Genomic DNA, 144,179 nt, shown 5'->3' with positions numbered 1-144,179 from the left:
CTGGTGGACCTGGGGAGCACAGGCCAGTGAGAGACAAGGACGAGGACCGGGGAAGCACAGGACAGAGAGGGACAGGGACCAGGACCCGGTGAGCACAGGACAGAGAAGGACAAGGACCAGGACCCGGGGATCACAGGCCAGAGAGGTACAGGGACCAGGACCCGGTGAGCACAGGCCAGAGAGGGACAGGGACCAGGACCCGGGGAGCACAGGCCAGAGAGGTACAGGGACCAGGACCCGGTGAGCACAGGCCAGAGAGGGACAGGGACCAGGACCCGGGGAGCACAGGCCAGAGAGGGACAGGGACCAGGACCCAGGGAGCACAGGCCAGAGAGGGACAGGGACCAGGACCCGGGGAGCACAGGCCAGAGAGGGACAGGGACCAGGACCCGGTGAGCACAGGCAAGAGAGGGACAGGGACCAGGACCCGGGGAGCACAGGCCAGAGAGGGACAGGGACCAGGACTCGGGGAGTGCAGGCCAGTGAGGGGCAGGGACCAGGACCCGGGGAGCACAGGCCAATGAGGGACAGGGACCAGGACCTCTCCATCGGAACTTTCGGTTTTTATTTGGGGATATCACAGACCATTAGTTCAGCTTTAGGCTCCAACAGAAAGGGAGATTCCGCCTGTCTATGTGGTCACCACCCCCCCCCCCCCAACTAAAAATAAGCCCCCCCCCCCATAAAACACGCAGTCCAATTGCACTCTCTCTTGAGGCATTAATTACCACTGTAATTAACTTTTCATCACGGCGGCGGCTGCATTGAGTCGAAAAAGTGTATGTGTGGGGGGGTGACCTGAGGACACCTCAGCAGGGGAGCTGCGATGAAAGGATGGGGGGGCAGGGAGAGAAGGAGGGCAGACAGACCGGGGGGCTAGCGGGAGTGGCAGAGAACATGGTCCCCCTCACCCCTCCTGTGGATGGAAACCCAGAAGGGCCAAGAAGAGAATTCGTAAGCACAACAATCTCATAGATTTCCCCATATGCAGTGAGTGTGCCCCCACCCCCCAGTTCAAACAGAAGCAGACACACACGCACATACGCACACAAACACACACACATGTTTGTATTCATATCTTTGTGGGGACTCTCCATTCATTTCCATAGCCATGGCCCCAATCCCAACAATGGCAACCTTAACCCCTACCCAGCCATAACCTTAACCATTAGTAACCAGACAAAATATGACTGTTAGTCTTTTTATTGCATTCATAGATTATTTATAAAACTGTGTTTCCCCTTCTGGGGTCCAAAAAGGTGGCCCCCACAACATCAAAATAACAGGTTTAGTCCCCACAATGTAAAATATACATCTCTCTCTCTCTCTCTCACACACACACACACACACACTGAAGATTTGTTACCAGATAATTCAAAACCACTGACTTCTGCAACAAAGCTCCTTTTTTCACTGAAATCTTTAGATGTGAGTAAATGATAGAGAAAATGTGTGAATGTGTGTGGGGGGGGGGTGCAATTTCGTGCGCCTATAAATCTTCAGCAAATTGTGGTTGGTTCTGGGAGCCACAACCACCCCCCCCCGGCCGGGCCCTTTGTCTTGCTAATGCACATTAGAGTCTGGCCGGATGCCCGCTTTCTCCGAGACAGAGGTGACTCCGCTACCATGCCACAGCTGAGGCTCCTGGGATGCCACCCGGGGTCCCACTGCACCCCCCCCCCCCCAACCCAGTGGAATTCCAAGCTAATGGTCTGGGAAAAACTTCCTTTTTTCTTCTTCTTTTCAAAGCAGAAGATGAGGGGAGAAGGAGAGACAGAAAAAGAGAGAGTCTTCCCTTCCACTGGAAAATCTGATTTTCCTCCCTCAATTCATCTTTTTTTGTGAGGCAACCAAAACACACACACACACACACACACCAGGATAGGCCAGCCATGTACAGGAATTCATTTGGGAACTTTTTTCAAACACGTTAAATAACTGATCATGCACGCCCTGCCATCTTCTGTTTGGGAAACGGTTAGAGATTTTTTTTGTTTTACAAGACAAAACCTTGAAAAAGGAGGCCTAGTGAGAGGGAGAGACGTGTGTGTGGGGGGGGGGGATACCGTCCCTTTGGTGGCCGGAGCCCCTTCAAAGGGCCCCAAGGAGCCTCTGCCACCCTTCAGGAATCGCGTCGCCAGTTACGGCACAAACGTTGTCCATCCATCCATCCATCCATTTTCTCCCGCTTATCCGAGGTCTGGTCACGGGGGCAGCAGTCTCAGCAAGGAGACCCAGACTTCCCGCTCCCCGGCCACTTCATCCAGCTCCTCTGGGGGAATCCCGAGGCGTTCCCAGGCCAGCCGATAGACATAGTCCCTCCAGCATGTCCTGGGTCTTCCCAGGGCTTCCTCCCAGTGGGACATGCCCAGAACACCTCACCAGGGACCTTATCCTGGTGGAGGGGTTTGCGTGTTCCAATGATCCCAGGAGCTAAGTTGCCCGGGGCTTTATGCCCCTGGTAGGGTCACCCAAGGCAAACAGGTCCTGGGTGAGGAACCAGACGAAGTGCGGCTCACAAGACCCCTCATGATGAATAAATGGGAGGAGTTTGGCGAGGCCATGGAAAACGACTTCTGGGCGGCTTCAAGGCGATTCTGGTCCACCATCTGGCGGCTCTGGGTGGGAAAGCGGTGCAACATCAACACTGTTTATGGTGGGGGTGGGGTGCTGCTGACCTCAACTCGGGACGTTTTGGGTCGGTGGAAGGAATACTTCGAAGACCTCTTCAATCCCACTGACACGCCTTCCAATGTGGAAGCAGAGTATGGGGACAAACGTTGTCATTTACTTTATTACAACGTCAGGTTACGGACAGAAAAGAAATGTACAAACAGAGCATAGAGGAGTAGAGGAATAGAGGAGTACACCAGTAACATCGGCTGTCATCTGCAAACGATAACCTCTGTCAGAAAAGCTGAAAGACTCGCCTGGTTTCCTGTCAAAGAAAGGGCTGTCAGCCTGCGTCCTGGGCCAGATGTTCGCTGAAGGTCCCGGGTTCGTCCCTAGTACCAAAAACAGCGCAGGTGTACTGTAAAGTGCTAGTACATTTCAAGCGACCTTTGGACACGAAGTCGAACATGTCAGCGAGAACAATCTGTTCCATTACAACACACAACACACTTTGTTCGTTCTATGTTATGCTACAACCCCAGATACAGAATGTTTTCAAAGTAGAAAACCCACATTAAGAGCACAAATAAACTTATTGCGGCGTGTGTGTGAGTCATTTAATAGAGGAGATGACAGCTCCTTTAAAATGGAAATTGCTCTCTTTGTTAATGGCCACGCTTGGGTTAATGCTAGCAGTGGCACAGACAGAGAAGCCAGCAATGTTAATGACACTCTCGATTACATGCTAATGAAACATGCATTCCATGGTGAACATTAAAAGTTTATTATTATTAACAGAAGTACATGAATACATGTTAATTTATAATATTTAAAGTGTGGTGCAGTGCCAAGCATGCCGTAATTGCGTAATTAGTTCTGCTGACCAATACAGTGGTGTCACATTTGTCAGCCAATCATGGACAAGTGGGTGGGATCAAAGCAAACAAAAGAGTTTGTCTTGGGGACCCTGCAAAGCGGTGTGCCGAAATGGTGATCACTACGGTGATTCGGTCATCAATGTCATCCAAAGTATATGGCCAACTTAAGCAGGTCTAAGTCCCCCCCCCCCCGGTCAGAACCAGAACCAGAACCAGATGATGAAGTGCTGAATTCCCCAATCTGGCCAATCGATGCGACTGACGATTTTGATGGTATTGGGTGGTGGAGGGAAGACAGAGAGTGCTAGGATTGTGGGAGCCCCAGCTTTGATGGGTGGGGGTGAATACTGTGGACACCCACACACACACACACAGTGACTCACACAGATCCCTTATTCCACTCTACCCTGATTCAGATACCACTGAGGTTTGATGGGACGTCGTAGATGTCTGCCTGACTGTCTCTCCAGCCCCCCCCCCAAATCCCCCCATCCAGCTGGGTGGCATCCCACACTACTCATGTGGTCCACATGCCAGTCTGCTAGCATTTTTGTCTACCATGCCAGGGCTCTGAAGGATGAGGATGAGGAAGATGATGTCCACAAGTGCTTTAATGGAAGGTTGCCATGATAAAAACTCAACCACCCTCTTGTCCTCCAATCACAAAGCAGTTTTCAAGTTCAGCTTCAACAAAGTCTGATATCTGGGATGTATTAGTCTGGGACAGCTTAGAAAAGGATAGCTTAATCTGGGATGGTGTGTGTAGATCTTGGACCACCGCATGGTTCAGGACAAACTGGGGAAGCTCAGATTGGGACAACATAGTCTGGGTGAGTCAGACTCTCTGGAGTGGACTCTGTGGGTTGTACTATTTGGGCTGGACTCTGTGGGTCATACTCTCTGGGCCGGACTTCATGGGCCAGACTCTGTGGAATGGACTCTGTGGACTGGACTCTGTAGGTCATACTCCCTAGGCCGGTGTCCATGGGCCAGACTCTGTGGACCGGACTCTCTGGGCTGGACTCTGTGGACTGGACCCTGTAGATCATACTCCCTCGGCTGGAGTCCATGGGCCGGACTCTCTGCTGGTGCTGCTCCTCGCTCCCATGCGTAGCTCCCATGCGATGCCCTAGGGCTCCTCAGCACGCTCGCCTCCTGTCTCTAATTACAAAGCTGCTCCTCTCTCTCCTGAGGAGGCTCCTCCCATCCGTCTCCCACATGAAAGCAGCCACCGTTTGGCCTCTGCAGCCCCGGCGGCATGAGACATGCAAAACAGTGCCGGCCAGATTTCAGAAGATTCCCCTTCCCACCTCTGATCATTGATGAAGTGGAAAATGGGAGAGAAGAGCCCCGTGTCACAACAGGAGTTTGAAGGGGGTGACTGGGCACACGGGGTGGAGGGGCAATGTGGGGGCAGTTCTGCCAGGTGGTCTCTGATTGGCTAGCTGGTGAGGATTTCAGGGTTAAACTGCAAAGGCAATTGGACAGATTCAGGGTGAGGTTGGTAGATTAGGGAGAATCTGTTAAACAGGATGGGGCGGGGGGGGCTTTGTGTGGAAGGTGCAGTAAACATGCCTGCACGGACACTCAATTAAGCAACATCTATTATAATTGGCAGCAATTACTAACCATCCATCCTTCATGGAGACCAGAGTGGGACCCCAAACTGGGATAAATGGTCTGACCCCGCTCTCAGACCCAGAGCTCAGACAAACCACCTGACCCTGCTCTCGGACCCCAAACTCGGATAAATGACTTGACACCACACTGAGACCTCAAGTTTCACTCTTAACTGTATATATGTCTGTGTGTGTCTCTCAAAGATGAGCATGATGGGATATGCACAAAGACGAGCATGATGGGATATGCACAAAGACGAGCATGATGGGATATGCACAAAGACGAGCATGATGGTGATATGCAACAAGACGAGCATGATGGGATATGCACAAAGACGAGCATGATGGGATATGCACAAAGACGAGCATGATGGGATATGTACAAAGACGAGCATGATGGGATATGCAACAAGACGAGCATGATGGGATATGCACAAAGACGAGCATGATGGGATATGCAACAAGACGAGCATGATGGGATATGCACAAAGACGAGCATGATGGGATATGCACAAAGACGAGCATGATGGGATATGCACAAAGACGAGCATGATGGGATATGCACAAAGACGAGCATGATGGGATATGCACAAAGACGAGCATGATGGGATATGTACAAAGACGAGCATGATGGGATATGCAACAAGACGAGCATGATGGGATATGCACAAAGACGAGCATGATGGGATATGCAACAAGACGAGCATGATGGGATATGCACAAAGACGAGCATGATGGGATATGCACAAAGACGAGCATGATGGGATATGTACAAAGACGAGCATGATGGGATATGCAACAAGACGAGCATGATGGGATATGCACAAAGACGAGCATGATGGGATATGCACAAAGACGAGCATGATGGGATATGTACAAAGACGAGCATGATGGGATATGCAACAAGACGAGCATGATGGGATATGCACAAAGACGAGCATGATGGGATATGCAACAAGACGAGCATGATGGGATATGCACAAAGACGAGCATGATGGGATATGCACAAAGACGAGCATGATGGGATATGCAACAAGACGAGCATGATGGGATATGCACAAAGACGAGCATGATGGGATATGCAACAAGACGAGCATGATGGGATATGCACAAAGACGAGCATGATGGGATATGCACAAAGACGAGCATGATGGGATATGTACAAAGACGAGCATGATGGGATATGCAACAAGACGAGCATGATGGGATATGCACAAAGACGAGCATGATGGGATATGCAACAAGACGAGCATGATGGGATATGCACAAAGACGAGCATGATGGGATATGCAACAAGACGAGCATGATGGGATATGCACAAAGACGAGCATGATGGGATATGTACAAAGACGAGCATGATGGGATATGCAACAAGACGAGCATGATGGGATATGCACAAAGACGAGCATGATGGGATATGCAACAAGACGAGCATGATGGGATATGCACAAAGACGAGCATGATGGGATATGCACAAAGACGAGCATGATGGGATATGCAACAAGACGAGCATGATGGGATATGCACAAAGACGAGCATGATGGGATATGTACAAAGACGAGCATGATGGGATATGCAACAAGACGAGCATGATGGGATATGCACAAAGACGAGCATGATGGGATATGTACAAAGACGAGCATGATGGGATATGCAACAAGACGAGCATGATGGGATATGCACAAAGACGAGCATGATGGGATATGCACAAAGACGAGCATGATGGGATATGCAACAAGACGAGCATGATGGGATATGCACAAAGACGAGCATGATGGGATATGCACAAAGACGAGCATGATGGGATATGCACAAAGACGAGCATGATGGGATATGCAACAAGACGAGCATGATGGGATATGCACAAAGACGAGCATGATGGGATATGTACAAAGACGAGCATGATGGGATATGCAACAAGACGAGCATGATGGGATATGCACAAAGACGAGCATGATGGGATATGTACAAAGACGAGCATGATGGGATATGTACAAAGACGAGCATGATGGGATATGCACAAAGACGAGCATGATGGGATATGCAACAAGACGAGCATGATGGGATATGCACAAAGACGAGCATGATGGGATATGCACAAAGACGAGCATGATGGGATATGCACAAAGACGAGCATGATGGGATATGTACAAAGACGAGCATGATGGGATATGCAACAAGACGAGCATGATGGGATATGTACAAAGAAACATTCCAATGTACCTGTACTGGGCAAATAGCACATAAAGCATCATTTATCATTCGTTCTGTCCCCCTTTGTCGCTTTATTCCTGCAGTTCCTCCTCCCTCTCCCTCTCTTCTGCTCTTTCTCTGACTATCTCTCTCTTCTTACTCCCTCTCTCCCTTCCTCTCTTTCCCTCTGTCCTCCCCCTTCCTGTCTCCCATCTCCCTCTTTCCCTTCCTCTCTTTCCCTCTGTCCTCCCCCTTCCTGTCTCCCATCTCCCTCTCTCCCTTCCTCTCTTTCCCTCTGTCCTCCCCCTTCCTGTCTCCCGTCTCCCTCTCTCCCTTCCTCTCTTTCCCTCTGTCCTCCCCCTTCCTGTCTCCCGTCTTCCTCTCTCCCCGTCCCCCTCTTTCCTCCTCTCTCCTCCCCTCCCCCTGCCCCCCCACCACCTTCAGCACCTCCAGCAGGCTCAAGGCTTCCATGTTGTGGGCTAATAGATCATCGCGACTGGAAGGGACCCCCAAGCCAGGAGTTAATGAAGTGAAATGAGACTTATTAGGCAAAACCCTTAAAGTTGCTGACAGGCAGGCAGGTGGGGGGGGGGATCTGAGGGAAGTGGGAGGAATGTATAGTGGGGACCCACGAGGATGGAGGGGGGGGGGGGGCAAACAGAGACACACGCAGACACATGCATGTACACAGCATGGGGGTCCAGGGGAGGGCCATGAAGAGAGAATGAGAGACAGAGAATGAGAGACTGAGAAAGAGACTGAGAATGATAGATATGAATAGATAGGAAGAGAGAGAAAGAGCAAGACAGAGAGCCGACTCTCTGCCTCTTCCCAGCTCCACCTGGCTTTCTCTGTCACCTCCGAGCTCTTCCTACCTCTTCCCAGCTCTACCTGGCTCTCCCTGTCACTTCCCAGCTCTTCTTGCCACTTCCCAGTTCCACCTGGATTTCCCTGTCACCTCCGAGCTCTTCCTACCTCTTCCCAGCTCTACCTTGTTTTCCCTGTCACTTCCCAGCTCTTCCTGTCTCTTCCCAGCTCTACCTGGCTCTCCCTGTCACTTCCCAGCTCTTCTTGCCACTTCCCAGCTCTACCTGGTTTTCCCTGTCACCTCCGAGCTCTTCCTACCTCTTCCCAGCTCTACCTTGTTTTCCCTGTCACTTCCCAGCTCTTCCTACCTCTTCCCAGCTCTACCTTGTTTTCCCTGTCACTTCCCAGCTCTTCCTGCCTCTTCCCAGCTCTACCTGGCTCTCCCTGTCACCTCCGAGCTCTTCCAGCCACTTCCCAACCCTACCTGGCTCTCCCTGTCACTTCGATATCTTTGCCGTCCGACATCACATTCTTTCAGGGTTCCCTGGGGCATTCCAGCCCAGCAGCTCTCAGGGAAATGCAGGTGACCCCCCCACCATCACAGAGAGTACACAACATGCTGGCTGGGCACAACCATCCCCCCCCCCTACAAGATGATGGATGGTCGTGAGTGAGGGTGTAGGTACAGAGGGGGCCACATGATTAACTAGATGGGGGGAAACGACTTGTTCAGCACCCAGATCATAGGTAAGAAGGGTGCGGGGGCGGGGGGGGGGGGGGGGGGGGGGGGCGGTATTTATTTTCCTCGCCTGGTCACCTCCACGAGTGATGAAGACCAGGGGGCTCAAAGTTACCACTGAATGTTTGGAGGAATAAGGGTCATGTTACACCTCCCCCCCCCCCACCACTCATCAAACAGCAGGGGGAGGTGACCGGAGCTTGATGCACGAATGACCCCCCTACTCCTAAGCTTCCAGGCCTTTGAAGTGGGCTACATCTACCTGCTGAGTGTCAGGGTCCAGCGAGAGGACATGACCTGGTCCGCAGAGCCATCGGCACCCGGGACCCTTGAGCACAGCCCCCCCGGACCTACTGGGGTAGGGGTATGGAAGGGGTCATGGGATCAGGCAGCACCTAGCCCACATGTGTCAGAACCGTGAGTGACCCCGTGCTGGGGGCGGCCTACTGACCTCACATTCAGCACTTAGCCTTCCAGCGAGCTGTTGGTTGCTGTATTTCCCATCTAAAACCCACTGGGGTGAAGACAAAGAAGCAGCCTTACCACACACCTGCGTTCCTTCATCTGGCCGAGGCTCTGGGGTACTTCAGCAAGGACCTCAGCTTGATGAGGACCCGGTTTCCCACCCATAATCCAGCGTGATCTTTACCACCCAACCCAGTGATCTGAGCCAGGCCAGTTTTCGGGGAGACATGATGGGATATATGAGGTCCAGCTTCAGGTTTTCTTAGATTCCTGCACCCTTTCCTTTCCTGGTGTATCTGAAGTGACCGAACCCTCCAGCCCTCGCACTCACAACGGGGGAGCAGAACCAGGCCAGAGGATTGTCGGTCTGCAGATGGACGCTGCTCACTCTGCTAATTCCAGATCCAGCCTTGATTAGGGATCCCTCATTAGCATAACCCCAAACCCTAATGTTTACATAAACAAGCTGAATACAGTTTTGATTAAAATGAATAAACGTCAGCAGGTTATTCCTGATGTGTTTCTGCTGTCGTCGGCTGAGCTCTGACTCATGGTCGCTTATTTCTCTGTCTCCTTTGTCTCTGTTTCCAAGCTGCTTTCCCCAGACTTGCCTGTTGCAAATTTCGCTGTAATTTTAAATTCCGCTGCTTCCAAAGTGCCATCTTCCCATGCCCCAGAGAGATTAACCCATCTGACACGCACAAACAGCTAAATCAATGCCAGCAAGTCACTTTCTGTTATGAACTTAATTAGTTTCATCATTAATGACAGTAGACGACTCAAAGAGCTTATGTCTCCCGGTTGGGCTGAGGCTCTGTCACCGTAAATCATGGCTAATTTGCCCTTTCAGTAAAACCCAAGACCTGAATAGCATCAAGAATCATCCTTATTCAGTATGTGCTCCTCTCTGCCCCAGTTTGGAGTGTAAATACAGCCGATTTCAGTGCACAGCCATTTCCATCTGTCAAGAGAGAAAATATTAAAATGAGGCTAAAGATGAGTGTTTTATTTCTATGTATTCCAGACTTTTCTTAATTTCACCATGCTCATAATCCCCATTGTGAGAGATGTTTCAGTCCTGCGCAGAAATAACTTCCTGGCTGCAGAGATTGATCTGGGAGGTGGGCAGCTATCAGCCGGCAGGAGAGGTTGGGCAGTGCTCAGTGGAATTCAGCAGACTGTGGGACGAGAGCCAGCAACCTCCCTGGTTTGTGTGAATGATGGATGTCTAGCACAGCCCACTTTTGGGTCCGTCTGGGTGAATCCCAAACTTCATGAATGAGCGCAGTTCCAGGATCAGAATGGTGTTTAAACAGTTTGGGTCATGAACAGAGTGGGACTCATTTTCAGCTGGGGGGGGGGGGTTATTCCCAAGACCAGTCCATTTTTTCTTTGTTCTGGGGGAACTTTGATGAATGATGCCACAGTTCAAGCCTTATTATCCCAATAAATTTAATACGACATTTCAAGAAGAACATAAATAAGAAACAGCATATTGAACAGTTTAAGCAGTTTGAATTTCACAGCCTCACCTGGTCTCTTTCTGCCGTCCCTCATTTGAGAAAATTCCAGCGATTAGCAGTAGAGGTTGATTAGCTGTGGCACCCCCACAATCGCGCATGGCTCTCCGGAGATCACACTGACACATGGTCGCATATTCGCACATTTCTCTGAGCAGAGAAATCGTGGTCTATTGTGTGTGCGATAACAGAATGATTCCAACCCCCCACGTAGGAGGAATACTGTCCCGGTCATGGTGTGATTACCCCCCCCCCCCCCAAAAAAAAACCATAGCTATCGCTTCCTCTGCACAGAGCCCCACCCTCCGACCGACATCCTGTCATGGTCCATAGAGACCCAGCCATCCTGGCGAAGAGGTCTGCTTGCTCTGCGGTGAACTTCCTGCACCCCCAACAGGGTAGAAATCTTTTCGGGAGATGGGGGTCAAAGGCTCAGGGCAGGTTAACTGCCGACTTGCCTTCCGATGGACCCCCGGCCCACTGATCCCCTACCCCCACCTTGTGCAAACACCCACTCATTTCCTGCACAGAGGCCGACCCTTATCTCCCCCCTGAAAAGAGTGTCCAGCTACCAGCACTGCCAGATTAGATCAGACGTTTGACACCCCCCCCCCCCCACACCGTAACCCCTCACCTTATTGATTACCTCTCAGGCTCCAGCTCCCGATACCCCCAATTACTCCAAACTGCTCAGAAACCTTCTCAGCTTTCATTAATTATCACTTATCATCGGGACATTTTGCCACTAATTACTATCAAGAAGGTTCCGATTTATGTTCTTGCTGGTTTATTTTTTTTCCCCATTTAATTTCTCACACAGACCACATCAGCAGAGGTGCTTTATGATTAAAGAGCACAAATTGGAAGATTAGTACATTTTAATCTGGCAGTATGAATCATTGGAGTTCATATGATTTCGGTTGTAACCGAGAGAGAACACTCTAATTCTTGGTGATCCTCAAAGCGTTTGCCCAGACACTGCCAGACTTGTGTTTCACTGGGTCAGTCGGGGTTAAGACATTAACAACAGGGTTAACCCAAACCTTAACTTAACTGTTCAGAAACACATGCGACGGTATAAATTGGTGAACATGGAAACTGAAAGCGGGAGGCTCTTTGGATTAGCGAGAGCGCTTGGCGGCTGGGCGACTTTCCCGCCGACCAGCCCTGTTAATGTGGGGTGACAGGCTTCAGGAATAAGCACAGAGTTTATGTGGGTTCAGTGTTGCATACGGGGCTGTATTACAGCCCAGCGACCCCCGTATGGGGCTGAGAGCGCTGAAGCACGGGGAGAAGCCATGGCCAATAGCCTGACCCACCGCGGCAGTCAGCGGAGTCGCTCCACACACGGAAATTCACCTTCCCCCTTTAGGCGCTTCTCACCCCAGCAGACGAGTCCTGGGCGCCAGCATGAGGCGGATAACATCTGGTGGACAATGAAACATCTGCAACTCACTGCTGTAATTGGGTGGGGGGCACACTAGTGGTGTTTATGAAACTACAGCCCTCGTTAGCGGAGCCGTCCGTCCCGCTCCAGCCGCCCCCCCATCCACCATCAGTCAGCGTGACGGACAGCGGCTGTGACCAGGAGCCAGGGGGGTGCCCCAGGGGTCGGGGAGTCCCGACATTGTCCTGTCAACTCAGGTTTGTCCTGGTGTAACGCACAACACTGCCCCCTCATCCCCCCCCCCCCTCCCAACACACACACACACACACACTCCATCAGCCAGGCAGAGGGATCCAGACTGGGCCCTCGGGCACCTCTGGGGGGTGGGGGGGGTGAATGATTTGACCTGCTGAAATACAGCGGACCAGCCGGACAGATGCAGCTCATTCGCACAGATAGGGGAGGTTTGGGGGAGACTGAAAATTAGCAAAGAATAAGGTAAAACAGCACTCACACACTCACAGACAGACAGACACAAACTCACAGACAGACACAAACTCACAGACAGACACATACACTCACAGACAGACAGACACAAACTCACAGACAGACACATACACTCACAGACAGACAGACACATACACTCACAGACAGACAGACACATACACTCACAGACAGACAGACACATACACTCACAGACAGACAGACACAAACTCACAGACAGACACATACACTCACAGACAGACAGACACATACACTCACAGACAGACAGACACACTCACAGGCCACTTGCGGCACCAGTAAATGTTTCCATTTTTCATTAGCTGCTGCTGTTTTCTCATTTAACTGATTACAGCAGATTATTCCACAGGACTCGTGTCACTCAGAAGGCAAATGAAACCCCCCCAACCCCCCCTGACCCCATTGACCCAAAACATGAAGGCTCCATCAGCCTCACTTATTGACACACCATCTCAACAGCCCCCCACCCCCCCAACCCAGATCCACCCCACCATGATCCTGCGTTCCCCGCAGGCCAGCTTTACCCCCCCAGCCCTTGACCCCCTGACCTGGCTGTAAGGGGACATTGGCATGAGACAGGGAGGGGCTGTTCTCTATGTCCCAGTCTCCATAATTCTCTGTGACAGGCAACGTGGGCAGGAGTGAACACACACACACACACACACACACACACACACACACAGGTTTGTAATTATATGTTTGCAGGGATTCTCTATTTATCCTTTTGGCATTTTTAGTTTTTTGATTGCATTCACAGATCTTTGTGGAGACCTGAAAAATGGTCCCCACTATGACAGAATAGCAGGTTTTTATCACATTGTTGGATACATTTGGTCCCTACAATGTAATATAAACATAATCCACAGAGGCACACACACATACACACCATACACACACACACACACACACACACCCCTGAGTGTCTTGGACAAAAGCTACTGTACTCTTTCATCACATCACGCATTTTCTGCATTTTTCTGCCCAGGAAACGGGAATGCGGGCGACTTCAGAGGCACCAAGACCAGCATGTTGATTGCAGAAAATGCCGGAATATGGGTTTGCTTCAGCAACAAGCTATTACAACCCATCAGAGCTCACATAGACCTTAATGCTACCTCTGGGACTCCATGACAACGCCAATTACCCGGATATGCTCTCAGGCCGAATCGTTAGGCCAGTTTATGATTTTGCTACTGACATGCATTTCAACATTTCACCATTTTTAAATATATCTTGGGAAACAGTTCCCCCTTATTTTGTGCCTTCTCTCCTGTCATAGCCCTACGCTGTCACTCCTGTTCGATGGCCGTGGGTCTGTCCTCGGACTGTGTATCCGGTCCACACACCTGCTCTGTTTTTGGACATCCGAATGATGTCATTGCATCCCTTCCCCCATAGAAAACACACCCTGTTTGGCTGGATTGCTTTGAGCTGCTGTGTGCGACTTCCTCCGCCTGGGTCTTCTTTCAGAGCGCCACGCTGGGTGGTAGGGGGAGTATAAATGGTAACCCAATAGGGCGTCCCACCCGGAGCCTGCATTTTTAATTTAACCCCCACCCCCCCCCAACTCTGTCCCTCGCCCTCAGGTCAGAGCCTCTCCCCTTTAATCACCCATTTGTGTCACTCTTTAAACGATGGCCAATCAGACAAGCAGGAAATAGAAGATGGGTTTGGACACACAGTTGGACCACTTGCCGGACACACTATGAGACACAGTGCCCCCCCCCCCCCCCCCAGCGCCAGGATCACCCTCCCGGCTCCAACGTAAGATCAGCGGGAAAGTGAAGTCAACCCCACCACCCCCCAGCTCAGCAGTTTGGTTAAATACTGAAGTTTCCTGCATACCCGCCCCCCCCCCCGATGCTGGGACCTGCCACTGTTTCTGGATCATCCTCTCGCTTGATACTCTGCTGTCCCCTGTGATTAGGCAACGCTAATTAGTAATTAAGATAAGCTTAATTATCTACAGGAAGTAGGTCAGTTTGCTGAACAGGAAAAAAAAAAACATGCATCTGCTGAGTATGATGGGAATGCAGTGACTGGGGGATTGGGACCGTATCGCTGTTGTCATGCCGACGGGTTGGCATCATTGGGGAGGCACCTGGAGCGCCCTCTGCTGTCCAACTGCAGACAGTGATGTTCACCCTGTCCTGTCAAAGTCTGGGAACATCCACTCATGCTCAGGAAGCATCTGTCATATGAGTATCCCCTCTGTGGGACACATCTAAACAGCACTGGGGCTGAATCTGGCTCAGTGGGTTAGGATGCTGTGCATTTGATCAATAGGTTGTTTGAATCCCAGGATCAGCAGACTGATGCCACCATTGGGCCCCTGAACAAGGCCCGTAACCCCCAGGTCCTGGGGCTTTGCACGCTGGCTGACCCTGTGCTGTGAAAACACAAAACACATCAAACCTCTCGCATTCCATATCTGTTAACACAGGGTAAGGAAACATGTACGCAAAGTTGTTCGACTCTTATAGGTAACATGAATACTGTAAAGTCCTTCCCATGAGCATGCCCTGTGACACACGTGCCCCGCCCGCCCACCCCACCCCTGTATGGTGCATCACAGCATGCAGTTCCCTCCTCAGACACGAGACTAGTCCCATGTGGACACAAATACCAGCTCCCGCGTCGTCTGTGCCAATTGGCGGCCAGCCGGTAAATAGCTTCCTGGAATCCAGTGGAACGCCTGCGTGTTTGGAAATATCCCGATATTTGCAGCAAATAAGCAAGCAAACAAGCAAGCAAATAAGCAAGCAAACAAGCAAGCAAACAAGCAAGCAAACAATCAAGCAAATAAGCAAGCAAACAAGCAAGCAAACAAGCAAGCAAATAAGCAAGCAAATAAGCAAGCAAGCAAACAAGCAAGCAAATAAGCAAGCAAACAAGCAAGCAAATAAGCAAGCAAATAAGCAAGCAAACAAGCAAGCAAATAAGCAAGCAAATAAGCAAGCAAACAAGCAAGCAAACAAGCAAGCAAACAAGCAAGCACGGCTGTGTCTGACATGCCCTGTCAGTGCCGGAGCGCACACACGTGTGGACATATCTGTGTTTGGACATACTGCTGGCGTGTAGCGGTAACGAAAGGAGCCTCACACACTGGGACAAGCTGCGACACACACATGCACACACACATATTCACAGCAGGCCGCTGGGATTCGGATTTTAGACGAGCAGCACTTGAACTAAGGGGGACCAGACTGCCCCCCCTTCCCATCTGCGTGCCTCTGCTTTAGTCTTTTACTGTCACCCCCCTCCGCCCACCATCCACATGCTAAACAGAAGGTAGGAAGATGCCTCCAGCAGCACCAGGCCCTGCTCTGACTGAATGCATTTTCCATAGAGCAATCAAATTGCTTTTGACTGCGGACATTAAGGATCAATGTGTAGTGAAGTGTCGAGTTAGCCTCTTAGATAAGTGTGCAGCTAATATTCTCATTGGCGCGTAAGATTAGCATGTGGCTAACAGTTGCATTAGAATCACATATAAGAATGTGACTATTGCTTGCTTTAGCATCTTAGATTAGCGCGTGGCTAATAGTTGCATTAGCATTTTAGGTTAGCATGTGGCTCACATTTGGGTTACCCTCTGGTAGCCTGGACGGAAACAACAGGCTGTACTTTGAGAAAACGTAATAGGTCAACTGACACAGCAATTATACACGCCCACATAGGCAGACTCCACTCACAGGAACCCCAACCTGCTCACAGAGGAAATAGAAAAAAGAGGTTTAAGTGAGAAAGTTTTTTTCCCCATTTCAGGGAGCTCTTTTATATCCATTACGGCCTCTGTGACACAACGGATATTCAGACAGATTTAGCACCATCTCCGTGACGGCGTCCTCTGCCAGAATCGGTACTGAAGACTCATTTGGCTCTTTAAGGTGGGGGGGGGCACCCTGATTAGGGATGGAATTCACCTTTTATATATCCCCTTGATTACAGTAATGGCCTTATTTACGAGGCCTGATTTGAGGCTGAAGCTTGTAAGCTTTGCTGAGAACTTGGCAAGTTGGGCAGAAGATGGGAAAATTAATCTCAGACCCAAAGCCATTCATTCATTTCCCAAAGTACCATGAAATTCTAAAATAGAGAAAGAAGAGGGAGAAAGTAGACTGGGGCGTGGGGGGACAAAGGGGGGCTTTGAGAACGCATGGGATAGATGCTTTTAAGCGACACAGACCCAAAAGCCAAGCTGGGTGTTGTCGGCGCACACGGTTGGGGGTGCAAATGGAATACCTATCCGGGTGATTTCTTCACAGTGGAGTTGCCCGGGGTGACGGTGATGTGAATGAGTTTGACACAGGCACCTAGAGGAGGGAACCTGTATCAAAGGAGATGCTGGTTAAAGACTCAGCTGATCTATGTCGGATAAAGGCCTGGCTGATCTATGTGGGTTAAATGCTCATCTGATCTATGTCAGTTAAAGGCTCGGTTGATCTATGTCATTTAAAGGCGCTATTGATCTATGTTGGTTAACGGCTTGGCTGATCTTCTGAGCCTGGAAGCTTCTGGTTTAGCCCTCGCAATCAGATGCGATGCATGAGCAGAGTGAGGCAGGAACTTCTGTTTTCTAATCATAACTCTGAGGGCAGGATGGGGGGGAGGTGCTACTTGGGTGGTGGAGGCAGGGGTCCGGAGACAGCAGCCTTGACTTACATCTCCTTTCCGGGCTCCAAACTCTGGGCTATGATCACAGTTTGTGTGTATGAAAACAGGCGCCCATCACCACGGTAACAGCCCCTCACCCGGAGCTGAGTGTGTGTGGGGGGAGTCTGGGGGCATGACAGCCCAGATGAAGTAGTGTCACCACACTGGGCTAAAAACAGTGTGGGGGTTTGGGGGCCGGTGGGCTAAGGGGGAGCAGGGGATGATACAGATGATTATTTAGGCCTTCAAGGAGAGGGCAAGAGGGATTGTGGGAATGCACCTGTGCGTTAGAGCTGATGGGCAGCACCAAAGACCCAAGACCAGAGTGCAGGGAATGTTAGCGTGGATTCTGATCCTGACGGGTCTCATTCAGGCACCTGCACACGCTGATGAGGATCTGGCCTGCAGCTGATCAGCTATGCTGCTTGTGGCCGTGGCCATCTCAGGAAGGCTGCTCAGGTGACTGTGATTCTTCGTGTTTTCATATTCCATCCATCACTTGTCCATGGGTCTAGGTGAGAAATGATTTGGCGGCGTTTCCCTGGTCCTGGGAATCCTGACTGAATCCTTGTGCCATCCCGGTGTTTCCCTTTGATCCCCTTTATTCCGTTTGCCATCCCTACTCGAGCGATTGTGACAACGTCCTTACTGTTTATTTGATATGGTATCTTGACCCTTCCTGTCAAGGCACTTTCTAAGAAACGAGGAACAGGCCCTGCCCGTGCAAAACAGTGACACTGAAATCACCTTAGCAAACTAAACATTTACACCAACAACAACAACAAAGCCCAGCTATCCAAGCTGGTAGCAGGATCTGATCACCTGAAACATTTTTCTCCCCCTGAAGTTTGTGCTCCTTGCTGTTTGGTGACACATACTATTTCAGCTAAATTATCCTGATAAAATTATGAGTGCGAGAAATGTACAAGTCAGCTCTGCGAGTTATTTTGGATTAGTAGTTTAGAAATTATTAATAATAGTAGAAAAACAGAGTACTCAGACCCCCCATGGAAAACGAAATGCCTTTTTCACTGACAGTAACAAGAGAAAAAATTAAATGCATGTCCTTCTTAGAGGGAAAGGCAGGAGACTTCCAAGTATCTGGGAAAAAACAGGATCCTGAAGAGTAGTGGGAGTTGATAACGGGCCATCAGACCTGACTGATCAAATATTAGTGCGTCCCTTGGACTCTGAACCAAACCCCCTCCCCCCCGCCACCTACTGACACCAATACCCTCACCCCATTATCTACTGCTGGTACCTTCTCCCAAAACCATTAAGGAATCCCCATGACCATTATACCTCCCAGGACCAAGGCAGTGGACAGCCTGAAGTCGGATGCAGGTTCATGTTCTGCACTTTGGTGTCTTTAACTTGTTTTACACTTTTCTTTTTTATGCTTTTTTGTATGCTTCTTTTATTTCTGTAAAGCACACTGAATGACCTCTGTGTATGATCATGTTCTATGAAAATAAACTAGTCTTGCCTTGCCTTGTCTAAAGCTCTTTATATCTTTCTGCAGTGACTGGCAGGGTTCTGCTAATCTGCTAACTGCCAAGTAGCAAAGCTAACATTGAAACCCATTAGCGAAACAATTAGCTTCCGCTAAATTAAATTCCACTACCTGTAAATCCACTAACATTTTTTCACAGGTAAAATGGATAAAGTTTAACGGTCCAAATTGTTTGTAACCCTAAAATCATACATATTTGTTCCTGTCTGTTTTGAGTGTATCTGCAACAGTCTGGCATGCTGTTGGCTGACTATGTGTAAACACAAAGTGTGATTGGTCGATAACAGATTTAAGGTAGTTTGGGCTAAATGAAGACAAAGCCCATTTAAATTGAGGTACCTTCAACTAAACAGAGAACAGGGGCCTGTATCAAAAAGCTGGATTTCTTGTTTAGCGGGATAACTTGTCAGATTTAAGGTACCCTAGTTTAAATGAACTTTATCTTCACACACTTACATTTATCACAGACTACCTTAAATCCGACAAGTTGTCCGACTCAGTGTGAAATCCTGCTTCATCCAGGTTCTGATTGACTTGCAGAGCTATTGATGTTTGTGGTCCCCAAGCGGCCTCACTGAGGGCAAAATGTCAGCATAGGCCAGTTAATAGGGCTTCTCTGACAAAAATGATCTCGCAAATGGAATATCATAGAAAGAAAATTTCAATGCTGGTGTTACAGAGACTCTACAAAATCCAAACAAAACTTCAGTGTTAAACAGGTTAAATTTGCAGCTCTCTATGTATGTTTTTATGGGTTTCTGAGCCACAAAAACAAACCAAACCTAAATTCATATCATGACGCTTGGCTGACCAAGGCATCTAGGCAGCGACAGCAGAGTACGAGAGTAGACAGTTTCTCACGAAGTTTCTCTTTAATGTACAATCCTTGAAAGGACCATGCAGTAAACAACCATACACAGAAGCACAGATGACAGAGAAACACGGAGAAGTCACACGTTAAACCGGTAGGCTCACACACGGTAGGGTACTTACACAACATTAGGGCACATCACGATCACACATGCAATACAGGTAATGGCACATGCAACAATTGGAATTCACACTAACAAATACATACAATGGCTGTTTACAGGACATACAAAGGGCTATATACAGGACACACAAAGGGCTATATACAGGACACACAAAGGGCTATATACAGGACACACAAAGGGCTATATACAGGACACACAAAGGGCTATATACAGGACATACAAAGGGCTATATACAGGACATACAAAGGGCTATATACAGGACACACAAAGGGCTATATACAGGACATACAAAGGGCTATATGCAGGACATACAAAGGGCTATATACAGGACATACAAAGGGCTATATACAGGACATACAAAGGGCTATATACAGGACACACAAAGGGCTATATACAGGACACACAAAGGGCTATATACAGGACATACAAAGGGCTATATACAGGACATACAAAGGGCTATATGCAGGACATACAAAGGGCTATATACAGGACATACAAAGGGCTATATACAGGACATACAAAGGGCTATATGCAGGACATACAAAGGGCTATATGCAGGACATACAAAGGGCTATATACAGGACATACAAATGGCTATTTACAGGACATACAAAGGGCTATATGCAGGACATACAAAGGGCTATATGCAGTACATACAAAGGGCTATATACAGGACATACAAAGGGCTATATACAGGACATACAAAGGGCTATATACAGGACATACAAAGGGTTATATACAGGGCTCGCAAGCTTGCCAGGATACTCAATCCCTGCCAATGCTACAATATAGTAAAAGTTAGCAGTTAGTCCGCTAATATTTTTTGTGGTTTATACGTTTTGCATTATTGAATTAAACTTTGGAGTTAGCAGAATAGCGGTTATCGAAGCTAAGTTTTCAGTTAGCTGTGCTCACATCTGCCTTTCTGCAGGGATGGGAAGTCATTATTAGGCAAGACCAAGTCGAGTCTCGAGTCCTTTGCCTTCAAGTTTAATTCTTTCTATCATTTTTGCTGTCAAGTCACGTCATCAAATTCTTGACTTGAGTCCAATTCAAATTGTGAGTCATGTAACTTGAGTCAGTTTTTTGTCAGTATTTTTTTTTTACCTTCAGTGATTAAATCTTCCTGCAGCAAAAACCCACCACAGTACTTCATAGGATACGTTCTTTATAGGAAATCTCAGGAAATCTTGAATTCAGCCAATTAAAAATGCAGACAGCAGTGAATTAATAAATTATAAAATTAACATAATGGTATCTAGAGGCTATAGAGACTATAAGCAAGTCTTCTCAAGTCATAGGTTCCAAATCGGGTCCAAGTCTCTAGTCTTTGCCCTCAAGTCCAAGTCTTTCCATCAGTATTGCCAAATCGAATCACAAGACATCAAATTTGTGACTTGAATCCGAGTCGAGTCGTGAGTCAGTGACTCGAGTCCCCACCTCTACCTTTCTATACCCCCGAGAGCGGGCAGACCCAGCTCACCAGCTGCACAAAGAACCAGAGAATCTGTAGGAGCACAACGATCTCCCCAGTGTCTGCAATCGGGGTCCATCATTCTGTTCCGTTCCCAATGTCTTCAATCCGGTCTGGCTTCCATGTCCCCCAGTCTGCTGGACTTAAGCTGAGTTCAGCTTCACAGTTATCAGAGTGTCACTGCACTGGATCTATACATTTGCCCTGTGGTGCCGTTTTTAGCGGTAGAGGGAAAAAGACACCAGATTAGGAATGTAAAAGCAGAGACATGTCAGCTTCCTCGCCTCTCGGTCAAGCTGTGTTTCAGCTGGTTTATCTCAATACAGGACCAGACAAGACCAAGAAATAGCCAATGAAGACCTTTTTGAAAAATATTCTGAGATGACCTCGTTTAACAGAATAAAGCAACATGTGGGCATTTCATACGTTAAAAAATTCGCTCATATTGAAAACATAACGACTCAACCCCTAGGATGGAAGGTTGGATGGATGTTTCGGCAGTGAGTCTCCCACAGGGTGGGGGCGAGGGGTTTGGACGGCGGTGGCTGTAGCCCACACAGGCAGCAGGGCTACCCACAATGCCTCAGCTAAAGGTAACCTAGGTTCGGGAAACGGTGGCGTCGATACATTCCATGGTGGGTGGGCAAGAAAAAAAAACGTAATCTCCCAAGTGACTCTGCTGGGTTTGCCACCGGCATTGAAGGACTGCAGGTCGGGAGGGGTTGTTGGAGGCGAGGCTGGGGGGGCACGCAGCCGGGGTCAGGGATGGCCTTCTAGATGACCCTCCGGTCCAGCTTCTGTGAAGCATATTAAAGGACGTACAGGAATTACTAACAGAGCACAGTGACTGCAGAAGAGGTTTGGACATGAAGGAAGTAATGAATATGGATGGTAGGGGGATGGGTTTGTGACCCAAGTGGAGGTCCTGTCAGCTCTGGTTCTGTTTTACTCCACGAGCATCAAGCTGGGTTGCCACATGACATACAGCGCATCACAGAGACACCTTCCCCAGGCAGCAGGGCATTTGGGGTCCTGCCTGCGGCTCTCCCTGCACCCTGGAAGGATCCTGGGCATTCCAGCTACCAAGGAATCAGCGTCCAGGAGCCGCTAACCATTTCTGAAAAGCATGACCCAAAGAGGTTCTGGTTACTGGTTTGGAGACTCCAGAGCTAATTTTTCCAGCATCAAACTGCTGAAATAGTTTTTTGCTGAAATGAATAAGACCATAATGCTAGACTTTTTCAGTCTTATTTTTCTTTTTTTCAAAAAAAGTAAACAGCCAGGTAAAAAGAAGCAAATATACTCATATTCACATAATTATAAATGCAGATATAAAGATGTTAGGATGAGAGCAGCGTGTGTCAGCTGTTAAAGAGGCTTAACCATCAGCAGGTCGATGTGTGAGTTTTCAAAGTAACAGGAAGTAATTAACAGACATCCAAAGTCAGTCTCTATACTGTAAGTGCATCAATCACAAAAAGTTTGCTGGAAGTTTCTCAGAGCTCAGTGCTGCTGTTGGAAAACCACTCTGCCAAGGCTCAAAGATGCACAACTGGGTGTAAGGAGCACAGACCTCGATTCCTCTGAGATAGAAAAAAAAGTTATAACAGCACCGGGTGGACACTGTAGGATCCCTCATGATATGATGCCCTCATACACGCTGAACAAACGCAGCAGCACTTCCAGGGACATCATACGAAGCCACCTGCCTGCCGGCCTCCCCAGCCACAACATCTTTGAAGCTCCCTGGGAAGTTCTGGAGTATGGGGAAGATTCCAACTCCTTCAGCCTTTGATGAAATGGAAGCTTGTCTTTTGGATTAATGGTCCAATATCCCACGCTGTACAGTACAGGACATGCCAGCCCCATTCCGAAAAGGACTGAAGCTGTTTTGATATGTTTTGAAGGCCATGTTCCTCCTTAAAGGGGCCTTATTGAACTCCTCTTATCGGCATATTGTTTGGAATTTCCTGGAAACTGTCTACCCCAGCATACTGTCAAGATGTAGTAATGCTGCTTAAAAGTATCTCGCTCAAGAGGTCCTCAGGATCATATGATGCTCTGGGGCGCTGGACTTACCCTGGGATGGCTTTGGTCGACCAGCACTGGACCAAGGTGCAGTGCCTCAGATGCTGGACAGTGAGTCTGCCTCTGGCTTGTGGTGCTGGGGTGGGGCAGGACGGGACGGGGGTGCAGAGCCTCTAGTGAGGCGGAAGCCAGAGCTTCAGCTCACATATGGCTCCTGTGCACGCAGATGCTGTAGCAAACTCTCACCGCTCTCCTGGTTGGAGTGTAGCGCCACCCGCAGGTGGGCCTCCTAATTACTCTGCACCTGCATCTTTGTTTGACCTATAGAGCTCAGCAGGGCTGTGTGAATACCCCCCATCGCATGCAGCATCCGGTGAGTCTCTCATTCCACCACACGGACACAAAGAGTGAGTAATTGGTAATTGTAGTAATTGGTTAATGGCTGCATAAGTAGGGCTGGAGGTAATCAGGCGGCGCCTGACGGGCAGACGCGGTGATGGCAGGCCTGCAGCCACAAAATCCGAGCTTACAGATGAAGCGTGTCTTTCCCTGCTCTGAGGAGCTTTACGGGGGATTAATAGTGGCAGGCTGGTTCCGAAGCATCTACATCTGTACATGGGATAGCGGGTTTGTTTGAAGGTGTTCATTAGCTCTGTAACAGGAGCAGGCGTGGTGGGCGGGCAGCAGCGAGATGCCCCGGCTCCCCACTGCACAGCCTCCCACACTTCCCTGCCAAGTGCTCCAGTCAGCAAGCTGACCGCTTCGGAATTATTTCCCTGGTATCGACTGGTTTTAAATGGCATTCCCAGTGTTACATGGCATTCCCAGTATTATATAGCATTCCCGGCATTACATGGCATTCGCGGCTTTACATGGCATTCCCGGTTTTAGATGTTATTCCTGGCAGTGAATGGCATTCCCGGTTTTATATGCCATTACTGGTTTTAGATGGTATTCCTGGCATTAAATGGCATTCCCGGTTTTATATGGTATTCCTGGCATTAAATGGCATTCCCGGTTTTATATGGCATTACCGGTTTTAGATAGCATTTCTGGCATTACATAGTATTCCCAGTTTTACTTGACATTCCCGGTTTTACGTGGCATTCCCAGTGTTACATGGCATTGCCGGTTTTACATGGCATTCCCGGTTTTAGATGGTATTCCTGGCATTAAATGGCATTCCCGGTTTTATATGGCATTCCCGGTTTTAGATAGCATTTCTGGCATTACATGGTATTCCCAGTTTTACTTGACATTCCCGGTTTTACGTGGCATTCCTGGCGTTACATGGCATTCCCGGTGTTACATGGCATTCCCGGCGTTATATGGCATTCCCGGTTTTACATGGCATTCCTGGTTTTACATGGCATTTCTGGTTTTAGATGGTATTCCTGGCACTACATGGCATTCCCGGTGTTACATGGCATTCCCGTTCAACGTTCACACCAGGTTTGATCATCCTTGCATAGAACTTAATGAAATTATGATTTATTTGCCATTTGTATAAATAGAAGTACCTTGGAATGAGTTTTTCCCCATGTGCCATCATGCTCTCCATTCATAAGGCAAACACACACACACACACACACACATACAGGCGAGTCTGAAGCTTAAGGCCATTTATCTGGCAGCTCTGGAACCTTTCTTGGCAGGTTAAAGGTCTTGCTCGAGGACCCCATTGTGCCCAAACTGGGTCTTGAACCAGCAACTTTCTGATCATAAGTACAGAGGCCTGACTCACTGAGCCGCACACCAGCCCCTAAATGACACAGCAACATGAGCGATGCTGATAAGGGGGAACCAAATAGAGGATCCATGGGGGCGGAGGAGACCTGGTGGGGGGTAGGGACCATGGATTGGAATCCCAGGTGGGGGATTGCTGATATATTGTAGGGAGAGATGTGTAAATACCAGAATACAAGCACACAGAGAGATCTGTAAATACCCCCCAATGTGAAATACTCCGGCTGTGTATAAATGGTACGGTTATGAGAAGCCAGAGCATCGGACTGACGAATGCCAAGTCCCACTTCTGTCACCAGCACGGGGCGCGCCCACACCCATACATGTAATTATGTCACAGCACGTTCCTCCATGCGTGTGCCTGCGTCTGGAGACTGCCCCCCACCCCATTCAAAAGCTTAGATCTTTATTGGAAACATCTGCTGGAAACAGGCTGTCGGCTCAGAAATGGGGAGAGACAGAAAGCGGACGATCCTCTCGTGTTCCATGTCCTTGGGTCCGTCTTCCTCGGAAAGGTACGTTCCAGTTGATAAAGTGCATATGTGGCCATGGGTGTGGCCCTTTAATGCAATAATTACTCCGGATCCGGTACAGAGCTGTGGCAGTTACTCAGACCTGTCAGGACCTCTGCCCACAGCCTGCCGCTGGGAGCCATCTTGGAGGGGGACACAGTGAAGTGAAGCAGTCCGGAGACTACCTGGTGGGAGAGGCTGGGAGCAGGGGGGCGGGGGGGGGGAGGGGCTTGGGCACGTGCCCATAGCCAGCCTTTGGGCAGGGGGCTTCAGGGATGGAAGGATCTCACCCCATTAGTGGGATTAGCTGGAAGCTTTGACATTCCTGAGCAACAGTGATGGGGGGGAGGACACAGGGGCGGGACTTCCATCTGGCCATGCTGTTGATTGACAGGTGACGCTGGTACATTTGGTGGCCAATTTTATGAAGATATTCACACCTTAAAACACAATCTGCAGTTCTTTATCCAGAATAGTGCAATGCAGCTGATTAGGAGAGGACACCGCAGTCATGGGAAGGAGAAAGATGCCCTGCCTGAACGTGCTGGGGGGGTCGAGGAGAGCTGAGCGGTATAGAGGTGGCCCCCACAGAGCCAGAGTGATGGAGGAAATGCTGACTCATTATTCATTTGGACTCTTTGCAGTGCGACATAAGAACATAAGAACATAAGAACTATACAAACGAGAGGAGGCCATTCGGCCCATCGAGCTCGCTTGGGGAGAACTTAACTAATAGCTCAGAGTTGTTAAAATCTTATCTAGCTCTGATTTAAAGGAACCCAAGGATTCAGCTTGCACTACGTTATCAGGAAGACTATTCCATACTCTGACTACACGCTGTGTAAAGAAGTGCTTCCTTAAATCCAGTTTGAAATGTTCTCCCGCTAATTTCCACCTATGGCCACGAGTTCTTGTATTTGAACTAATGCTGAAGTAACTATTCGGTTGAACAGCATCCAAACCTGTTAGAATCTTATAGACCTGGATCATGTCCCCCCTCAGTCTCCTTTGCTTGAGGCTGAACAGATTTAGCTCAAATAACCTTTCCTCGTATGACATTCCTCTAAGACCAGGAATCATTCTTGTGGCCCTACGCTGCACCTTTTCTAAGGCCGCTATGTCCTTTTTAAGATATGGTGACCAAACCTGTACACAATATTCTAGGTGAGGTCTCACCAAGGAATTGTATAATCTTAGCATTACCTCCCTTGACTTAAACTCCACACACCTGGAGATGTACCCCAACATCCTATTGGCCTTTTTTATTGCTTCCCCACACTGGCGAGAATGAGACATGGAAGCATCAACATACACACCAAGGTCTTTCTCATAATCAGCTACCTTTATTTCAGTAGGTCCCATAAAATACCTGTACTTTATATTTCTGCTCCCTACATGGAGTACCTTACATTTGTCTATGTTAAATTTCATCTGCCAGGTGTCAGCCCAGTCACTAATTAAATTAAGATCCCGCTGTAGCTGCTGAGCCGCTAGTTCAGTATCTGCTCAGACTGCTACATCTCACATTGCAGCACACAGTTTATTATCGTTTAATGCTTGATGCTTATTGTTACTGGGTAACACTTCAGCTTAAGGTCTGCTCCTTAACTATTAATAAATTGTTACATATATAATCATTTGATATTAGTAAATGAAAAGATTTATTACCGTCAAATTTGGAAATGTATTACAAAGATCTTACAAGATCTCACAATGTATTTACTAAAGAGCTTGTAATGGTTCAATTGTAACTCATTTCTGAGTTTTCTTACTAACCTACTAACATTAACTCACATTGTTACATATTTGCAAGTTATTTGCAAGCTGATTTGTAAATACCAAGATGAAAATGCACTAGTAATACATTTATACATTTTTTTGTAAATGAATCTTCATAGCTATGAATGTACTGTATATGTGACAAATAAAACTGTTTGATTGATTGACTGATTGCCTGAGTGTCCAGGCATCTTCGGCAGAGGAGTGTAACAATGGCCACTGTATGGAAACGCGCAGAGGGAACGCCTCGCGTGATATCTGGCGGTTTCATTTACGCAGTGAGCAGCTTTTACAGCACCAAACGTGGCTCCGAGTTGGGTCAGCTTTTGGTGCTGATGGAAAGCTGGCGGCGGCTCGAACGGCTGGCGGATCCTGGGCGTTTTGGAGCGGATCAGGACACTCCCCACAAACGAGGAATGGCGTCAATGGAAAGTTTCGTATCGGAGGAGAAGTGAGGCTTTTGTTCACACAATGAGCCCTTTCTGGCCTGCAGAGTGAGCGCCGGTGGTGGGACCATGCCGGAGAGCGGCTGTTTGTGTTGGCCGAGATTCGGCGTAGAGCAGACAGGGGCTGGGCAGACTGGGGGGTGGGGGGGCACTTCTGGGTTTGCAATTCAAGCCAGGCAGACAGGATTCAGGCCTTATGGGGGGCACCATAGACCTCCTCATCCACCTGACACTCAGTCATCAGCATGCATACACACACACACACACACACACATATGTATGCTGCAGCATCTGTTTTGCGTTTTCCACAAGGCTGCAGGAACAACCCCCCTCCCCCGCCCCGCTATCCTTGGGCCAGGGCAGGATGGTTAGGCTGGGTTACTGAAAGGGGTACGGCCCCTCACTGCGATGATTAAGGCCCTATCGGATTGCCCCTAATCGCTGCCATGTTTGCCACAGTGGGCCTACATCTGTCCCCCTGCCTTATCCCCCGGGATGACCTGGAAGCCCACGCACTGAGAGTGTGTGTGTGTGAGTGTGTGTGTGAGAGTGTGTGTGTGTGTGTGTGTGAGAGTGTGTGTGTGTGTGAGAGAGAGTGTGTGTGTGTGTGAGTGTGCATTTTTGTAATTTTTACATTGTGGGGAATAAATGTCCCCACAATGAGAAAGAAAGAAACCTGTTATTTTGACATTGTGGGGACCATTTTTTCAGTCCCCAGAAGGGGAAATTCAATTTTATAAAAGAGATTGCAATCAAAAAACTAAAAATGCGAGAAGTATTGTATTTTGTTTGGTTACCTATGGTTAAGGTTAGAGCTGCTTAGGTCGTCATAATGGTTTTGTCTACATAAATTAGTGCTCAGAAAGATATAAATCCATGGACTGTGTGTGTGTGTGTGTGTGTGTGTGTGTGTGTATACATGCCTTTTGAATGCTGAATTGTGTCTGAAAAGTCCCTTTATAAGTATGGTAAATAAACCAGGTGTGTCAGTCTACCCATCTGTATGTGTAACACATGTGAGAAAACAGGAGAGAGGCATGTTAAATTCATGTTGGGGGTCCCAGGAGGGGCCAGGGGGTGGGGGGAGTTTGGCCCACTCCCAACCCGAACAAGAACGTGATTTATTCTAATGTGTGTTTAAGTGTAATCCCCCTGCCCTTTGAAATCCGATAAAAACCGAGCTGAGTGATGTCGGATTACAAGCCACCCGGATCCGCTCGCCGCTCCGGGATCCGCTCCGGGAGCCGCTCCTTGTTGTGGCTCTGGCTTGCGGGACGGGAAAACGGGGCCGTGGAGAATGTGAGCGCTGTAGCCTGACCGCCGGGAGCGGGGGCCGGGGGGCTTTGCAAAAGTCCAATAATACCAATGTGACACCTGGTACAGGCATGTTGGGGGAGCCGAAATCCCTACCGACTGCCTGTGACTATGGGGGCGGGGGGGGGGGGGGCTGGGGGCGAGTGCAAAATCAGGCAGAGGTTATGGCCTCACAGTATGAGCAGGAACAATTAGCCCCTATTTGTAAATCACAGAGCGGAGCTGGCCAGTGGTGAATGGGAAGCTTCCCGTCCTAGCGGGAGCCTTCAGGAACACAGGGAAATAGCTGTGACAGGGAACTCAGCTAGTGATATGGATGGATGAAGGAGGAAGCTCTTACTGGATCCTGAAACGTTCTGTGCCTGTGACTCCTCTTACCAGTGCTCAGGCATGAGGAAAGCTTGTAGCTGGTGGTTTGGAGAGTTCGTGTTTGGTGATGTTGGAAAGTTCGTGTTTGGTGATGTTGGAAAGTTCGTGTTTGGTGATGTTGGAAAGTTCGTGTTTGGTGATGTTGGAAAGTTCGTGTTTGGTGATGTTGGAAAGTTCGTGTTTGGTGATGTTGGAAAGTTCGTGTTTGGTGATGTTGGAAAGTTCGTGTTTGGTGATGTTGGAAAGTTCGTGTTTGGTGATGTTGGAAAGTTCGTGTTTGGTGATGTTGGAAAGTTCGTGTTTGGTGATGTTGGAAAGTTCGTGTTTGGTGATGTTGGAAAGTTCGTGTTTGGTGATGTTGGAAAGTTCGTGTTTGGTGATGTTGGAAAGTTCGTGTTTGGTGATGTTGGAAAGTTCGTGTTTGGTGATGTTGGAGAGTTCGTGTTTGGTGATGTTGGAAAGTTCGTGTTTGGTGATGTTGGAAAGTTCGTGTTTGGTGATGTTGGAAAGTTCGTGTTTGGTGATGTTGGAAAGTTCGTGTTTGGTGATGTTGGAAAGTTCGTGTTTGGTGATGTTGGAGAGTTCGTGTTTGGTGATGTTGGAAAGTTCGTGTTTGGTGATGTTGGAAAGTTCGTGTTTGGTGATGTTGGAAAGTTCGTGTTTGGTGATGTTGGAAAGTTCGTGTTTGGTGATGTTGGAAAGTTCGTGTTTGGTGATGTTGGAAAGTTCGTGTTTGGTGATGTTGGAAAGTTCGTGTTTGGTGATGTTGGAAAGTTCGTGTTTGGTGATGTTGGAAAGTTCGTGTTTGGTGATGTTGGAAAGTTCGTGTTTGGTGATGTTGGAAAGTTCGTGTTTGGTGATGTTGGAAAGTTCGTGTTTGGTGATGTTGGAAAGTTCGTGTTTGGTGATGTTGGAAAGTTCGTGTTTGGTGATGTTGGAAAGTTCGTGTTTGGTGATGTTGGAAAGTTCGTGTTTGGTGATGTTGGAGAGTTCGTGTTTGGTGATGTTGGAAAGTTCGTGTTTGGTGATGTTGGAAAGTTCGTGTTTGGTGATGTTGGAAAGTTCGTGTTTGGTGATGTTGGAAAGTTCGTGTTTGGTGATGTTGGAAAGTTCGTGTTTGGTGATGTTGGAAAGTTCGTGTTTGGTGATGTTGGAAAGTTCGTGTTTGGTGATGTTGGAAAGTTCGTGTTTGGTGATGTTGGAAAGTTCGTGTTTGGTGATGTTGGAGAGTTCGTGTTTGGTGATGTTGGAAAGTTCGTGTTTGGTGATGTTGGAAAGTTCGTGTTTGGTGATGTTGGAAAGTTCGTGTTTGGTGATGTTGGAAAGTTCGTGTTTGGTGATGTTGGAAAGTTCGTGTTTGGTGATGTTGGAAAGTTCGTGTTTGGTGATGTTGGAAAGTTCGTGTTTGGTGATGTTGGAAAGTTCGTGTTTGGTGATGTTGGAAAGTTCGTGTTTGGTGATGTTGGAAAGTTCGTGTTTGGTGATGTTGGAAAGTTCGTGTTTGGTGATGTTGGAAAGTTCGTGTTTGGTGATGTTGGAAAGTTCGTGTTTGGTGATGTTGGAAAGTTCGTGTTTGGTGATGTTGGAAAGTTCGTGTTTGGTGATGTTGGAAAGTTCGTGTTTGGTGATGTTGGAAAGTTCGTGTTTGGTGATGTTGGAAAGTTCGTGTTTGGTGATGTTGGAAAGTTCGTGTTTGGTGATGTTGGAAAGTTCGTGTTTGGTGATGTTGGAAAGTTCGTGTTTGGTGATGTTGGAAAGCTCATGGTTGCCGGTGTTGGTCCAGTTTACTGCTTCCTAAACAGCTTGGCTGTAAGGTAGCACCCTTCAACCGCCAAGGGCTCGGATCTCACTCACAGTCAGAGGGCATGTTCAGACAAGAATCCCGACCAGCACCCAACACAAGTGCAGAGCTTGGCTACTCTGGTCTGCGCTCTTCACGTGCCAGTCACCTGCCAGGGCCGGGACAGCAGGGTCACGGCCGCCCGGGGGCCTGAGATTTCATTGCTTCCCCAAAGGTGGCCTGGCCTCTGTGATCCATGAAGTTCCCTAATTACCCCCTCCCTCTTTGAGATGCGTGCCCCCCCAGGTCAGGATGCACACCCTCCAGGAACCTCTACAGGCTTCTACAGGACCGTGGACAGTCAGCAACCAAAAAGCCAAAAGCCTCATGGCATAATGACACTAAAGTGAGGGGAATTCCCTCACCGGGATCTCTCCTGTGGAGCCGTTACATATGGTCCTCACCCATTAGAGAAGAAGAGAGATCGGGAGCTTGAGCCGGGATCTGGGAGGCTGGGCTGGACACAAAATCACACTGATTCAATGGGCTAATCATCTGCATACAACACAACATTTCCACCTAAACTTCTCATTCTGGATATAATTCAGTTCTCAAAACCCCAACTGAATTATCATCATTTGACACAAACCAGCAATCTGGAAGAGGTTATGAAATTTCTGTAAAGATGAAGTAAAACTTTGTTGCCTTTAAATGTCATGTAAGGTGAAGAATTTCAAATACTTCTGATGAAAACTCAGACTAAGAGAACTTACTATAAATGAGAGGCTACAGCACCAATCATCTTTACTTAGATTTATAATACCACCCCCCCCCCCCCCCCCCCCCACCACCACCCCCCCCCCCCGTTTGCCATACATCCTGACAATGTGGGCGACCAGTCACTAATCTTCCTGTTCAGGAGAGGAGACTACACCTAGTGCGAGATGACAGAACGTTCAGACCTTTGGGCCTCTGGAGACATAATTAGGGTTTGCATCATGGATGAGTGAGATCTTTAGGACAGAAGACAGATTGTTCGTCAGACACATCAGAAGAGGGCTGAGGATGGGAGCACGAGTTTGTATGCGTCTGACAGACAGAGAGAGGGAGAGAATGGCAATTAACTAGAGGGTCAAAGAGAGACCAGCCGAAAATAAAACTATTCTTATGTTTCAGTCCTCAACAGTTCTATATATCACCATGGTTACAGAAAAAACACTTTGTAATTAATGGTGTTTAATGACCGCTTCTGTCGATGCCTGTGGGACTCTGCGCTTGTACATCCTGTGTCTTTGATGACCAGGAAAGGTGCCCACACTGGTTTTCCCTTTGAGATAAACCTGCTGCAGTCCATGTGGCACCAGGGAGTGTCAGGCTTTCACGTCATACCTGACTCCCCAGGACGAGTCACCAGCCACCTGGATGCCGTCGTTTAGGTAACATCTTCACCGGAAAGCGCTGCCCCATCTCCTGGAGACACAGCCACAGCGATGAGGCCCAAATCGCCCCCCCTGGGGCCGTAATCAAACGCTGGCCGCTTCTGCCAGGAATTCCACCCATTGCATTTTTCCCCGATTCTGCGCCGTCCCGCCGGATCTCTGATTCGCCGGCGTCTAACTGTCGGGGTGGGGGGGGGGCAACCTAAACACACTCCCTCACTAGGGATCCCTGTGCCCCCCACCCCCCAATTAGATAGGCACCTGCTGAGCCCATCTGATCCGTATCCGCTCAACTGTGGTAACATGACCCCCCCCCTCCCCGTCAACCCCAGCCCCTCTCCTGAAAGGGGGATCCTCCAAAACCCAATCCCCCCACCCCCCTCGATTTCGGTGGACAGAATCGAAATCAGTAGCCGCATACCTTAGCCGGCGAAAGATAACACCCCTAAGAAAGCCTATTTTTTATTTTGTTAAACAATTAGGGCCCTTTTCTGTTTTCTTGGGCTCTTTCTGGTATTTTTCTGGTTACTGCCCAGCAGGGTCACTCTAAAAATCTGCACTTTTATTATTAAACATCAACATGAAACATACATGCCGCTCACAGACGCCTTACCCCTGAGAGGGATCCGGTGTCGCAAAAATGCCACGCCGACGGTACCCGGCAGGGGGGCAGCCGGCTGAGTCACATGACATCCATCACATCACCCCCCCCCCCACCCCGCCTGTATTGTTTTTGACTGAAATCAATACCGGGTTTGATCGCACCGTGCAGCCATGCACATTTTTCAGTCACAATTGGCCTTTTCTTACTTTCGCCGTGATGACAAAGGCAGGCAGAGGCTTTGCTGAGGAGCCCCATTGAAGCCAGGCTGTATAAACTGAGAACCATGTAAACTGAATTTTACTACATGGCTGTTTTTGGCCTTGCAGTAAATTCCCACTGGTCTTTAAAGAATTTACTTCTGGGGTGGTAAAAAATGACTGCCTGTTTTCAGGAATTCAAGAAATTGAGAACTGGAATCATCGATTCTTTTGTCTTTGTTTAAGAGCATTATTTAAAACTTTACTCTTAAAATATGGACTTTATCCAGGACCTTTTGTCCATTTACCCATCTTCTAATTGCAATCCTGTTCAGGGTCCTGGGATTTTTTAAATGAAAAAGTCAAATCTGGTTTTTCCTCTTGCAGTTTTCCTCTTGTAGGTTGAGGGGGAATGGCAGCCCAGAGCTCCGTCGTGCAGAGATGTTGGGAGGCGGCTCTGGGTTAGCAGGCAGGAGCACAGGTGGGCAACAAGGCGAGAGAGACACAGCCATGACTGCAAATTTAAATGTTTACCAAAAAAGGAAGGAAAAGGGACTGCTGGACGTTTTAAGGGTTAAAGAAAAGATGCCAGATCACAGTCAGAGATGTTACTATAATTCCACATCCAGCTTCACAGGGGGTAGGAATGGCGCTTTAAAAATGAACAAATCAGCCCTGCTGGCGGTATTTTCCCTTTGGCTCTATTGGACATTGCTGCTGACAGACGAGCTCGGCCTCTTCCAGAACGTATCTTTAATGCTGCACTTTGCCCGTCCGTCTCCTACGGCTCTTTTTAAGCCTGTAATTTAATTCCACAGTAACGTGGGTCAATGTGTTTAACATGCTGCAAAAATGAGAAGCGAACCATTTCGCGAAGGCCGAGACACAACCGGCTGCAAGGAACAATAGTCTGGAAACCGGAGCCATAACCCAAACAAGCAGATGGGCAGATACGGCGAAGCAGGCCGGCCGGCCGCCGGAGGAGGAGATGTGAGGCACCGCGGCCTGATGGCATCGCGGCTCAGCGATAGTCAGATTAGCGGGGGGGCTGTTTGATGCTGCCGGCTCGGAGAGCATCCCCTGTCTGAAGCAGGCATCCTCATCTCACTGGTTGTGATTTACTGCTGCCTAAACATGGCAATTTGGGGTAGGTTACAGAAGCATCGGACCCAGGGAATATTAGAGGGGTCAGCGCCAGTCGGGGGGCTGAAGAAAACAGCAGGAAAGAGCCCCCAACGACCGTCAACGACGTCTCCTCCTAGATCCGGCAGCAAAGGGCCCGAGTTAGTAAAAGCAGAACTAGTGTTAAAAAGTGACAGAACTTTATTTTAAAAACATGGCGTCACAGTTGAGGGGTGATGCCTATCTATCCCCATAAAGTCCAGCAGCATGAAGGGACATAATCAATGCCTTTATTTTCCTAATGCGAAAGAACAATGAGTGAACGTGGTGAACGTGGTGCATTCACTCCAAAGCTGGGCTGAAACAGGTTTAGGGGAGATTGTGCAAGGTTGGCTTTAAAAGTGGCCTTCTGGGTGAACCGTCAGGGACATTAAAAGACGAACAGCCCAGACGTTAAAAGTCACCCAACGAAACAAGAGGCCGGCACAATGAATGACGCCAAGCGGACAATGCGGGTCGGCCCCCTCAGCTCCGGAACGCTCTTTGTGTTTCGGCGATTCTTCAAAGGCGCATTTACTGCAATGGCCTCCAGGCTCCATTCACATCGACACCCCCTCTGTTTGCTGTGAGTTAAGGGCTCTTCAGAGGACAAGCGGAATGGAGATGGAAGGAGAGAGTCGAGGAAAGACGGAGAGGGTGGGTGTGTTGGGAGGAGGAGCAATAAGTCAATTTGGGCAGACGTGGCAAACGTGAATCTGAAGTGTAAAGATTGCGTCCACCGGGGGTGTGAGTTGAAAGGGTGACCCCTGAGTAGGAGCATGTGGAGGCGGCGAGCGGAAGGGGGGCTTGAAAGCAGGAGCCAGGAAGGGAGGCCATGTTTTTAATAATGTCGGGACTCAGATGTGGGTTGGGTCCGTGACGGTAGCTGAGGAAGCCATGTGTGGTGCGGGGGGCTGTGGCTGCAGCCTTGAAGAGAGTCAGAGAACAGGAGAGTTCCGGAAAGTTCCGGGGAGGAGGGTCTGACATTGTGCCGAGACTGGCTCTGGGCTTGTGCTGGAGTGGGGGGTGGGACTGAACATTAGAAAGCACTTAAAGCTCATCAGAGACCCGCTTGTCTACAAAGATCTGCTGACAGACCCAGTGTACAGAGCCGTGGCGTCATGAGATGCAAGCGATCCAAAGAGTCTGGTTTGAGTCAGGAACCACTACAACAGAACCTGGTTTAGGACAAGTACCAGTACAACGGAGTCCGGGTTAGAACAGGTACCAAAACCATTCTTATGTTTCGGTCCCCAAAAGCTCTAGATATCATCATGGTTACAGAAAAGAAACACTTTGCAACTAACAGTGTTTAATGATATCTGCTTCTGTCGATGCGTGTGGGTCACTTCACTTGAACATTCTGTGTCTTTGATAACCAGGAAATGTGCTCGCTCTCGTTTTCTCTTTGAGGGAACACAGTATCTTCATGGAAGGGTATCTTCAGTACTGGGGAACATCAGGCTTTCACATCATACCTGACTCGGGAGATGATCGGCAAAGAGACAGCTGTCACCAGGACGAGTTCGTTGTTAGGCCACGTCTCACTATGAGAGCAGTCCAACCAGCCTGGCAAGCCGTTCAAACAGTCTGGTTTGATTCAGGTACCAATACCACGGAACCTGGATTAAGACAGCTACCAGTACAACAGAGTCCAGTTTAGGGCAGGTACCAATACAACAGAGTCCAGTTTAGGACAGGTATCAAAACATCAGAATCTATTTCAAGACAGATACCAGTGTAACAGAATTTCGTTGAGGAACCGTACGAGTACAAATGATCCGAGTTTAGAAGGGGTACCAGTACAACAGAGTCCTATTCAGGACGTGCTGTTCAGGACAGTGCAGAACTCTGCCATTTCCCGGAGCCAGGCCCACATTATTCACGGTGTACCCAGCGGACCGTGCAGCAGCCGCTGTGTGGGCTCGTCTCAGGGAGCCTTCCAGTGCCTACGGCATCGCTGCGCACAAGCCGAGCTCGACTCGCTCTGACTAAACCACTCCATCGCCACGGCGGCCGCTGGAACATATTAGCTGCCGAGTGGAAAAGAGTACGTGTCATCGACGAGCGAACATGGCTATCGCCAGGCACTGAGCGTGACGGGGGCGAGCAGACAGATTTGGAGCTGGAGAACATTCCTGCAAAAAAAAAAAGCTAGTTTTTGTGGGACGCCATCGATCTGCTCTCAGTCAGGACAGAATGGGAAGTCTGAGTGTCTGAGTCTCTGAGCCGGGCATGTGCCCCCCGCAGGCCCCTGAAGTAGATGCCTTTTGCACCCACTCTCCTTCTCTCCTGGGTTCAAGCCCCTTGCTCCAGTCCTACAGGCTGCTACTACAGCATCTCATGACCTCCCCCACCATCACCAACTGTCACTCTGGGAGAGGGGCCAACACCAAATCTCTACCACCATCCTCTTCCAAAGCTTTTCTCTAAAGGTCACCTCCCCCTGCACACCCTTGATCTTCAGGTCATGTGCTGCATCGCTATAAGGAACTGACCTTGTGGATCTTTATGGTGACCATGGGTGCCACACAAATGTTTCAGCAACAGGCCATAATCCGTGTGACACATGCTGGGTCTGTAACAAAAAGAAGCTGACAAAGCCAAGTTTCTTCCTGATATGGTTTTTATGGGTGTGTGTGTCTGTGTGTCTGTGCGTGTGTGTGTGTCTGTGTGTCTGTGTGTCTGTGCGTGTGTGTGTGTCTGTGTGTCTGTGTGTGTCTGTGTGTCTGTGTGCATGTGTGTGAGTCTGTGTGTCTGTGTGCATGTGTGTGCGTCTGTCTGTGTGCATGTGTGTGCGTCTGTGTCTGTGTGCATGTGCTTGTGTTTGTGTCTGTGTGCATGTGTGTGCGTCTGTGTCTGTGTGCATGTGCGTGTGTTTGTGTGTGTGCATGTGTGTGCGTGTGTGTGTCTGTGTGCATGTGTGTGCATCTGTGTCTGTGATTGTGTGTCTGTGTGCATCTGTGTGCGTCTTTGTCTGTGTGTGTCTGTGTCTGTGTGTCTGTGTGCATGTGTGTGCGTCTGTGTCTCTGTGTGCGTCTGTGTCTGTGTGCATGTGTGTGCGTCTGTGTCTCTGTGTGCGTCTGTGTCTGTGTGTGTCTGTGTGCATGTGTGTGCATCTGTGTCTGTGTGTGTGTCTGAGTGCATGTGTGTGCGTCTGTGTCTCTGTGTGTGTTACACAGAACAAGCAGGGAGCTGTTTAGTGTCTGTACTTGTCCCATGACAGGAACCTGTAAACGAGTGGAACTCACCCGCAACCAAGAGTTAATTGTACCAGGTCTGTGTAACAGGTTTAACGAGGTGACGACGAGTGAGATGGAGAGTGGCTGGGCTCTGGCCTCAGCCAGGGATGTCTGTGAAAGACGATGGCGCTGACAAGGTTTGTGGCAGCAGGGGAGGGCGAAGGGATCGGGGCTCCATCACACCAAGGCTGGAAGTGTCCTTTGGTCTTCAGAATGGAGATCAGGGCTTTGCTTTTATAAAAGATGAAGCGGTTTCAGTGGGGAGGCTCAGCACCTCAGCCCATAATTTCCCACAATTCACTGCTGTCGGTGTTCTTGTACACACATTAGGATGCCTTCTTCTGTGTAGGACCCATGGGGGCTTAGAATCACAGCATGTAACAATGCCAGTAATCCCGAGTATGGCTGGGGGCAAAGGTCAGGGGTCAGGGGTCATGGTGGGAGCATCTTGAGGACTGGATCAGCCCCGAGCCTCCCATGAAAAGAAAGCCAGACCTCGCCGTAGCTGTCAGAGATCCGCTGGGCCTCCGTCCCGTCTCCGGCCAATCCCGAAATTCCATTCGGGTCGGATTACTGCGATTGGCTCTTCTATAAGGCCCCCAGACAGGTTGAGGGACACGGATGCTGGAAGGCTGCACTTGATGGATATCCTGGCCGGCACTGCAGCCAGTGGGGTAGGACGTCGGTCCCCTAGGATGGTGAAGCTCGTCTTTAATCTTCCCAGTGTTTTCACTTAACAAGGTGGGAGACGAGAGGGAGATGGAGTGCGGGTGGGGGACGGTGGATCTGCACTTTGTCTCACAGACATCCTTAAGGACCTCTAAGTGGCTTAGCATCTTCTGAGAGCCAACAGGAGGAGCAGTGTATGAAACGCCACCCCCCCCCCCCACCGCCCCCACCCCAGGACATGCTCTCCAGCCGCACCCAGGTCTGACCGTCTAACTGTCACGATATTTTCTGTTTCTTTAACCTTTATGTAACCTAATGAGACCAGCAGAGACCCAGTTTGTCTCTCTGAGAAACCCAGTAAACCTGCATGATTGGAGGAGGCCTACAAAAATGCCGTTAATGGCACCAAAAAATGCATCACATTTAAATTTATATCAGACAACAACAAGCCAATAGGAATGTTGAAAAATGAAGAGCTGTATGTGCCTAGAAAGGCAGCATGCAGCCGAAAAACAAGGTGAAAACTGACAAATCCTGCAACCTTTTTGCTGATTATAAGGAGAACTTTGCACTAGAGCAGAGAGATTGATCCCCTGTTACTGTTATGCTTTATGATGTAGTATAATTAAGAAAAATATTTCAAAACCAAAAGAATTACAGTGCACAAACAAAAGCAGTACCAAGATATTTGGTTCCGGATTCAAAGCCCACTGCAGCAAGACTGGTTCAATGATGATAGAAATGTATTTTCTTTTATAATAGAATTTACTTCTGATATTATTTCAGCTGTTCAAACCCTGACTTTTATCTGGTGACTTTCAGTAGCAGGCACCTTCAGGGACCAGAACTGGAAACCTTAACTACGTCGCCCCCTATTGGTCCTAGCAGGACATGACACGGTGGGCAGTCGGTCTGCTCAAAGCACATGTGTTTCTGTAGTGCATGTTGTGCCCCCTCCCATCTGGTAATGTGTCATACACACATAGCATTTCTTGAGCCTGCAAGTTCTCCATCAGTAGAATAACATTTAGAGAGCAAACATGGCACAACACAAATTCTTACAAAACCTCAGCGCCCCCCCCGCCCCCCACCTCCACCCCCAGCAGCCGTCTACTCCCCCAACACACTTCAACACCACCCTCAGAACCGCCGGAGACGGAGTGACGGTTTTATGGCTCGGACGACCAGCCCCCGGAACCGCGGGAAACCCGAAACTCCTGGCTGGCATTCTGAGGCATTATGCAGCCTCCGTGAAGTTTGGGTACGTCGCGTGACGCTGGGGAAGCTGATTATCTCCCATCTCCTGGGTTTGTGGTGTAAAAATCCCTCTCTTACTGTTCAAAGCAAGAATCCACTTGACAAGATTTATCTTCATAGGTAAAGAAATGAAGATCAGATAGGGCCCAGACAGCTACAGCTCAGAGTAGTTTTTTTCTCCCTTACTGTTTTTTTTTGTTCAGACACATTTAGCACAAAGGGCCGGGTTAAGGCTGGGATGTGAGCGAGCTTTTTCCGTCTGTTTGGATAGCTGTCGGCTCACCTGGCTCCGAATGGAGACAGAGAGAGGAGCGGCAAGAGACAGAAAGATTTAAGAAAGAGAGAGAGGGAAGCAAAGGGGGGCGGGGGGCGACACTTCAGTGGGACTGAGTGACAAGTGAAGACAAGGACCCCAGCAACAAGTGGGCTGCCATTACTGCGGCGATCTGTAACGAATCAGGGCTCCAGCTCTTCAAAGGCAGGGCATTAAAAAGGGGGACAGTGGGGTGGGGGTGGCGAGGGGGGGTTGGGGTGTCCGAGTGGTGGAGGGGGAGGGGCCCACAGGGGCAATTTATTCATTAGAACCACAGTTCATAGAAAAGATAGAAAAGAGAGATTCACACCCCCAGACCAATTAAGGGGACCTGATGAATAATGGGGACCTGTGAGGCTGGGGGGCGGGCAGAAGGGGGGGCAAGGCAGGCCGGGATGCTACTCAACACCCGGGAGGGGGGGACACAGGAAACCGCGGACACTGCGGCCTGTTTGTGTGGTCACATGCCGTACCAGCCCCTAACCTGCATTTCGGGTGGCAGGATGGGTGCAGAAGGTGTTTATTTTGGAAAGCATGTGACTCCACCCCCTCCACCCCCACCCACCTGAGCCCCGCCTGCTCGTAGGCGACTCCAACAGACGTAGACGGCAGCCGAGCTTCAGCTAATAAAACAAATAAGCGGCACTAATAAAACGTCCGCCTGACTTAGATTCAGCTCGTCAAAGCGGTTTGATTAAATCCAGATCAGACTGAGGCAAGCCGGTCGCCTGCATAAAACCTCCTTTTACGGCAGGACCCCAGGGTTACAAGCCCGCGGGGCGGCGGGAGACCGGGGGGAGAGCGGCAAGCCGGAGGTGGAGAATGTGGCCTGACGTGTCAGGACTGTGAGAGCACCTCAAGCTCCCACTAGGAGACCACATTTAACATCGAAACAGGATGCGGGGGCCCAGCTCTCAGCTGGCCTCAGCAACACACTCCCCCGCTGCACCCCCAGCAGCACAAAACTAGTAATAGTGAGTTATTTTTCCCTTTTTTCTTGCCCCCCCACAGCCACATAGAAAACTTTTTATTTCTGTCCTTTTCTTGGGTCATTCTGGGCGCCATGCCTCTGGTCGCTAAGCAACGCATGTGCCCGTCCCCTGGCGCCTTGTCACCATCTTGCTGTTAAATTCCTTACCCCCCACCTCTGTTCCCCAGTCTGCCGGTGTTAACCTACACCTCCGGGTGGTGCTCTGCTGCAGATGTACTGAAGGTGGGGGTCTGTTAACTACAACAAACTCTTTGGGGAGGGGGGGAGTCTATACGACCTTTCTCACATTCTCATTGTCCTTTTTATAGCTCCACCCACCTTTGGGACCGATTCTGTTGTAGGCCGGAGACTCTCCACTTCTCATAATAAAGAACATCACTGGAGTTCACTTTGGGTGTCTGGACATTTTCTGAAAACTATGCAGCACTATGCACCTACATTACTTAAAAACTAGTTAACTAGAGAGCTAGATGGTAACCCAGAGTGATCCTAGGGGGTGCCACTTGGGTTTGAGAACACACAGAACACATGACATTTTAGGGTGGATGGGTCCAGTCAAGTAACTGGTTGCAGAGGACCACACCACTACTGGGGTTGGTCAGGTGTGGTTGGGTGTACTGGAGGGTTCCCAGTTGGGTGACAGGAGGTGCCACCTTCTCCCAGACTGCAGTGCTGTTTTTTTAGGTGGGGGGGGGCTGTTGTGTCAGTTCTGTGAAGTGGGCAGATGGTCACAGCAGTGCAGGAGCCACATAATTTCACGGCGAATTTTCCGCAGATGTGCTATGAGGTAATTCAACCACCGGGGGCCAGTTGGGCGTTGACAGGACTGATGGACGACCGGGGTGGGGCAGGGTGGGGGCACAGGGAAGCATAGAGATGCCCGGCTGCACAGAAGAATAAGGCACAGCAGATAAATCCTCAGAACTGTCACGTCACTGCGGGCAAAGAGGGATAGAAACCAGAAGATTGGGGTATCCAAACCCTGGGCGGGGGCAGGGCTACATCTGTATGAAGTACCCCCCCTCCAAAAGCAGCTGTTCATACATGATTTCCTCAGGATTTCAGCTCTTTGCTCTGTATTCTGGGTCCAAGCAAAGAACTAAATGATGAATCTGCTGCTGGGAACAAAAAATAAGACCAAGAACTGCAAAAAAATAAGAAAGTTCAAAAATCTGCCCGGGAAACTATGACCCTGAGAGGGGATAAATGTGGCATGTAATAACTCTCGATAAACAGAGTCTCTGAATAAATGGAGCACCAGGCAGACCGAACAGCCATAAGCCCCAACGCAAATGACCGTACTGCTTTTACATCCCGTCGCTCTGAAGCAAAGCAAATCAAATCATGGTGCTCATCCATCTCTTCCTGTCTCCTTTGGAGGAACAAATCGATGTGGAGGGAAGTCAGAAGTGCACGGGAACGGGCCGGCCCCCGGAGATGCGTGGAGGTCCCCTGAGGGACGGGCAACGCCTCACACATGCAGCAGATGATCGATGGGAGCCTCTGGTCACTGAAAATGAAACAGATGTTTTTTTTTTGCCAATTCATCGCATCAGTGGTGATGACTCATGTTTCATTTGAACTGATACTTAACAGTGGATCTTAAACAGATCTTAAGGGGCTAGAACACTGGTCAGCTGATATTCACACACTCAGTAGTATTTACAGCACACTACCTCATGCATCAGACATCAGATTCCAGGTAGTTTGCTCATTCTCCCTCAGGGTGGGGGGGCAGGGGCAGCACCTTCCTGTCACAGGAATTTAGGAATCCCCCCGCATTCCAGGATCCTCCCATTTCCTGCCTTTCAGGCTGACTGACAGCAGACTGACCAGGCAGTTGATGCAGGAGCTGTACTTATTCACTAAGACTGTGTGTGTGTGTGTGTGTGTGTGTGTGTGTGTGTGCATTGGCTGCAGCTTTCTGTTATTCATAAAAATGGAAGACATGTGACTCAGGTTGTGTGAGAAAGGCAGCAGGTTCTGAGACAGATGCAAACTTGCATGTCCAGAGTGATGATGCAGCCCGATTACAGACAGAAAGACAGACACAGAGAGATGGACAGAGAACGGGACAAGGAAACACTGAAAGATACAAGAGCAGAGAGAGAGAGAGAGAGACAACCCCAACAAAACTCTGCTGAAGTGAGAGATCTGTTTGAGCTAAACATTGCCCCTGGAATTCCGGGACAGAGACCCCAGGACGGCTAAACAGCTAATGCCGTTAGCAGACACAGGGTTAAAAACAGACTAGAAATGCTCTAGGGCCAAAGGCGCTGAGGGCCAAAGGCGGGGCACACAGATAACTGTTCAACCTGTAATCCCAGGGACAGCCATGTCAGGAAAGTGCCCTGTGAACTCAGGCCAGGAAGTCCAGGTAACGCCCCCCCAAGGCCAAAACCAATGAAACTGCAGCAAATGGCCTCCGCCCCCAGCACTCCCTGCCAATGGCAGAGACTTCAATGGCATGCGGGTGGCACTGTGGTTTCCCATCCCAGGATCCCATGGATTCGTCGTATTCTAGAGCTGATGTAAAATTACCTGGCAGATGAGAGAAAAGACCCTGTAAACCCAATGGTCAGACAGAGTCTCCTTTTGGGGATGGGGGAGCGGGGATTCCATTAGCCTCACATGCTCACAAATGATCGCTTGGTGCCCACCTGCCCTTGTGAGAATGTGGGTTTGTGTGCTTCATACTCCTGAGTGTGTTTTGGTTGGTTCCCACAAGGGGCGGATTGGTGTTAGAGCAGCGCCGTTACCACGTACCGAGATCCAGGCTGTACCCGATAAGCTCCGCGGCACTTTGAGACAGACACAGGCGTGACCAGAGATAAGGGCTTTATTTACTGGGAAACACACTGACTGTCGCAGATTAGGGACCATCTGTGATGCTGACTAATCTCATCCTGAGAATTCCCAGACCTCGGAGTATTCGCCTACAGCCAGTCAGGACAGAAGAACCAGTTGTTTGTGTTGTTCTTGCACCACCAAGTTCCACACCCATTGCCGCCTCTTATTTCACATGATGTCCTGTAGCCAGAGTCTCATTCACAGGTGACCAATGAAAGGTCCATGCAGAGCTTCACACTGGCACCTTGCACAAGGCAGAGGATCTCCAGCAGCATGGCCGCACATAGCAGTAATTCTTCAGACATCCTTCCCTCCAAGCAGGTGTACAGAACCACTTCCAAGTCCTCCAAATCCTCCCAGCCTTCAGCAGTTACCTGAGTCCACATTCCATAACTAGTTTTTGTTGGTCTTTGGGTAAGTGGGTAATACACTCTCACATCATGGTCACAAAGGACTCCAACAGCAGAACTCAATAGCTCCATACACCCCCGCCACTGACCAACCACATTTACCAACGAAAGAAAATGGATAAGACCACACAGTGAGGATCCCTTTTAGCATGGCACCTTGAGGGACATGGCAGAGGTCGCTGTGGTGAGTAAGACCAGGTTTAGCGGTCAGGGTGCTCCATGTCGACTAAAGGAACAACTCAGGATGGGAACCAGAACTGGCACAAAGGGACCGTCTTTAGCCCTCCTGGAGGACCCACAGTGGCCCAACTGCTGCTCGTCCAACAGCATGGTGTAAAAACAAAGCCGGAAGATCTTTTCAGATCTAGAGCAGCAGGGGAATACAGATGCATTCCTCCCTTTTCTACTTTCCCTTTTCTACTTGTTCCATCCCTTCCTATCAGCATCCCGCCCCTTCCCACTTGAGATTGTGTGCATTTCTGATCCTAATCTCTGCTCCTCTGCTCATGAACATCACCCCATTGTCTCCGACACGCTCAGGACCCGTACCTCAAAACGGGTCTTAAAAAACACAAGAGCTCCACCCTGCCTTCCCTGACATTCTGCAGATAGCTGCTGCTTGTTGTGTTGTTACGACACAGTCAAGCATTAAAACATCACCCCGCTTTTGGTGCCAGAAAATATACCCCACCTCCCCTTTTTAACCAAATTCATGCAAACACAAAAGCCACTTATATTGTTTATTAGAAGAAAAAAACACCTCAGTTTGTCAAAACAAACCATCTTTTCACACTAAACCCAGCAAAAGACCTCAACTTGTGTGATTCACACTGCAGAATCTTTCCTGTGCAAGTTTGTAACCCTTAATTAGAGTAACGCAGGATATTTTTCCTAGTCCTGTCATTATTCATGCTATTTATCTCTCAAGTAAACTAATGGGTTTCTGTGAAAGTCTTTTTCTTGTACATCCCCAAAGGCTTAATTACCACGCAATGTTTTGAACTCAGCAGAATATTTCACCTTGGGCAAATATTTAACAGATCCCTCACCCCCCCCCTTGTTTTCGTGTTTTTGTCAGAATCAGCTGAATGAATTTCCCAGCTGCATCTTTGTATCGCTTTAGGCTCCGACCTCACAGGGGGGTGTGGGAACGCGGGGATCCCCCAGCAGCGGCAGTGGGCTCCTCCACTGATCGGTGCCGTTACGAGATTAAGCATGACGCCCCCTAACAGCATTCAGCCGCATTCAGGGGCGCTCTGACTGATGGACAGATTTTCTCGTTTTATTTGGACTGAAAAAAAAAACCTTTTCACCTAGTGGGACAATGTGGGGAATATCGACGGAAATCGTAATTAATTGGGAGGGTGAGTTTCATTTCGCGAAAGGGGGGGGGGGGGAATCTCAACGCCGAATGCTGGTGGTGTTCAGATATGTGGGGCATGATGGGGCCCAGGTCTTTCTGATTGCACCACCAGTAACCAAGTACTCCCTCACTGGTCTGGCCTGGTCCAGCCCGCCCTCCTTCGCCTTCCCCAGTCACAAAACCAGGCCTCTCCATCTGGTACCAGTCCCAACCTGCCGAGCAGCTGCTGCACAGTCCTGACCCAGATTAACCCTGATGTCTGATCTCAGATTGGGATTGAGGTGTGACGAATCAAACGAAAGGGGAAAGAAACCAAGTTCAGGTGACCTGAGTGGGCGGGGATTTCATTAACATTCCCTGTTAGGGACTGGGCCCACTGGGGGAAGTATGTGATTATCGATGGGCCTCCTGGTAGATAGACTGGATAGAATGGGAGCTGGGGGACTGGTGTTGTTCTGGCAAGGATGTGGATTTGTAAATTGCTGCTGTACTCTTGTATTCTATACTAATCCTCACTCTGAATTACTTTGCTAGGTGACCAGGTGAAAATATTTAACTTCACTTTGGTAGATATTATTAATAATGTTACTGCAATCACAGGATTTTTCACCTTAATACATCTGAGGGAAAACAGAGGTAAAGCAGCAAACCCCCCCACAGAGACCTGCGGGCCAGATCTGGGTAGTCGGGCTGCAGTGGAGCCACGGGAGAGCGGAAGCTGCCCAACACAAAAGGGCGATTCGTGACCGTGACGAAGCAGAGGAAGCCAGGGCAGTTGTTTTATACATTACAGGCTGGGGGGTAGGGTTTGGGGGGGGTAGGGTTTGGGGGGGTGTTGACATCAGCAGGAACTGAAGCCTGTGAAACTTCTCCTCCCTTTGATGGAGACAGAGGAGGACCGAGGTGGATGAAGAGAGGAGTTCCAGGTCCTCCTTGAACCCAGTTGACCTGAAGTTCTGCTCCGTTTTGCTTCCATTTCCATCAGAGAAGAAGAGAGGGTAAGAGAGGTGAAGACCACCTTCAGCCTCAGATACCACCTTCAGAGGAAGACTGCCTTTGGAGTCCTACAGCACCTACAGAGGAAGACCACCTTCAGAGGAGGACCACCTTCTGACTCATATACCCCTTCAGAGGAAGATCACCTTCAGACTCCTATTCCATGCCAACTGGGTCCAGTCTGAGACAAGTACGCTCCCAGACACACGTATCCAAAAGACACCGAGAGAGAGCCCAGGAAGCACCTGGAGAACACCCAGCAAGCATCCAGAGGACAATCAAGCGAGCAACCAGCAGTATCCTAGCGAGCACCAAGAGGACACCCAGGGGACACCCAGCAAGCATCCAGAGGACACCCAGCAAGCATTCAGAGGACACCCAGCTGGCACCCAGGGGACACCCAACTGGCACCCAGGGGACACCCATCTGGCATCCAGGGGACACCCAGCTGGCACCCAGAGGACAATCAAGCGAGCAACCAGCAGTATCCTAGCGAGCACCAAGAGGACACCCAGGGGACACCCAACTGGCATCCAGAGGACACACAGCTGGCACCCAGGGGACACCCAAATGGCACCCAGGGACACCCAGCTGGCACCCAGGGACACCCAATTGGCACCCAGGGGACACCCAACTGGCACCCAGAGGACAATCAAGCGAGCAACCAGCAGTATCCTAGCGAGCACCAAGAGGACACCCAGCTGGCACCCAGAGACACCCAGCTGGCACCCAGAGACACCCAGCTGGCACCCAGGGACACCCAACTGGCACCCAGAGGACACCCAGCTGGCACCCAGGGACACCCAGCTGGCACCCAGAGACACCCAGCTGGCACCCAGGGACACCCAGCTGGCACCCAGGAGACACCCAGCTGGCACCCAGGGACACCCAGCTGGCACCCAGGGACACCCAGCTGGCACCCAGAGGACACCCAGCTGGCACCCAGGGACACCCAGCTGGCATGTCTCAGTCTGACTGAAGCTGTGACTCCCGTGATTGGTGAGATGGAGCAGCAGTGTTTTTCTTGCTGACGACTCACTGCCATCTGTCGGGGGGGTTAAGCAGCCTGGTCTCAAGCCTCCCAATCCAAGCAGGGAGAACAGCTGCTGAGGCATGGATCTTTACCTGAAGGTCCTTAAAAGGAGGGCAGGAGGGGGGACTCTGATGACAGTATACCAAGCGAGTAATTGGTCAGGAGTCCCGACAAGGATGGAGAACCTGAAATGGTAAATGGACTGCATTTATATAGCGCTTTTCTACTCCTACGAGTACTTTACAATACATGCCTCACATTCACCATCCACACTCACATCCACACACCAGTGGTGGAGGCTGCCATGCAAGGCACCAACCTGCACACCGGGAGCAATTAGGGGTTCAGTGTTTTGCTCAAGGACACTTTGATGGGGTCAGAAGGAACCAGGGCTCGAACCTGCAACCCTCTGGCTGCTAAATGATAGCACTACCTCCTGTGCCACCATCTTCCCCAAAGGGTGGTGTGCAAGAAATGGAGCTAAATAAAGGGCTATCCCAGGAAACCCGACCTTGCAGCAAGCACAGCGCCCCCTGCTTCTCATAGGATAACTCTGCATGTTCTCTACTATGAGGGCTTCAGGAAACCCTAACTGTTACTAGACCATTGTGTGCAAGGTTGGGGGTCGAGTTGAGGGGTTACGGGGGGGGTTACGGGGGGGGTTACGGGGTTAGGCTTATGGCTTAAGTATACTTCAGACAGAGTCAATGTTGTTTGGGCAATACGACATCATATGACACATAATCACCATGGTGATCACCATTTTGGCGCACTGCCCGTGCAGAGTCCCGGAGGTGAACTTTTTTTGTTTGCACTGATCCCACCCACTTGTCCACGATTGGCTGACAAATGTGACGCCATTGTATTGGTCAGCAGAACTAATTACGCATTTACCAGCATACTTTGCACTGCACCACACTTTAAATATTATAAAATAACGTGTATTCATGTACTTCTGTCATAACTTTTTAATGTTCACCGTGCACGTTTCATTAGCGTGTAACGGTGAGTCTTGTTAAAGTTGTTTGCTTCCTTGACTGTGCTACTTCTAGTATTAACCCAGTAGTGGCCATTATTAATCACACTCACCACAATACAGTTATTCGCACTCTGTCTGCCGCATCACAAACATTCTGCGCCATCTAGGGTTGTGGTGTGACGTAGAACGACCTTGTTCTAAGCATGTAGCAGATAGTTCTCGCCAATGTTCTTGATTTCATTTGTCCCGCCATCGTTTTATGTGCCATCTTCAAGGTTATAAGGTTGGGGTTCAGGGCGTGACATGAAAACTCCCCCTCTCTGTCTGTCCATCTCGATGTTTATTCGTTCTGCTTCCGCCTCGCCCCCTCTCTGTCGGCCTTTGTCTCTCTCGCTGTATCTCTCTCGCTCCCTCTATCATCCAGTCTCTTTCTCCTTCTAACCCCCCATTCTTCATTTTCTTACACACCCTGGAGGGCGTGTCCCCCCAACCTCTGTCTTCACAGAGTTTGGAGCACTCCTGTCTCTTATACTATCGTTTCTTGGGACTGTTTCGATTACCTGGGGGGTCTTACTCAGTCAGCCCCAAAAACTGGTTAACTAAGGCACCCACGGAGCATGGCCTGGAGCCTTCAGGCTTACTTAGCTTTAGATCCCCGCCCCATCCCCTAAACCTTTTCCACATTCCACCACACCATTCAGTTCCCAAAACGTCATGCTCCCCTGACCACTGTCACTTTGGAGAGCTTCAGCTTCCCCCGCCCCCCTCCTGCCCCCCCCCGGAGTGACAGGCTGACCGTAGTCATCCTGCCCTTTATTGCTGAGGGGCTTTGGGGGGAACTGGGGGGGAGGGCCAGCTTTGTGCATAAGGGGGGTCTCCCCATGAATGATGCTCTCCTGACCCCAGTGTGGCCTGGCACCCCCCCCCCCCCCGCAATAGAAAGCTGGGTAATTAGGCTGAATTAGTCACCGGACTCTCACCCCCTGCAAGACAGGGATGTGCTGACACAGGGAGTCCTGCCTCCACATCCCAGGTTCCACCATCATGTCTGAATACACACCTCTGCAGGACGTCTCCCATCTTCCCGCTTGTACTTCTGTCCTGTCATTTGCTTCAAATAAGCTCCCCCACCACCACCACCACCCTCACAGCAATCAGAGAGCACGCATGAGTGACAAGTGTGCAAATCACACACACACCCCACCGTCAGACGTTTAATGTGGGGGGGTCCCTTTCGAGCCACACACACACACCCCACCATCAGGCGTCTTCCATCAGAGGCACGGAAGGCATGTCTGTAACGGAAGAGGACCTGGGACTCCTGGGGGGGGGGGGGGGGGGAGGTTGTTGTGTCTTGACATCAAGTAGACAGGGTGGTAAGGCAGGTGGAAGCCCAGGGATGAGGAGGGAGTCACGTGGGTGACCTCCCTGCCGGGGGGGACATTGAGATAACGGCCCCCACCATGCCCCAGACTCCTCCGTGGGTGAGCATGTGTGTGTGCAGGCTGCTTTGGCCACAGGGGTTGGGGGGATGTGGGGGGCAGGTGGGGGTGATAGAGGATGACAAATTACAGCAAAACAGGGGGTCTTGGGTCTTGTGCAGTCCCCCTACTGCAGACGCCAACTGTCCCCAGGCTATGCTGGGGGTCTGGAGTCAGCTGGGGGGGGGGGGGGGTCTGTCATTATAATCGGTCCTCACCCGCCCCTGAATGACTGGATCATCTGGGTCAACACCGCTGGTTCGGGGGGGAGCGGGGGGGTACCATCACCTGGGCCCAGGGGGTGAGTGTTGGTTGGGTACCTCCTACACAAATTAATTGCCATGGAGATGCTGACCACAGAAGTGACGTGTCACCGTGTGCCATCTTCAGGTAGCTATGTTTGCTGTTTGATGGCCTCAGGTCAGCGTACCATACCTGTACACCTCGACATCCCCACCCAAACCCTCACCTGTACCTCATATCCTCCACAGAGCTGACGGGTCTCTCTCATAGCTCAGTTATTCATGTCTGCTCAGGCTCCTGGTTGACACTAAAGGTCTGTAGGTTTTGCATCATAAAATTTTCAACCCAGAGCCACACCACCCTCACTGTGGAATTGCCGAGAGCTTCCATGCCACCATGCATAGCTCTGTGGGGGATGGTCGTTTGACTTCCCCTGACAGCCCAGATAGTCAATCCCGAGCTTGTGGGAGCTGGCTGGTGTGATCACGTGACCTGTGGTAAGAAGACAAGGCGAACAGTGTCACGCACCTGGGTGCTCTAATCATTTTCACCAGTGGGTCTTTGTGTCTTGACCCAACGTGAGGCTGCAAAACCACAGACGCAGAGACACACCCATTTCAGCTGATTACCTGAGATTAAATCCGACAAGTTAAATAAACCAACCTCAAACTCTCCACTCTGGGTTGCACTTTCCGGGAACAGCTGGAATGTGAGAAGTTAAGCCCTGAATCCCAGATCCGAAGCAGATCCAGGATGGGGGCAGATGGGGGAATATTGCCAGGGAAGCACATTCGAAGTGAATTACTCCAGTTGGTTGGGAAAATTCTGCACAGCCAGTGATGCTGGAGCTAGCGGGCTGGATGGAGAGGAGGTCACCCCGATATACTCGTCTAAATCCAGGTCAGATGCAGGTGCTTCCCTGTGCTGGGAATGACCTTTGGGGATCAAATGGGAAAGCAGCCGGAGCAGCCAGCCCGAGATGGGATCTTGCATCATGACCGTCAGTGATAAAGTGAAGAGGAAACAGGCTTGCCTCAGCACCGCTAAGTATATTTCCACTAATGAGCCCTGCGATTGGTTCATTGACCTTGTCCATCTCATCGCAGCCTGCTGTTGAGCTCATCCAGGGCCACAAGCAAGCTCCAGACAATGGGAGAAGCTCGACAGCCGCTGTTTAGTCCCCGAGGCTGTCTGCTTTACGGTTTACCAACGTTATTTCCTAAAAAAGCATGGAGAGGTCTTCATGCACAGACTTGGTCCTGAAGCTCGCCGTCAGATTCCCGGCCACAGAAGTGGATGCCTGTCATGTGACCAGGCATCCAGTCTGACAAACGATCCCTAACACGTAGAAACACACACGCGCTCGTGAGCCACAGTCCCAGAAACGTTCCCTTACACACACACACACGCTCGTGAGCCACTCGCACTCAGGGAGACACACTCAAAGAGCCAGTCATACTCAGGGAGACACTGGCACACAGGGAGACACTCATAGTCAGGGAGACAGCAGCCCTTAGGGAGACTCTCCCACTCAGGGAGACACACAGGGAGCCCTCATACTGAGGGAGACACTCACACTTAAGGAGACACTCGCATTGCGGGAGACACACACATGCAGTGACACATAGTCTGGGAGATACACACACTGAGGGAGACTCACATGCAGTGACACATACTCTGGGAGATACACACACTGAAGGAGACTCACATGCAGTGACACATAGTCTGGGAGATACACACACTGAGGGAGACAAACATGCAGTGACACATACTCTGGGAGATACACACACTGAGGGAGACACTCACATGCAGTGACACATACTCTGGGAGATACACACACTGAGGGAGACATTCACAGTGTGGGAGACAGCTGTACCCCAGCTGATCATATGACCTCCCTCTACATTCGGGAAGAGCGCCCGCAATGTCTGACTGCACCACTGACCCCGAGGACCACTGTCTGCACATCATCTGCCAGTGACCTTGTGCTTATGTTCTGAAAGTGAGAGAAGGTGGAGGAGAAAGTAGAGAAAGTGTCTGCATAGCTTCACATTGGGGTGGGGGGGGGGGGGGGGCGGTCATCACCTCTGTGTCTGTCCTAACATTTTGGGCTACGAAAACAATGCAGCCTGTCTGATAAAGAGCCCCCACCCCATGGAATGGGAGGATGGTGGTCGGCTGTAATGTGAGGTCACCCAGAATCAGCAGAACCCTTTATAGCAGAAACCCAGGATCCCCCCCTCGCCTAAGAAGAGGAGGAATTCAGTGGCTGTGTGGACTCCCAGCCAGTCAGAGGTGCTCTGGATCCCTGGCTTGCAGGCCACGACTCAGGGGTGGTTCTGAGCAGGGTGCTGTGTTCAGTGGCTGAACACCGCATCCTCAAGTTCCACCTGCCCAGGGATCTATGGTTTCATTCAGTTCCAGTGGTGGTCGGGTGCCCCAGCATTCCTCCTTTGCCCGCCAACTGCAGGACCACCACAGCGGCGCCGACCCAGCACCCCAAACACCGCTGGATTTCAGCGGTGCATCCGAATGCCCTCTGCAGCCTCCCGCCATAGTCGTCGCACAACAGAGTCCCATTGCAACACGCCAAAACATAGCCCGCCCAGAATCCAGTAAACAGGACCTCCCTGCCACAAATCAGGGGCTTTCAGTTACAAACCACACCTGGGGGGGGTGTTGAATGAGGAAAAACACCAAATAAAAGGGAGGACAAAGTCTGACCAGGATCCAGGATGCAGGGCTGCAGTGGTGCTGATTCCCATTCCCAGTTTCACATTCCCAGTATTGTAGCTGGAAGAAGGACAGTCGTGTTCAGTGAAAAGTCAGTGTGCTGACTTTAATGCGAGGTCCCCAGGAAAGCATGCGGATGCAGGTCTGGTAAAATATATATTTTATTGATTTCTTCATACAAAGAAATAACATGAATGTTCAGTATTTATCTAGAAATTTCTGTTCCTTTTTGCAGTTCATTGTGTAAAATTAATTTTGATGTACATACCACAAAATACTTGATTTACGTGTCTTTTTTCTTTTTTACATACAAATGGGCTAATCTAAATGCCATATTATATGGGTAAGAAACACCACTAAATTTTGTTTTTTTTAATGGGTTGAATAAAACTCAACCATAAATTAATGGTGATATGGACTGTGTAATCACAACGATTTGGGGGGTGGGGGGGTGGGGCTTATGTGTTTTTTTGTTTAGTAATTAAAAATAAAGTCAGGATCGGACTCCTGTTCAGCGACAGCCAAGACAGTACAGCGGTTTACGAGCCTGAACCTCACAGGTGCCTGAGGGCCCTAAATTGGCGAATCACTTTTGAGTGTCAGAAAAAACATCAGTTAACATCAGGACTGAAGCAGGCCAGCCTTTCTCATTTAAACCCTTCATTGCTACTCTTAAGTCTATCTTTTGTACTCGATTACAGATATCTGGCTATTCAGTTTTGGACTGAAAAGAGGCAGAAAAGTGTCTTTAAAAAGTACCCTAATCTGCTCCCACAGGAGAGAGGAGATGTCCAAGTGTGTTCAGAGGTCCGTGGGCAACACGCCGCCATCACAGACAGCGTCACGTGGGCAACACGCCACCATCACGGACAGCGTCACGTGGGCAACACGCCGCCATCACGGACAGCGTCACGTGGGCAACACGCCGCCATCACGGACAGCGTCACGTGGGCAACACGCCGCCATCACGGACAGCGTCACGTGGGCAACACGCCGCCATCACGGACAGCGTCACGTGGGCAACACGCCGCCATCACGGACAGCGTCACGTGGGCAACACGCCGCCATCACGGACAGCGTCACGTGCGCAAGGCGGCCCTTGGTGATCCCCGAGATTCACACACTTCCCCCTCTCACATGCATACATAGTATTCAAGTAACAAAGACGAAAGACGCCGAAAGTGAAAAAGAGCGGAGGAAAGGCAGATCGGAGATGATCGGAGTCCCATGGGAGGAGTCGCCAAAGTCAGCAAGAGGTACGATGTGAATCCTCAATTTTCACAGAAGGAATGGCCCCAAAATGGCCGACAGGTCACCCATTCCAAATACATGAGCCTTGCTGTGACCCTTACAGTTAACAGTTTGCCGAATGCCAGGTCTGCCCCCTCGCTCTTGGATATACCACTCCTCCGATATCCAACAGAGCCTGTGAGGTGGTGGGGGGGGGGGGGGGGTCTTGATCGGGTAGCTGAATGAAAACATAAGCAACCTCAAAATGCTCTCTTGGGAATCTGGCTGGTTTTTCCTCTGACCCGCCGGCTCCCGTGGCAGGAGCCGGAAAAGTGGGCCGGGATCTAAGGGCGAGACCAGGTCACGGGGTCAGGATTGATCGGTCGAGCCACCATCACATGAGCAAAGTGACGTCACCCTGTGAGACCCCAAATACGATTTAGCCGCTAATCAATAGTGCATTCACCAGAAGGCTCTACCATATGACCGTTGGAGGAGAGCAGGGCTATTCTTTGAACTGGGGACAGCACGAAAGGGAGCAATTAGCCCATCGATCGGTGCTTTATTAAGTGAGAGGGTCTAGGGGGTCAGCAGTAATGCATTAGCTGAGGTAACTGTTCCTGAATGCTAGGCTACCTGTAACCACAGAGAGCCATCCGCTTAGAGCCCAGGACCTTCAGCCTGGCTGTGCTAAACATAGACCAACAACAGCAAAAGAGCACCTGCCAGACTCAAGATGATGGTGAAAAGAAAACAGAACGGAAATGAAACCCACAGACGTGGTGGATTGAAAGTCGCCGGCGAGCGGCGGGTGGCCATAACACAGAGCTGCTTTGTGTGTCCGTCCCGTTTCCGAATTCCCGACGGCTCCGCCACTAACGCCTTCAGCCGCCACTGAAAGCACCATTAACGAGTTTAAATGACTGGACGGCAAGAGAGAGAAACGGAAAGAGCGGAAGAGAACGACAAAAAAGCAGAAAAAGAGGAGATGTGGAATGTTAAAAAGATACAAAACGTGGATCAAATGCAAGGGACAAATTCAGGTTAGGCAGCTTAGTGAATTAATTGCTTAGAAATTAAAAATAAATTATTATAAAATAGATTTCTGTACATTTTACATATATATAGCAATATCTCCACGTCTTTGCCAGAATTACAGAGAAAAAAATGATTCAAGCAAGGTGTCCTGTATTAACGTTTTTGCTTTGTCAGTTCCAGCCAAAGTTGTGGCCAGTCATCTGGTAGAACTTCATGTTGAAGGGGCGGTAAAACTGGCGGAGCCTCTGCAGCACTTGTGGCTGGATGCCAGGGTGGGTCCGGCCCTTGGTCTTGCCCAGGCAGTGCGGCTTGCTGCTGCCCTCGGCCTTCTTCAGGCAGGGGAAGCCCTTGGTCTGGTTGAAGTAGAAGTGCTTATCGGTGACGATGCGCTTGAGGCCCAGGAAGTCCTGCACGCGGGCCAGCTCGCCGGCGGGGTCGCTGATCAGCCGCTCGCCGCTCACGAACAGCATCTGTCGCAACGGGAAGAAGCGCAGCCAGTTGTCCAGGTGCTTGGCATAGATGCCGATCTGCACGGCGCTCCACGAGGTGTCGATGAGGCCCACGCTGCGGTTCCGGAAGGTCAGGCTCTCAAAGGTGGGGATGTCGGGCTTCTTGGACAGCGTCTGCGTGTAGTCGGACACGGCTCGGGTGACGGGGTCCCGCACCACCACGATCAGCTTGGTGTCCCGGGACATGGCGTAGATGCGGGCCGGAGCCTCCCGCGTCACGAAGTAGCTGGGCGTCTTCTCCATGGTGATCTGGCCCTCCAGGGTCCTGGGCATCAGCTCTCTGGGGGGAGGGGACAAAAGAAGGTCGGAATGGGGCGGGGCAGGGTGGTCTTATAATGCAATTAACCAGATGGGGACCCCCCCACCCCACAGTCAGCATGTCTGAGCTCAGGCTGCATGGGGTTATCATACATGATACTGAGTATGGAATTATTAAGGGGCGAGAAAAGGCAAGGCCAAGCACCATGCAGATCTCCTTCAATGGTAGTCAGAGGAGGAGGAATGCTCAGCAGTCATTCTGACTCAGATGGACATGCTAATGGTTTTAGCACCGTTAAATAACTTAAATAACTGTTAACTGGGGCATCAGTCATGTTGACATCTGGAACACATAGATTACAGCCCTGCCTCCTGCCTGCCCCTCCCCTCTCCGCTAGCCACACTTCCCAGCCACACATTCAGGAAAGTGCCTGGCTTAGCCTAAATCCACCCCGGCCTACTTTATCCATTAGCCACTTAGGCTAAATGAAAGGCTAATTTGCTTCTAAAAAGAGTACAGCTGACTCAGCTGGCTGTGTCCCTGAACAGGAATGCCAGCAGCCATCCCGGGCACCGAGATTCCGAAAATCCCTCAGTCGCTGACAGCATCAGGGCAGTTAAACGATATGTTACACAGGGTACCGCATGGTGTGGATTAGATGGCCGCTGCCTGGCACAGGTATATACGGTTACATGCTTTTTTATTGCTGCTGGAGGTCAGGGGGGGTCACATTGTGAGCCCGGGATACCAGTGACGACCCCGGGATACCAGTGACGACCCCGGGCTCCCTCTCACAAACACGCGAACACACACATTCACAGAGCAGTAGGGTTAACACAGCGACAGCCTAATCCAGTCCACCTCCTCACAGACGACAGCCTCGGAGGTAAAGCCGTGCAACGGGACCCACATGTGGGAAACGTGCAGGAAGGTGTGCTTATCGCTCCAGAGAGAGCAGCGGCCAGCATGGCACCCGCCGTCGCCGTGGTAATGAGCCCCGCCCGTTTGTGTGACACGTCCTGCTTTGCATACAACTGCGTCCGCAAGACAGAAGCTCAGCCAAGCAGCCTCCCACCACGGGGTGGGGGGGCTCGGAGAGAACTCACCCTCGCTCTGGCTGAAGCGGGGGGCGGCTGACACAGACCCACAATGACCATACCCCCATGAAACCTGCACCATTAACCTTACCACATCTTTCTTTCTGAAGAGCACTACAAATGGGTGGGGGGTAAGAGTTTAATGTGGGTGGGGGGTTTTTTAGGGGGGGTAGGGGTGTAGCTCTCATAGGGACAATACCTATTCTGCTCTTATGATTTATGAGGTTCCCCTTCAGAAGATTCAGTCAGCAAACAGCCGATTCTGACACCCAGACCCCTTTCAGGGGGGTCACATGAGCATTGTCCTCCAGTGGGGTGGCTGAATGGCAGGCCGCGGCCACAGAGAGGGGCGCGCTCGTCAGGAGCTTCTGCCCCTCCCAGGCCGACAGCCCCCCCCCTTAGCCCCCCCTTGTGCCACCATACGTTCAGAAGTACTCATGGTGTCAAGAGGCAGTGTGGCTCCCACGATGTCTGTCTGTTTGCCCGCCGAACCGGAACATAATGACCCGCCAATCAGAGAGGCCACACTTCACTGCTTTGGCTCTGAATCAGCCAATCAGAGTCATCGAGCAGCCACGATTCAGATATCAACAGCCACTCATTAAAGATGTACTCCAAAAGCTAATCAGGAGTCATTAACTGTTAATTAAGCATGCTGTCAGGGACCCCCCAGGGCTGCCGGAACTCTTAATTAGTGAGAATCTGCCCGACCTGCTTCACTTGGTGTAGATGTCTCAAATCTCAAATCTCCTCTTTGAGAGAACTTTGAATGTGAGGTGAACAGGGAGGGGACTTTATGTATTTTTTGTACGACCCTCAAAATGAGTCTAATCTAAGTGTTTTAGCGAGTCTGCTAATTAAAGTGTTAGATTTTTAAATATCTTATTAATTACTGCTGTAATCTAACCAAATGGTAGATTAAGAGCATTTATGTTCAATACTCATTTATAGGCTCATTTGAAGGGCACAATTCAGCAAAATGGTAACTTTTCCTATTAACCCGAGTGAGCAGTGATTACAGGCGACTGCTCCAGGCCCATAATCGGCTCCCATCGAGATGGTACATTTTTGTAATTGGGCTCAATCATGCTTAATTAAATTGGTTGGAACAAACGCCCTATATGCAGTGCATGCCTGCGCTGGGAGGGGGGTCCACATGCTGACTTTAACATGCTGTGCCTGCATCTCCGCAGACCAGGCTGGCCGTCCCATGCGCTGTCCCCGGCTGTTTTGTCTGGAGAGGCATCAGCAGAGCTGCAGCTTCAAAGGGACGACCCGCATGTCTGCATTTCCGCTGTGCACACCGACACCCAAGGGCAGGTGCTCGCCTCACGTAGCGCGACCCCCCCACACACACACCACAACCCCCAGTGCTTTTTCTATTCAAGCTGCCTCTCTCTCCCTCTCTGACTCTCCTTCTCCATCCTTCTCTCTATCCTTCTTTCTTCTCACCCTCTCTCACTCTCTGTGCCTCTCCTTCTTCATCCCTGTCTCTCTCCCTCCCTTTCTCCCTCTCCTTCTCTATCCCTCTCCCTTCTACCCTTCTACCCTTCGTCCCTCTCTCACTCTCGGTATCCCTCTCTCTCTCTCTCTCTCTCTCTCTCTCTGGACGGTCTCCTCGGGCTGACAGAGATGCCAAACACATAGATAACGTGTCAGCCCTGACTCGCACAGCTGCTTCAATCAGCCAGGGAAGCGGCTGACTTCTCCCCCGCCCCAAACCCGCCCGAACACAGCTGCAGAAATCCAGAGCCCGTGGAGTGACACACCTGTGACGGTGACCCTGAGCACCTCCCATTCGAACAGGCGAGAGGTGTTTAGAGTAACGAAAGAGATCCGTCAAAACAAGTCAGACGGCGAACAGTACCGGCTGCTGAAGCCAAGCAAACGCCACGGCGATGAGTTCCAGAGCGCGACTTATGCGGGATTTTCAACACCCCCCCCACCACTCAAAATGTTCCTCAAACGCAGTTGCACGTTCAAACTCTTTTGACAATAATTAAGCTATTGATCAACAGTAACTCCCCCCCTCCCCATTGCCTCAGGCGAAAGTGGGGGGGGGGGATAAAGGCACTTTGAAAACCCCCACCACTCCCCGCAACCAATCAGCTGGCGGGATGGACGTAGAATGGCCTGCTTGTGAAAATAGGCACGTCGTGTGTCCCCCCCCCCCCCCCGCCCAGGCGGAAGATAACTGCTGCAGCCAGGCCTGTTCCTATCCAGCAAAATTAATTAAAGAAAGGGGGGAGCTCGTTAACGGAGCTCGTCAAGATGGGACCTGCCGCACCCCCCAGCCTGCCTAACAAGAAATTAACTCTGTGACAGGGGGAGTCCAGGAAACGTCCTGGGGCCGTCTTTGTCCCTCCCCAGTGAGGGGGTCATACTAGGCCCTCATTCTGGTGTCCTGGCACCTCTGGGACTCCCTGTCTTCCGTTTTGTTTACTGTCGACCATTAAGAGCTACTTTTTATACCGAGTTTTCACTGCCCGTCATCTGGACTCCTTGTTTAATACGGACCAGAACACTGTCCTGCCCTGGGGAGAAACGCCCAGTGTCGGGGGGGTGAGGGACATGGGTTTGTCCTGCTTGTTGATGTAACGGGGATCTCCATCCTGGGGGGCATATTTTCAGTTAACCGCCTCGGATGATTAGAGCCCCCCAGGCACGGCAGCCACATGACAGCAGGGTGGCCCGTTCTGCTGTGGCCCACCTGTCAAAGGGCCCTGATGTGCGATGGAGTCAGGTGCGATGGGGTGAGAGGTAGTCATGCTCTCCCTACTGGGTTGTGTGCCCCTGCCCCCCCACTTCCTCTAAGCCCTGCTCCAATCCAGCTGGGCAGTGCCCCTCACTGGAATCACGTACACAGTACATTATTGTTTACGTATTATTACTAACAAACAATGGACTCTGAAGGGATCCGGCGTGGTTCGAATTCACCGTCCATATCAGGGTGTCCAGAACATTCCAGAAAGACAGGCGGGAGTCCCCCTCTGAGGCCCTGATTGGGAACTCTAAGCCCGGAACCTTCTGGTCTGTAGGGACATCCACAACCAGACGTCCCAGACATCCAACATTAGAAGCGTAACCAGGTGTACTTTCTGCCATAGCCAGGTGCATCATGGGAAGACATAATACAAACACTTGATGAATAAAGATGAATGAAACACCTGTTAATTGGGATTCCTCTTTGCAGTTCATTATGCATGGCCCATGTTCTGTGGGCCAGTGTGGAGGTGAGTGCAGAGACCGCGGCCGATTAAGGGGTGGATTTTCCGTGCGTCCTGTAAGCGAGCACTAGATACTAAATCTGCCGGGCAGGCAGGCTGATGAATGTGCCTTTAATAAGCTGCTGTCAGAGGGCATCGGGCATTTGGCCCAAACCTGCTCTGGCGGAGGGGATTCCGGAGTGTCAGTGACAGAGCACAGGCACAAATAAAACACCCACCGGTGGGGGGGGAGGGGGTCCCCACCTTAAATACCTGCCACCGTTCCAAAGCTTGTCCCCTCCCTCGTGCCGCTGGTACCGACTTCCTGAAGGCCCAGAGAACCCGGATGGTACTGGAGGGCTGGTACCAAAATTCACTCCTAGTTACTCTCCACCTGTCACCCCCCCCCCCCCCCAAAACACACAAACACAGCCACGTTGACCCATTGATCCCAGCAAGAGAGGGCATCCCCAAGGGAAGGAAGGGTGGCGATCCCGGCAAGAGAGGGCATCCCCAAGGGAAGGCGGCGATCCCGGCAAGAGAGGGCATCCCCAAGGGAAGGCGGCGATCCCGGCAAGAGAGGGCATCCCCAAGGGAAGGCGACAGTCCCGGCAAGAGAGGACTTCTTCAAGGGAAGGCGGTGGTCCCGGCAAGAGAGGGCATCCCTAAGGTAAGGTGGCGATCCCGGCAAGAAAGGGCTTCCTCAAGGGAAGGCGGCAGTCCCGGCAAGAGAGGGCATCACTAAGGGAAGGCGGCAATCCCGGCGAGAGAGGGCTTCCTCAAGGGAAGGCGGCGGTCCCGGCAAGAGAGGGCATCCCTAAGGGAAGGCGGCGATCCCGGCAAGAGAGGGCTTCCTCAAGGGAAGGCGGTGGTCCCGGCAAGAGAGGGCATCCCTAAGGGAAGGTGGCGATCCCGGCAAGAGAGGGCTTCCTCAAGGGAAGGCGGTGGTCCCGGCAAGAGAGGGCATCCCTAAGGGAAGGTGGCGATCCCGGCAAGAGAGGGCTTCCTCAAGGGAAGGCGGCAGTCCCAGAGGCTTCGGGCTTTTTTATTGGCCTACACACTGTTTATTTAGCCCAATGAATGACCATTAACTCGTGGGGGGGCGGTTCTGACATGTGTTCCAACATCCAAATGATCACGTTGTTAAAAAAGACCCAATTCACTAAAAGCCCAGGGGGAGGGTCCACACACAAGGGTTGGGAGGCAGGAGGTGCTGCTGGGGGGGTGGGGGCAAACTCACTATCCAGACGATTCTTTTATTCCTCTTCCCCACAAACCCCCCCCCCCCCCCCCCCCACACCCCACAACCCGACTTGACTTCAGCCATGGGGGAGATAAATAAATGATTTTTCAATGGTAAGACAGAATAAAAGTTGTCCTGAACAGCACGAGTGTCCTGAGTGGGACCGATGAATGACCACGAACAATCAGACCCCCACCACCCTCCCGAGCTGTGCGAGAGCCAGACTCCTTTTCTGGAAACATGAGTGTTTGACAAGCAATTCCTGTGAGGCCCCCTCCCTTTTGTCCGTCGCCCCAGCCGGAGGTTCCATGCTGCCTGGCCCGTGTTTCCCCCCTGTGCGAGAGCGCCCCCCACAGGGGCCGGGGCACCATGCCACGCTGCACTGCCTCTCTCTGCAGGCTGCCCCTTTACAATTAGCTGGCGGTAATTTGGGGGATGAAAGTGGCATCCCCACACCCCCTGCCACTGTTCCCTCCCCTCTGCCGGGCCATGCCAGGAGGAGAACAGCCCCCCCCCCCCACCTCCCCTTCTGCGGGAACGGTGTGTGGGGTGGGGGTGGGGTCCCAGCAGCAGCCTCACTGCGTGATTGGCCGAAAGGGAGCCTGACATGTGACACTATTCTGTTTGCCAGCAGGGAGGGAATACTGCAGGAGATTAAATGAAGGTAGCTGAAGAAGGGCCTTTCGAGGCGGGGGGGGGGGGGGGGTGAACAAAATTGGGCCGGGGGGGGGGGGGGGGCTTAGCAAAGGCTGATCACAAAGGGATTAATCTGTTAATTTGGCAGTGCAGGGCAGCTCGGTCAAGGTAGGCAGGTCGCTGGGAGAGATGGGGGGGAAATCAGCCCTGTCAGCCTGCCGGGATACCTGGGGGTGGGGCTTTGATCGCGGGGGGGTACACAAAGGAGGTAGTATGAATGACAAGCCACATATACATCCCCTCACCTTTGGGGAGGGGGGGGGGGCAAGTGAGTCCCCATGCCCTCAATAAATGGTATGATCCTGCCCCCCCATCTCCCCCCGCCCCCACCCCAGGCTGTAGGTCCAGTCTGGGGCAGAGTGTCCCAACATCACTTAATATCTAAGGTGGCACTGCACCGCAGTGTGTAATGGAGGGAAGTTGTTGGAGGGACACGGAGGGGGGGGGCTGCTTCTCCCCTGAGCAGACAGTGCTGGGGAGGCCCAGACTACAAGCTGGCCCTCTCAATAAGGATTCTATTTGGAGGGTTACACACTTTTAAAGTCCAGGAGCAGAATGGGATCATCCTGGAAGCCCTGTGTAGGCCGGAGTGATTCTGCCTATAATCAGAACGGCATGTCCGGGTGACCTGGCCGAGCCCTCGCACCCCCACACTGCGTCACACTGCTGCCCATGGTGCAAGCTAGGAGTCTGTCTGTGTGTCTGTCTGTGTGTCTGTGTGTCTATCTATCTGGCTGTCTGTCTATCCATCTGTCTATCTATCTGTCTGTCTGTGTGTCTGTCTGTCTATCTATCTGTCTGTGTGTCTGTCTGTCTGTCTGTCTATCAATCTATCTGGCTGTCTGTCTATCCATCTGCCTATCTATCTGTCTGTCTGTGTGTCTGTCTGTGTATCTATCTATCTATCTGGCTGTCTGTCTATCCATCTGTCTATCTATCTGTCTGTCTGTGTGTCTGTCTGTGTATCTATCTATCTATCTATCTGTCTGTCTGTCTATCTATCTATCAATCTATCTGACTGTCTGTCTATCTATCTGTCTATCTATCTGTCTGTCTTTCTATCTATCAATCCATCTGTCTATCTATCTATCAATCAATCCATCTGCCTGTCTGTATCCCAGGGCTGCAGTTAGCAGGTGTTTTTGCCCCCACCCTCCGGAAATACGAGAAAGGGTTTCCCAAGTCTGATAGCAGGGCAGTGAAGTAGGAGAAACAGAGGCAGGAGCTGAAGCCCATGATATTGGCAGAAGCTAAATCAGCATGGACCAGGCTAGGACACAGACCAAAATCCCGGTGAAGCTAACCCTTACCCTAACCCTAACCCTATCCCTAACCCAATCCCCGTAACATACAGCACCTCCCATGACTGGTCGGTATGCCAGGGCTCGGTCCATGTGTGAAGGCTGGGAACAGCAAAACAGAAGTTTGAAAGCGAAAAACAGATCAAACTAATAATTGTTATTACTGTAAGAAGCTTTTTGCAGTTTGTAGCTGAAATATTCATCAAATATTCTTCTGGTCGGGCTTCCATCAAGGACGCAGCAGCGTAACAAGCCCACGTGTGAGATGGTGCCCACGTTAGCAGACCGTGGCGGGGCCTCGCCGGGAATGTCGCATACGTGCTGTCTGGGAAGATGCCTGCGCCTGCATTACCTCATTGGGGAAACGTGCACCCCCCCCACCCCCCCCCCCCAGCCCCCAACCACACACACCCCTCCATTCATCTCCTGAGGGATGAATCATGTTTTGTTCATCTTGACACAATAAAAACCATCAAATTAGACCAGGGTCCCGGCTGCCGCTCTGCTTCTGCTGCCCCGGCCATTTCTACCCCTCCATCCTTTTCCCATCCCTCCATTTTCACTTTTCCACTCGGATCGCTGGAGGTCCCAGTGCCACAGTGACGTGTACCTCTATCTGCGATCCGGAAGTGAAAAACCGAGCCCCCCAGGTCTCAGTGACCCCAGCTGACGTCTTCTTCTGTGAAAGAAGTCCAGCGTGACCGGTGCTGCCCAGCCCAGACCCTCAGAGCAGCGTCCTCCGTTTAAGCACCACATCCGCTACGTCCTCACATGAGAACACAGATTCCTCCATTACTTCCCCAGGGTGACACGCTAATAGGAAATTTAAGGGCATTAAAGATGAATTATGATTTCCTCTCTGTCCAGAAGACCTCCTGGCCCCTCAATGCTACAGAAAAATGACAGAAACACTTATCAAATCTTTCCACAGGAGGAGAGCTCTGGTTAACCGTCGGTGCTCGAGGTCTTGTTCACAAAAAGCTGCTTGTGTAAGAAGCAGATTGTCACTTTCACAAAGGATATAAACAGGCCGGTTTTAAACTCAAGCAGCAGCAAAACATAAACATTATAATGACAATAAAAATAGGATATCTCTAACAGACAGGCACCGTTTGGTTGGTTTGGGTTTTTCTTGGCCTGAGCCGCTCTGCGTGAGATACAGGATTTCAGAGAAACATGGCGTAAGTAACAGGAGCCATCTGTAGGCGATAAGGGCTGTCGGTGTGCGGAATGGGGAACGGGCCCCACCGAAACCTGTATTTTAACGTGGAAAAATAATAACGACAAAAAAAAACTTAGGTCCAAATTTGGTTCTACATTTCGAAAAATATATATATATTTACAAAACAATTCGACGACAATGAAATAGAGTAAAGTAACCAGACGTCATACTGAAAGGGAAAACATTTTAAGTGTTTATAAAATTCTCGCTGCAATTTGGTTAGCGGTAATAATATTTTGCTCCTGGCGTGCAAAGTGGTTAGAGACGCCAGGCAGACACGTGCTGGAAAGAGTGCTGGACTTCACGGGGTATTTTATTAAGGCAGAAATGCGAAGACGCGTCTAACAGTTTTACAAGTCGGACTCTGGGCACTGAGGCTTCAAAACCACGGCAAGAGTCCAGGTCTGCAGGAGAACCTCCATACCGCTGCTTCGTGGTTTTATTCCAAAAGGTAAATGAAGTTACCGACATTAAAATCCCACATTTAAAGAGACTGAGATAATCACTTCTTATCTATCAGTCAGCTGTGTTTTCACTCAGTTTACGGAAACAGAAAGCGGGAGGGATGCAAGGCACGAAGCTGCGACCACCGCTTCCAATATCACCTGTCAGTCGGTGTAAAGTTATAAGAGATGCGTTCGGACAGGGATACTGGGGAACTGAGCGGATTTCAGAAAACCAGTCCCATGTACCGCTATTACTTAGTATAGAGGGTGGGGAAGAGGTACAATTTACCCAATAAGAGCATAAAGCAAATTTGAATTAATTAGGTAATGATCGCTTATTCAGCCCTCCAATATCCTTGCCTTACTGGCTACTTTTATCTCCAAAGGCTGGTAAATCTTAGGGTTAATTAATAACTTCGTAGTGGTGGGGGATGGTCTTCCACCTTCAGGGGCATCAGATCTAAATTGCATTTCCGTTTATTTTGACCGGAGATCATTTGCCTCTTCAGAGACGCCACAATGCACCAATTCCCCGCAATTAGTATTGTTCCCACCGCGGCTTAGAAGATAAGGACTGAGGTTCAGAGGGGAACATAAGAGGCGATTTAGTGTCGATTTGGTGGATGAAGTGCCGCTTAAACAATCCCCGAAGCAGCCGAGGCTCGCATGTTTATTTTATCTGTCGCTTAAGCCACAGGCCCGAAGTCAGACATCCGTCGCCTCTTGTTTTCTCTGTAAACACGGACCTAAACAGCTCTCGCGTATTAATGCTCACATGGGCCCTGCGGTGTTTTTAAGTGCTTTAGTCGTATCTGTAATCGATTATTAGCGGATAAGTACTTGACCGCTACTCGATTTATATCGATCGCGTAACAGAATAAAAACGATCGCCATACAAGTGTAGATTACCCAGATTTTAAAAGGAGCATTTTAAAGTGAGTGGAAGTGATATTACACATTAACATTAAAGGTACATGCAGTTGCAGATTGTCCCTAAATTCATGTGGCGAGCTCAGTCCGCCCCGGCAAAGCAGCAAAACGGTTTAGTGCTCTGTGCCTTTTCATGTCTGCCGTCTTTGTCGGCCACTAAACTTCGTGCATATTTAATTGACTGAACTTTTCTTCAGGGCAACCGAAATCCGTTCATTGAGAAAGGCATGCAGCTCCGGACCGCTTTTCATCGGCCTGTCAGAAGGCCCGTTAGTTCTGCTTCACGTCGATGGACATTGAAGAAGAAGAAGAAGAAGAAGAAGAAGAAGAACAAGAAGAAGAACAAGAAGAAGAACAAGAAGAAGAAGAGACAATATCTCTGTCTTTTTCAGCCATGTTTCTTTGGGTGTACCGGTGAAACTTTTTTTCTCTACGAATTTGATTTTCAAAAGCATAAATACGTTTTTATAGGATACTTATATAATTTATTGGCCATTGTGTGCTTGTTTAGGTCTTTGTAAGACCTTTCCCTTCTTATGCAATATTGATAGCCTATTGAACAAAAAAAAACTAGTTTAAAAATCATTAATAGTAAAACATAAATGGCATAAAAGTGACTTTACTTAAGCGCCATCATATTAAAACGGAAAAGAATTAATCCCGTTCAATATGGTTTCAGCGGCGCCTGTCAAATTATGGCGATTAAGCGGACTATAAAATAACCAGGGTTCATTGTAAATTAGGCTGTGTAAATATTTAATTAAATGTTCGTAATCCTCTGCAAACACTACTTCTCCTGATTTATTGCCATTTAAATAATAGCCCACGTAACATCATATTAGATGTTACGTGATGTTTTTTTTCCTCAATTAATATTTAAAATCGAATTAGACTGTAATTAAAGATTATTTTAAACAAGCAATTATAGGCCCAAATATTAAAAGTGAGAATGAAGAGGTTTTTTAAAACTCTGATTTACATTTTTGAGGGCAATGGGAACCTGCTGTCGCTTTCGATTTATTTATCTATATATTTTAATTAGACGGAATTAAAACATTGTTATTTTTGGCGCGGAAAATAAACATTTTGACATGCCTGTTTTCTCTTGGGAGATTAATAAATTGTGCTACTGTTTAATTCTAATTCCACAGGGAGAGAAAGGCAGAATTTATATTTTCATTCCAGTCTGTCCTCCACATTCAATTATACACGATCAAATTAAACTTGGGTCCGTAAAAAATTCCCAACTTTAATGTTCTAATCACCTAAAAATTTCTGGTCGTATCCCCGGACGGCCGTGGCCGATGGGTTGAGAAGCTTGTGCTTAGATTACGGCTTTTTACTATCTCTTAAAGAGTTGGCCTTAGCGATTAGAAACAGTTTAAATGAATGCATCTGGCCCAAGACAGTTCCTTAATTCTCCTTTGGATTTTTAATAAGCCGTCGATGCTTATATGAATCCGCTATAAAATATACATCCGCCGGTGTAACGTTTTTAAATTCAGAATACTGTCACAACATCCTTGTTTCATATAAAATTAGTCATCGCTAGCAGTTTAAACAAGGGCTGGGGATATTTTCTGTGATGTCGGCTTCCGGAGAATTGTTTAATATGAAACAGCCAGCAAGAGGAACACAACAACAGACGTTTTTTTTTTCGCAGCCAAAAAAAAATATTTTAAACAAATTCACATATTTCGATTACCTAAATAATTCATTTTAAAGCTTACGGACTCCTCGGGGGTTTTTCTTGAAGTGTACACGGCCGGTATTTATGTAGTAATTCGTCATACTTGCACACTAGCAGCAAACATTACAAAAAAGATAGATTTGAGCGGAACGGTATGTCACCTGCAGTTTACGTGTCCGTCCAACAGGGACCACTGCTCAGCGTCAAAGCCGAATGGCTGCGCGGATCCCAGAGAAAGGCGCTTAAAACGACTACCAAATACATTAAAAAAAAAAAACAAAAACAAGTATTAATACGAATAAAGAAAAATAAAAAGCGTCATTACTCATACGCCTAATAAAAATCTAGGCCTAACGTTAAAGAAAAGCAGAGATTCATGTAATATTCATGCTGTCCCGCACAGTTCGCTCCGGGCAGCTTTTCTGATGAAATACGACCGATGTCCTATTAGCCGCCGTCCGTCCTCCCGGGAAGCGCCGCTTTCAGCCCCGCTAATGCGAAATGTTCCCAGAGCCCCCAGCACACGGAAACCACACGCAGAAGATCTACAGTCACTGTTATTATCATGATTATTATCATGATTATTATTACTATTAGACAAAGAAGACGTCCTTTGCCGCTAAATAAGAATTATGAGGCTACATAAACCCCAGGTCATCCGGTAAGTTTGAAATTGAAACCCGCAAGAAATTAGCTGAAGCGAGAGATGTGAGATATTAAAAACCAATCACCAAATTCTGTGAATATATTAAGAACGAACATATTTTTTTTTTTGCCTTTCCTTATCAGCGCCCGGGTTCCATGCATCTAATGTTGCCTAAAAGATTAATTTTGGGTGTCATTTGACGGACATATAATTTAAAAATTTCTGGGTATAACAATTCTCTTTTTTCCAAGCCATTACCCATTAAATGTAAATTTGAATCACAGCTATCTTGGAAATCTCAGTAAAATTAATGGCATAATTAACTTTCCACGTCTTTACGTGCTCTGATTCAAAGAACCCATGGTATTATTAATGAATTCATTGCTAGATAATGAAACAACGTTGTGTGGAAAAGTGTTTTCTGTCTACTTATTTTGCTAAATCCAGCCTCACATATTCATTTGTGATTGATCTTAAGACGGTTCGTCCACATGATTGAAAACTGGGCGAACAGTTAAAAAACATTCTGAAACTCTGCCGAATCTCGATCGCAACTTTGTCACAATATTTACGCAGTTGGTAATACAAGTACCGTTTGTTTCCACATGCTTCTCTTCGCTCCTTTTAAATGTTTAGCTAATCTGAGATCTTAATTACAGTGCGTCTTACCTGTACCAGTCGAGCCCCTTGTCGTAGTGCCGGTCGAAGAAGTGCGGCTCCGCTCCCACCGCCCTGATGTCGGGATGCACCCGCAGAAACTCCAGCAGCGCCCGCGTGCCTCCCTTCTTCACCCCGATGATGATCGCCTGGGGCAGCTTTTTGCTGCCCGACCCGTTGGAGAAGCTTGACATGGCACTCGCTTCGGGGCCCCTCTGCTCGTCCTTCATTTCGTCCCAGTCTCCGGCTCTGTCCGAGTCCACTTCGTTATCCAGCAGGTCTCTGGAGGGCGTCCTCACTGACGGCTCGTCGTAATCGGATTCCAGGTCTACCCAGCTTTGGGTTTTGGGTATCAGCTTGGACACCAGGTCCGCCCTGGCGCTCTCTGTCCTTCTACCAGCGGATTCCGTCTCCCTTACCCGGTAAGAGTCTATTACACTTGGCACAGTGGCGCAATAACCCACGCAGGAATATAACATGTAGACCCACAATAAAAGCATGATGCCCATCAGTAAGAGTTTCTTTTTCACGGGGATGAATGGAATCGCATGCAGATGGCTGAATGTCTGGCTATATTCCATAAGCCTCACGTGCGCCGGTCATAATCCATGGAGACATATTGGCAAAGTTTATTCCAGGTTGCGCTTCGACATTCCTCGCGAATAATATGAATCTCGTCGGCAAGATGAAGAAAATATGAAAAAAATTAAATTAATAACAAAAGTATTGCGGTCAGCATCTTGTCGGCTGCAAATTCAGCGTGGCGGCGTTTTTCTGCCGCTGGTGAAAGAAAAGGGGCGAAGAGTGAAAGACGTTAAATGTTAAAGCGGTGCCGTTCAGTGCCGCCCCGGAGTCCTGCGCTCACTTCGGCTGCACATCCCTCTTGCCGGGCCCGTGAGCTACTGCGAGCGCTGAGTGTCGAACTGAATACTGGCCCCTTATACAGCGCCAGATGCGCGCAACTGACAGCGGCGTCGGCCAATCGCAGGCGAGCGGCGCAAATTTCACAGCTTGTTGACAAAAGCGACCCAATCGTAGGGGTTGCGAGGCGGGGCCTGCGCTGTGATTGACGTGAAGCCGAAGTTCTTTGACGCTCCTATTGGATAAAAAAAAAGCATTAAACCGGATTCCCTTTATTTATCAGATTTGGAAAATCCGAAACGCTATTTTAAGCGTGTTTGTGGGGAAAGTGACATTTACTCGGCAGTAATTATTTTTAAATTAATATTAATTTAATTTATTTTCAGAAATGATGTGGCACCTGGACATGTAGATCATTACGGATCAACGACTGCTGTCCCCTAACAAGATAAAAGCTGCAATTTGGCACTGCAAACTTGGGACTTTTTCCATTATTTATTAAATGCAATTTAATCATATCTTTCAGAACGAATTGGTGTTATACATAGACCTATAGTAGTATAGAAATATTACATAGTAAATTATAAGAAGATTAATTGGTTTTGCTTAGTATAATTATTTATATACTCACAAAAACGCGCTATTTTTTTTTTTCGTCAAAGGCTAAAAGCTGTTCTACTATATTTATTTTTGTGGTTGACAGATATATTATTTTCCCCAGCCGGCAGCTTAATTTCATCCGTGAATTTGAAGTGTGAAATAATTATAGGTTATACGTACGCCGAGGCGTTCTGTTTTCATTTTCCTGTCTGCTTTTCTCCCCTCTTTATTGTAAAATGTACAAACAAAAAGCTGAACATCCCGATGTTTTCGCCGCATCGCCGTGAACGTGTAAGCGCCCCTCTTATCCCGCAAAGCTATGCAAACGAGCGCCTTTAATTAAGTGCCGTTAAAGGACTTTTAATGTGCACTGGGCCGCTGCTAATGCAGGTACACAGCGCGGCTCATTCAGAAAGCCCATTCCCAGGAAGCGCTTCCCGCTTCGCAACTTTTTCCTTTTTTCTCATTTAATTTCTGAAAGAGGGACATTTCCCAATTTAACTAATACTTGTAGTGGCATCACTCAGACGTATGTAATTCCTTTATACATATTTTACGTTATTTAAAACTTTTGTGTTATTTAAAACTTAGTTGAGAGACTACTTATCATCATTACCGTTACTACTGCAATAAAATATAAAAATACAAAACATGTCACGCCGTAAAATTTCGTTGTTTCAGCCGCGCCGATGTAATCAAGTTCAGCACACTCTCAAAACTTCATTAGGAAGGCTTTTCTCTCCTGAATTATCACCCGAATTTAAATATTAATCCGTTCTGCACCTGTTATTTAAAATTGTTTTCACTTAATTTAGAGTCTTTTACATATGTGTTTTCCTGGTACTAGACAAAAAGTAATGTACGAACTTACATGTGTTGTTTCAACCGTACATAAAAGCAAGTTTAAAAACATTCAAAGTGCAATAGAGGATGCCTTATATCAATCTCTCAATTACTGACCATTGCTCACAAGCCCAAACACTTACTCATCCATCTTATTAAACTAAATAAACAAATGCGTCCCGCTATCTCTGACAGGCGAAAACCTGGGAGATTCGTACACATAAAGGCGCGAAACATGAATGCAGTTTCACTGATAAACTGTCTTTTCTTGTAATTTCTAAAATCTAGATATGATTTAAATGAATTAATTACACTTAATTATATTAGCTTTATCATAAATTATACTATCTTATACTAGTTACCGCTGACAGTGGAATTTTAACTACGACACCAACAAATTCAACGGCATTTCATTTCAGTAAAATGCCCCAAATGCAATGTTCACGAGGTTAACATAAGTCTATTTTTGTCATTCACGTGTTTGTGGGGTTTTTAATCCGTTCTATGAGAGATTCATTCCATATATGTCGGTGTATTGCAATGTCTTAGATATATAAGACTTTTGGGTGGACCACTTCCGAATTGTACAATTTTAGCTAAATTACAAAACGGTTATTAAATGCAGGCCTAACTATTAATAAGAGACCGCAAAGCCACACTGCCCCGGAAATAGCCGTTTTAACCAGAAGCATAATTTATGCGACCACATTAAGAGGGAACATTAGAAGAATAAGGGGGGGTGGGGGGGAAATACGGGACATAATTATTCGACCGAAAGAGCACATTTTTCTACACGTTTATAATGCGTGGGGTGTGGAGTTCACCTAAAATAATGAAAAAGGTCTTCGTGAAATATGAGAGTATTAAAAAGGAACTCGACTTCTGTCTGTTCTCCTTCATAAAGGAAAGAACCGTCTGTGGACGTAAATCCCGTATCACACACTAAACAGCGCTCACCTCGCATGGACCACGTCGCTGTTTGAGACAAATTCATATCTGCTAGCCATTAAATCAGAGAATCACGCCAGCGCCCCGGTTTACGATGAAAAACAGATTTATAAAGCACACCAACCACAGCAACTACTAGTAGGTTACTGCAGTAATAATGATAATAATGATAATAATAATAATAATAATAATAATAATAATATGAAGAAGAAGAAGCTAATTCGGTAATTATCATTCTGGTTGTGTAAGAGTTTAAAACATAACGTGCAAATTTCGCGTTATCCAGACTTAAGACATTCGGTACCAGAAAACAGGTCTTCAAGCGCGTAAGTTTCTGCTTCCCAGTAGATGATTTACCGGTATGAGTCAGAGCTTTTCACGCGGTTGTTTATATAGGAATAATCTGTGAAGTTTAATCTCTTTAAGTCTGAACGCGATCCAAATGCAATTGTGTCATTACCCCGTTATATGCGGGACTGCAGCGGGGTAAGTGCCCGGGGGCATCGCCACGCACTCCGGCGTATGAAGGGCAGCTAATCTCCGCTAATGACCTCCGACAGGCCGCTAGATGCACACATATAAGCGAAAAGAACAAGGTGTGAGGGGCCTCTTAGACTATATGTGGCATTTATGTCTAAATTGATTGAACTCGATTAAGGTTGGTTTCATTTCCGGGCCGCACCTTTCCAAAAAGAAATACACGCCGGATAAATCCATAATAAAGCAGAAGGGGAGCACGCATCCTCGCCTGGCCTCGGAGGGAGGCGACCCGAAACGGCCCGTCGCCGCCCTGCATCGGAGGGGCACTGGGATCGTCAGGGGGCGCCGAGATGCCGGGGAGGGTGTGTTCTCTGTACGTCCCCAATTTGTTTTAAAATTAATTACTTCCCGCTTTCCTAGATTGACTGTGGCCCGTTCATTAGAAACAACAAGGTATCGGTACGGGGACAGCGGAGGTCGGTAACCCAGGTATTATTTTTAGCGTCACTGAGCTGATATTTAATATAATTAATTTACACTGGATTTAAGACGTCCTTCCCACTTTCATGACACTTTCCCCAACTCTGGAATTTACCAATTTACTGTTTATAACAAATGATGATGCACTGAACAAATAACAGTCGCTCTTAATGGAATTCCCATGCATCGATCGAGGTTTCAACTATTTAAATATATCTTTAAGCGCTAACAGGTGTTCAACACATTTTGCGTTCAAGATAAAGGGGAAAAAAGAGGAGATTCGTGCCCGAAAGCGGCCGCTTTTTCCATCACTGGCTCACAGATGCTGGCGGCCGCGTACATTAAAGTCGGGGCGTCGTGGGTGTTGATTTCGCTATGGGGAACTTCAAGTCCTCACCTGCATCTACCGTGGATCACAGATTAGTCGATTTGCGTGATTTTGTATGGGGGAGGGTCCGATTTTTAAACATGAATAACATTTTGGTCTAACGAAATAAGACATAGCTACAATACTCACAGAGTAACTCAGAAACGAAGAATGGGGAAATTGCCGTAAAAGTGGTCAGGAACACGAGCTATACATGGGCTTGCAATGACTTAACAGAAGCGACAGTCAGGGTCACTCCTGGCTGGACTTACCAGTAAAGTTTGGACCCAAAAGTGGCCTGCCGGGGAAGCAGTAACGGAGCATCCGGATGACGGGAAACATCCAGAACCATCTCAGAAGGCCACATCGTGGAGTGTTGCGGAGACGCAAGGAGACTAGACAGGTCGAGGCAGGGAGGGGGGAAAGAAATGGGCCGGGGGGGGTGGGTGTCCATGTTCACAGCCACCCAGATGGAGCGGATGCTGAAAGACCCTGGCTGCCGCCGATATCTGATACACACTTAACCCCCCCCCTCCAACAGCTGGACCGCTCCCTATAACTACCCCCCCCCCCCTAAACATGACCCCCATAGCAGCAAAAATACCAGTGCCACTTCATAAAAAGGGGTGGGGGGCATGGCAACACACTGGCAGACAGAATGTCCCCTGGGGGGCATGGTAACACACTGGCAGACAGAATGTCTCCTGGGGGGGGCATGGTAACACACTGGCAGGCAGAATGTCCCCTGGGGGGGGGGGCATGGTAACACACTGGCAGGCAGAATGTCCCCTGGGGGGGGGGCATGGTAACACACTGGCAGGCAGAATGTCCCCTGGGGGGGGCATGGTAACACACTGGCAGGCAGAATGTCCCCTGGGGGGGGCATGGTAACACACTGGCAGGCAGAATGTCTCCTGGGGGGGGGCATGGTAACACACTGGCAGACAGAATGTCTCCTGGGGGGGGGCATGGTAACACACTGGCAGACAGAATGTCTCCTGGGGGGGGCATGGTAACACACTGGCAGGCAGAATGGCAGGATGGTATGGAGACTGTAGGACAGAGGTTGTCGTGGTTACAGACAGCCGGCTAGGTGGCAAATGCCGATTAAGGAAAGAGTAACCAGCCACGGTGAAACCAAACCCTAACCCAGGCGGGAGGGGGCTGAGCTAAAATGGGGACTTACAAGTGCAAATCAGATGGTGGGGGGGGGGGGGGGCACATCCTCTGGAGAAAACAGTATTAGCCAAGTAACTGAAAACAATGTAAAACGATAAACTACACATCCTTGGATGGAGAAATGTTTTATAAATGATCAGACGGCGTTAAACCCAGAAACCCAGAAACACACCAAGACAGGAGGCGAGGGAGACCAGCGCTGGTTCTTTATTGGTGTGGTACAGGGCTGCCATCCACATACAGTATGTCAGAGCGCAGAATCGCGTAACAGCAGCGGTGATGTCGCATCACATCACAGCACTAGAAACTAGGCTTTCCTAGAGAACTGAGGAGTTTACAAGCCGGCCAGGACTGAGACAGAGATCGGCACACATTCGTTTAGCTCTGTAAATAAACATCAAGCAGCCAGCCGGCTGTATGCATCACTAGTGTGTGAATAAATTAATGCGCGGGTGGCCGTGTGCATACACACGCATAAACACACACACGCACGCTCGAGTGCACACACAAACACACACACGCACATAGAAATGATTGATTACAAGATCCCTGAAATCATAACATTTTGAGTTACTCTTGTTAAAGCGGTTCCCAATTGTCACTATCCTCCAATCCAGATGTGCGAGGGGGGGGGGGGATGGGGGAGTGACAGGCAGGGCCAAGGGTTAACTGTCCTGGACCTGGCCCCCCACCGTGGTCTGGGCCCCCCCATGCTCGCCACGTGGCTTCTTGCAGGTGATGAGGAGGAGGAGGAGCATGGGCAGGTGCCAGAGGCTGCAGAAGAAGAGGCGCCGTGCGCTGGCGCGTTCTCCGTCCCGCTGGAAACGTAGCGCCAGGTAGCCGATGTACAGGTTGATGGGCAGCGAGATGAGCGGAAAGGTCCAGGTAGAGAGGCCCAGAGGGGGCGCCAGAGCGCTGAGGCCCATCAGGGCCAGGCTGTGTCGCAGGGCCACGCGCCGACACAGCGCCGGGTGTGTCACCGACATCATGCGGTATCCGCCCCGGGAATAATCCTCACGCAGGTTCCAGCTCAGCGAGTTGAAGTGGGGGAATTGCCATGAGTACAGGAACGCCCCCAGGAGGAGGGCACCTGCAGCGGAGGGGGACAGAAAACAGCAGAAATTAGGGCTGAACAAGCAATGGAATATTTATTACATTTACGATTTTGGCTTCTGACGATTCTCAAAACAAAATCGCGATAAAACAATTATTGTGCCACATTTCATTTCGCAGTGATGCCCCTGTTTTGTCTTGTGTTATAAATCCAGTGCACCCCTTTCCAGACCCTTTCCTGTTTCTCAGCGGAATTTTTAAAGTTCAAGGAAATCTGCTAAAAGGACAAGTTTTTTATTTGGTTAAATGCATGGTATTTCAAAAATCAATGAGTAATCATGCTAAACAATCATGATTTCAATACTGACCAAAATAATCGTGATTATGATTTTATCCATAATCGAACAGCCCGCATAAAGTGTCACATACGGACTGACAGAGATAGAGAGAGACAGTGAGAGAGAGAAAGACAAAGAGACTGACTGACATCAACTGAGAGAAAGAAAGAAAGAACAGCCAAGACAGACAGACAGAGAGACAGACAGAGAGAGAGAGTGGGGAGAAACAGAGAGAGAAAGATGAAGACAGACAGACACAGAGAAACAGACAGACTGATAGAGAGAAACAAACAGACAGACAAGACTGATAGAGAGAAACAAACAGACAGACAGACAGACAGACTAACAGGCAGACTAACAGGCAGACAGAGGCGGGGGGCAGCTGTTGGACCCTTGGGCCAGGTGCTTAACTGGATTCTTCAGTAAATATCCGGCAATAAAACCACGAGAAACATGAAGCTGCGCCTCACCCCGTGTAAACATAACAACGCTATCATTTACTGGCAGCTGACACGCCACGTTAGCGTGGCTGTGGGGAGTTTGGGCCGGCACCTGCCTGCTCATGGCAGCTTGTACCAGCGAGCAGAACCCGGGCCGCTTAGGTGGAGGGCAGCCAGCTGTGGCCAGGGAGATAGGTATAGGCAGACAAAGGTACTGGGAATTTGCCAGGAAAGTGTTTTGGTCATGCAGCGCGTCAGGCATTTCCTCAGCGATCCAGCCTGGTGGAGGAAGGCAAGGCGCTATACAGCAAGGCGCTATACAGCAAGGCGCTATACAGCAAGGCGCTATACAGCAAGGCGCTCAGAAAGAGACAGAAAAGCTGCTGTACCGGGAGACAGCAAGCCTTGGGGGGGCAGGTTAACTGGAGCTAAAAGATACTTTTATTGTTAAGCAGCTTAAACAAAACAGGCAAACAAAAATAAGCAAAACAAACAAGCGAACAAAAGCAAACGCGTTTCTGTAAATATTATTCCACCTCGTCAGTGAATGGCCAAAACATATCCTCCAAAATCAGATCTGCACCGCGTGGCTGGCAGTTGCCACGGCGCCCGGACCCAGGACACCGCCTCCCAGTCTCTCCAGCCACACTCCCGGCATCACCTCCCTCCCATAGCCCCCACCATCAAGTTCACCATCACTTTACATGTCAAGGTTGGGGGTGGGTGAGGGGGTGGCAGCAGGAAGGCGAAGACGCTGTGTCCTAACACAACAGAGAACATTGGAGAAGATAGAGGAGCAGCATACCTGCATCCAGCGAGCCGGTGGCGGCGGTCCAGCCCATGATGGGGGGAATGGCACCCACCAGAGCCCCCACCCAGGTGTTGGCGATGCTCAGCCTCTTGAGTGGTGTGTAGCAGCAGGTGTACAGCACGATGTTAAGGGCCCCCAGGAAGCCGGTCAGGGGGTTTACAGCCAACGCGAGGAGGCCCACGCCCGGCACGGCACAGGAGGCGGCGAAAGCCACGGCGTGGAGGGGGCTGGGGGGGCAGGGCGAGGGGAGCGGTTAGGGTTAGGGTTAGGGTTAGCGGAAAGGTCCCCATGTCCGATGACGTTAATCATCACACCCAGCTTGCGGCTCTGAAATTCACCAGAAAACTGTTAAACAGCTGCAGGACGTGAACAGCTAAACAGGCACTCAGGGATAAGGGGGCCGAGTAAACACAGGCCAACCCCCCCAACCCCGGACACCCCATCACTGTGCTCTTACTCACGCAGGGGCACACACGCACGCACGCACACACCTGCTCCATTCCCTTCCTGCTGGCATGGTCTCCCATACAGTAGTAGATAGACATGCAGATGTGCAGCCTGAAGACTGCCCCCTGCAGTCCGCTAGGGCGTCTGCGTCTGTGGACCATTGTTTATTCAGCGCCATGGCAGTGGGGGCCTGGCCGGTCCTTCACACAGAGCCCACACAGGGACGTCTTAAAAGCCTGAAGTTACCTTTGAAGCTACACATTCACCCCCCACCTTTGAGATGAGAGACAAAAAGGCCCATCAGATAAGAGTTTTCCTGCCAGTGTTCCCTAAGGGGGGGTAAACTGCACAGACAGACTCTGAAACTGGACCTGCTTTGAGAAAGCCGGTGGGGGGGGGGGGGGGGTCATGGGGAAACACCCAGCGGATCAGGCAGGGATTAAAATGCTGACTATGTGCAGCTCGACACACTGGGTCGATGGAAATCCGGGATTTTATATCACTGCCGTCGAGGCCGCCACACGCACCACTGTGGGGGGGCCCTGTTACCCCGCCCCCCCAAAAAAAGATCATGTCACACAGCTTGGGGTGGGGGCCACATATACAACCTCAGGTCGTCTTTCCACTACAACACGGAAGACCACCCCCCCCACACGCAGGCGAAATGCCACAGTGGGAGTTAAACCCCCCAGGAAAGGAGGGAGAAGAGCGGCGCTGCGGCCATGTGCCCCCAAACTCACGGACACTACTTTGATGGGGGCAGAGCGAAGGTTATCGGGCCTGGGCCGAGACCTGTGTGTCTAGCGGCCCCTCCCCGTTACTCAATCGAACCCGGGGCCTGGGAGGCCTCCTCATCCCTCACGGCTGTCATCCCACCCGGGGTAGGAGCAAACATTTAGCAATCTTAAGCGATCTTCAGCTGGCCGAGCGAGGAAGCCAAACATCGCTATCTGACCGAGGGGGGTGAAAGGTCACTTTGATCACATGGCAAGGCTAAATATCCTGTCATTTCTGAACTAAATCTAGACAAAAAAAATCTGATTACTAAAAAAGTCTATATCTCTGTGTGACAACACATTAGTGAAGGTGGTGATGGGGGGGGGGGGGGTTAGTGGCAGAACATTTAGACCGAGAACCCAACATGAAGGAACGAGTCCATTCAACCGCAGCTGTGCTCAGAACGCTTCCACACGCTAAAGCAGGGCCACCCAAACACTATCCCTAACCCTCCACGCTTCCACACGCTAAAGCAGGGCTACCCAAACACTATCCCTAACCCTCCACGCTTCCACACGCTAAAGCAGGGCTACCCAAACACTATCCCTAACCCTCCACGCTTCCACACGCTAAAGCAGGGCTACCCAAACACTATCCCTAACCCTCCACGCTTCCACACGCTAAAGCAGGGCCACCCAAACACTATCCCTAACCCTCCACGCTTCCACACGCTAAAGCAGGGCTACCCAAACACTATCCCTAACCCTCCACGCTTCCACACGCTAAAGCAGGGCTACCCAAACACTATCCCTAACCCTCCACGCTTCCACACGCTAAAGCAGAGCCACCCAAACACTATCCCTAACCCTCCACGCTTCCACACGCTAAAGCAGAGCCACCCAAACACTATCCCTAACCCTCCACGCTTCCACACGCTAAAGCAGAGCCACCCAAACACTATCCCTAACCCTCCACGCTTCCACACGCTAAAGCAGGGCTACCCAAACACTATCCCTAACCCTCCACGCTTCCACACGCTAAAGCAGAGCCACCCAAACACTATCCCTAACCCTCCACGCTTCCACACGCTAAAGCAGGGCCACCCAAACACTATCCCTAACCCTCCACGCTTCCACACGCTAAAGCAGGGCCACCCAAACACTATCCCTAACCCTCCACGCTTCCACACGCTAAAGCAGGGCCACCCAAACACTATCCCTAACCCTCCACGCTTCCACACGCTAAAGCAGAGCCACCCAAACACTATCCCTAACCCTCCACGCTTCCACACGCTAAAGCAGAGCCACCCAAACACTATCCCTAACCCTCCACGCTTCCACACGCTAAAGCAGGGCTACCCAAACACTATCCCTAACCCTCCACGCTTCCACACGCTAAAGCAGAGCCACCCAAACACTATCCCTAACCCTCCACGCTTCCACACGCTAAAGCAGGGCCACCCAAACACTATCCCTAACCCTCCACGCTTCCACACGCTAAAGCAGGGCCACCCAAACACTATCCCTAACCCTCCACGCTTCCACACGCTAAAGCAGGGCCACCCAAACACTATCCCTAACCCTCCACGCTTCCACACGCTAAAGCAGAGCCACCCAAACACTATCCCTAACCCTCCACGCTTCCACACGCTAATGCAGAGCCACCCAAACACTATCCCTAACCCTCCACGCTTCCACACGCTAAAGCAGAGCCACCCAAACACTATCCCTAACCCTCCACGCTTCCACACGCTAAAGCAGAGCCACCCAAACACTATCCCTAACCCTCCACGCTTCCACACGCTAAAGCAGGGCCACCCAAACACTATCCCTAACCCTCCACGCTTCCACACGCTAAAGCAGGGCCACCCAAACACTATCCCTAACCCTCCACGCTTCCACACGCTAAAGCAGAGCTACCCAAACACTATCCCTAACCCTCCACGCTTCCACACGCTAAAGCAGAGCCACCCAAACACTATCCCTAACCCTCCACGCTTCCACACGCTAAAGCAGAGCCACCCAAACACTATCCCTAACCCTCCACGCTTCCACACGCTAAAGCAGAGCCACCCAAACACTATCCCTAACCCTCCACGCTTCCACACGCTAAAGCAGAGCTACCCAAACACTATCCCTAACCCTCCACGCTTCCACACGCTAAAGCAGAGCCACCCAAACACTATCCCTAACCCTCCACGCTTCCACACGCTAAAGCAGAGCCACCCAAACACTATCCCTAACCCTCCACGCTTCCACACGCTAAAGCAGAGCTACCCAAACACTATCCCTAACCCTCCACGCTTCCACACGCTAAAGCAGGGCCACCCAAACACTATCCCTAACCCTCCACGCTTCCACACGCTAAAGCAGGGCCACCCAAACACTATCCCTAACCCTCCACGCTTCCACACGCTAAAGCAGAGCCACCCAAACACTATCCCTAACCCTCCACGCTTCCACACGCCAAGGCAGGGCCACCCAAACACTATCCCTAACCCTCCACGCTTCCACACGCTAAAGCAGGACCACCCAAACACTATCCCTAACCCTCCACGCTTCCACACGCTAAAGCAGGGCCACCCAAACACTATCCCTAACCCTCCACGCTTCCACACGCTAAAGCAGGGCCACCCAAACACTATCCCTAACCCTCCACGCTTCCACACGCTAAAGCAGGGCCACCCAAACACTATCCCTAACCCTCCACGCTTCCACACGCTAAAGCAGGGCCACCCAAACACTATCCCTAACCCTCCACGCTTCCACACGCTAAAGCAGGGCCACCCAAACACTATCCCTAACCCTCCACGCTTCCACACGCTAAAGTAGGGCTACCCAAACACTATCCCTAACCCTCCACGCTTCCACACGCTAAAGTAGGGCCACCCAAAAAGCTCCCAGGAGTGATGACACTGCCATTAGTTAGTCATACTGTTTTCCCGCAGTTCACAGACTGGGCCTGAATGTTCCAGATGCAGATATGAAGTTCCTCCAGTCTTCAGTAGCTAAGTGAAGCCCCTGTTCCCCCACGGCGATATTGTGAGTGTACGTCTTCACAGCCAGCCAATCCTTTTGTGCTTGGAAGTGCACAAATGCCTTTCTGTGCCTTTGTTGTTGGGGACCAGAGGGCAGAGGCAAGCCCTAGGGTACGACCTGCCCCCCCGCCCAACCCCTCCCTAGGTGACCTCTGTGTCCTTGATGTCCCCCCATCCTGCTACTATTGCCGTCGGGTCCGGCCACATCTAAGGGTTCGGTCTGGCCTCTCTGCCCCCGCCCCCCCAGCCTTCATCAGCCCCGCCCCAAAGACCAGGGTGGTGAGCCCCTTCCAGTCAGGCCACATGGGGGAGTCTCTCAACCGAAAGCCCAAAACCGTGTCGAATTGTGGGACTGCAGTGGAGATGCGAGCTGACATGGGATGAGCGGCGGCTTGCATCACCACCCCTGCCAGGGGCGTTAAGGTAAGTTTGTGCGTGTGACAGGGAGCACAAAGAAAACAGAGAGACCAAAGACAGAAAGACATAAAGAAACAGACAGACAAGAAAGTGCGACAGACGAAAACAAAAATACACACCTCATGCAACCAAAGTACAACAAAGAAAAAAAACATACATACAACTGAACAGGTGGACAAAGACACAAATCATACAAGCAAACTCAACAACAACACAAAGAAACAAAAAGGACCATGCAGACTGCCCCCGCTTTAAGAGACTGCTCCTACTCCGCCAGACAGCTCATACATTAAAATGAACGTCAAAGTTTAAGGTTTGGAATGAGACTGGGAAATGTGTGCGAGGCTGGGATGGTCACGCTGCTACACAAAACAGCAAGGTACTATACTATACTATACCATACTATACCATACTACACTCACCTAAAGGATTATTAGGAACACCATACTAATACGGTGTTTGACCCCCTTTCACCTTCAGAACTGCCTTAATTCTACGTGGCATTGATTCAACAAGGTGCTGAAATCATTCTTTAGAAATGTTGGCCCATATTGATAGGATAGCATCTTGCAGTTGATGGAGATTTGTGAGATGCACATCCAGGGCACGAAGCTCCCGTTCCACCACATCCCAAAGATGCTCTATTGGGTTGAGATCTGGTGACTGTGGGGGCCATTGTAGTACAGTAAACTCATTGTCATGTTCAAGAAACCAATTTGAAATGATTCGAGCTTTGTGACATGGTGCATTATCCTGCTGGAAGTAGCCATCAGAGGATGGGTACATGGTGGTCATAAAGGGATGGACATGGTCAGAAACAATGCTCAGGTAGGCCGTGGCATTTAAACGATGCCCAATTGGCACTAAGGGGTATAAAGTGTGCCAAGAAAACATCCCCCACACCATTACACCACCACCACCAGCCTGCACAGTGGTAACAAGGCATGATGGATCCATGTTCTCATTCTGTTTACGCCAAATTCTGACTCTACCATTTGAATGTCTCAACAGAAATCGAGACTCATCAGACCAGGCAACATTTTTCCAGTCTTCAACTGTCCAATTTTGGTGAGCTTGTGCAAATTGTAGCCTCTTTTTCCTACTTGTAGTGGAGATGAGTGGTACCTGGTGGGGTCTTCTGCTGTTGTAGCCCATCCGCCTCAAGATTGTGCGTGTTGTGGCTTCACAAATGCTTTGCTGCATACCTCGGTTGTAACGAGTGGTTATTTCAGTCAAAGTTGCTCTTCTATCAGCTTGAATCAGTCGGCCCATTCTCCTCTGACCTCTAGCATCAAGGCATTTTCGCCCACAGGACTGCCGCATACTGGATGTTTTTCCCTTTGCACACCATTCTTTGTAAACCCTAGAAATGGTTGTGCGTGAAAATCCCAGTAACTGAGCAGATTGTGAAATACTCAGACCGGCCCGTCTGGCACCAACAACCATGCCACGCTCAAAATTGCTTAAATCACCTTTCTTTCCCATTCTGACATTCAGTTTGGAGTTCAGGAGATTGTCTTGACCAGGACCACACCCCTAAATGCATGAAGCAACTGCCATGTGATTGGTTGATTAGATAATTGCATTAATGAGAAATTGAACAGGTGTTCCTAATAAACCTTTAGGTGAGTGTATACTATCATACAGCATGCAGAACGCACTAGGTAGCGTAACACCTTCAGGCATATTCCCTCACGAAATATATTTTTACATTTACATATATTTTAATGTCCAAGTTGTCGTACACGGCACAGACTAAGTTGTGGACAATCTGTACAACCAAACTCCAACCATACAAAGTATGGCTGGGAAATCAAATCAATATCACGATTAACTGAATATTTTACCTCGATTACGACTGATGATTATTTGCATTAATTGCAAACAAAATTTACCAACTAACTTACAATGGAAACCGTTTATAGTGATTATGTGTGTGAAATTGATCACTATAATTTTTCTTTTTCTCGGGCAGATTTCCATCTAATTGACATTTGCATATTTATTACATGCATATAAGATAGTGAAACTGACAGTGTTGCTATTCACTGAATTTTATTCTTTCAAAATACAGTACAGCTGTCTCAGACACTTTTCAAATTACAGTACTGCACAAATGACATCAATGAACTTTGTAAAATTCAAATAAGCTATAATACAGTACATACTGTATAATACTGTACATAAAATGCAGCTTATTGTAGTTTTGGTGCTGCATCTCATTGGCTCGTTTTTGACAGTTTATCATAAAGTTTGATTAGTCCATTTCCGTAATTGAGAGAAAATTACTTTCTTTTCCTGTCATGTTTTCTGTGCACGCAGCATTAGCCTCGGGTAGCTAGCAGAAGCAGACGGGTTACAGCAAGTAAAAACAAGAAGTAGAATTACTGTAATTTATTTTTTGTTATGTATAAAAAGACCCAAAATGAACACACTGAGTGGACTACTTGATTACTATAAGCAAATTATTTAAACGGTATTTGTATAGGAATGATTCTGTTCCAAGCTTTTTGATCCATATAAGTGCTTGATCACTATAAACAGTTTCCACTGTATTTTAAATATTGCTAGTGGTGAAACCGATTGGTGGTATTACCTTTGGTAGCTGAAACTGTATTGTCGCACTGTTTACATTTGACCTCTTGTTAGGTGTCGTCTTCACTAAAGCCACAATGTGTCCAAACCACGGACACGGATGCTTATGTTTGGTACAAACTACTGGAGTCTAACTGAATGGGGAGGAGTCATGTGACAACGGACACGGTAGTATGTTTTTACGGGGACAGTACATGAACACACAATGCGGTAAGTATTATATTTTTAAGTATTAACAGAAAAAGGAAAAAAAACTAATTAACTGGAATGGGCAAGACTACGTCGATTAGAGGTTCTGAATGTCGGTTTTGATCAATTGCCCAGCCATAATACAAATACGCACGTAATACACAAACATACAGCCAAATAACAATCACACAAAGAAACAAAAACACAAACACAAACATACAGCCAAAAATAGCAAAGCAACAAAAACATACAACCAAACAATAATCATTCAAATTAAAAAAACCCACAACCAAATAATCAAACACACAGTCGGGTTAGAGTACAGCCGCACCCTCCGCTCCTGTGCGACTGACGGATGGAGCTGTTCAGACAGGGACCTGAGACCTTCATGGCGTGTTGCAAGCGGACGTACCTGATCTGGCCCCTGACCAGCGGTCGGTTCTTTGTTCGGTTCATATTGGAGTCAAATGGCACCTCGAAGTACTGTGGGGTGGGGGGGAGAGAGGAGGGGTTAGAATGGAGACACATAACACATGGACACAAACACGCACACATATATACACGCAAAAGTGTTTGCGAGCACGCACATACACACATGCACACACTCCATCCATCCATCCATCCATCCATCCGCAGATCCTGGTCAGGCCCATGGGGGCGGAGACACAGGCCGAGTGCCATCCCATTAAAAGGGGCTGTGCCCCCCACGCCCCGGGGTCTAAAACGCAAACACATGGGGCAGGTTACTGCGCCGACCGGAAAGCATGAGGCTGATGAGGAAACCAGGCGAATCGACCCGGCCCAGAAACATCAGAGCCCACTCCTGGTGAAATATGGCGCGCATAAAACAACTAATAAACAGATACTACGCAGCCCCCCCCTCCACCTCCATGTTTAAAATCGCTCATGCGGCTGAAATGCGCTTCCAGAACCCCATATTTAGGGACCATCGGGAAGTGGTCAGACTGCAGGATGCTCATAGATCACCACACTAACTATGACAGCCCCCCCCCCAAAAGGCCGTTTGCATGACGAGCCCCTGTTTTAGCATGAGCCTGCAACAACAGGGTGGGCCCCAACACTCAGACACCCCCCTCAGCAAGACAAGACCATTTCATTGGAATAACCAGCTGTGGAGACTGTGTCTGGGGGGGGGGGTAAGGATACGCAGTCTCTCCATCCGGAAGAAGTACGTTCAGTTCAGATTGCGGTTACACCCCCACGGCCACAACCCCACCCCCAACCACCACAACCACCCCCCCAATGTCTGTTTCCCATTTCCCATCAGCCCTCAGCCCAACTCAGGCTCCCCCCAGTCCTCCCCTGAGCCGAAACAGAGTACCACTAGGCTGTGGGGTGTTTCCCAGTCTACCTGTTCCTTAACAGCATTTTCTTCTGTTTGCCCCATTCTCTATCAGTGGGGGCAGAGCTATTACTGCCCCCGCCCCATTTTAGGACGACACATGGCATGAAGCTGCTGTCTCACAATGCCAGGGCATGCCCGCCTGCTAGACGCCCGGCTGCTAGACGCCCGGCTGCTAGAAGCCCGGCTGCTAGACGCCCGCCTGCTAGAAGCCCGGCTGCTAGGCGCCCGGCTGCTAGACGCCCGGCTGCTAGACGCCCAGCTGACGCCCGGCTGCTAGAAGCCCGCCTGCTAGAAGCCCGGCTGCTAGACGCCCGGCTGCTAGACGCCCGGCTGCTAGACGCCCGGCTGCTAGACGCCCGGCTGCTAGACGCCCGCCTGCTAGAAGCCCGGGTGCTAGGCGCCCGCCTGCTAGAAGCCCGGCTGCTAGACGCCCGGCTGCTAGACGCCCGGCTGCTAGACGCCCGGCTGCTAGACGCCCGCCTGCTAGAAGCCCGGCTGCTAGGCGCCCGGCTGCTAGGCGCCCGGCTGCTAGGCGCCCGCCTGCTAGAAGCCCGGCTGCTAGGCGCCCGGCTGCTAGGCGCCCGGCTGCTAGACGCCCGGCTGCTAGACGCCCGGCTGCTAGACGCCCGGCTGCTAGGCGCCCGGCTGCTAGGCGCCCGGCTGCTAGACGCCCGGCTGCTAGACGCCCGGCTGCTAGACGCCCGGCTGCTAGGCGCCCGCCTGCTAGAAGCCCGGCTGCTAGACGCCCGGCTGCTAGACGCCCGGCTGCTAGACGTCCGAGTTGATATATATTTGGTAATTTACAAACAATTAACTGAGCATGGAGGCATCTGAGGAACTAGTAGGAGGAGGAGGAGGAGGAGGAGGTGCACTGATGACAGCACGTTGCTGCACCCACCATGCGACAAATCACCTCGAGGATGAGAGCCTGAGTGCAGCCATGCGGCAGGTGATACCTCAGTAGCACATCAGTCCGAATGGACCAGTGAGAGGTTTTTCCAGTGGCTGGAGAGGCAATCCTACCACCAACCCTCAAGTTGGGAACTAGGACCCAGTAAAAATATCACTTGCTCATAAAAGTCAGACTATAAGAGCCGTTAACCGGATTTTCTTTTCACCTGAAAATGGGACCGAACATAAGACACTTCGCGGCTGAACTCGGGACAGCCGCCTGCTCAGAATCCAGGCCTGCAGGGAGTGGTTAGCCGGGGGCGGGGCCAGAGAAGGCCGGGCCTTGATTAGACCGCCAACGCCTCCGCGCAGCGACCTTCCAGATGGAGAGAGCGGAAGCTGGGGCCGGGGGTGGGGGGGGAAGCAGAGAACAACCTCTGTACCAAGCGCCATTCAGTGAGTACAGGCCCAGGAAAGCAATGCAGGCCAGGGAGGCGCTCCCTAGTCGTCAACGGGAGTCGTACAAAGACATGATGGCTAGCAGGGGACTGCTGACATCACAGAGACCCGCTGGACTAGAGTCCTGGTGAGACTCCTGTGTCCTGATGACATCACTGCCCCTAAGACACAGAGTCAAAGTGGGGCAAAGCCAGGTGTTGGTGCTTGTCACTCAGCTGCCACCCCCAGCCACGATGAGCTCATACTGAGGGACCTGTCTATGTCTAAGCTCTAAGATCACACGGGCACGTTCACCATGTCAATGTCACACCCTCTGAACAAAGCAAACATGCAACATCTCCATCTCAATATGTACACACAGCAGCTCCCGTGCACCAAGCCATACAGTGCAAAAAGCCTCCTAAAGGGGGCGACAGTGAGGTCTCACCCAGGGGCTCGGACCAATTCACAAAGCGGACAGGACGAAGTGCGGCTTCTGTCTGATCGTCCGTACCGTGGAACTGGAGTCAGGTAACTGGGGGGACATTTGTCAAAGCGACAGGCACTGGCACCGCCTCATGGCCTGCATCCCGCAGCCGCACGCCAGCAACCCTCCTCTCAGCTCCACACAGGGAATCGCCATGCCGCTGTGGTGACGGGAAGCCTGCCCTCCAGATCACGGCGCCATGCACTGCTTGTTAAACTGTGAACAAGGAGCGGGTGCCGGGTGCAATTTAATGAGCCGAATGCTCGTTAATTCGTTGTCTCAGAAGCAGGAAGTGGAGGCGTGGAGGTGCGCACACGTGCACCGCAGGCAGCCTGGTCGCCGCACTCGAGCGCGCTTCTGCCTGCCTGCGCAGACCGGCTGCTGCTGGGACAGGAAGTGACCCGGCCAGAGTGCTCACAGGCATAAACAAACGACAGGAGGCCTTGAATCTCAGCCCTGCGGAACCAGCATCTGGAGCTTCCAACACAAACACCTAATCGCTCACACTCAGGGAACGCACCCCCCCCACCACCACCATAAACAAACATTCCTGCTTATTAACACCGCTGCATGTCTCCTAAGGTCACCCCGAACCGTGGGGACGTGGCAGAAGCACGCGGGGTCCAGCACCGGGCTCTCCGGCGTAACCTCGTCCCCCCACCCACACCAAAACGGAAACATTTATCTCACGCTATTTATAGCCACAGGACTCCAGTGGAGTGGCTCCAGGATGCAGTGCACAGATACCACAGCCTGTCACTGCAGCATACAGGGTGCGAGGGCCCATCAGAATCCAGCTTTTCCAAGCACTGCGCTAGTATGAGCACATTCATGAAGGACGGCGATACTCATGCCCTGAGCTGCCTTCTCGGTCACTAATAAACTGCTTCACAAAGAATCAAATAATACATTCAGGAGGTTATCGAAGACTTAAAAACAGCAACGGCTTCAAGGTCTTCTTCCATGTTTATCATCTCTGCTTGTAACCCTGGTTAACAAGACAGACAGACCTGCTCTGATCTCCTGATCACTTCCCTGAGAGCTATGAATTATGGCAAGAATAGCAAAGACCTTCGTTGCCTTACCATGCTCCCCTTGTCATGGAGCCAGGAGCAGGAGCTGATGTTTAACTGGCCAGTGAGCTGAGTGCACACATCATGGCTACAGTGCCATGGCCCAGAAGTTTAACTGGAAAAGACTTGACCTGTGCTAAGCTCCTCACACTACAGAGATTCTCAGGCCCCTCAGTTAAGGAAGGCAGCCTTCTTTGTGACCATTGTCAAGGAGAAGTCTAGGATATACAGCATGTCGGATAGGAGAGTGGGACTGTACTCCATCCCACATCTGAGCACCCCCTACTGGAAGGGAGGACTCTGGCCTTCTGTATTACTACACCAGTGCCTAAGCAAGATAGTAAAATGGCCTCAAAAATATTCTGTCTGTTAGCAAACAGCACGAGAGGAAACATGCTTGGGCAGGGCTGTGAAAAAGAGACCAGGAAAAGGCAGGTGCGCATGAACCTTTATGGGTTAAAATCTCATGAAAGACCCGGCGGTTAGACCCTTGAAGAATTTTAAAAGGTTGCATGTCTGGGTTAAAGTGTAAAATACACCGTCACAGTGAAGCTTCTCTCTGCTTCCGGAACCATCATATTTACCGTCAGGGTAAATTTAAATCCGCTTAACTGTAACATAAACAGGCCAACACAGCTCAGCACCCCCCAGGTCCCAGAGCAGCACCCCCCAGATCTGCTGCTTCTCCTACCACGGTTCTCCATCCACGCGATGCCCTGTCGGTTTCGAACGCTGTGCTGAGTGAGAGTGAGCTGACATTCCTGAGTGACCTCTGAAAGACCACAGAGGGACACACAGTGACAGATACACAGGCGCATACAGACTCACCGCGAGTCACAGCAGGCCTCCAACATGCCAGGACACAGGTCATCGGCATCCCCTTTTGACAATGGTGCTACGATCAAGGTTTGCATTCCGTAATCAGGCCTGCTTTCATAGGGCTCGTCCCAGCGGCTGGTGGTTTGTAAACAGGAGACCAGATCTCTCACACGCAGACAGCAAAGGGCACGGCCGTCACCTAGACCCACCACCGGGACACCGCAGACACCGCAGACGCTGCAGACGCTGCAGGCACTGCAGACACCCGCTACCCATCAATCAGACAGGCCATGTAGGCAGCTAGTGAAGAGCAGTCATGTGGCCAGAGGTTTCACGTCAGGAATCAGGAAGGCCTGGGAGGAACCGGCAGAGCCAAGGCCACAGCAGAGGAGGACAGCCTCAGTACGGCTAATTAGCCGGCATTTCTGATAATGAACCGAAAGACGATTCCCAGCTGAGGAGACCTTGAGGAACATGAGCAGCCCAAACGATAGATGGGGAGGACAGTTGGGGGACCCAGGGCCCAGATTACGGGCTCACACTAATCTTCAAGGTCAGGAGGTTTAACCATGACGGGGCATTCAGGAGTCCTGCTGTGCACATTCAGCCAGAACACTGGGGTCAGGAACAGACCCACCAGAGTGGAGATGGAGCTGCCAGTCCCATAGACAGACTAACAGGGGAAGCTGCTGCTCATAAATCAGTGAGGATAAGGGTCCCAAACGACATCACTCCCTGCCCCCCTTGTCACAGTCTGTCGGTGGCACTACCGTGACCTCTCACCTGCGGGAACCAATCTGCTGATCTTGTGACAGGAGCCGGTGCACCCTTCACGCCGAACAGCCAAAACATCTCCCCGCCCCAAACACTCCCACGAGCACAGTGAGCTGTGCGTGCACAGCCCTCTCACGTGCACGCTGCACAGCCCTCTCACGTGCACGCTGCACAGCCCTCTCACGTGCACACTGCACATGCACAGCCCTCTCACGTGCACACTGCACAGTCCTCTCACGTGCACACTGCACAGCCCTCTCACGTGCACACTGCACAGCCCTCTCACGTGCACACTGCACAGTCCTCTCACGTGCACACTGCACAGTCCTCTCACGTGCACACTGCACAGTCCTCTCACGTGCACACTGCACAGCCCTCTCACGTGCACACTACACAGCCCTCTCACGTGCACACGGCACGTGCACACAGCTGACAGACACACAGAGCCGGAGCGGCGGGGCCGGAGATGGAGGTCAGCAGGATAAAGAGGACAGACACACCCCACCGTGCATAAGACCCCCACACAATAACACTTAGCGGTGCACCAATCCCAAAATTTTGGCTGATACCATTAACCGATATATTTCTGTCTAATGTTACTAATAACCAGTTAACCTCTGAGATCCAGGATTCTGCACTGAAACTGATTTCAGTGATGTTAATGTCAGTGGCCTGATGCCAGATCCTGTAAATACGTTCAGCAGCTGCATCACATAATGCAGGCAGTGAGATATCAGCAAAGCAGCGCTGACTTGGAAGACCACAGTAAGGTTCTAAGCGGTTCTCCACTATGAAAAATGGCTGATTGTCTAATGTTCTTCATGTCCGTTATTTTAGTAGTTATGTCTTTAATCTTGAATAATGACTAACATATTGGCTAACAATATCAACCAAGATATATCGGACTGATGATTTTTAATGATATCTATGTTATACTGTATATCTGCAGCAACGCTTTCACGTCCGCCAAAGTAGGCGTCTATTTCTATGGCCCCATCGTAAATCCGAGACTCAACACCCTCTCAAACCACCCTCTCAAAAAGGGTCCACGCATCTGCTTGGGAAGACCCCCGTACCCCCGTACCATGGGGGAGCTTTTACCAAGCAGGACACACAAGGGAAAGCCAACGACAGGAAGGTACCAGAAGGGCGTCACCTGTTAGCCATGGGGGAGGGAGTCCTCTCCGCCTAGCAGAACCTCCTCCTGACCGGCAGGTAGCAGAAACTCATGCTCCTCATAACCAAATCAGGAGCACTAAACTATTAAATGATGTAATGGCAGTTTAGGAAGTTTAGCAAACTTACTGACCAAAAAACAACTAGCGAAGCGTACTGCTCTTTCTGACCTTGGTGGCCTCCGGCAAATCTGACCAATGGCTTGTCCTCACAGCAACGATGATGCTTCCCAGGACACCAATTAACCCATGACACTACGCCAAGTGACGGCCTATCAGTGCCTGCCGCCCCCCGGATTTACAGAGGCAGCCAGGCGTTAGATCTTAACTGACTGCTTCCTGGAGAACTCCAGAGAAGATCCAAAAGGACTGCTTTTAATCGCAGAGGCCCGGAACCGCTCTATCGTACATCACTTCCTAATGCTTAGGATGGGGTAAACAGCAGCATTCACATTGGGGGAGGGGGCATGCAAGCTAGAGGCAGCGGGGGGGGGGGGGACTGGCAGTGTAAACAGTCAAGTCTGATATGCACATGATAAGGAAACAGCAGCCTGAGAACGAAAAGACAGCCCCCCTTCACCACCCAGTCCGTCCTCTCAGCTCTGGAATCCTTCTAAACCATTTATCTCAAGTCACTGGAGAGACAGCCCCCGGCCCCCAGCCCTGGGTGGCGTACATTTGTCTGAACGATGACACGCCCGCAGTGTGTCTGGGTGGGATTACTCCCGCCGTGGGACTGGAGAGAGCTGAGCCATCAGGGGACACAGCTTCCTGTGGATGTGCCCTCAGTCGTCAGTAGCAAGGAGATGGAAGAAAGGAGAACACACTGCACCATCAGAAAGGGGGGGAACACACTGCACCATCAGAAGGGGGGGGGCACACTGCACCATCAGAAGGGGGTAACACACTGCACCATCAGAAGGGGGGACACACACTGCACCATCAGAAGGGGGGACACACACTGCACCATCAGAAGAGGGGAACACATTGCACCATCAGAAGAGGGGAACACACTGCACCATCAGAAGAGGGGAACACACTGCACCATCAGAAGGGGGGGGGCACACTGCACCATCAGAAGGGGGGGGACACACTGCACCATCAGAAGGGGGGGGAACACACTGCACCATCAGAAGGGGGGGGCTTTGCTGACGGGGCCTGGTGTTTAGGCCCAAATCAGAGCTCTAACGCTGAGTTCGGTGCACTTGTGCGAATCCCGGCACCACCTGGGGCCATGGTGAGAGTAGACACCTGTGTGTGTGGGGGGGGTGAATGTCAGAACACCAAGGCCGACAGCTCCGGTCTACCCCCACTCAAAGCCCCCTGGGAAGGGGGAAAACCCTTATCCCACTCAGCCGGCCCAGGTGATGATGACTGGTAATGAGGCCTTTAGTAAAAGGGCGTTGTGAGGGCAGGTGGTCCGGCCCGACACAGCACAGCACAGCACACCACAGCCCGGCCCGGCCCGACTCAGCACGGCCTGACACGACACGACACGACAGGCTGGCATTCCTGCTGACTACTGAGGCGTGCACACGCACACACAGAAATACACTGAGAGACAAAGGGACAGAAAGGGACACACACACACACGCACTTACTTTTCAAAAGACCTCTGAAGTTCCCACAGGGCCGACACATGCCACATAAGCAACAAGATAAACAGCGAGGAAGACCATCCTCTGTGCCGAAAGCAAAGGGGTACAAACAGACAAGCGTCACGCACAGCCGGTGTCACGCACAGCCGGTGTCACGCACAGCCGGTGTCACGCACAGCCGGGGTCACGCACAGCCGGGGTACACGCACAGCCGGGGTACACGCACAGCGGGGGTCACGCACAGCGGGGGTCACGTACAGTGGGGTCACATGCAGCCGGGGTCACGCACAGCGGGGGTCACGCACAGCGGGGGTCACGCACAGCGGGGGTCACGCACAGCGGGGGTCACGTACAGCGGGGGTCACGCACAGCGGGGGTCACGCACAGCGGGGGTCACGCACAGCCGGGGTCACGCACAGCGGGGGTCACGCACAGCGGGGGTCACGCACAGCGGGGGTCACGCACAGCCGGGGTCACGCACAGCGGGGGTCACGTACAGTGGGGTCACATACAGCCGGGGTCACACACAGTGGGGGTCACGCACAGCCGGGGTCACGCACAGCCGGGGTCACGCACAGCGGGGGTCACGCACAGCGGGGGTCACATACAGCAGTTACCACAGCAGATGGAGCCACCAGCCCTGCCAAGGGGGGGGGGGGGGGGCATTAGGGCGACGAGCCATCAGCCGTCGTCAGTCGTTGTTTGGGGTCTTTTAATTAGGCTACAACTTAAATATTTATAGAAATATACCCGGGGGGGGCTGAGGGCCAGGACCTTCACTCACCCCAGTGTACCCCGCTTCGGTTTCAGGTGCGGGCTGGCTGACCTATCATCCATTACAGCCCCCACCCCTGCCCCCGCCCATTCATTAGAGCAGCGATACAAAACACCAAGCCACAGAAAGGGCGGTGGTGCTGGGGGCTCCATTATGCCAAGATCACCCCCCCCCCCAGCCTTTTCAGCCGCACGCCGAAGGTCCTCTCAGGTGACGGGGTGACCAAGCGAATGGCCACTCGGGCTCAGGGCGATGGCTGCCCAGCGATGGCGACCCGAGATGGCGAGTTTTGGGGATGGCAGCCAACCAATCGAGCCACAAGGATAAAGGTAAGAGGTTTGGGGGGGGGGGGGCGGGGGGGGGGCGGCTCTCCTTCGCTTCACCGGCACCAAGCAGCAAGTCAATTAAGTGAAATGGACACGAGTCGTTGAGGGACAGAGCTGACAGGCCAATTAGTAACTGCAGAGAATTAGCAGGATGGGGGGGCTTGTCTGGGTCACCAGCAGGAGGCAGTCAGCCATCATCAGCTTTAAAATCTCCAGTTTGCCGACAGTGAGGGACAACAGTATCAGAACAGCCTGCATGTGTGAGAGTGTGTGAGTGTGTGTGTGTGTGTGACAGACAGACACAGACAGAGACACAGACAGAGACACAGACAGAGACACAGACAGAGACACAGACAGAGACACAGACAGTGCTCTCGCTTCTGACCGAAGCCGGGTTTCCTCATCTCAATCCCAGCAGTCCAATCAGGTAGATTTTTTTGAAACTTGAAGAAAAACTCATAACTCAATTTCAAACCTGAAGAGAGAAGTTCAGCCAAGCAGCTCCCACAGAGCACGGGAAGCAGACAGACGACAACCTCGAACCTCGAACCGCCAAGATGGGTACCGGCTCACAACCAGCAGACAGGAAATGAAGTCGTACAAATTACATCATTCTTCCCTTGCAAACATCAAGCCTGTAGGAAGGTGGGCAGCCGACCCAAAGCTGCAGAAGACGAAAAGAGAATTCAGGCGAACAAGGTTCAGGTCTCAAACTAGCAGCAGAATGGTTCCCATTCAGTGAGCGACTAATCCTTTACTATATCAAACCTGCTGTTTGGAGATATCCCAGAACTTTCCTTTCCAAATTACACATGGGGAGTCAAGCCAACTAGAGTTGTCTGAACGTCATTAAATACCTTCTCGTGCAATTGACTTGATTACAGACAGGTATTAAACCCAGCCATTCGAAATCAACCCCCCCCCCCCCAGCATTACTCATCAGTACTTAAGCTGATTGAGTTATCTGGCCCCTTGCCAGCGATGAAATCTTCCCTGGCGGACATGCGTTCCCGTCTGACCCGGTGCCCTGAAGCGTACAAGCTGAACACCAGTACAGCCGCGACACGGAGCTAACAGACAAGCAGGCAGAAAGCAGGACTCACGCCGTGGGACATATTTACAGGTTTGTACACCCAGGGTCCACGGCAGCCGTGCCAGCCAGTAAATCCAAGCTGGGCGAAGGGGCTTCAGTGTTAAGGTGCCAGCATGAGGACTCGCGGCGTTAAGGTGCCAGCATGAGGACTCGCGGCGTTAAGGTGCCAGCATGAGGACTCGCGGCGTTAAGGTGCCAGCATGAGGACTCGCGGCGTTAAGGTGCCAGCATGAGGACTCGCGGCGTTAAGGTGCCAGCATGAGGACTCGCAGCGTTAAGGTGCCAGCATGAGGACTCGCAGCGTTAAGGTGCCAGCATGAGGACTCGCAGCGAGATGCTACGTGTCAGCACGCATGCGGATAAACGCCGCTGTAATCTCCATTTTGGGGACAGCAAGTCCGTTTTAGACAAACATGGAAATTCTGGTTGTCAAACCTCTCCTTAGGGAAAAAAAAAATTATCAACATAATTCTTGGTTATTTTTAAAACTGTAAAGCAGGACAGCAGTAATTATGACAGTCTATTCCTGAAAGATCCCAGCCCTAATCCCAGTCCCACTGCTGCTGGCTCCTGGTTTTAGCAGGAAGGTTGGCAGCCACACGGAGAGTCACAGGGCAGACAGAGAATGAGAAGCGTGTCACCATGGGGTCGCTCTGAAGAGCACGGTGCAGAGGATATCCCAGGGATGTCCCAAAGTCAGGAGACGAGTGCCTTCATTCCTAAGACCACGTTTTGGGAATCCCCATTCCCAGAAAATACACCTTAACACTGGGACCTGACCTCAGTTACCCCCCCCCCCACCCAACTTCTTCAGTGTACGTTTCCACTCCTGTGCCTCCCGAAACCGGCCTCCCGAAATTGGACTCAACACGGATCCCAGGACCAGAGCGTTCCTCCAGCGAGGCACCACAGAAACACCACACGCACAAAAAACACACCGTCATCCGGATCACCGAACGGCACACCGCCATCGGCAAGCTAGACGCCACGCTCCGTGTCGGCGGTGCGCCTGGCAGCCGGCACCCAAGCCACCGAGACAGTGGCACCGCGGGGGAAAAATTAATCACTTCACACGTGGCGAGGAACCGGACCAAATGGAAAGTTTATAACGCTGCAGAGTGTTTTCAAAGTGGTTTTAACGTGTCAGCGTGTGGGTTGTGAGGTAGGGTCCAGACTGAAAAAAAAATACCAGAGTTACCCACAGCTAGGGCAGGGCCACAGCTTACACACTGAATAAATGTTCAAATGCTGAATTTAGCCCCCAGTGAGTGAGCGCCACCCCGCAGTGACGACTCTCGAGGGGATGGTGTGTTCCAACCAAAGCTCACGGCTAACGTAAACTCAGCGCTTGGCCGCCTCTGGACAGTCGTGCCAAAAAGCAACTCTCTTGCCATCTGGTTTATTAATCTTGAGGGGACTCTAATCCTCTCTTATCTGTGGAAACCTCTGGGGGGGGGGGAGGCAGGATGATCTACGAGAATGGTGTAGGTTACACCATCAACAAACCAGGAGACCTGCAGCAGACTGAAAGCCATGTGGATGAAGTGCTGAAGCGAGTTGGTCGGTTCTCAGAAAGCATTCACCATTAACAGGACGACCCCTTTAAAATCGTGAGGGGGAGGTGGGCGAAGTCCGTCACCCATGTGTTCAGCAGCTGCAGTTGGCGAGCGTGGTCTTCAGACTGAGAGTGGCACCAAAACAGGTCAGCGAGCGCATGCCCACGTTAAGGGGGGCGAGGAGGGAACATCTCCAGGGCTCCTACCCCCCAGCAAGCACCATTTCTTTATAAGTCGACAGAGTACAATTACACCCGTGTCCCCATATACCCATGGCATGGCATATACCCTCATGGGGGGGTCTCAATAAACCGTAAGCTGACAGTATCAGAAAAGAGGGGGTGTCTGTAATGAGGGGGGTGTGGATACGCTACCCTGAGCCCAGTCGGCCCAGGAAATTGGATGCTCTGCCCCAGCAATGGAGTGATCTGAGCTCTGTGCCCCCCACCCCAGCTCCACACGCACACACACACACACACACGACCAGAGGAGGTGCAGACATGTATATGAATTGGAAGTTTGTTCAGTGAGTAGGTGCACATCCCTAACCCTGAGGACCACTGGATGGGAAGATGATCTCCATCACCTACCCCCCCCCCCCCCCCCCCGGGGACCCTGAGCAGCTCCACTGCATGTTGCTGAGACCCCCTCCTACTCAAGTAACAGGAACATTGATGCTGGACTGTGCTCTGGGTTCCAAAGTCCCCCTCTTGCGAAGGCGGTCTCTGATGTAGGTAGTACACACTTCTGCACTATAGTGATACACAGTGTTTACACTCTCTTAAAATGCATAATGGTGAAAAGTAACCCGGTTTCCATCATCGTCCAGTGGGCTCTCAGAAAGCCAGCAAAATAATGACTAGGCCGAAAAAAACCAATCCTCTGGGTGACCTGGCAGTCCTAGGTGTCATGTGACATCAGACAGGAAAACCTGCCGGAAAGCCAAGGGTGTGAATGAGCACAAAGCCACATCAAACGGCCGTCTAAGCTGCACAGAGGACCCCACTCAAGTCCACTCAGCTCCCGAAATTCACAAGTTCTAGATTTGTCCCATGATCTAACAAACCCAGGTCCCAGCGTTTCGGGTGGGATGTGGAGGTTCCACCCAACGACGAGCACACAGCTAAAAGCGAGGTTCAGTCAGAAGGAGCCCATCTCAGGATGACGCCACAATGTCCGAGGACCCAGGCGGGGATAAGCAGAAGAACCACAACCAGCACCCGACCAGGGAGAGGGCGTGAAATCCACAATCGCCTTTGGACAACGTCAATGTCACCTCCAGAGTTAGTGATAACCAGCGAGACCCCCCACCATGCAGATCCAGATCCAGCCACATTTTGGGGAGAAGCAGCACCATAATAAGACGCACGGGTGCCCCCCCTCGGGCAGATTGTCGTGAGCAGGCTGACCCAACAGAGTAGTAACCCCCTTGTTACAGGTGATGGTGATACTGACCAATCTGACTGGGTGATGGGGGTGAATCAGTCAGAGCAAAGAGCCTGGTCTTCATTGCAAAACACCTCCAGTCACAAACAACATGGTCTACCTCCTTGGACACCTCTACACCTCTCGGTCTCAAAGACACCCCCGCCGGCCATCAAAACAACCTAAAGTCCGTGCGATCCTTCTTTGGACCAAAGAATTTTAAGTGCTCCAGGACTTCGCCTAACTCCCCAAATATCTTCACACCGACATGCCCTGGGTATTTACCGCGTTTCTAGACAGCGAGAACAGAACCAGAGAAGAAGCGGTTCCGTGCCGGCATGAACGCTTCAGAACCAGAGAAGAAGCGGCTCCGTGCCGGCATGAACGCTTCAGAACCAGAGAGGAAGCGGCTCCGTGCCGGCATGAACGATTCAGAACCAGAGAGGCATGAACGCTTCAGAACCAGAGAAGAAGCGGCTCCGTGCCGGCATGAACGCTTCAGAACCAGAGAGGAAGCGGCTCCGTGCCGGCATGAACGATTCAGAACCAGAGAGGCATGAACGCTTCAGAACCAGAGAGGAAGCGGCTCCGTGCCGGCATGAACACTTCAGAACCAGAGAGGAAGCGGCTCCGTGCCGACATGAACGCTTCAGAACCAGAGAGGCATGAACACTTCAGAACCAGAGATGAAGCGGCTCCGTGCCGGCATGAACACTTCAGAACCAGAGAGGAAGCGGCTCCGTGCCGGCATGAACGCTTCAGAACCAGAGAGGAAGCGGCTCCGTGCTGGCATGAACGCTTCAGAACCAGAGAGGAAGCGGCTCCGTGCCGACATGAACGCTTCAGAACCAGAGAGGAAGCGGCTCCGTGCCGACATGAACGCTTCAGAACCAGAGAGGAAGCTGCTCCGTGCCGACATGAACGCTTCAGAACCAGAGAGGCATGAACGCTTCAGAACCAGAGAGGAAGCGGCTCCGTGCCGGCATGGATCCACAGATATGCTTTCTTGTAATTCCAGAATGAACCAAAGCTTCCATCCAACAAGAAACAGGCAGCTCGCGTAAGTAAATGCAACAACACTGATGGAACACAGCTGCTCTGGACTCTGCCGCTTAAAAAAAAGGGGGGGGGGGGGGGCTTATGGATCTACATATTTCCCCCATGCTAGCCGTGTGGACGGTGACTTTATTTAACCAACCGCTGACAGAGCCAACTTAGCTGCTAAACGGCATCAGGTGTGTAGCGCACACAGACCAAAGGGGCACGACCCCCCCATCCCCCACCCCCCCCTGCGGCTGAGGAGGGGCACCCCACAGCCCACCTCCAATTACAGGACAAAGGCACACAGGGGCTTAAAAGGCAGAGGCGTGCTCCGGAACGTGACACCATGCTCATTGGCCGGCTGAGGACCTTCTAATGACCCTCTCTCTAGACACTAAGAGGGAGATAATGCTTTAATCAGCCTGCGGTCTGCTCACCTGCAGTGCGTGGGGAGCATGTGGGGACAGGCAGGGCACGGAGGCAGGCAGGGCACGGGGGCAGGCAGAGCACGGGGACAGGCAGGGCACGGGGGCAGGCAGGGCACGGGGGCAGGCAGGGCACGGGGGCAGGCAGGGCACGGGGACAGGCAGGGCACGGGGACAGGCAGGGCACGGGGGCAGGCAGGGCACGGGGGCAGGCAGGGCACGGGGACAGGCAGGGCACGGGGACAGGCAGGGCACGGGGACAGGCAGGGCACGGGGACAGGCAGGGCATGGGGGCAGGCAGGGCACAGGCTCCTGGGCAAACGGTGCAGGTGTGACAGCTAATATTAATGACTATGTTTATGTCTTTGGGGGGGTTACGTACTGAGTTCTCTTTGGAATGGACTTTAGAAAAGTAAACGGATTAAAAACAAAGTACATTAAATGAATAAAAGCTTAATTATATAAGCCTGACCTTATAAAACTTTTATTCCAATATATAAAGGAAGGTTCCCCTCCAATGAAAAAGGCACTTTTTCAGCATGTACTGACTGTCCTGTTGGGGGGGGGGGGCTGTCCCAGCTGTACTGACTGTCCTGTCGGGGGGGCTTTGATGCAAACTGGTCAAAAATAAGATCACCACAAGGATACCCCATCATTTTCTGTGTACTCATCACACCTACAAGCCCTCTTCTCTTGACGAGCCTGTGCACACGCATGTCCTTTGGAAATGTAAACATGCTAAGCACCAGCGCTAACTGGTTACCAGAGCTAACTGGTTACCTGACCCCCCAAACACCACATTCATGTAAAATCTAGGTAACCCCGCTTCTACAAAAGTGCTTTTTGGAAAAAAATGAAAATCATAAAAATGTAATGGAGACAAAGCAGCGCAGAGCCCCAGAGGGCAGGGCTGTAAGGATGGGAATGAGGAGGCGGGGGGGGGGGCCCAGGTGACTCCAGGGCCCTTTGAAATCCCAGGCAAGGGGGGGGGGGTGGCAGAGCAGCCTGGCGTCACGCGGGAGGAATGCTTATGCCGTTTGAAAGCAGATCCGCTGTCGCTGGCCTCGGACTCGGGGACAGATAAAACTCACAGCGCCCCCCCCCCACCTTTGAAGAGGACGGGGCCGATGGCGTTCTGTTACCCCTAATGGCCCTGGGCGAGGGCTGCCCCAACCCCCCCGCACCGCCAGGGGAGGCTGGGAACAGGGGGGCTGATGGAGGGCCGGGGGCGGATATCACAGAACCACAAGAAAAAGTGTGTCACGGCACTTTGCTGAGGGGGTGGTACGTTTATCAAGGGTGGGGGGGCAACAGTCAAAACTTTGCTCTGGAAAGTGACACATACGCTGGGCAGGGAACGACCGGGGTATTGGCAGGGGTGTGGTGGGGGGGGGGCTAGGTTGGGACAGGAATGAGATCCTGAAAAGTAAACCAAAAATAAAGAAGCCTTTTCAGCATAAATAAGGTGGGGGGGCATGTGCATCTGGGAAAAAAGAATCCAAAACAGGCACCAAGTCTCAGAAAGTGGGGGCCACACTGGCAGGGCAGTCAGGTAAGCACTGGGGGGGGCAGCATGGCCGTGACTGGCCACCGCACCCCAAGCCTGCGGGACATGGCTCATCATAGGTCGACAGTGAACCGGCTCGCGGCCCATATAAGGGCATGAGCGGCAAAAGCCGCCGGGACCGTAATCAAATGGCCGCCGCGAAGCAGACGGGCCTAACGATGCCGGTAATCACCCGGCCATTTCTGTCCCAAACACCCCCTCCCCTTACATGATGGATCCAGGCTCTGCTGTTTAGAGTTACACCCGCACCCCCCCCCAAAAAAAATCGCGGGTAGTCTACATCGATGCCCTCTGGTTCCTAACCCCGTGGCTCAGCCACGCCCATGATGCCAGGCTCGGTGGGCAATGGGGTACTCTCAAAGGCGGGGGGGGGGGGGGGGGCTTCACCTCCCACACCCCAGTCAGTGGCAAGGGGGGCAAAATACCAATAAAAGCGGGAAACCCCCCCCCCCCACTCATGACAGCCAATGGCAGGAGCCAAGAAATGGGAGGAACTACTTTTTGAAAAAGAATAAAATATAAACAGAGGCAGTGATGGCAAAATAAAGCCTAAATTATTCAAAGCGCTCGACGACACACCCAGGAGGGATTAAATATTCAGGGTTGCGAGCCTCCAGCCCCCCCCATCTCGAGTGAGGCGAGCTCCGTGTTGTTCTGGGAACGTAAATCACTCTGAAGGCGAGTCAGAGGCGGCGTCCCGGGAGACCCGCATCCCGCTGGCACTCGGCACTCTCGCAGCCGGGCGCATTAGTGCCGGGAAGCCCAGGGGGGCAGATAATACCCAGAATGCATCTCAGACCCATCTCGGTCGGCGACGGGCCAAGCCAATCTCAAAAACAGAAACGGGCGGGTGGTTTGGAGCCGAAATATGGACGTGATGGTGGGGGCTCCTCCAGCACGGACGCAGGTCCTGAGTGGCGGTAAGGGGCGGGGCCCAAATATCTGGAGAACCGCTGATGACACGGGCTGGTCAGGACCGCGCCCACCCGCCTTTGGTCATGCGACTGGAGGTGAAAGGGCAGCAGAGTTCAGGGAACCATGGGGCACCTCCCACGCGGACACGTCACAGACTGTCACACACAGGCGCGACGACCCCCCCCAAAAGAGTGTAGCATGTTTACATGTGCAATGATCACCTTCAGAAAGAAGCCCAACGCTGAGACACGTCAGTATAAAGGCAGACAGGGGTACGTAGGAGGGGGGGAGGGGGGCTGGGGGATGGGATCCGGGGGGGGGGTCACAGTGGGGTAACAACGAGAGGATGACTTGGTCAAGAGTATCAAGTGTTCAATACGCATCCAGTTACAGGAGTAATTACTGGGGGGGCACATTCCCCCATTTCACATTTTAAACCAATTATATTTTAAACAAAAGGATTAAAATTGATACCCCCTAGTATAAGGCAATGTGCCATTCAGCTGATACTCCCCAGAAGAGCTGATAGCTGCGGGCCGGGGGGCCGGGGGGCCAGTGCAGGGGGGGTCACACCTCTAAGACACGGCAGATTCTCATCAGGCCACTTTAAGGACACTTGCTTTTGGGGGGCGGCTCCTTATCACCCGCACATACAGCGAGGGCAGGAAAATACTCCCCAGGTCCAAGAAAAACCCCAGCAGGGGTTCGGAAGCACGGCGTTGCCATCTTTAACCTATGCTACAGTCACAGGAAGGCGGGAGCAAGAGTCAGCTGGACTAAACATGTAAATGAGTCACACGGCACCCGGCTATACACACACGGACACACACGGACACGCGGACACACACGGACATGCGGACACATACGGACACACACGGACGGACGCACGGACACGTGGACACACACACACGGACACACAAGCACACGTGCACGCACACACACACATGCAGACACACGCACACACGTGCACTGAGCACACGTGCACGCATGCATATGCACTCACACGTATGCACACAAATGATGTCTCACTGCACCAGCCCATCCCCATCAGCGCGGGACAAGATCACCCCTACAGGTGCCCCCCCCCCCAGACCCAGCTTGAAACACTCTCCTAACTCAATTACCTCGTTAAGGCCAATGACCGCACAGGCCGCTGATGGTGAGAGCCAAAACATCGCTGGCAGGACACCCGGGGAAGACGTGCCCCCCCAGGGTGACCCCGCTGCCAGCACACAGAGGCAGTGCCGCCACCCCCCCAAAAATAATAATTAAAGAGAAAATTAGAGCCCAAATACATTTTCCCCTGACAGTGTTGAGTTCCATACAAAGGACCCATTCAGAGAGGCCGCCTTTCGCACCCGAGGTTTCAGGAGGGGCGGGGGGGCGTCACTCTGATTGACTGTGTATTTTCCAGGCAAAGTGCTGCCCCAAAACAAACACCCAAAGCTGTCAGGGAACCACCCCACCCCACCCCACCCCACCCCCCCCCCACAGACCCCTGGTAACGAGCCCCACATGGGGGAGGGGGAGACACGAGGAGCGCACACCCCGGCTGTGACACCCTGCTCACACTCCTCCAACAGGGGGCGCAGAGAGGCACCCGCTAAGGGAGGAGCCAAGTGAGACTGTGTGGTCTTCAGTTCACTTTCCACCCCCCCCACCGCCCTGCAGATGGGGTGAAGCGTTTCGGAAGCTGTCCTTGGCTTCATACAGAGTGATGATGGGCCTGGCGTGCTTCACCTGTGACACTGTGGGCGGGGCTGTCTCTCCAGGGGGCTCTGGAGGGGGGCCACGCCCCGGCACACGGCTCCTCTGTTAGCGTCCCTGTCACCGCGCCACCCCCACGAGACAAGAGCTGGCACTGCATCAGAAGGAGCCCCCCCTACTGTAAAAACCTGCAGCAGACCAAAGTCTTGAGATCAGTTACACAAAGATACCCCCCTATCCCCCCGCCCCCTGCAGCCCCTTTCATCTCAAGATCTCCGAGAGGTGCCTGAACACATCCCGCGTGTCAGGACGAGGTTACCACGGAAACCAGCCGGGCGGCGCGTGTGACTGCGCGTGTGCATGCAAGCACACGTACGTATAATTAGACAGGAAAAATGATATCCTTCGGAGAGCCGCCCCCCCACCCCCAACACACAGGATCTGCAATGAAGGCAGAGGCAGTTTGTAATTAAACTGCCCCCACCGCTTTGTTAAATATCAGTGCTCCACGTAATCGCTCTAGAGGGAACCCCCAACGCCCACGGCCACACCCCCAGCTACGTCTCAGGGCCTGTACCTCCAACCACCATCATAAACAGCGATCCGCTCATTTGGTTCATTAAACATCACATCATACTTATTTAGCAGATCCTTTTACCCAAAGCGACCTATGAGGAAGCAGGTCAGCCAGTTCTGGGGGCAACTGGGGGCCCCACAGTGACATTACTGGCCAACCCTGGGATTCAAGCCAGAGACTTTCCGGTCACAGGCTCAAGATCCTAACCCTCCAAGCAACACACTGCCCCCACTGGGCCATACTCACCGCAGACAGACCAATAAGGAGGATGGCATGAGCCATACTGGGGCAACTGGGGGTCAGGAACCACAGTCGAGTTCGAGTCCCAGCAGAGTTAATCATTAACCTACAGGAGGCATCTAAAGGCAAACTGCTCTAGCAAAGCGCTCAGATTAGCGACCCCGGCCACATTAACAGGCAGGGTGCTCTCAGATAGACGGGACCCCCACAGAAAGACAGAGCGCCCGCAGACAGACGGGGCACTCTCTCAGAGAAGGGACCCCCACAGAAAGACAGGGTACCTGCAGAGAGATGGAGCATCTACAGAGAGTTGGGGCACCAGAAGACAGACAGGGCATTCTCTGAGAGACGGGACTCTCTCAGATAGGCGGGGCACCAGCAGAGAGACGGGGCACTGTCTGACAGGCAGGAGGCCCACAGACAGACACAGTGCTCTCAGACAGGTGAGACGCCCGCAGACAGATGCAGTGCTCTCAGACAGGTGAGACGCCCACAGACAGACACAGTGCTCTCAGACAGGTGAGACGCCCGCAGACAGATGCAGTGCTCTCAGACAGGTGAGACGCCCGCAGACAGATGCAGTGCTCTCAGACAGGTGAGACACCCACAGACAGACACAGTGCTCTCAGACAGGTGAGATGCCCACAGACAGACACAGTGCTCTCAGACAGGTGAGACGCCCACAGACAGACACAGTGCTCTCAGACAGACGTAGTGCTCTCAGACAGACGCAGTGCTCTCAGACAGACGCAGTGCTCTCAGACAGACGCAGTGCTCTCAGACAGGTGAGACGCCCGCAGACTGACGCAGTGCTCTCAGACAGGTGAGACGCCCGCAGACAGATGCAGTGCTCTCAGACAGGTGAGACGCCCGCAGACTGACGCAGTGCTCTCAGACAGGTGAGACGCCCGCAGACAGATGCAGTGCTCTCAGACAGGTGAGACGCCCGCAGACTGACACAGTGCTCTCAGACAGGTGAGACGCCCGCAGACAGATGCAGTGCTCTCAGACAGGTGAGACGCCCGCAGACAGACACAGTGCTCTCAGACAGGTGAGGTGCCCGTTTCCTGGTGAAAACTCGCCAGACATATACCGTGACTGAACTCCCAGTGTGCCTGGACCCCGAGCGCCGAGGGACGGGATGGAAAGCCCACTCTGGGCACACACCCCTTCCCTCCTTCTCCAAACGCAGCACATGCTGCACTGTGTCATGGGTTCAGGCCAGAGGACCTTCAGGTATGTCTTCCAACTGCCCTCACAGTACATTATGGGAGCTGGACCAGCTAACGCTAAGCATCATGGAAGGCAAGGTACCACAGCCCAACAACAAAAGAATATTTCCTGTACTATTTATAAGTGTCTGTCCGCCACGTTGTCCCCACTCTGTGATTTTACATGGCCTACCACTTTGTGGCTGAGTTGCTGTTGTTCCCAAATGCTTCCACTTTATTATAATACAACTAACAGTTGACCATGGAATATTTAGTAGTGAGGAAATTTCATGAATGGCCATATTGCACAGGTGGCATCCTATCACGCTGCCACGCTTGAATTCACTGAGCTCCTGAGAGTGACCCATTCTTTCATAAATGTTTGTAGAAGCAGTCTGCATGCCTAGGTGCTTGATTTTATACACCTGTGGCTATAGAAGAGATTGGAACACATGAATTCAATGATTTGGAGGGGTGTCCCGATACTTTTGGCAATATGGTGTATATATGCACGTGCACCAGCACACACACGCGCACACACACGCGCACACACACACACACACACACACATGTGCATGCATGTGCACAGGAACACACACAAAGGTACACGCCTGCACAGGCATACACGCATAGCTAGACATGCACAGTCAGACGATAACAGACCTGGTTGATGGAATTGGCCGCACAGGATGCCAGTCCCGTGCCGAGCGACGCCAGAAGAAAGACACTGGGGTCAAAGGGCACCGGGGCCATTGCAAAGCCTGCTGCAGCCGTCGTGGCGACCAGGGCTGGAACCAAGGCGGGGGGCGGGGGGGTTAATCTGTTTCTCATAGAAGGCATATGTGCACATGAATTTTGTCTTATGATGTGCTCAGCCCCCAGACAGGCCCTTTGAAGCCCCCCAGCCCTGTCTCACCCGTGAGCTTGATCTTGGAGAGACGCGCATAGACACCAAGAAGCTCCCCTTTCTCCACCTTCAGCTCCCGCCACTGCCTCTCCGAACGAGCCTCTTGAGGGACCCCCGCTTGCATCTCCCTGGCCGGAGCCACACCCTCCTGTGGGGGAGTCTGCGATGGCGGCGGCAGCCTGAGGGCCGGCAGCTCCTGAACGTCCCTGATAACCGCATCGTCCCGCTCCTCCGGCAGGGCAGCCATGCGCTCCCGCTTGGGCTGTGCCTGCTGCCGAAATTCACCGCCGCCCTTCGTCACATACTGAAGACAATCGGAGGACCACAGTTACAACCAATGAGCACGCAGATTACTCTCAGCACCGCCAATCACCAGACAATGGGGCGGTGGCAAGAACAACAGCCAATAAGAATTCAGTTCCCCCGGCAAAGAGATCAGGACTCACAACTGCTTAGACAAAGTTTTTAAAAAGCTTTGCCTCTTAGAGACAGGATATTCATAGCATTACTTGGGTGCAAGGGGTCCATAACTCAACATATGAGTCGAAGGTTGAGAGTGAAGAGAGAAGCCAAACCTGTCGCTTTAGGAAGTTCAGGTGCTGGAAGGTAACGCATGCGGCAGGGCAGCTGTGAGCCAGCAGGGAGAGGCCGGGACCCCGCCGCTGCACCACGGCCACGCTTTCCGGAAGCTTCAGGATAAGGACAGCCCCCACCCGGCCTGGGGGGAGAGCGGACCACAGTGACTGGGACAGTTTGCGGGGCGAGACGAATGGAGAAGAGATTCCTGGGTAGACACCTGCTTCATTATCTATGAAGGACAGAGCTCATTTCACCCCTTAAGAAGAATATTTAGCAGCGTGACAAGTACAATTCCTTGTCAATGTTTGATAAATACTGCGATATGTATAAAGCAGAAAATTAGCTGAAAATTTACCCAAAAGAAAATATATCCAAAATGGAACTTATCTACCAATATAGTTTGTCAAATTACTGCTGTTGCAGCGAGTTGTACTAACAAACACAACGCAGTGTTAACTATCACTCGCTTATGCTCAATGCTGTCTCTATAGTCTCGACAATATTTCCATACATTGGAAGATGAAGGTCTTTCTATGACCGGTTCATATTCACTTCTCTTCACTAACTTTTGATTTTGTTACACTGATTTTTGACGTATACGAAATAATGTCGAAAAGGAACAATCATTAAAATTGCAAAGCTTGCTAAGGTTTCGTATCACAGTAAAATAAATTTACTGAAGGTTATCGAAAGCTGATATTACGGAGATAAGGTACACTGCAGTGTTTCGGATCTTCATTTGCGGCCCAGCTGTACCACTGTCCTTGCTGTGTGACAACTGCATGTGCATAATATCACACAGGTCCATAAACTGAAATACTGAAGACCCAGTTCTAATGCACAGTTACGTCGCAGGATCTTTTTCCCCATGGTCTTCTGAACTCTGTACTCCACACAGATTTTAACTTTACATTAACTCCACCATCTACCGGCAGTTTGTCACTTTATTGATATTTGCACCGGTATTGTTATTGTTCATACCCATTATTTATCGATCTGATACTTGCTTATTATTCAGTTACTCATACTACTTAAGTGTAATTCTGCTGCTTCCGCCATTGCCTAGATTCTAGACATTCAAAAACTGTTTAAGACTTTTTTTGCACTGTATATCTCCGCACAGAGGTCATGCGCAATGTTCAAGGGCATAGGTTTTTGGTATGGACAATGGGGACCTCCTACTGATATTGTAGGAGGATCCTGTGAGTTTAATGGGGTGAAATCAAACCTACGCACTTGAGAACATTAAGTCAGGTCACCCTATGCGGTGTACTGTTTACGGTTGGCTTGGCAGTAAAGCACCACTTTATTTAACATCACTGTGCCCATCAAACCTGGACAGGGGTATAAGAGTTTCAAACGGATTTAGCATCAACATACACGAACAGCTAAAGCGATTCTGGAGCCCAGTCGATAAAACAAATACCCGGGTTTTCGTGATCAGATCACTGGCGGTTGTAAATACAGTGACGTCTTGGAGGCTGGGCGATCACTAGGCCATTAGCCAGTTCGCTTCAGTCACCAGACGCTAGCATACCTTTGGGTGGATACTGTGTCAGGGTTTCAGCTCTCAATGCGTTACTTATATTATACATTAACACGGGTGACACTACCGCGCAGGTTTAGGGAGATGCACCCCTGAGCTTACAGTACAATCCAGTTACCCTCCGGCTCGATTTCGGAGTCCTGCTCGCGTAAAGAGTGCATGTCATTGGACTTAAATGAAAGGCTAAGGCGGTCTTCTAGTCGGGCAAACGGACTTTTATAACGAGGACCTGTGGGAATTCCACCGCAATGCAGCGGAAACGCCGATCCCAATAACATCTTTATTCTGCAGGACATGAATGAAACACGCCAAGGTTACCGAGAAAATAAAATCGTGGAAAAGCGGCGTAGCCCGACTACGACCAGGACCGCAGCGGGACACCACTTCAGAACCCCCCGGCGACAACGCCGTACCTGCAAGCCTGCTACATGGCGCTGTATACATGCTCTCGAGGCGGTAAAGCCGGCTCTGACACTGTCCTTCTCACATGCCGCCGGGCGCCATGTTACTCCGGCGCTACAGGAAGAACTTCCGGGTTAAAGCTGCCTGGTGTGCGCATGTGCGCTAGCTCCCCCCCCATTGGCGTCGAAATTGACTCTTGGGATAGGACCAAAGCTTTAAATGAATATGGTTATGACCAGTTTGTGCCATACAATATGCTTCAGTGCCAGAGCACATTGTATGTAGTATACGCGGCATATTAAATTAATGTGTTTTTATATTAAACTTTGCCGTAATATACAGCTGTATTAACAGAAATTTTAGTTATACATAGTTCCCTTTAAACATACACTTCCCGGCCAAAAAAGGTCACCATTTGAATTTATATCAGCAAATACATAAGAGCCAATGACTAGATTATTATTACAGCTCAGCAACGTTATCCATTAATAAAGTAAAGGCTGAGTACCAGAACCTTCTGAATGGCCAGGTTACACCTCCATCCAACATCAATTGATTTTTTTCTTCCCTGTTGGCATGGGCATACTCCAGGACAAGTATGCCAAGATTCTTTGGGTTCGAATTGTCAAAGAGTGGTTCAGGGAGCATGAGGAATCATTTTCACGCGTGACTTGGTTACCACAGAGTTGTGACCTTAACCTCATTGAAGGGCTTTGGGATGTGATAAAGGAGGCTTTATGGAGTGGTTTAACTCACTTGTCAATACAGGATATCAGTGAGAAATTAATGCAAATCTGGATGAAAATAAAGCGTGAGATGTTGCATTAACTTGTGGAAACAATGCCATGACAAATGTGCGCCATAATCAAAGCTACAGGTGGTCCAACGAAAATTTCAAATGAAATTTTTGGCCGGGCAGTGATTAACTAATGTTTTCTTATGAAATCAACATCTCAGGCAACCAAAAACAGGCAGGTCTGTTGTGTGTTAGGAAACCATGGCTAAAATATGTAAAATATCCTAATAAACATTGGCACAGCTGTGGGTTTTCAGTGGGCTGATTATTTTGGACTAGGCCAATGCAGTAATTTCGGCCTTGTTTCCACAGTCTTCAGAATTTCTCAGTGCCCACAACTAATGGTGGTGAAAATAACCATGTTGTCCTAACATGGTAGAATCCCATGGCATGGTGCTTTGAGACCCCGTAATATGCAATTTGTAAAGCCAAGACACTCTATGCCAGAACACAGTCTGTGCTGTGTGTTACGGCCCATCGACCTGTTTTAAGTAATTTCGAACTGTGTTTTCAAATGATATTGTTAACTTCCCTAAACAGAATCTCCCTGTGTATTTTTAAAACCAACCCCAGTGGTTTCCACAGCAAATATTAGACATTATGTTTATCCACTTTTCCTGTCCTATTTTTATAAGACAGCTGGTGCCATAGCGGTTACAGAGTTACAGACATTGACTTGTGACCAAAAATTCCAGTGAAGGAAATGCGTGATGTTGTATCACTGAGTACACACAACACGAATGTCTCCAACACTCTTTATGGCAATGCTATTTCATTAAAAAGCAATGTTATCAAAGCAAATTATCATTTTCTTGTCATCACTTCTGTTTATTTAATATATATAATTGAGTTTTTAAAACTCCTGTATTCCAATATCGCCTTGATTGCCAATGACCGACTTTTGGGTGACTTGTTACACTGTCAACGGTGAGTGAACTTGTCACCGGACCCCTCCCTGCCTGGGATGCACGTAATCCACCCCATCTTTAAGGCACATGGGCTGAGTTTCCCATGCACGCCTGGAATGACAGGGGAAATCCGGCTTTCCTTCATGTCGCGATCCGGCTGTTTCCCAGCTCTGCCGCTCCATGCGGCACACAGGCCTTTCCTGTCACTGCCGAATAAATCTGCAGCGCAGACCAGACCCGTTTAAATGCGAATTGCCTGCTAATTCGGCGCCTGGCCCGCTGCCGTCCTGCCCTCAGCTGGCCTCTGCACGGCCCTGCTCCCGCCTCTTATTTACGGCCGTCATCAGCCCCCTGCTGGATCCGAGCCCCCACTCCCCTCACGGCGCTCACTGCTGGGCATGGATTCAGCGTTACCAGGCAGGCTGATAAACATCCAGGTGATTCTGACCCCCCATCCAGGCCCCGAGTGTCCATTTGAAGGGAGAGGAGGTGCAGTCTCACAAGCACAGATCTGCCTGAGCAGAGATGACTGTTAGTTCTCTGTAAGCCATTTGCTCTCCTAACTGTGTCGCTGGGTAATGGTCCTCATCTTCGGTGCTTACTGATTTTTGTGGAGTTCTGTGCCCATGCAGCATAATCAGCCTCTCACTGCTGGGGAGGCTCTAGTAATCTCAGCTGGGCCCCTGTGCCTCACTAAACACCTCAAGTCAGACATATGCCGTTACCCCAGAAAGTTCTCGCTTTCCCACGTCTTCAGTGCCCCCCCCCAAACCCCCCAGGTTGACCGCGTTGGGTCGCCTCATTCTGAAGTACGATGCAGTGTCGGTGACTGTCACACCCCCAGTGCGTGGCCCTTACAGCCGCTGGGGACCTCCCTGCAGGTCGTTGGTTTGTGAACGAGCTTTCATGCTGTGGTGGGGAAGGGGGGGGTGTAATGAAAGCCAGCATACTGCTCCCCCTCACCCCCCCCCCGGTTACCGTGTCATGCTGTCCCCACTGATGCCCAATCACCTTGCAGAATTTATTACCCATTGTGTAGGATGGTATTTTTACCTGGCGTTGCACAGACACTGACATGTCGGTAATTCTGGGAGAGCGAGCAGAAGCTGGTGGCTGGGGCGGCTCCGGGGGGCACTGTCAACACGGAGGCTTGTGGGGGCGTGGCTGCTGTCTCTGAGACCCAGAGTTTGCAGTGGTGCAGTGGCACTAGGCTAATTCAATCTGCTAACTGTGTTTCCCTTCCTCCCTGACATTGCACTGCACTTATATCTCGTCTTTTGGTGTTTTATTATCATTTCCTAAAATGTCAGAGTATATAAATGTAATGACTATGTACATTATATTAGATCTGCATGAGTTTCTGATTTTCTGTCCTGCCCACTTCCCCAGTGCTCTGTGTACTTGTGATTTACATTGTCATCCATAGTGATCTCATTTGCTTGTACTTCACCTATCATTTTGCACACCTGGATTTATAACGAAGGCTTGTGTGGCTCAGCGGGTTTAACTGCTGAGCCTGTGATGGGAAGGCTGCTGGTTCAAATCCCAGGGTCAGCAGACTGACGTCACCGTTGGGCCGCTGATCAAGGCCTTTGCCCCCTAATTGCTCCAGGGAGTGGCTGTTGTGACAGGACATGGTGGGAGGGATGATGCAGAGTGCAGCTCACCAACAAGGCACTTTAAAGATGCAGAAAAGCAGAACCAAAAGCAACTGTGAGGGGTGGGAAAAGGCAGGATGGGTAGATGATGATAAAACTGAAACTAGAGGAGGAAATCAGAGGGAAGACAAACTGGCATCTGGAACCCAGGCTGAGTGGCGGCAGGTCGCGTTGCCGATGCCCATGGTGTGGCCCGCAAGCTGCTGCCATTCCAGTGATCCCAGCACCGCCATGACACAGGCCGTATGTCATCCACCATTAATGTTTTCAGTGTGCAGAGAGTCCTGACAATGGAAGCCCCCCCCCCTCGGCTCCAATAAACCTCCCGCCCCAGAGAGGCCAAGACTTGTCATCACCCCCACCCCAAGCCGAAGCATCAGTAAGATTTACGAGCACTGTCCCAAAGGCCGGCGTGTCCCGGCTGCATGGAGAACCCCCAGCTCCCGTGGGGGGGGTAGCTAGCAAGCATCTCCTGCTTATGATTCATTTCAGGGACTGAGGCTTGTTTTCAAACTCTGTCTAACAAGCCCTAGATTGGCGCCCTTGGAATTCATCAAAAAAAAAAAAACCCTCCCCCCCGTCCCAGGCATACATGGATTAGGGGAGCCAGGCTTATAAATGCCCTGTCAATATAAGCTGCAGAATTTAAATGTGTTTACATTCTGTTTAAGTTATTTAACCTCCAGTGGGATCCCATAAAGCACATCACACTTTATAAACTGTGGGACGCGACCCTATAAATACGTCCCTGTCACTCTGTGTTCCAGCCGCACGTCTGTTACACTCTTTCTAGATCCTATCCTGAAATGTTTTAATAAAAAAGTACTAGAAAATAAGGCCTTTTGGTGAGTTTGGGCATGAAAATGCTAAGCTACTGATTTTATTACATAGACTAACAAGGCAGGATCATGTACTAATAACCGCCTGCCGCCAGGATCCTAAGCGCCTTCCCAGCGTCAGTCGGCTTCTCTGTTCCTCTTTGCTGGGCCTCAGGGGTTGCATGCAGACATACAGCTTGAGAGGTGGCCCCTTTTAGCAGGGATTCGGCACATGCAAGGCATTATGGGAAGCCTTGGCCCCGGGAGGACATGAACAGGACATGAACCCACAACCTCCTGGACCCAGACCCAGGTCCCAAAACCCGCTGAACAACTTAGGATGGGGTGCGGCAGTGTGGCCCTGGGTTTAGAAGACGTTTCCTTCCCCGTAGTGCCAGAGTCTCAAATCAGGGCGCCTGCCTTTGCTATTAAGGCAGGACTGAAAATACCGCGGGATTTCTCAGTATAGCAACGGCCTGAGATCTGGGCCCAGCCTGTGGAGCTGTCGCCGCCGGGGGCCGGCGCTGAGATTTATGGTTTGGTTAGAAGGCAGGCCACTGGCGGCCTGCATTCGCCCAGTGTGGATGGGTGTGCTCACAGTACCATCGATGGCATTGAGAAGGAGGGGGCGGGGGTGCAGAGAGGGGACCCAAGAGCATCACAAGGCAACCCTCCAGAATGGTCCTATCTGGGCCCCAGCCCAGTGTGAGGTCAGCATTACCCCAGAGACACCGGCTTCAGGGTCCATTTGCTTTGGCTGAACTCTCCGTATCCCTCCTCTGACCACGGTGATCATAAGCGAACGGCCGGGGGGGTTTGCAGAGACGTCGTCTGCTGCCTGTGCCGTGTGTGAGGCGCCCGGGGGTCACGGCCAGGGCTATGCTGGCCCCGCCCTGCCCCCACCCTCGGCATGGCTTTCCCATCAGCCTCTGTCTGGTATTTGTTGGCCTGCACTTGCCCATCGCCAGGGCCTTCTTGCTGGCTTGGAGACGAGGCCAGACAGAACTACACGCCCTTAATGTGTTTGTCTTCTTAGAAAAGAGGAAACAAGGATGTCCAATTCTCCTGTGCGATGGTGCATGATCTCATAAATCCTTGTCTCTCGTCACGGAGTTAGATGCCTGCCACAAAATCTCTCCCCAAAACCCGGTAGTCAACTGTCACCAAGGATCTTATTTGCAAAATGACTCGGGGGCGGTCAGTCTGGACGAACGTACTGATAGTAAAGAATACGCTTTAGCACCCAATTACCAGCAGAAACAGCCAGTGAAATGACTGCCCATGCAAAGAGTACAACATATTTAAAGCAATTGATTAAGTTGACCAGCAATTAAGAACTGAAACGATGACAACTTGTGGCTCCCTGGATAGAGTCTGCTGTCCTTTTTTGATGGCTGAGTCACTGCCGTTTACATTTTAATCTAGATGGTGATTCCAGTTTTCACAGAACATCGTCGGAAGTGGAGAGCCAGGACGGCATCTCCATGGAGGACGTGAGCGGGCCATCTGGACTGGAGGTGCCTAAGCAGCAGGGAAACATCAGTAAATGCTTCCAAATGGTCCGTTCACTGGAAGGAGACCGGGATATCTGTCAGACAGATCTCCTGGGAACGGCAATGATGTCACCGAGTCGCGCTCCATCGTACAGGTTATTTGTGGGGGCTGTCTGTTTTTCCGGCCCGCTCCGGGTAGACGGAAGGGAATTCGCAGACGTAGGGAAGTACCACACAAAAACAGATCCTGCTGTAAAAGTGGATTTTATAGGAAGTCTGTTGCCAGTTTGTCTGACGTTTATTGGGCCTCCAAAGAGATAATTTCCCATCGATGAAAGCGCACCCGTTAAACCTGATCCTCTTACACACTGATTTGTATTTCATAAACATATGGTTGCGTCTCTATAACAACTTTCCACCTCTCCCCGTTCAGGCCTTTGAAGGACGCCGGTTTGGGACTATAGGGATAATGTTACACTGTAGATTCCAGCGCTAAAGGCCTACAAACCATCCAGACGCCCAGAGAGCATCAGTCCCGTCTGCCGTCAAGGGTCTAACGGTCCCGAGATAAAGGCTAGAGCCCTGGGGTCCAGCGCTGGGTGCTTTTAGCCATGCAGTGTTGCAGAAATGAATCCCTTTGATTTGGGGCCCTTTTAAAGGGCGGCTTATCATTCGTCAAGTGACGACAGGCTGAGACTCGTGCCACGTAAACACCACATGAAGATCTTAGACCCAAATTTGAACTTTGAACGCTTTACAACAAATCTTTGTGCGTTTGTGACTTCAGCCGTGTCGATGCTAATCTGCAAAGTGTCTTTGAGTAGTGGCCTGTCATCTCCCCCCTCATTCAGGAATCCCACAGAGAACATGGTTTTGCTGTCAAATTTTCCCTACTCCCTACCCCCCCCCCCCCCAAAAAAAAAGAAAACATTCCAGCTCAGTCTTCCAGCTTAATGTCATGGATAGCAGAGGACCAGTCGTCCAGTAAGAAGAATTTCTGGAAGAGATTCTCACTGTGGGATGATCTCTAGCAGATTTGTGGCATCAGCTTCTCCTCTGATATCTATGCCCCCCCCCCGTCTTCATTCCTACCCATCCGTCCTCACCATCTGATGCTCTGCACTCGTTTTTCATCCCCTGTTTTTCCAGTGCATGATGCAGTGAGGCAGGGAGACCACCCCAGCAAAGGCTCAGCAAAACTTATCTGGGTGTAAATTTAATTAGCGGGGGGGGGCGGGTCCGGCATAATGGCAAAAAGCACGTCAAGGACCCGGTAAATTGTGGGTGTCGAGCCGGCGCTCTGATGTCACGCCCCCTTCTCTTTTAATGGCCAACATTTGCATAGAGGGAAATTAAGCACATGCCACACATCACGCCCTTGGAATGCGAGCCACACAGGAGCACAGGTGGTATAAATCAGCCTCCACGTCGACGGCTTCCATTCGTTCCTCTTTGACGCTAATTGTTCTTCTTCGGTAGTAATGGGAAGCAGAACGGCCGGGGGGGACACTATGTGGGTTTGGCCCCTACGTGCCCCAGGATGCTTGCCCAGTTCCTCTCCCATCTATTGGCCACACAAAGGTCCACCAGAGCCCTTTGTGTGAAGTATGGACAGAAAGTCAGAAAAACATCATCAGGTCCTTTAGTGCAGTGGAGGAAGCTGACAAGAGAAACCTCACTGATGGAGGACTTTCTGCATGGAGGAGCAGAACCATGTCAGCCTGAGGATTAGACCCCCGCATATGTAGCACTGGCACCTGTCTCAGGTTGACTTCCTTGTGTTGTCCTCTCATAATATTCTCTTGTTCCTAATAACCTGCAAGCATAGTCAAGTCAAGTCAAATCAAGTCATGTGAAGTGTGCATCTAGATACATCTCCCAGTGGTATGAAAGATCGCTCCCCCAGGACCCCGGTGTGACAGCGAGCGACGGGGGAGGGTTTTACTTAGCTTGGAGTATTAACTAGACGATGTCAGTAAGTGTTTAGAGCAAGACGCTGCGCTGCATGAGTGTGTGTCCGTGCACGCACCAACCACCAGGGTCAGTCCTACCTCCAAGGCACAATTATGCTGTTAAGAAAGTGAAAATGCTGTGTTGCTCGTTATGTTTCCACATCCTCATGTATCACCCCTACGGGGGGGGGGGGCATTATCCTACCTAAATCTGTAGTGTTTAGCGACATCAGCAAAACTCATCGACGCACTGCAATAATTCCGTCGTTGGGCTGCAGGAATCCAGTTTTTCCCTAGCAGGTGGAATAGTGATTTAGCGGAAGGAGACAGACTCCCAGGACGAGCGACGCGGAACGGCGGGAACGCCGGCGTGTTCGGAATGGACATTCCCAGGTACGTGAGAAGCCTCTCCTCGTTGGGAGACGCTCGCAGGGGATTTCCTGCATGGCGTAGTTGTCGGAGAGCCAGATGAGGGTGGGGGAAGCTGTCAGATGAGAGCTACCCCCTCGGGCGGAGCAATTAACCAGGGGTGTTCAGGTAATTGCCTGTCTGGAATGTGTGAGGACCTAGGCCAGTCTGCGTGTGTCGCACTTGATAGATGTGTCTGTTATGTGCAGAACTCCTCACTTGGCCAGTGTGGTAATGTATCCTAATGGCAAGAGCAGCATGCAGCAGTGAACTAGGACCTGAGCTCATGATTTATGGTAACTGTCCTCAGACCTGTCATTTAATTAAATTATATGACCTGCTTTTGGCTCGTATAAATGATGTATATGCTTAGGAATCCCAGAGAAACTTTAAACAAGTAGCTTAACCGTCGTTAGCGATTGCCATTCCTCATTTTCCCTGCACAGAGCGCACGAGGGGACCCTTGTCTGTTCCCGGATCCCCTAATAATATTAGTTTTGCCAATCATTTTTTCGAGATTGGAACCGCTGATCTGCTGAATACGATGTGCATCCTGAAGCGGTACATGATTAACCATGGTGACAATATGACAGATTCTCCTCCCGCTAATTCAGCGCTTCAGGGCGAGAGGCGCAACCGCATGCCGGTTATCAGCCACAGAACCCCCCCCCCCCCCGCCCCGAAACAGCTGCGGAGAGGGTGGTCTTTATTGGTAACCTCAGCTCAGACATGATACAAATCCCCAGAGTACATTAATAATTGTCAGTCATCGCTGGAGTCTCTGATGCCTTTTAAAATATGGAAAATCCCCCAAACATTTATGCATGTTCTCTGGACTCAGTGGAGACCAGGAAATCGTTACGTGCAACATTATTTAGGTTTATTTAGACAGACCATACTTCTCACTGGTCCCACTGCTATGTAAAAAGGGGTCAGAGGTCACAGTTGGCGGCTGGCTAGCCTGCATGCACAAAGTGGTGCCGGCCTGACAGTGTGGACACGACCTGTCTGATCTTGCTAACCCTCTGACGTGACCCGATGTTTCAGTCTTTTTGGGCAGGATACTGATAAACAGATGTGGCAGGTTGGGAAACTGAAACCTATTACTGCCGTAACGAGGTTGTGTCTGGTCCCCATTTAAAGAAAAAAAACATCACAAATATATCAGGCATCTGTTATGACTACGTGGTAAACATCAGTACCTGGTGCCTTAGTGAACCCAACGTGTCTTCGAAATCTGGGCCTCTTAAATATTAGGTCATTGCTTCCTGTAGCAGATTAGCCACTGATAATCAGCCTGATTTACCAGTTCTGCCCTGATCCGGACTCTTGCCAGAACAAGCTCCAGAGCATATCGCTTTGTGCACCAAGTCCTGTCCGCGCGGTTCACCCTGTGCAGGGGGCTGTCCATCACATCAGCGCCCCTCTCTGTCCCTCTCTGTTCGGAGCAGCTACTCCCACCTCTAAGTGCTTGATGTGCGTTTTCCCATGCTTCTGCTTCCCCGTGCATCTGCTTCTATCTGCTTCTGCTTCTCTCTGCTTCTGCTTCCCCGTGCTTCTGCTTCCCCGTGCATCTGCTTCTATCTGCCTCTGCTTCCCCGTGCTTCTGCTTCCCCGTGCATCTGCTTCTATCTGCCTCTGCTTCCCCTTGCATCTGCTTCTATCTGCTTCTGCTTCCCCATGCTTCTGCTTCTATCTGCCTCTGCTTCCCCGTGCTTCTGCTTCCCCGTGCTTCTGCTTCTATGTAAAACTTCAAATGTGCTGATGCCTTTGCTGAGGTGCATTAGTTCAGTATTAAGACTGAAGTCACAGCTATTCATCATTGACGGGTTTGGCAGCATGTAAATCATAGCAACGCACAGGTCAGCTAAGCTCTTCACCACCAAGATAATGACTAGCAGCTGATTGCTAATGGCTAATGGATATGTAATGTGTCTATTCACTAAGCCCGACTTAGAAATGGAGCAATAGAATATTAGAATTAAAGTACATGTCTTTGCCTTTGTTAGATTTTTACAGGCTGCTGGTATGTAAAGTCTAAACAAACAAGGGGGTGGTTTGCAGTCACATTCATGGGGCATGTCATCCGCTGGTGGATCAGCACCTCTAAGGCCTCCTGCTGGCCATCTTCACCACGGTCGCCAGACTGGAGGTGAATGTAAAGGTGAGCGGGCAGGAGGTAAATTATTATTATTTGAAACTGAATTTGAGCATGATGAGCATAAATGTTACAGCCCTCTGTGTGAACTCAGTCACCTGACACTCTCTGCCTGTCAATGTCTGTCTCTGTCTCTCTGTATCTCTCAGTCTCTCTCTGCCCTGTCTTTGTCTCTCTTAGTCGGTCAATGTCTGTCTGTGTGTGTGTCTCTCTCTCTTTGCTGTGTCTCTGTTTCTCTCCATCTGTCAATGTCTCTGTGTCCCGGTCTCTGTCTCTCTGGCCATTCTCAGTCTCTCTCAGGCAATCAATGTCTGTCTCAGTCTCTTTCTGTCTCTCTGTCTTCCTCTCGATTAGGTCCCTTAGTTGTCGTCTCTCTCTGGCCTCCCTCTGTCTCTCTCTTTTTCTACCTCCCTCCTCTCCTTCCCTCCATCTCTGTGTCTATTTCTCCTTCCTTCCCAGCTCAGTTTCCTATGTTTTTATACCATCTCCTTCCTGGCCCAGCTGCCCCAAATCTAGCCGACAGTGAGCAGCCTTGAAACAATTAAAATCAGTGAGAGCGGCAGAGATAAACACAGAAGCGATTAAAGTAATGCCACTTTAGGAGAAGCCTGGAAATGGAGCTCAGACGTGTAGTGCTGGGGAGGGGGGGGGGGGGGGTGGTTGGTGTCCGAGCAGCATGGGGGGGTCAGGGTGCCCCCAGGGGCCTCCCGCTGTCCAGGCTCATTCTGCCCTCGGAGGCCCTGGTTGTAACCTGCTGTGCCGCTGACTAAGGGAACAGGCAGAGTGGGGCCCGGATCTTCAGAAATGGCCCCAAATTACTGCTCAGAGCCTTTTCCTGCCCCCCTCCCCCAGTTTATTTGCTTAATGGGCTGAAAAACAGCACCTTGGGGTGTTACGTGTCGTTAATGGCCCCCGGGGTCAGCCTGTCTCGGTGTGTCCCAGCAGGGTGCACCATCAGGATGAGGCGCTGCTGGTAGTGATTCACTAGCTTGGGGGGGGGGGATCTATAATCCGGAGGAGCCAGGTTATAGCCCCCCTCCCCCCACCAATGGAGTGGAGTATATAGAGGATACTGACTGTCTGTGTGTGGTCCACGTGTGGTGCAGAAAGGCCCCCATCCCATAATGCCGTGGGACTGGTAGCTTTTGACATCTTGCCAGAAGATCATGCTCCTTCGGTCTTCTAGTCATCTGCACCCCAGAAGAAAAACCCAGCAGGGTGTGGACCCTGCCGTCATGATCCACACCTCGCTAGACAGACAGATAGATAGACAGACAGACAGATAGATAGACAGACAGACAGACAGACAGGCAGGCAGATAGATAGACATACAGATAGACAGATAGACAGATAGATAGATAGATAGATAGATAGATAGATAGATAGATAGATAGATAGATAGATAGATAGATAGATAGATAGAGGTATCTGTCTGCAGATTCACAGACAGGCAAAAATACATTAAGCTGCTGCACCAGCTTTTACTTATTAGCTTATTGTTTCAGGGTAATTTAATTTGTTACTTACCGGCCGATATTTTTATTCCATTTGAGAGACAAATTAAATAGCCTGGGCATTACAAACGACGCAGCCAAACAAGACTGGCAGCCATAACCATACCTAAGAGAGGTCAAACCGACATAATCTCATAACCGCTGGGTGAGTGAGCAGATGCAGGCTCTTCTGTGCCCGTTATGGGGGCCTTTGGTCCACAGAGGCGCCGTGGCCACGGTTTTGGGACCGGCAGCCCTGGCCAGCGCAAGCGTCATGCAAGCCCGCCGTGTGGGGGGCAGGAGGAAGGAAAGCGGAGGAGTCGTCCTGGGGGAGGGGGCCAGATGCGTATTTTCAGCACCTGCAGTCTGAGGTCATCTGTGAAGATGTTTAGCTCTTCAAGTGGCATTTTCCTGACCCGTGCTTTTCAGCTCTGCTCCTTTAAAAACGTCGTCCATCAGTGATTCCTGCAGCATAAGATCACTAATGGCTCAGTAACACCCCCACCCCCACAAACACACACACACACTGCAGGCCATGTCCCCCCAGGCCCACAGCTGGACAGCAGCTTTGATGGTCCACCTTGCCTTCTTGGGACATCTGTCTGGGTATCGAAGTCCAATTCATCAAAGTCCAAGTCACAGGGCCAAACAAGGTCTGAGGTGAATCCAAACGTTGTAGATAGGTTTACTTCTTTGGAGCAGGGTGACAGATCTGAACTGTCTACTGTGTCGTCAAGAATCAGAGAGGAACCTCTCTGGACACCAAGCCTTCAGGGCTCTTCATGGACGTCAGCACTTTGTCTTCTAGATTATTTTTCCTTCAGTACTTCCCCCTCTCTGAACAAATTTTAGGGTCCATCAGAACTTGGATAAAAGTTTGTTTGGTTGGTCTTGGTAGAACATTTGCTCCAAGACCTCCATGTCCTACTTCAGCATAGTCCAGGTTTCTCCAGTGAACAGAGCTTCTCTCTTCTCTAATATACAATCTCTGTGAAGTCAGAGATGGCTTTTGAAGCAGCATTTCCTGGCCTCTGCAAGCTTAAAAAGCCTGTAATTATTTCTGTCAAAAAAGTTAAATTCCGCAGCTGTGTTCAAGAATTCCGTAAAAATTCAAGAACGCAGGAGGTCTGGACATAGCTGCTGCAGATGACCATGGCGCTGAGTTGTCAGCTGTAGACAAACACCGTGTTGAGCTTGTTTCTACTGTGAGGCTGCTGCAGACGACCATCACATTGAGTTTGTTTCTCTGGCATGGCTACTGGAGATGACCATCGTGTTGAGTTTGTTTCTCCAGTGAGGCTGCTGCATACAACCACCCTTTCAAGACTAACTCACATGGACAAGCAGCAACAGGATAGCACATACATCCAGATGGAGACTGTAACCCAAGGTGGTCCAGTTGTAATACAATTGAGTGTGAGAGACCTACGAACAATTGTGATCTTCGCAGCGTCTTTCATGTTCATTTTTAAAGAGCCAGCTTGCTCAATATCTCTTCCCAGCAGCCCCTGTGCCCTCTGAAACTGTCCAATAGCGTTACATCGCCAGGGCAGCTGGGAGATGTAGTACATTTTTAAGTAGCGCTGCTGAAAGAGGAGAGCGCAGGAAAACTAATTTCCTCTTAGTGAGGCTATATTTGGATATTGATTCAGATAATATGTTTTGTAATACTTCAAGACTTATGGCCAAGATTAAGGTAACATCAAGACCAAATGGGCTCAAGATTGATATGAGTCCAAGATCAGATCAAGCTGTCTTGAGACCAAGACCGGGTTTTGAGAACTTCAACTCTGAAATCAACATACAATTGAAAGGGTTAGGGTCAGACAGTACCTGGAACAAATGGTGTTAAGGGCCATTTTAAAGGGAAAGCGAAATCTCTTTGGCAACCAAAGAATTTAAGATTCGTGTGACAGGCACAGCCTCCTATCTCCCCCCAAGCCACACACTGGCCTTTATAAAGGCAGTTTACCCATGAACAGCCGGGTCCTTTTAACTTACACAGCCAGACGTAAACCTAGGTCTAATCGTTGTTGGCCGCAGTGGAAAAGGTCGTGACCCCGTGTGCCATAGGTCTAGGTGTGTATCCCTGCATACCTTGCCCGCATGCTCATACATATTTTTAAACCCATTACAGCGTCATAGGGTGCAGATTGACCCCCGTCCATCATTGCTGGGGAAACGCGCGTGACAGCTGCTCCGCGGACTCCCCATATTCAATCCCCCGTATCTGTCCGCTCGTCTTTGGCGGGTTTTTGTTTTATGGGCGACTTCAAAGGAGACGGATGAGTGGCTTCACAGCTGATGGGGCCTCGTTACGGCATCAATCACGCTTCAGTCACCGCGGCCCCAGGGCCCATTTAACACGTCTGCCATGCGGCACGCTCACCGGCTAGCGGACGGCCATTAATCCATCCGTCTCAGGCGCCCACGCGGCGGCGTGGAGTGGCCGTCCGGCTTCTCAACATGGGATTGGTAGGTCGCTGGTTCACGCTGGGGGTGCATATGATCAGAGTCATCCTCACTCCCAGCCCCTAGGAGGGTCAGTCTAATGTGATATATCTGTGCCATTCATCTTCATATCTATCGCTCCAACCCAAATCCCCTTTCAGACACGCACTATCACCCTGACCTTTTCTAGACATTCCGCAGAGGGGCTGTATGTGTGATCACAAATGTCCATGTCAGTCGTACTGGACATTAAAAGGACCCTCTACCCTGATAGCTCCCTAGTACAAAGTCTGGGCAATTTCCCATTGAGCCCCATGTGTGAATGGAGTAGGAAATCGTCTGGAGAATTCCCAGCGAGCGAGTGGTGTGTTGGTGACATTTCTATCGTGCGACTGGTGCAAAAATGGAAGGATACAAACAACCAGGAAATCTGTCAGTAAGGCCGGACGCCGAAATTGCCTGACTGATTCAAATCATGACAAAGAATGACTCAGTTGTGTGCGATCAATTTACAGACTGACTCTGTGACTGCGGTGTGATCCGGACTAAGGCTCAGGGGAACAGCAAATGTCTTCGATGCTGCCTTGCCTCCTGCATGCTCTACCCCAACGGCACCCCCCCCCCCCCCGTAACCAAGCAGAGTATCTGTAGTAGGTGTGAATGTGCCTGACACAGACAATCTACACTTGTGTGCCACATAAGTGAAACGGACCCGATTCTCTGGACATGTCCGCCTTTACATCCCCCCTTCCCGCACGAGTGTCTGGCTGCAGTGCCCTCCCCGGGCGTCGAGCCAGCGACCGTTAACCTGGCATCTCAGTTCTGTCGGCACTAGGCTGCCTGCAGTTTCAGCGTCAAAAACATCGACTCACCCCTGAACCGCATGACGTGAACAGCGCTGAGCTGATGTTAAAAACACACCATTACGCCCGTGATGGTGAAGCTGGTCCAGAGGTCAGAGGTCAGGCGTGCAGATTCCCAGCCCTCCATATTGAGTATCGTCAGGTAGCACGAACCTGAGAGCCCCCCCACCCCGTTTGGGGCTTGGTTCCGGTCCTGGATGCTTATTACAAAGCGTTCTGCATCGGCTCCCTTCCAGTACTGGCCATTTTATCACAGGCCGGAAACGCTTCCTGTCCAAGTGTCATGGAGGCCTGAATCCCAGCCAGTGAGATGTACGGATCAGCTCTCACTCTACTGGGGTCCATCCAATTTATCTAGCAGATGCTTTTGTCCGAGCAATGTACCGCTGAGAAAGCAGGATCAGACACCCCCATGAGTAAATGGGAGTTAGGGTCCTCGCTCAGGGGACCCACAGTGAAATCACTTTGTCAACCCTGGGATTTGAACCAGTGACCTTCTATTCACACAAAGATGTTTGCAGATCTGTGAGGATGCAACGTGGCTCCATTCAGAAGAGAAAGGTTTCAGCCCAGGGGGCCAATGTGGGAAACAAAGTGATCTTGGTGGAGGGGTGAGCCTCAGGTGGTTAGCCTAGTGATATCATTGGCGATTATGCTAAGGAAATTGAATGGGCATCACCTGACTTTGCCCCCTCCCCCGATGTCCACGCCCTCCATGTTACACTTACACTTGAGCGGTCATCTATCAGCCGTGCACACGGGCACCTGTGCCGGAAGCAGCCGGAATGCCTCCTGAGCCCCTGTGAAGACACTGTCCCGCCTGAACGGTCCTCGCTGGCAGGTACCTGCCATGCTGCAGATGCCAGTGTCACAGGGGCTGGGGGGCTGCCAGTTAAATGGCAGCTGAACACTGGTTAAACGCCTGGGGGGGAGGGGGGCACTCCCCCTGACAGCAGTGTCACTTCTAATCTCCTCCATGTATCAATAAGCGAATGAGCAGCGAATGAGTAGGGATTGAGTAAGGATTGAGCAGCCAGCAGCACATGGGTGGGGGCCCGGCCAGACGTGTGGAGACGACTATTGTGCGCCTTTAAAATGCCATATTTCCCCCCCCCCCCCCCCCACCAGCCCGTACAGGGGTTGCCATTACAGGGTCCTCCCCCAAAGTGGGGGCATTTTCAGAGTGCTGCCAGGTCAACAAGATTATTTATTACCCTTTGACCTCAGGCCTCTGGGAGCTGGAGGACCTTCTGGGAAGACTGGGAGGAGCGGCAGGCTGTCGGCATCCTTGGGACTCAGATCGACGCCTTCTGCCGCGTTTCCATGGCCGCCAGTCTGCATACGAGCTGGTGTCACCACTGGGTACCAAGCAGTGACATTTCCATTTCATTTGATTTTTTTTTTCTGCTTTTGGTGGCAACATAATTCACCCATGACCAAATCGTTCACCCCCGAGTGAGCCATACAGCGAGAGCTCATGGCTGTGGGGGGCACGCTGATTACAGAGGGACGTCTACTCACCGCTCTGTTATCGCCACGAAATAAATGATAACCCCCCCCCCCGCCCCCCATGTGGAGCCTCGTTCTATGCCACCCAGCCCGCCCTCCTTGTTCAGTGTATCCATGGCAACAGCACACCGCTAAACCACACACCTGTTATTTCTTTCACCCGAAGATGTTCCCGTTACCCTTCAGCACGCCACTCGCATCCCCGCCATGGATCCAGGCTAAATCACTCGTCTGTTCATGTGCTCGTCCTCTGCCCCTCCCCCGCCCCATTTTTCACGTGATGTCGGTGCCGGCCGGGTGTTTGATGCCAACTCAAGGCAGGACCAGCAGGCACTGTAAACAGGAGGCGGACGCCCTCAGGGCCGCAGCCCTTGATATTGTATTTTCCAGCAGGAAGGCAGTTCAATGCCCGCCCAGTGGTGTCACCAGCACAGCCTCTCTCAGATCTTATGGAAGGACCCCTCAGCCAGTCCCTGGAATATTCTGTCGCCTTGACGACCGACATACTTCCATAATAAGTCAGCTCCTGCCCAGCTCCTATGTTAAAAATGGTTAATGAGGAACAGGTCAAAGATTGGTCACGTGACCTTGAGCCCAATATAAGAGAAATGTCATAGAAACGTGTCCCCCAGAAGTCTGGAAGTTAGGGGGGACATGGCTTGTGGCTGCTGTGCTCCCCCCTGTCAGTCCCGGTGATTCTCCTTCCTGCTTCCCTGCGCTACCCTCTCATTATGGATTAATGTTCTGGTCTGGCGGGTGTTTCTGCCCGTGCCAAATATGCATGCGGCATCATCAGTTACTGCACGGCGGCCTTGGGATTTCCACGGGCTGGGAGGTTACCGGCGCCGGACGCGTAAATCAGAAGCTCAATGTGGAGGACGTCCCCCAGGGCCAGGAGGGGGGGGGGGCGACGCAGCCGCAGTGAGGGGCTCTGGCCCAGGACCTCCAGCTATGGGCCGAGCCCCTGAACCGCTTAGGAATCCCATCGGGAGAATTACAACGGGACCATGTCGCTGTTTGGCTTTGCCATGGCAACGAGCGGAAATTCCTTACGAAAAACGTAATGCAGGGTGAACGTGAGCAAGTACATCGTTGGTAGTCTTCTCAATCCAGGCTTGTCATTACTGGACTCCCCCCCCCCCCAGTCACTGTCAGTGAGGGGTTTTAAGTTCCCGACAGCACACCACAATGGTGGTTTACGCCACACAGTAGGCGGGATTACAAATATCTGACATCTCATTGGCTGCTTTATGGTTATAGCTGACAGTGATTGGCACATGGAAATACCATCATTTCTTCCATTAGTCATATATTCCATAAGCTGGGACCACTGGCCTTTCATCTTTAACTAGTTCTTCCTACACAGGCCCTACAGTTCGGTTTCTGGTCTCCTTTCTGGTTTCAATGTCACTTTACTCTCAGGCAGTTACTAGGAATCTTACACATAGCTGACCTTCATCATCGTTATCATCATCATCAGTTGTAGTGGGCATATGAGCTGAACTGATGCTGTGGCTGCTGAACATATATAGAAATATACTAACGATAAGCTGGGGGGGGGGGGGGGTGAAGGCCTTGCTGAAGGACCCACGGACATGTGGTTATTCTGCCGAGGTCAGACTCAGACCAGCAACATTCCAATCTCAAGTCGAAAAGCTTAACCGGTTGAGCCACTCACCATCCTCTGCACGCTGGCTGGAAGCACTGAGTTTGAAAATGAGGAAAAAAACAGACCAATGTGGTGATGTCATTCAATGAAGACTGTGATTGGTTAAAGTAGTGAAACACACGCCCCTCCCTTGTTGAAACGCTGAACTCAGGAAAGCAGGATGTCTTCCACGGATGCTGCTAAAACCTGGGACAAAGTGGAGATCCCCACAGTGGCGGGGTGTCCCACCTCCCACCCCTCTGACCCAAACAGCTCTGAAGCAGCCCAGTCACTCTCAGATTGTTTGGAGGCCTCATCCTTCCCAGAATCCCCTGGGCAGTTGCACATCGAAGCAGTGAACTCTGTGGTATAACCGGGGTCCTTTTAGAGGTAAAATGGCGGTAAGCCCCCCCCCCCCCGCTCTGGCACACTGATGGGACTCTGACAATGAGTTATGCTTTAAGCAGTGAAGTGTACATTTTTATTTTTATTTTTCATGAACTCTGTCATCCACACCTGAAGCTTCCCTCTCTCCATGTCTCTCTGTCTCTCTCTCTCTCTCTCTCTCGCTCTCCCCCTTCTCACTCCATCTTCCCGGGCCTCTCTTCCTCCCTCGACATCTCTTCTTTGTGAGAGTGGTGAATGAGAAACATTGCCTCTCATTGGCCAGCTGCTCCATCAGAATGAACATCTGGGGCGACCTCAGACCTACAGGTCTGGTTAGACCCCCAGGTCGCACCCCCTCAGCCCAGCCCCCCACTATCCCTAACTTCCTCCTGAACATTACTGCCTTTGAAGAGCAACAAAAAGTTAAAATATCAGGAGTCAGGGGTCCATCGGCCTCTTCCCTGCTGCCCTCTAATAACCCAGACCGCAAGCAGCAAACCGCAACCGACACCCCCACGGCCCGCAGTTCCGGTAAACAGTAACTAAGCGCGAGCTCTTCATCCATGGGGCGACGCGGCTTTGGTGTCTAACCACGGAGCTGACGCCTCCATCATCAAAGGGCCTGGCCGGCCCCCCCACTTTACCCTCCTCCTCGGCCCTGATCACAAGCCCCCCCACTGGGTTTAAAACCCCGTGAGGTCCAGGTGGAGCAGCTCTCCTGCCTGAAGCCTGTATTGTGGGGTAGCAGGTGAATATTATCCCCGTCACTCCTAGGCACCAAAACACACAGCACTACAGTTAGAACAACAGCCAGACAGTCAATAACACCAATTACTGTCCGCCTCTGAGGCTCATAATGACCAGCTCCAGTCTGCAGGAGTCAGCGTGGCACCTTGGACAATGGAGGGTAGTGTAATCTGGGCGGGGGGTGTGGTGTGATGGATGCGGGGGGCCGAGCAGCCTGTGACCTCCGACCTCTTTGCCGTAAACTCCTACTCTCTCTCTGCTCTCAAATCACAGTCATGATAAAAAGTGTTTAAAGTCTCAAAAAAAAAACTTTTTTTCTTCTCTAAGTGCCATGTGCCCAAAACGGCCACGGCCTCTGCCCTCTCTGAAGTATCTAAACACAGTTACGGGCTATTTCGCCTCATTTTCCCTACAGAAATGCCACAGTTTTGCCATATGTATTTACTCATCCATCATTCTTGTTTTCACAGGTTGCCCAATAGGCTTATTTTAGGGATTCGGGAATCAACTGGCCCCCACAGCGCCCGCCCCCCCAGATCGCTCCTGGATCGCCCTGTTGTATCGCCTTTGGTTAGCTGTTTGTTAAGCATGTGCAGTGCGTGGGGAGTGGCCTGTGTACATTCCGCTGCATTTCTCTGAAGGCATGTTTACGGATCCCCGACCTGCCAGATTACGGCTCCCTCTTGTTCTCAGGTGAAGAAAAGACCAGATAGCAGGCAGCTCCTCTATAGCCGGGCTGTCTACGCCGGCATGGCTCTCCTGAGCGCTGACACCGCCCCCTGCCCCCCACCTCCCACTGATGGTGGACCTCTGACCTCATTTGTACCCAAAGATGCTCTCAATAGCCTCGCCCTGATGGGGCTGCTTCCCACCTGATCAAGGAATGTCTACATGACTTTGTTCGTAGGCAGTATTAGGTCGTATTACCATTGCCCAGGCTGTATTAGTGTTGTCCAGGCTGCACTGGCACTGTCCAGGCTGCACTGGCATTGTCCAGCCTGTATTAGCATTGTCCAGGCTGCATTGGCATTGTCCAGGCTGTATTAGTGTTGTCCAGGCTGCATTGGCACTGTCCAGGCTGCATTGGCACTGTCCAGGCTGTATTAGTGTTGTCCAGGCTGCATTGGCATTGTCCAGCCTGTATTAGCATTGTCCAGGCTGCATTGGCATTGTCCAGGCTGTATTAGTGTTGTCCAGGCTGCATTGGCATTGTCCAGGCTGTATTAGTGTTGTCCAGGCTGCATTGGCATTGTCCAGGCTGCACTGGCATTGTCCAGCCTGTATTAGCATTGTCCAGGCTGCATTGGCATTGTCCAGGCTGTATTAATGTTGTCCAGGCTGCATTGGCACTGTCCAGGCTGCATTGGCACTGTCCAGGCTGTATTAGTGTTGTCCAGGCTGCATTGGCATTGTCCAGGCTGTATTAGTGTTGTCCAGGCTGCATTGGCATTGTCCAGGCTGCATTGGCGTTGTCCAGGCTGTGTTAGTGTTGTCCAGGCTGCATTGGCATTGTCCAGGCTGCATTGGCATTGTCCAGGCTGTATTGGCATTGTCCAGGCTGTATTAGTGTTGTCCAGGCTGCATTGGCATTGTCCAGGCTGTGTTAGTGTTGTCCAGGCTGCACTGGCACTGTCCAGGCTGCAGTGGCACTGTCCAGGCTGTGTTAGTGTTGTCCAGGCTACACTGGCACTGTCCAGGCTGTATTAGTGTTGTCCAGGCTGCATTGGCGTTGTCCAGGCTGTGTTAGTGTTGTCCAGGCTGCACTGGCACTGTCCAGGCTGTATTAGTGTTGTCCAGGCTGCATTGGCATTGTCCAGGCTGCATTGGCGTTGTCCAGGCTGTGTTAGTGTTGTCCAGGCTGCATTGGCACTGTCCAGGCTGTATTAGTGTTGTCCAGGCTGCATTGGCATTGTCCAGGTTGCACTGGAGTTGTCCAGGTTGCACTGGAGTTGTCCAGGCTGCACTGACACTGTCCAGGCTGCACTGACCATTTCCAGGCTGCACTGGCACTGTCCAGGCTGCAGTGGCACTGTCCAGGCTGTGTTAGTGTTGTCCAGGCTGCATTGGCATTGTCCAGGCTGTATTAGTGTTGTCCAGGCTGCATTGGCATTGTCCAGGCTGTATTAGTGTTGTCCAGGCTGCATTGGCACTGTCCAGGCTGCATTGGCGTTGTCCAGGCTGTATTAGTGTTGTCCAGGCTGCATTGGCGTTGTCCAGGCTGTGTTAGTGTTGTCCAGGCTGCACTGGCACTGTCCAGGCTGTATTAGTGTTGTCCAGGCTGCATTGGCATTGTCCAGGCTGCATTGGCGTTGTCCAGGCTGTGTTAGTGTTGTCCAGGCTGCATTGGCACTGTCCAGGCTGTATTAGTGTTGTCCAGGCTGCATTGGCATTGTCCAGGTTGCACTGGAGTTGTCCAGGTTGCACTGGAGTTGTCCAGGCTGCACTGACACTGTCCAGGCTGCACTGACCATTTCCAGGCTGCACTGGCACTGTCCAGGCTGCAGTGGCACTGTCCAGGCTGTGTTAGTGTTGTCCAGGCTGCATTGGCATTGTCCAGGCTGTATTAGTGTTGTCCAGGCTGCATTGGCATTGTCCAGGCTGTATTAGTGTTGTCCAGGCTGCATTGGCACTGTCCAGGCTGCATTGGCGTTGTCCAGGCTGTATTAGTGTTGTCCAGGCTGCATTGGCACTGTCCAGGCTGTGTTAGTGTTGTCCAGGCTGCACTGGCACTGTCCAGGCTGTATTAGTGTTGTCCAGGCTGCATTGGCGTTGTCCAGGCTGTGTTAGTGTTGTCCAGGCTGCACTGGCACTGTCCAGGCTGTATTAGTGTTGTCCAGGCTGCATTGGCATTGTCCAGGCTGCATTGGCGTTGTCCAGGCTGTGTTAGTGTTGTCCAGGCTGCATTGGCACTGTCCAGGCTGTATTAGTGTTGTCCAGGCTGCATTGGCATTGTCCAGGTTGCACTGGAGTTGTCCAGGTTGCACTGGAGTTGTCCAGGCTGCACTGACACTGTCCAGGCTGCACTGACCATTTCCAGGCTGCACTGGCACTACCCAGGCCCTGCAGCCCTCTTTCAATGCAGGCTGGTAGCCTCAGCTGTGCCCAGACGTAACAAGAACACCATAGGGACACCCCTGGCAGAGGCTCAGGGCCTAATGGAGACGTCTCTGGGCCATTAAAGCAGATGGTTGTCATATGTATGCAAATAAAGAGCGAATAGGAATGGTGTATGCCCCCTGCACCCCCCCCCCCCCCCCCCACCACGACCTGTCTGCCTAACAAACCGCACAACCACGGCCCAGCCGGTGATGGCCTGGCTCCTGATTGTGTCTGCCGGCCCACACGGATGAAAAGGGGCCCATTAATCATCATTTTTTACGCCACATCAGGGCCCTGGAGAAGCGGGTTAGCGGGGGGGGGGGGGGTCACATCTCCCGCTGCCGGTTACCGTGTCCACACACTGGACCTCATCATCACGGCATGAATAAGAAGTGCTTTGTCCTGCCCCCCCCCCCCCCATTCATTGCCCGTTTCTGTCACGTTGCCCACGCCAGGGGGCAAACCAAGGTCTTACATTACTTCCTGCGGCTAATAAACGGGGCTTTAGGCCTGGGCTCTCACCTCTCATGTTGCAGTGATGCTTACCCTAGTCTCCTCCAGCTTTGTGAACTGACATCTCTAAATTGCCCATTTTGGGTGTGTGTGTGTGTGTGTGTGTGTCCTGTGATGGACTGGCGTCTTGCCTGGGGTGTCCCCCCTGCCTCATGGCCCGTGCTGCCTGGGATGGGACCCAGACCCACCACAACCGTGTGTAGATAAGCCATTCCAAGATGGATATATGTTGTAGCATTTGACTTTTTCCGCTTATTCCTGCTTGGCCAGCCTGGTCCGATGACTTAGACCTCCTTCCATAACTGCATAGTCCCCAATCATCCAAAGCTAAACTGAGCCAAGTGCAAAAATACCTCACAGTTTGAGGAGAGCTCAGGATTATTTTTCTTTTTGTACTCCAGCTGTGTGCTCACAAACTTTGCAACAGCAGTAACCGATCTCTGATTGGCCAATGACCTTGAGCGACACAGACCAATCAGATCAGGAAATTACAATCAGGACAAAAATCCCACAAATGACCGGCCAGAGATCCTGAGTCAAGTTACGGTGGGAGAAACATTGTGAAGCACTAGGTGGGTGGGGGGGCTCTAGAATAGAAAAAGGCGAAAGGCATTGAAGACAAGGAGAAAAACAATTATCAAAAGTAAAACTATAACACAGAGCCCTCGCAGTTACACCTAAAAGGCAGTAGGTGGCATTGTAGTTAAAGACCTGACACAAAGTTGGAGGGCAACACCTTGAGACATGTTATGTGTAGCTTGATATTAGTTCATTATTAGTTTAGCAAAGCTGAGCACTGACTTGAGCCTTTCAGGGGGGGGTGGGGGGCTGATTTAGCTCATTCATGACAAGACATACTTATTCAGAAAAGCCAGATGTAAAACTTGTACTAAAATGAGTTGGGTTCACTAGCAGAAAAGCCATGTCCCTTTCTGAGATTTTTGTCTTGCGTCTCTACCTGCCGTTCCAGTACACCATGAGTCACCTGACTTGCAGGTGATGCAGATTTGACCTCTGACCCTTGGTCACAGCAGATTCTTACACAGGTCGTGCCCCCTACTCTGATCTGGCTGTTCCAGGCCACAGTACTGCATCCCACGTGACAGGAAATGCGGCTCCCCTAGTGGCATGAAGGGGTAAGGGTCTCCTAGAGGCAGAGAGAGAAACACCATGTTCCCTGCAGCGCTCGTGGTGAGGAACAGCGTGTGTCCAACATCCGGCCCTGATTTATTCCCTCACTCTGAAAGCTTCCCCTGTGTGGTCGCATGTCGGATGCAGCAAAATGCCTAAATCCAGCCCCCCCCCCCCCCCCCGCCCCCCCCACACTGGAGGGAAAAATCTTCCTCTCAAGCCCAGCCTGAGCTAGCTGTGTGTGTGTGTGTGTGTGTGTGTGTGTACAGTACGTGTGTATATACAGCTTGTGTGTGTATGGGTATACAGTGTGTGTGTGTGTGTGTGTGTACAGTACGTGTGTATATACAGCTTGTGTGTGTATGGGTATACAGTGTGTGTGTGTGTACAGTACGTGTGTATATACAGCTTGTGTGTGTATGGGTATACAGTGTGTGTGTGTGTACAGTACGTGTGTATATACAGCTTGTGTGTATATGGGTATACAGTGTGTGTGTGTGTACAGTACGTGTGTATATACAGCTTGTGTGTATATGGGTATACAGTGTGTGTGTGTGTACAGTACGTGTGTATATACAGCTTGTGTGTGTATGGGTATACAGTGTGTGTGTGTGTGTGTGTGTGTGTACAGTACGTGTGTATATACAGCTTGTGTGTATATGGGTATACAGTGTGTGTGTGTGTACAGTACGTGTGTATATACAGCTTGTGTGTATATGGGTATACAGTGTGTGTGTGTGTACAGTACGTGTGTATATACAGCTTGTGTGTATATGGGTATACAGTGTGTGTGTGTGTACAGTACGTGTGTATATACAGCTTGTGTGTGTATGGGTATACAGTGTGTGTGTGTGTGTGTACAGTACGTGTGTATATACAGCTTGTGTGTGTATGGGTGTACAGTGTGTGTGTGTGTGTGTGTGTACAGTACGTGTGTATATACAGCTTGTGTGTGTATGGGTATACAGTGTGTGTGTGTGTGTGTGTGTGTGTACAGTACATGTGTATATACAGCTTGTGTGTGTATGGGTATACAGTGTGTGTGTGTGTGTGTGTGTGTACAGTACGTGTGTATATACAGCTTGTGTGTGTATGGGTATACAGTGTGTGTGTGTGTGTGTGTGTGTACAGTACGTGTGTATATACAGCTTGTGTGTGTATGGGTATACAGTGTGTGTGTGTGTGTACAGTACGTGTGTATATACAGCTTGTGTGTGTATGGGTATACAGTGTGTGTGTGTGTACAGTACGTGTGTATATACAGCTTGTGTGTGTATGGGTATACAGTGTGTGTGTGTGTACAGTACGTGTGTATATACAGCTTGTGTGTATATGGGTATACAGTGTGTGTGTGTGTACAGTACGTGTGTATATACAGCTTGTGTGTATATGGGTATACAGTGTGTGTGTGTGTACAGTACGTGTGTATATACAGCTTGTGTGTGTATGGGTATACAGTGTGTGTGTGTGTGTGTGTGTGTACAGTACGTGTGTATATACAGCTTGTGTGTATATGGGTATACAGTGTGTGTGTGTGTACAGTACGTGTGTATATACAGCTTGTGTGTATATGGGTATACAGTGTGTGTGTGTGTACAGTACGTGTGTATATACAGCTTGTGTGTATATGGGTATACAGTGTGTGTGTGTGTACAGTACGTGTGTATATACAGCTTGTGTGTATATGGGTATACAGTGTGTGTGTGTGTACAGTACGTGTGTATATACAGCTTGTGTGTATATGGGTATACAGTGTGTGTGTGTGTACAGTACGTGTGTATATACAGCTTGTGTGTGTATGGGTATACAGTGTGTGTGTGTGTGTGTGTGTGTGTGTGTGTACAGTACGTGTGTATATACAGCTTGTGTGTGTATGGGTGTACAGTGTGTGTGTGTGTGTGTGTGTGTACAGTACGTGTGTATATACAGCTTGTGTGTGTATGGGTATACAGTGTGTGTGTGTGTGTGTGTGTGTACAGTACGTGTGTATATACAGCTTGTGTGTGTATGGGTATACAGTGTGTGTGTGTGTGTGTGTACAGTACGTGTGTATATACAGCTTGTGTGTGTATGGGTATACAGTGTGTGTGTGTGTGTGTGTGTGTGTGTACAGTACGTGTGTATATACAGCTTGTGTGTGTATGGGTATACAGTGTGTGTGTGTGTACAGTACATGTGTATATACAGCTTGTGTGTGTATGGGTATACAGTGTGTGTGTGTGTACAGTACGTGTGTATATACAGCTTGTGTGTGTATGGGTATACAGTGTGTGTGTGTGTACAGTACATGTGTATATACAGCTTGTGTGTGTATGGGTATACAGTGTGTGTGTGTGTGTGTGTACAGTACATGTGTATATACAGCTTGTGTGTGTATGGGTATACAGTGTGTGTGTGTGTACAGTACGTGTGTATATACAGCTTGTGTGTGTATGGGTATACAGTGTGTGTGTGTGTGTGTGTGTGTGTACAGTACGTGTGTATATACAGCTTGTGTGTGTATGGGTATACAGTGTGTGTGTGTATTACCTCTACCTCCAGTGTCTGTGCCCAGTTCCCCATGTCGAAACATGACCGCTCCCTGCAGACTGTTCCCTGACACAGTGCTCGGCTCGTTGGCCTGCCGCACCCGAGATGCTTCATCAGGTCAGGTGATCCAACGGGACACAGGGTAGAGGTCTTCCACCGCACCCACCCACCCTCGCTCCCTGGGGACGCCATTAATGCACCACAGCATGCAGGAAGCTTCTTTCCCACGAGTCAGTGCAATTAGTCCACTTAGCAAGCTGCAGTCACCCTGCGGGTGGAGATCTCCCTGCAGCAAGGGGGCGGTGGTGGGGGTGCAGCACAAATTTCCAGCAACCATGTGAGTGCCCGTGCGCCAGGATGTGCTGATTTACTGCCACTCATTACTGGCCACGCCCCCTTCGCCTTGAGCACTACCAAGGCAACATGCACATGATTCTACCCGCGCCTCTTCCAAAGTCCCAAGGTCAGTGCCAGCTCAAGCCAATGGTGTGAACCCCCGAACGTGCAAGATCGTCATGGGGGCAGTCCTGAAATCTATCCTGCCACACTGACACACCATGGAAGTCTAAGGAGAGCAAATGAGCAGCTGTTTGCAGCATGAGCACCCTGAGGAATGTGGGTGATCCGTCTGTCAAGGTACCTCAGGGACTGTCGGGGTCCACATGCATTAGGAATGAAGCACAGGCTCAGCCTTCCATCAGTCAGATCACATGGACACGCTCTCAGACACCCTGCCCTCACTCTCACTGCTCTTATACACTCTGTCCTCACACTCACTGCTCTCATACACTCTGCCCTCTCTCTCACTGCTCTCACACACCCTGCCCTCACTCTCACTGCTCTCACACAACCTGCCCTCACTCTCACTGCTCTCACACACCCTGCCCTCACTCTCACTGCTCTCACACACCCTGCCCTCACTCTCACTGCTCTCACACAACCTGCCCTCACTCTCACTGCTCTCACACACCCTGCCCTCACTCTCACTGCTCTCACACACCCTGCCCTCACTCTCACTGCTCTTATACACTCTGTCCTCACACTCACTGCTCTCATACACTCTGCCCTCTCTCTCACTGCTCTCACACACCCTGTCCTCACTCTCACTGCTCTCACACACCCTGCCCTCACACACCCTGCCCTCTCTCTCACTGCTCTTATACACTCTGTCCTCACACTCCCTGCTCTCACACACTCTACCCTCACTCTCACTGCTCTCACACACTCTGCCCTCACACTCACTGCTCTCATACACCCTGCCCTCTCTCTCACTGCTCTCACACACCCTGCCCTCACTCTCACTGCTCTTATACACTCTGTCCTCACACTCACTGCTCTCATACACTCTGCCCTCTCTCTCGCTGCTCTCACACACCCTGCCCTCACTCTCACTGCTCTCACACACCCTGCCCTCACTCTCACTGCTCTCACACACTCTGCCCTCACACTCACTGCTCTCATACACTCTGCCCTCTCTCTCACTGCTCTCACACACCCTGCCCTCACTCTCACTGCTCTCACACACCCTGACCTCACTCTCACTGCTCTCACACACTCTGCCCTCACTCTCACTGCTCTCACACACCCTGCCCTCACTCTCACTGCTCTCACACACTCTGCCCTCACACTCACTGCTCTCACACACCCTGCCCTCACTCTCACTGCTCTCACACACTCTGCCCTCACACTCACTGCTCTCATACACTCTGCCCTCTCTCTCACTGCTCTCACATACCCTGCCCTCACTCTCACTGCTCTCACACACTCTGCTCTCTCACTCTCACTGCTCTCACACACCCTGCCCTCACTCTCACTGCTCTTATACACTCTGTCCTCATCCCCCCTACTCTCTCACACCCTGCCCTCACTCTCACTGCTCTCACACACCCTGCCCTCACTCTCACTGCTCTCACACACCCTGCCCTCTCTCTCACTCCTCTCACACACACCCTGCCCTCTCTCACTCCTTTCACACACACCCTGCCCTCACTCTCAGTGCTCTCACACACACCCTGCCCTCTCTCTCAGTGCTCTCACGCACACTCTGCCCTGACTCTCACACACCCTGTCCTCACTCTCACTGCTCTCACACACTCTGCCCTCATGCTCTCACACTCACATCTCTTACCCTCCCTGCCCCCTGGATCTTCTGGCTCTAGAAGCAGTTTGTCATGCAGTCTGTGTGAGCTGCTCTCCACATTAATCACTTATTAGCAGACAGAAAACGTGCCGAAGCTGCCTCTGTGTATAAGCTGCATTTCTGACATAGGACTGTATCAGAGATAAATGCAATTAATCACTTTCTGTTGGGGGGGGGCTGCTATGTACAACATGTTTAACACCGTAATTTGTCACATTTTTGCTGGAAAAGACGTGTAATTAAAACATCAGTCTGTGTTTTTGCCAGTGCTGAGACCTTCAACTAATCATCAGAGCAGCTTTAGACACTCAGAGCATGACACTGTCGTCTTGTAAACCAGGGATGCGTGGCACAAATGCCATCGTGACTAACACTGTACCCTGTGTCGTGCGGAGCGTCTGCTGGTGCCCCCAGTCGCTCCTCCCCTCAGCAGGCTGCCTTTCCCCCCGTCCACCTCCTCACTCGCTTTGGCCGTGTGCTGATTTAACACCCTGACAGAAACACAGCCTGTTTCCCTGTTTTCCTCTGGAGGACAGTAAACCTTCTTACAGATTAAATTTTCACAGCTGGACATTGCAAATAAGTCCGGTTCTGTTTTTAACAGACATCTGTACATGAATCATTGCAATAAAAGCTCACATTTTAATTCCGGTGCCAATAAAAACCCACCAGTGCGTCCGTGACACTATCCCGGGACAGGGGGGGTTTTTGGGGACAGGTAGGGACAAGGCACAAGCACAGCCAACAGTGCGCAACACAGAACCAGGTGGGTGGGTCAAGGAAGGCAGACAAACAAGCAAGAGGCAGGGGAAGGCAAACACACAGGGGCCATTTTGGGAGGGGGGCATCTGGGTTATTGGTTACCAGAAGAAAAACAGCCCAGCCTTCTGGTAAGTTACCACCCTCAAACTCATTACCGCGGGGGTCGTGACGCAGCGGAGCTACCCCCCCCCCCCCCAGCACCTAATCTAGCCCCCGCCTACCTTTCCAGACCCTCACAATGATTTGCCCTAAATACACCCGCTGCTTGAGTCTTTACCCAAAAAAAGAATAAATATGGACCCCCCCACATTGGGCTCGGCTGATTTACAGGCCCACTTTAATTGGCCCGTAAAATCAGACCCAGAGTTGTTTCAGAACCAGCTAAGAGCGTTTCCCTGGCGTCTGTGGGAGGATCCTTACTGTCAAGGACACAGGGCAGGCGGTCTGGAGTGGGGGGCCGTCTCTAGGATTAAACTGTGATTTATTCACCCATCCACTCCCCTCCCCCGGCGAGGCTCCTGTGTGGGAATAAGGGTATGAAGTGGGGTGGCTGGGGGGGGGTGTCACAGAATCACACGTGAAAATCACGCCTGTTACCATAACTCCACCCTTCCCTGCTGCCGTGGAGACCGGCAGTGGCTCTGAGGAACGGTTTCCCTGGCGATGGCAGCACTGGGGGGTCGGGGGGGCTAGCGATTTTACGAGAGACTAATTGAGATATTGTTAATGTCACAACATGCCAACCGGACATTCTCATGGGGGGTGGTGGGTGGTGGTGTGTAAATATGGAGGAGGGATCAGAAAGCCTGTCCCTAACCCAGGCAGCACAGGTATGGGCTTCCTGACAGCGGAGGGGGGGGGGGCAGGAGATGCTACCTGTGGACCGTGTCAGTAAGGGGGGCGCAGGCCATGTGTCTGGGTTTGATGTGATAGTGAGAGACTCTAAAGGCCCGATTTGGATTCATCATCCTTCCCATATCACCGAGCGCGACGCACCTCTGAATATCTTTATGACGGCCGCTGCAGACACCGGGCCCTCCGTACCCCCCACCGTCTCACTGGCACGCTTGTGCTTCCCACTGTGCATTTACTGGTAATTGTGGGGGGGGGAGACCAGGTTAAACCCTGCTAATGTGTGTGTGTGTGTGTGTGTGTGCCATTTGTGGGTGGGGCCACATCTGACCAGCCTCATAGCAGAGGGATTGAATGAATCGTGATGACCTGGCGCCCCATTCTGTGTGGCGGGTGGGGGGGGGGTGAGGAGGAGACGTGTGTGTCATTGTTAAGGGACCATCATCAGTCCAGGAGACGCAGAGACACCAGAGCCGTCTGTGTGGCAGTGGACCTGCCAGTCGGTAAGAGCTGTTGGACCCTTGATCCTGGTTACCTCATTAAAGTATCCGACTGTATGAGAGAGAAACAGGAAGCTGTGGGCCAGGTGCGGCGTGAAGGTCCAGCAGCCTCACCCCTGCGCCATCATCTCAGGTCCCCTGTGTCCCTCACTCAGTAGGGTCACCTGGTCACGCTCCACGCCGCATGGCACCCTGTCCCTAATGTTTGCTCAAACAAAATTTTACTCATATTGCGATACATTATTTATGAAGCCTGAGGGTGGGGGGGGTGCTGACTGCTCGCTCGCTCGCTGTGCCGTGGAAGCTGCTAAACACTGACCCCAGCCTCTCCTGGAGGGGGGCACCGCTCACCTCAGACATCAGCTTGGCAGCTCCTCTTAACCCTGGCTGTGCCCGCCACAGCCTCCCCCCACCCCCGCGGGCACGGTGGCGGTTCCGCACTGCTTGAACTCCCATGATGCTTCAGCCATGGTGTGGCAGACTTTAATCACACAGTGGGCGGGTTAGAACCACACAGCTTGTCCCCCCCCCCCGCCCCACTCTTCGCAGGGTGGGGAGCCCAGAGCTGCTCTCTTTACCTGCAGTCATGGTGGGGTGAGTTTGTGTGGGCCACTCATCAGGTCGCCCCCCCTCCCCCCCCTGCAGGCGCCTGAGGCTGGGACCGCACTGCTTGAGTAGGCATTTTTTTTCGCCTGGCTGGGGGGGCTTTATGCCAAAGGAATGTGCTCGCAAACACACACCCAAGCTGGGCTACCGCTTGGATCCCATCCCTGCCTCAAGCCTCCATACAGCCCCCCCCCCCCCACTCATGGCCCCCACCCATACTGCCTGAGTATCACAGCATGCCCCCACACAGCCCTGCAATAATATCCCCCCTGCCTTCTCCCATGCCCCCCCCCCCCCACCCCGGAAGGGAGTAGGTCTCATTCTGTCACTCCAATGTGCCTGTAATGTGCTGCTTGTCACCTGTAGTGTCCCCCCCCCCCCCCCCCCCCAGTAACATCTCTCTGATGTACTGCCCCAATCTGGACTTCACACCAACAACCTTCTGGCGGCATCCTTGGGATCTCCTGCCAGCTCCCCATCTCTATGGCCAACCTGCCACTTGTTGCCTTATGAGCTGATGGCAGGAGTGACCCTCACATCCGGGGCAGGACTAGAGTGGCTCAGTGGGTCAGGACTACCATAATCAGTAGGTCGCTGGTTCCAATCCCTCGATGCTGCATGCTGGCTGACCCTGTGCTGTGACCCCCCCCAAGCTCGCTCTCACCTGCCTGTGTCTGTGTGTCTGATGGAGATCGAGATGGGGGAGGTGGGGGAGGCGAAGAGAGGATCTCCCCATGGGGATAGATGAGGTACCAGTGGTCTCTCAGAGGTCACCGAGTTTACCTGTCAGTCACATGCTGCACCCCCGCAGGATGCCCCCCACCCCGCTTTCTGTCATCGTTCTTCTTTGTCCTTTTAATCCTCGCTGGCCATGCTGGTAAACGAAGCAAACTAGTCATCAAAGGGGGGGGCCGTCACAGGGCCGCCATCATGTGACCGTCCCACGGTGAGACACGTCATTCTCCACACGGCCGCCTCTGCTGGGATCAGGCGTCCGGCAGCGTCGGGGACGGCCCCCACATGAGGACGCGGGGGCACGTGGTGTCACTGCTCGGCGCATGACGAGGGGTGGGGGGAAAAAAGAAACTGGAACGATGGAAATAAAACCAGCCGCCACCCACCCGATAACACGGGGCTGACAGCTGAGCCTGGCTGGGGTGTGGGAAGTGCAGGGGGGGGTCACACATTCAATGTGAGGGTGACTGTCTGGGGGGGGGGGGTATTTTTTCACAGAAAACAATATCCTTATAACCCCCTCACACATCACGCGCGTCGCTTTGGGGGTGGAGGCCGCTGGTGTTCATGGCTTATTAAAACATCCCCAGTGTATGTGTGTGTGGGGGGGGGGGGCGTACAGCCCCCGCTGGCCCAGGCCTGATATCAGTGTTATTACACACTGGGACTGATGCCTGAGTATTATGCCCCCCCCCCCGTTTGCTGAAGGTGCGGCTTCCATGCGGTGCTTTGGAAAGTCACAGCTGCCCACGTTTTATGGGGTTAGACCCCAATATCCGGAACCTTCCTGCCCTCCCACCACCCTTTGTTTGTTTGTGTTATTATGGGGTACAGTTTCTCACTCCCGGCTGTGTGTGTGCAGCTTTGCATTTACCACATTGTGAGGACATTTGGTCCCCAAAATGTGACAAAAGCCTGTTACTTTTTAACTTGTGGGGACATTTATTACATTTTTTGTGTCCCCACAATACAAACCTGAATTTTATTAAAAAAAAAAAAAATCTGTGAATGCAATCAAAAACCTAAAATAGCCAAAAGTCTTGTGTTTTGTTTGCTTAGTTATGGTGTGTGAGTGTGGTGTGAGGTTGCTTGTCTCTGACTGTCTCCAGAGCTGTAACCAGATCCTGCTTCGTTTGTGACAGGACAATTCCACGAGTGTAAACAGCAGCATCGGTGGTGCGTCGACGGTATGGCAGACGCATTAGCCGGTGCGGTGCGGGGGTGGCAGCCTGTACATGCACACAGTCGCTTTTGTCTGGTCCATCTCAGGGCAGCTGCTGCTCTAATGCTGTGATGGGGGAAATGAGTTGGGGGGGAGTCTGTGTGTTGGGGGGCTTTGGGGGGGGGGGCACTGCACGGACGGTTCTGAGAACACTCCCCGCACGGCAAGACCACACGGGCCGGGGCTACATCTGGGCTGAGATCTGTGTCCCCCAGAGGGTTAGGGAAGATAGGGGGTGGGTGGGGGCGTGGGGGGGCACCCAGAGATGGCTTTAGCAGCTGTGCCTCTGGAGTTCTGCCGAAACGGCCGACACATGGAGACCGGCGAGGTGCCTCCGGAGATCTGCCTACACATGAAGACCGGCGAGGTGCCTCCGGAGGTCTGCCTACACATGAAGACCGGCGAGGTGCCTCCAGAGGTCTGCCGACACATGGAGACCGGCGAGGTGCCTCCGGAGGTCTGCCGACACATGGAGACCGGCGAGGTGCCTCCGGAGATCTGCCTACACATGAAGACCGGCGAGGTGCCTCCGGAGGTCTGCCTACACATGAAGACCGGCGAGGTGCCTCCAGAGGTCTGCCGACACATGGAGACCGGCGA

The 144,179-nt window shown here is 50.9% G+C and overlaps 2 protein-coding genes across 3 annotated transcripts; both read right to left on the bottom strand.

Moving 5' to 3' along the window:
- Window positions 1-53,461: 53,461 nt before the first annotated feature.
- On the bottom strand, window positions 53,462-70,385 carry hs3st3b1b (heparan sulfate (glucosamine) 3-O-sulfotransferase 3B1b). 2 transcript variants are annotated; one of them, XM_023816928.2, is made up of 3 exons: window positions 69,499-70,385; window positions 68,345-68,434; window positions 53,462-56,373 (listed from the first exon to the last, which is right to left on the bottom strand). In XM_023816928.2, exons 1-3 carry the CDS (start codon window positions 70,065-70,067, stop codon window positions 55,755-55,757), a joined length of 1,278 nt encoding a protein of 425 aa, XP_023672696.1. In that variant the 5' UTR covers window positions 70,068-70,385; the 3' UTR covers window positions 53,462-55,754. The 2 variants fall into 2 exon arrangements, with proteins under 2 accessions (XP_023672696.1, XP_023672698.1); XM_023816930.2 differs by lacking the exon at window positions 68,345-68,434.
- Window positions 70,386-75,435: 5,050 nt separating this feature from the next.
- On the bottom strand, window positions 75,436-110,345 carry cox10 (cytochrome c oxidase assembly factor heme A:farnesyltransferase COX10). The gene is made up of 7 exons (XM_023817036.2): window positions 110,213-110,345; window positions 108,250-108,392; window positions 107,684-107,978; window positions 107,431-107,555; window positions 85,701-85,771; window positions 77,881-78,113; window positions 75,436-76,334 (listed from the first exon to the last, which is right to left on the bottom strand). The coding sequence occupies exons 1-7, from the start codon at window positions 110,241-110,243 to the stop codon at window positions 75,910-75,912; spliced, it is 1,323 nt and encodes a 440-aa protein (XP_023672804.2). The 5' UTR covers window positions 110,244-110,345; the 3' UTR covers window positions 75,436-75,909.
- Between the last annotated feature and the right edge of the window lie 33,834 nt (window positions 110,346-144,179).

This window comes from Paramormyrops kingsleyae, chromosome 5 (assembly GCF_048594095.1).
Source record: "Paramormyrops kingsleyae isolate MSU_618 chromosome 5, PKINGS_0.4, whole genome shotgun sequence".
NCBI lineage: Eukaryota > Metazoa > Chordata > Actinopteri > Osteoglossiformes > Mormyridae > Paramormyrops > Paramormyrops kingsleyae.
The sequence above is the reverse complement of the archived record's forward strand: the minus strand, read 5'-3'. Positions and strand labels throughout refer to the sequence as shown.

Excerpts from the sequence above, each read along its gene's own strand:
- hs3st3b1b (XM_023816928.2), bottom strand. The coding sequence starts at position 70,067 with ATGGAATATAGCCAGACATTCAGCCATCTGCATGCGATTCCATTCATC. Across the intron at positions 68,435-69,498 it reads AAGGGGCTCGACTGGTACAG|TCGTTTTAAGCGCCTTTCTC; the intron begins GTAAGACGCACT and ends TGTATTTGGTAG. Across the intron at positions 56,374-68,344 it reads GACGGACACGTAAACTGCAG|AGAGCTGATGCCCAGGACCC; the intron begins GTGACATACCGT and ends CCCTCCCCCCAG.
- cox10 (XM_023817036.2), bottom strand. The coding sequence starts at position 110,243 with ATGTATACAGCGCCATGTAGCAGGCTTGCAG. Across the intron at positions 108,393-110,212 it reads GCCATGTAGCAGGCTTGCAG|GCCGGGTGGGGGCTGTCCTT; the intron begins GTACGGCGTTGT and ends CTCTCCCCCCAG. Across the intron at positions 107,556-107,683 it reads CTCCAAGATCAAGCTCACGG|CCCTGGTCGCCACGACGGCT; the intron begins GTGAGACAGGGC and ends CCTTGGTTCCAG.